The sequence below is a fragment of the Chlorocebus sabaeus genome, chromosome 11 (assembly GCF_047675955.1).
Source record: "Chlorocebus sabaeus isolate Y175 chromosome 11, mChlSab1.0.hap1, whole genome shotgun sequence".
Lineage (NCBI taxonomy): Eukaryota > Metazoa > Chordata > Mammalia > Primates > Cercopithecidae > Chlorocebus > Chlorocebus sabaeus.
This window is the reverse complement of record NC_132914.1, coordinates 9,954,395-10,076,290: the sequence shown is the minus strand read 5'-3', so window position 1 is coordinate 10,076,290 and position 121,896 is coordinate 9,954,395. Positions and strand designations below refer to the sequence as shown.

Here is a 121,896-nt window from a genome sequence, read left to right as displayed (position 1 = left end):
GCAGAGGAGCAGGAGATAAAATTCCACAGGAAGGCGGACTTCTCTAGCTGAACTTTGTAACAATTTGAACGGGGCAAGAAGCCTCCTGGCAAGAACTCAGGGAAGGGCGAGAATCCAGCTTGCAGACTTCACAGACGGGGGAATAACTAAAGTCCTTTTCTTTTGCAGCTGGGAGGTGGAAAGCCCCGGGCAAGTTTTCAAGCCTGACTTGCCCTCCACCTGGAAACAGACTCCAGGCTGTTGGTGGTGGGGGACATGGTAGGAGTGAGACCAACCCTTCCGTTTGCATGGGAGCTGGGTGAGGCCTGTGACTGCCAGCTTTCCCCCACTTCCCTGACAACCTGCATGACTCAGCAGAGGCAGCCTTAATCCTTCTAGGTACACAACTCCAGTGACCCGGGGATCTCACCCTCATCCCGCACAGCAGCCACAGCAAGACCCACCCATGGAGAGTCTGAGCTCAGACACACCTAGCCCTGCCCTCACCTGATGGTCCTTCCCTATCCACCCTGGTGGCGGAAGACAAAGGGCATATAATCTAGGGAGTTCTAGGGCCCCTGCCCACCACTGGTTCTTCTCCACACTACTACAGCTGATGCTTTTTGGAAAGTGCTACCTCTTGGCAGAAGGCCAACCATCACAAAAATAGAGTATTAAACCCCTAAAGCTAAGGTCCTTCACAGAGTCCACTGCACCCTCCACCACCTCCACTGGAACAGGTGCTGGTATCCATGGCTGAGAGACCCACACATGGTTCACATCACAGGACTCTGTGCAGACAACCCCCAGTACCAGCCCAGAGCTGGGTAGACTCACTGAGTGGCTAGATGCCGAAGAGAGGCAACAATCACTGCAATTCCGCTCACAGGAAGCCACATCCACAGGAAAAGAGGGAGAGTACTACATCAAGGGAACACCCTGTGGGACAAAAAAGTCTGAATAATAACTGTGAGCCCTAGACTTTCCCTCTGACAGAGCCTACCCAAATGAGAAGGAGCCAGAAAACCAACCCTGGTAATATGACAAAACAAGGCTCATCAACACCCCCTCCCAAAATCACACTAGTTCACCAGCAATGGATCCAAACCAAGAAGAAATCCCTGATTTACCTGAAAAAGAATTCAGGAAGTTAGTTATTAAGCTAATCAGGGAGAGACCAGAGAAAGGCGAAGGCCAATGCAAAGAAATCAAAAAAATGATACAAGAAGTGAAGGGAGAAATATTCAAGGAAATAGATAGCTTAAAGAAAATCAATAAAAAAAATTCAGGAAAACTTGGACACACTTTTAGAAATGCAAAATGCTCTGGAACATCTCAGCAATAGAATTGAACAAGTGGAAGGAAGGAATTTGGAGCTCGAAGACAAGGTATTTAAATTAACCCAATCCATCAAAGACAAAGAAAAAGAATAAGTAAATATGAACAAAACCTCCAAGATGTCTGGTATTATGTTAAATGACCAAACCTAAGAATAATCAATGTTCCTGACGAAGAAGACAATTTTAAATGCTTGGGAAACATATTTGAGGGAATAATTGAGGAAAACTTCCCTGGCCTTGCTAGAGACCCAGACACGCAAATATAAGAAGCACAAATTTTGGAAATTCATTGCAAAAAGATCTTCACCTAATCACATTGTCATCAGGTTATCCAAAGTTGAGATGAAGGGAAGAATCTTAAGAGCTATGAGACAGAAGCACCAGGTAACCTAACCTATAAAGGAAAGCCTATCACATTAACAGCAGATTTCTCAGTAGAAACCCTACAAGCTAAAAGGGATTGAGCCAAGAATTTTGTATCCAGCCGTCCTCAGTGAGACCTGTGGGCTGTTTAGGAAGATAAAGCTCTGTGAAGTAACTGCTCTACAAGCTAAGTTTGGCCTGTGTGGACCTGTGGAGCCAAAGAGGCGCGGTGCTGACCAGGAGAGGGGCCACTGGGAGCCCTGCTGACGACCTCTTGGCAGCCACGGCCTCTCCACTGTCCCCAGCAGCAGCAGTGCATCTTCAGGCAGCTCTGACTGCTGGACCCTGCAGACTCAGACCCCCGCCCCTCTGCAGCAGGAGGGAATCCACAGGATGTGAGAGAAAACAACTCCGTGGGGCTGAGCCTTGGGTTTGAATGTCGGACCTGGCGCCTACTGGCTTCACTTTCTTAAGTATAGAGTGGAAGGCAAACCCGCCCAACCTCCCACACACCATGACAAGCGCCTGTGGGTAATAAATGGAAAAGTGCTTTGTAAAGTGCTCCTCCTATGTGAGGGATTTATTATATTAGAATGACTCATGTGAGCTCTTAACCTACTTTCTTAGCCCTTAAATGTTTGCTTTTCAACAGGGATTCCTGAGCCCTGGCCTGTTCTTGTATTTTCAGGAGCCACAGACCCTTCACCCCATGTCTACTGACCAGAGGCCTGATGCTCCTGCCCACATCTCTCCCTGTCCCTCCAACCAGAGGGACTCTGTCCAGTCACCATCCAGTGATGTGGCATGACCTCCCTAGCCTTCGAGGCAGTGATCTGCATGCCCAGAGAGTCAAATGCAGAGAACAAGGGACTGGTACCTCAGCTGTGGGTTCTCAGGAGCGGGCTCACGTAAAGGAGTGAGAAACAAGGATCCCAGGAACCTGTCTCTGCCAGCCCACCCCTCTGTGCCCACGGAGCCTGCTGCTGAGGCCCCAGCATGGGGACTGTGCCCAGCCTCCCCTGAGACCCTCACTCACCAGGTACTTGCAGATTTCCTCCAGGACCTGCATGTGGTCGCTGAGTGTGGCATGCTGCAGTGACTGGATGAGTGAGGACCAGCCAATCACATCAGCTGACACTGCCAGGGCCTTTCCACAGGCCTATGGGATGGAGAGAAGGGAGGCCCCAAACCCACTCCTGTGACTCTCCAGCCAGGGGGCTGAGTGGAAGCCCTTCCGCCATAAAGAGAGGGCAGATGTGTTCAGAATCACCCAGAGGACAATGTCAAAGAGGTAAACGTAGAGCCTACAGGCAAGGCTGGGCTCACGGAAATGGCCACAGGGAAGGGGCCCTGCTCTCAAGGAAAGGTGACACATATCAGGCCTGGCAGTGGCCAGACAAGTGACAGCCAGAGTATCTGGAGCACTTCCATATTATTTTCCTGAATGTTGAGCACCAGTGGGATCAGAAGTGTGAAAAAACTTTGGGGGGTGATGCCTCCAGGCTTATATTTTTTTTAGTTGCTGCAGCATGTGGCCCACAGCAGAGGTGGCTGAGATCCTCACCTGCTCCCGCTCCTGCCAGGAAGCACAAAGCAAAGATGAGAGGCAGCGGCTTCCCTGGCCCCGCCTGACCTGGCTTTCCTCCTTCCACGTCTTGGTCTCCGTGTGCGAGGGGCCCCAGCTGTACTGTGCATGATGTGTGTATGTGAGGGGTTCTCTCTAAAGACCTGGAGCTAAGAAGCCTGTTGACGAAGGCACAGTGCTAGGAAATAAAGTCATCATTTCAGTTCTACCATGGACTATATCTACAGCTTGTGACATTGTTTCCAAAGTGTTCAGGCAATTCTCCTGGCTCAGCCTCCTGAGTAGCTGGGATTATAGGCACCTGCCACCACACCTGGCTAATTTTTGTATTTTCAGTGGAGACAGGGTTTCACCATGTTGGTTAGGCTGGTCTCGAACCCCTGACCTCAAGTGATCTCCCTCCCAAAGTGTTCGAATTACAGGTGTGAGCCACAGCGCCCAGTCCTGCACACCTTTAGACCAAGTATTCATGTCATCTACCTGCCTGTCCGTCCACACACGTGTGTACTTACCTTCCTGACACTGGCTTAATCTGCTGTTTTATTTTCTTGGCTACCTACCACCTATGAGTAGGTTTCCCTGCCTTCCCTTGGCACACATGTCTTCTGACCTAGACCTCTGAGGTCCCAGGGAATTTCCAAAGTTGCTTCCACAACTTCTTCCTGATGGTTTATTCACAGCTTCAGGAGAAGCTCTGTGCTCCAGAAACTCTGGTCCCCACCCTCACCCCGACACATAAGCCAGAGACTTCGCAGACTAAGAACAGGTCCCTTCCTCTTGTCCTCTTGTCCTCTTGCACCCTCTAGAGAGCTCTTTCCCTCCATCACTGGGAAGGTGTATGTTGGATGGGGTGGGAGGTTGAGGTAGGTGAGTCTCTGCCCTCCTGATAGGAGAGAATCACTTCATGACCGAAGCTGATTCTCAGAAGCCAGGGGACTTTTCTTGGATATGAGCCTCAGAACCTTGCCTTTCCAAAAGCCACAAGGAGAACTGGAGGAGATGTGTATTTTGGTCCTAATGATTGTGAGGTACAACAACCCAGAAAGGGTCATCAGGAAGCTGTGGGATAAATCACGTCTCCACAAACTGCCTCCAAGGAGCTTCCTGGTGGCAGGGGAGAAACACATCCCCTGCCAGGGTACAGATGCCTGAGACGGAAGCATTAGTTTGATTAGAGAACAGGGACAGCAGTGAGTGGGAGTGCTCTATGGATTCTTCATTCTCCTAATTCTTCTCACTGGACAGCACCACTTATGGGCCTGGTGTGGTGGCTCATGCCTGTAATCATAGCACTTTGGGAGGCTGAGGTGGGAGGATCACTTGAGCCGGGGAGGTGTATGCTGCAGTGAGCCATGATGGTGCCACTGCACTGCAGCCTGGGGGACAGAGTGAGACCCTGTCTCAAAAATAAAAAGGAGATTATGCAGAGAGTCCGAAACTAAAAAGTGTAGCTCTAGATGTAGATAATAGAGCATAGCAATTGGAAGACTGAATGTGCTGAGCCACGCTGTACACAAGTCCCTATAAAAATCAGAAGATGTCATGGCAGGTGTGCCCAAGGACGTGTAGTTTTCTCCTCACGAAAAGAACGTCTTAAGCAAGGCACTGTAAAGAGGTCAGTGCAAGGGTGAACACCACAATTTAAGCATTGACATATGTTGGGGTTTGTGATGGCTGCGAGAGATGCAACCACGACTGACATTCCTCACTGTTCCCAGAAAGCTACTGTCTAGAAGGAGAGATACAGCTGAGACTGACATGTGGTAGGGAGAAGGGGGATGTATGCACAGGTACAGGAGGTCAGTGGGGAGGGGCTTGGGTTAGAGATGAGGCAAGGGACAAGGGAGGCTTCTTGAGAAAGGGATATCTGTGCTGCATTTTGAAGAAAGAGGGGGAATTTGGAGACTGTGTGTGAGAGGCACCGCAGGCAGTGAAGAACCTGTGCAACATCCTCTGCCATATGCAGGGCAGGGACATCAAACTGCTCTTCTGCGACATTGCCAGGCAGCTGCGTCTGCTGATTAATGATGTATGTGCCCAGGTCCCTAGGATCAGTTGAACACAATATGGGCTGAGCTGAGGATACTGGGTTAGAGCAAGGCACTGTGGTGCAAGGCTTAGGTCACCAAGGGACAGAAGAAAGGAGACTTGGCTACTCGAAGCTGAGCACAGGACACGTCCCAAATGCATTTCTTACTCTACACAATGGAGCACACACTCGTCCACTGACTCACCAGAATTTTCTGGAGGAGCTACTGGTACCCAAATAAGAAGCCAACTGACTGATATGAAGAGGGTTCTGACTCGAAGGATCTTATTCTGCAGATGCCACTCATGGAGTGAAGTAGGGAGAGAACAAGTGGCTCTACCCACCTCCCAAACCACACAGAAGCCTCAGGATCCCAGGGTCCTCACAGCAAGAGAAACGTAAGACTCAGAAAGTTGAACTGACCAGACCTGTCCCACTCCTCCTCACATCTCATCTTCCTTGCAGGTGACACAAGTTTAGAGCTGGGAAGGACCTGACATCCCTGAGACACAGGTTTATGGGACTCCAGCTCTGGTGTCTATAACTGTCTCAACATGTGAGCCTTGGATTTCAGTTGTTTTTGTATTCGTCTCATGTCCTCCATGACTCTGGACACCGGCTGGTGGCAAGGCCAATGTCAGACTCACCTATCTTTCTGTTATGTTTAAAATTTACCATGTATACTGTACTTGACTTCACTAAGTCTGAAGATAATATCTTTTTCCTCCCTCCAAACGATATAATCCATGGATCTTAGAACGCTTGAATTCTGATCACAGCTTCCCACATTATATACTAATGTTGCCCAATATTTTAGCTCCACTTTTGTATTTAATCTGTAAATTTGCTCTTTATGTCATTGTCTTCATGATTGTCATGATTTTATACAGTTAATACTCCTGTAGATTTACCCACATGCTTACAAATTTCTTGGCTTATTTTTCTTTCTTCCAGTTCTTTCCTCCCTTTTAGATTTATTTTGTTTTTCCTTCCTTTGTGGTTCCTTCAGTGAGGGTCTCTTAGTAGTAAACATTTTTAGTTTTTGAAAGTATCTTTATTTGGCCTTGTATTTGTCTCTGTTTTCAGTAGTTTATGATGTTTCTAGGCATACATTTCCTTGGTTTTCGTCTGTTTGAGGTTCACTGAGCAACTTGAATCTCTAAATTGATAGCTTTCACCTTGGTATCAAACTTGGAAAGTTCTTACTATTATTTCTAGAATGGTTTTGTTCAGCCCCACCATGCTCTTTCTCTTCTTTTAGGACTCTGATGACACAAATGTTACACCTTTTGTTATGGTCTCAGGTCACAAGATACTTTTGGTTTCAAATCGTTTTTCTCTCTATTCAGACTGGATCATTTTTATTGATCTGTCTTCAAGTTCACTGATTCTTTCCTCTGCCATCTCCATTTTACTACGCAGTCTACCCAAGCTTATATTGTTCAGTTCTAAAGCTTTCCACTGTTTTTCTGTATGTCTTCTATTTCTTTGCTGAGACTATTTCTGTTATTTCAAGAGTGTTCACCATGACTTTTTGGAACACTTTGCACAGTAACCGCTTTAAAGTTTTTATTACATAATTCCAATCTCTTTTCCCTTGACTTCAGCATATTCATTGTCTTCCCATGTGAGTTGAAATGTTCCTGGTCCTTTGCATGCTGAGTGATTCTGGACTGAGTCATAGACATTATGAAGATGATATTATGTGACTCTGGGTCTTCCAAGAGTGTCCTGGTAATTTTAGCAGGCAATTGACCTATTTACCTTCAGGCTGCCAATCCGGTCAGCCGTCCGTGGGTTGTCAGTCCAATGCCAGTTCTTGGTTCGAAGCCTCTGCTATTGTGTATTTGGGCCACCAGTGGCCAATCTGGGACCTGGATGGTAGTTCATCCTGTAGTTCAGTTCTCATTGTCTATGGCATGCTGGTCAGGGTCAGACCTGGGTATGTAATGAGTTCGGGAGTTCATAAACATCTTTATTGGATCACTTTCCTCAGCTGCCTCCTCTCTGCAGCCTCCCTGGTACTTTACAGTTCCCTGGGGCTCCCCTTCTTCAGTGGCCAGAAAGCTGGGGCTTTTGTTACCCCACAATGCCAGGCACTTCTGTGACTGTCCCCACATCTGGTGCTAAGTGGCAGGTGGCAGAGAAGACATAAAGCAATGGGAGTTTTCCTCATCCTCTTGGGGCCACAGTGCCTGCAAATGGAGAGGAAGGCTTCCCTCCCTCAGAGTTTTGGCTTCTACAGGCTCCCATGGGGCCTGCCTGGGGGCTGAGGCTTGAGAGACTGAGAGAAAAGGAAATGAGGGATTTCTTCACTTCCTTCGAGCATTGTGAAGTGTTTCCTGGCTCCTTGGGTGTTACCTGGAGGGCTTCTCTCAGAGTTCTCTCTGTATCCTGGTGCATACACCTCAGTTTTTGGTTGTGTGGCTGCAGGCTGTGGATCCCAGGAGATATTACAACCCATGCCCCTAGGGGTTATTGGGACCAGTAATGTCCTCCAACCCCTAGGGCAGGTGGAGTGTCAGCAAACCTTTTGGTTTTGGTCTCTAGAGATTTCTGTTACCCTCCTGCAAGCTCAACTATGCATATATATAATATTCTATCTAGTACACGAAGGTGTTTAGAGTAGGAAGGTTGTTATCTCCCGTATTGCTGGATTTGGAAGTCAGGAGCTATAGTCCGAGTGAGAAGTACTAAGTGGCCATCACCTACACAGAGGCCACCTGGGGAAATGGAAAGAGCTGCCCCACAGGGGCCCTCAGATCCGGGTGCTGGTGCTGCTTTGCCATTCACCCAGTCATGTGGAGGGAGGCAGGACACCAGGCAAAGCTTACTGGTCTCATCATCTGTGAAACGTTCTTCTACTATTTTGGTTCACGTGTCCTCTTTTCTCTTCTGTCTGTTCCATTTTTGGAACTTGTTTGGATTTATTCTCTATGTTTCTTAATTTCTCTTTCATATTTCCCATTTCTTTGTCTACTTGGAAGAATTTCTGGGCTGATTCACTTTTAATGAATTTACCCTTTAGTTGTGGTTATTCTGCTGTTCAACCCACCTATTGAATTTTCATTTAACTTTTTGTTTTTCTAATGAAGAAGATACTCTATATTTTTCTCTTCTGGATGACATTGTGGTATCTTGATAGTTATTTCATTATTCTGTGGAGATATTTCCTGACCAGTGCCTGTATTGATTTACTTATTGATTTATATATAACTTCAAAATTTGAATTTCTAAACACTTTAGGAACTGAACTCAATATCTTTTAAAAAAAAGTTTCTGGGGATTCAATAATACTTTCTCTAAAGTTTTGTTCAGATTTTATTATTAACTCCATCCTTGGATGGTGGGTTTTCTTTTGGTTTTGCTTGTTTTGAAACAGGGTCTGGATATGTCACCCAGGCTGGACTGCAGTGGCAGGATCATGACTCATGGTGACCTTGACCTCCCAGGCTCGTGATCCTCCCACCTCAGCCTCCCAAGTTTCGGGTACTACAGGCACACATCGCCATGCCTGGCTAATTTTGCATATTTTTGTAGAGATAGGGACTCACCATGTTGCCCAGTCTGGTCTTGAACTCCTGGGCTCCAGCAATCCCGTGCCTCTGCCTCCAAAAGTGCTGGAATAATAGGCGTGAGCCACTGTGCCCGGCTGGATGCTGGGTGTTTTGTTTCTCGAATGTTTCCTTTCATCTGTAGTGCTGGTTTTCCTGAATGTATACTGATCCTTGGTAGTGATTTCTGGCATTTCTATGCTAGAGTTTCTTGGCTGGCCCTGTGTGAAAGCAACACCCATGACTGCAGCCTGTTTCAGTAAGGGTTGGGGAGCATCCAGAGATCTGTGGACAGCTGAATGTGATACTATCCAGTGTTCTCACCCTGGGGCTCCTGCCCCTCCAGGGTGCTGTCAGACACGCAGGGAACCACCCCGTGTCTTTGGTCTCGACGCCATGCTCCCTGCTTCACTGGGGTGCTACCTGCCCCTGCTGCTTGCCACTTGCTAAGGGGGATATTGGGAGGGCGGGATGGAGGCAAATGAAACTGAGTGGCTGAACTGCCACCCCGCACAACCATCCAGGGTTGCCCAGAGTCATCTTCTGCTGCCTGTGTTCACAATCCCTGAGCTTAGTGCATTCCAGAGCCCCTTCCACCTCCTGTAGCAGGTTCTTCCTGCCCTCACTGTGTGCTATGCTTTCTGCTTCAGTTCCAAATCTGCCTGCTGTTCGTCTTTCAGGGATACTCCAGTCCTCAGCGGGCGGGGCATGGGGGACAGTTAATCTTTCAGGTTCATTACAAATTTTAAAAATATCTGTCAGCCAGGCGCAGTGGCTCAGGCCTGTAATCCCAGCACTTTGGGAGGCTGAGGCGGGCGGATCACCTGAGATTGGGAGTTCCAGACCAGCCTGACCAACGTGGAGAAACCCCGTCTCTACTAAAAATACAAAATTAGCTGGGTGTGGTGGTGCGTGCCTGTAATTTCAACTACTCGGGAGGTTGAGGCTGGAGAATCGCTTGAACCCGGGAGGTAGAGGTTGTGATGAGCTAAGATCACGCCATTGCACCCTGACCTGGGCAACAGGAGTGAAACTCCGTCTCAAAAACAAAAAACAAAACAAAACAAAACTGTCATCTCTGTTTTCTAGGGGTGTGGGGCGGGGATGTGGAGCAGGAGGGGGTGACTGAATGAATGCTCACTCACCCGTCTTGAGACCCTATGCATGGGTTTTTGTTTTCTCCTGGTCTTTAAATTGAAGTGCTGACCCCGACTCGTCTCCCTGTTCAGCCATTGTGTGACAATGTGGGTCTCCCACTTCTGAAAGCATCTGCTCCTGTGTTCAGGGGCTCTGTCATTTCCCACCACGTCCCTGTTATTTGGACTGTGCCCGGCTCAATAAACTTTTGTTCAACAAAAGTGTACAAGGCTTAGCTGTTTATGGTCAGTATGAATTCACACAAGGTAATATAGATTTAACCCATTTTGTTCACAGTATAACAAGAATAACTACGTGTATTTTTTTTTTTTTAATCTCGCATTCTTGAGCTCATCCACAGTAGAGAACAAAGTCAAGAGCTGCAGATGTGGTCCATGGTGGAACTGAAATGATAACCTTCATCCCTAGCACTGTGCCTTCATCAACAGTCTTCTTAGTTCCAGGGCTCTAGAGGGAACCCCCCACATACACACATCGTGTCATCTACACATCAGCTAAGCACAGTGCAGCCGGCGCCCCTTGTACATAGAAACCAAGATGTGGAAGGAGGGAAGCCAGGTCAGGCGGGGCCAGGGAAGTCGCTGGCTCTCATCTCCACTTGTGCTTCCTGGCAGGAGCAGGAGCTGGTGAGGATCTCAGCCAACTCTACCCTGGGTCACATGCTACAGCAGCTCCAAAATTAAAAGCCTGGAGCCACTACCCAGAAACAAATTTTTACATTTCTGGTCCCAGTGCTTCTGAGCTTGCAGGACAACAACACCGAAGTGTTCCAGGTATGCTGGCTGTCTTTCTAGCCACCCCTAGGGCCGATTCATGTCCCTTGTTTGTGGTAGCAGAGCCCCTTCCCTGTGGCCCTCTTTCCATGAGCCCAGACTTGGCCGTATGCTCTGCGTCCACCTCTTTGGCATTGTCCTCGGGGTGTCCCTGAGCACATTTGCACTCTCTTCACGATGGAGGGGCTTCTACTCAGCCCCCTGGCTGGAGAGCCACAGGAGTGGGGTTGGGGCCTCCCTCTCTTCATCCCACAGGCCTGTGGAAGGGTCCTGGCAGCATGGGCTGATGTGATCCTCTGGTCCTCACTCATCCAGCCATTGCAGCATGCCACGCTCAGCAACCACATGCAGGTAGGTCCTGGAGGAAATCTGCCAGCACCTGGTGAGTGAGGGTCTCGGGGGAGGCTGGGCACAGTCCTCATGCTGGGCCCTCAGCAGCGGGCTCCGTGGACACAGAGGGGTGGGCTGGGATCATGCTGGGGCCTCAGCAGCGGGCTCCGTGGGCACAGAGGGGTGGGCTGGCAGAGACAGGTTCCTGGGCTCCTTGTTTCTCACTCCTTCATATGCGCCCACTCTGAGAACCTACAGCTGGGGTGCCAGTCCCTGGATCTCTGCATTTGACTCTCTGGGCATCCTGATCACTGCCTCAAAGGCTGGGGAGGTCATGCCAGGTCACTGGATGGCGACTGGCCAGAGGTCTTCTGGTTGGAGGGGCAGGGAGAGATGTGGGCAGGAGCATCAGGCCTCTGGTCAGTAGACACGGGGTGAAAGGTCTGTGGCTCCTGTGAATTTAAGAATGGGCCAAGGCTCAGGAATCCTGGTTGAAAAGCAAACATTTAAGGGCTTAGCAAGTAGCTTAAGAGCTCACCTGAGTCATTCTAATACCATGAATCCCTCACACAGATGGAGCACATTACAATGCAGTTTTCCATCCATTACCCATGGGTGTCATACCATCATATGTGGGAGGTCGGGCCGGTTTGCCTTCCACTCTACACACCAGAAAGTGAAGCCAGTGGGTGCCAGGTCCAACTTCCAAACCCAAGGCTGCCAGTCCCACGGAGTTGTTTTCTCTCACATCCTGTGGGTTCCCAGGAGCAATAAACTTCCTGCTGCAGAGGGGCGGGGGTATGAGTCTGCAGGGTCCAGCAGGCGGAGCTGCCTGAAGGTGCATTGCTGCTGCTGGTGACGGTGGAGAGGCTGCCAGGAGGTCTTCAGCAGGGCTCCCAGTGGCTCCTCTCCTGGTCAGCACCGCCCCTCTTTGGCTCCACAGGTCCACACAGACCAAACTTAGCTTGTGAGGCAGTTACTTCACAGAGCTTTGGCTTCCTAAACGGCCCACAAAACTTTGTCTTCCTAAAGAGACTGCAGATCTTCCTGAAGTGAATTTTGTAGTTAAGGCAGCTTTGCCTGGGGACTCCTCCCTCCCCTCTTCAGCAGGGAGCTCTTCTTAGCTTTGGCCTTCTGCTAAAGGGCCAAGCCTGACCATGGAGTGATGGAGCAGGGTCCCCTCCCATTCCAGGCTCGCCTTGATGGGAGCGGCTGACCTGTGAACAGGCCTCAAGTTCTGCTTTAAAAAGGCTCAGGGGAGGGAGAGCGAGCAATGCTCCTTTACCCCAGCTCTGTGGGGTCTCCTGATGCCGAGCCACATGAGGCTGGGCTCTGTGAGGATGAGAACAGTGCATATCTGAAATGGGAGAAATTATCGATCCACTGGGACTCAATACATTTTCCAAAATATTTTTGTTTTAAATTACAATAGCAGTGTGTTAATGTTAAGAAAACTAAAAAAATTCAGATTGGCAAAAGAAAATAAATAAAGCCTCAAATTCCACCATTTGGATGCAACCAGTTCAAACATTCTGGAGTCTTTTTCCTAAGAAAATAATACACATGTGCACACGTGCATAACCTTGCTGTATCACAAACACATACCATTGTATATTCTTCAACATGATTTTTAATGACTACAAAATATGGATTCTATTGTATGGATGGATTTATGAAACACTTTAATCAGACCATCATTTTGAATATTGAGACTGTGTCACTGTTTATTTCTGCAAGCAGGGATACAGTGGTTAAATCTCTGCACACCATCATGATTATTTCATTATGATGCATTTCAAGTCAAATTGTTATACCCAAAGGATGTGCACAGTTTTAAAGATTTTGATGCTTATTGCCAAACTGCTCTGTAAAAAGGTTGAATTATTTTCTACTCCCTCCAGTACTGTATGCGAGTATTGAGTTCTACAGACATTTGCCAACCCTGGGTAACATTGTTTAATCACTATCAGGTGTGGTGGCTCAATGCCTGTTTGAAGCCACATGTGACGGCTCATGCTGGTAATCCCAGCATTTTGGGAAGCTGAAGTTGTAGGGTCACTTGAAGTGAGGAGTTGAGACCAGCCTGGGCTACATAGTGAGACCTCATCGCTACAAAAAGTTAAAAATTGTAATAAATTAATAATTCGCTGGGCACCATGTCACGTGCTTGTAGTCCCAGTCACTCAAGAGACTGAGGCAGGAGGATTGCTTGACCAAGGAGTTTGAGGCTCTAGTGGGCCATAATCACGCCACTGCACTCATGCCTGTGCAACAGAGGGAGACCTTGTCTCAAAAAAAGAAAAAAAAAATCCTTACCAGTCTAATAGGTGAAACATAGTATCCTGTTGTTACTTTGATTCATATTGTTTTATCAGCAGCAGGGTTAAATAGTTCTTCTGCTTATTGGCAATGTGTATTTTATTTGTGCTAATTAACTGCCTAGTGCCCTTTGTCCATCTTTCTACTGGTATAGGAACCTATGCTGTTTACCATGCTGGGCTCATGCTCTGCTTGTCGCCTGCTGACAACAATTTTTGGGTCAGAGCCACGCGAGGATTGTTATTTTACTAAGACACTGACTTCTAGGCTGCAAAGCTTCTCTTGGATATACCCCTTGCTAGAAGGTGTTTACAAATTTCCTTGTTCACTACTGAGCCTGGGGAAATGGATGGCCTCAAAGTCCAAGAAGTCTGGAGGGACTTTCCATCGGTCCTGTCTTTAGGATTCACAGTCAAACAGCTGAACATCCACCAGACCCACGATGAGGATATGCAGCTGATATGGGATGGTGAGTCTGGGCCTTGCACCTGGGTTCTGGGTGACACTAGGGGGTGGGGCGACAGAGAACGGGGGATGAAGACATTTCTTAAGAACATGGTTCATCATTTTATTTTTACCATTATCAATGTCATATAGACAAGTAGAAAATGGAGAAACGTGGTTGGAACAAATAAATTAAACATTGTCCCACTAGTGAGATAAAAAGACTGCTAATATTTTGGGGATCTCGCCTTCCAGTCCATGGACATTTATAATGTGCTATAGGTGTTTACAGTGCAATGGCATTCAAGACAGACACACCCCTGCTCTTAATAAACTTGCAGTTTTTACTTTTTTATTGCATTGAACTCTTCTAACATCAGTTTACATTTACAGAAGAAAATACACAAATACAGTGTCTTTGCAAAAAGTAGAAATGTGATCAACAAGGGTAAAGTTGCACTTACCCCACTCCACCTCACTCCTCTGCCCTCCTCCCCTGCCTGTTTGCTGTAGAGTCCTGTGTTGTCTTTGTATATATTCTATAAATACACGTATACACAAACAATTTTTATTTATTAGTAGCATTTCAATAGTTTTGGGGGAACAGGCTGTGTTTGGTTAGATGGATATATTCTTTACTGGTGATTTCTGAGATTTTGGTGCACTCATCACCAAAGCAGTGTACACTGCATCAAAAGTATAGTCTTTTATCCCTCACCAGCCTCCTGCCCTTCCCCGCAAGTCTCCAGAGTTCAGTGTATCTTTCTTATGCCTTTGCATCCTCATAGCTTAGCTCCCACTTATAAGTGAGAACATATGATGTTTGGTTTTCCATTCCTGAGTTACTTCACTTAGAATAATGGTCTCCAACTGCATCCAGGTTGCTGCGAATGCCATTTTTTTTTTACATTTTTATGGCTGAGTAGTATTCTATATATATATATATGTATACACGCGCGCACACACACACACATATACACACACACACACCATAGAATGTATGTGTATACACGTGTATATATATACACACACATATATAATACACATATATACACATATGGTGTATATATACACACATATATACATATATATACATATATATACACACACACACACCACAATTCCTTTACTCATTCATTGGTTGATGGGCATTTAGGCTGGTTCCATATTTTTGCAACTGTAAATTATGCTGCTATAAACACATGTGTGCAAGGGTCTTTTTCATATAACGACTTCTTTTGAGGAGGGTAGATACCCAGTAGTGGGATTGCTGGGTCAAGTGGTAACTCTACTTTTAGTTCTTTAAGGAATCTCCATAAGGTTCTCCATCATGGTTGTACTAGTTTACATTTCCACCGGCAGTGTAAAAGTGTTTCCTTTTCACCACATCCACACCAACATCTATTGGTTTTTGATTTTTAAATTTTGGCCTTTCTTGCAGAAGTAAGGTGGTATCTGTGATTTTGATTTGCATTTCCCTGATAATTAGTGATATTGAGCATTTTCTCATATGTTTGATGGCCATTTGTATATCTTCTTTTCAGAATTGTCTATTCACGTCCTTAACTCCCTTTTTGATGGGATTGTTTCTTTCTTGCTGGTTTGAGTTCCTGGTAGATTCTAGATATTAGTCCTTTGTTGGATGTGTAGTTTGCAAATATTTTCTTCCACTCTGTGGGTTGTCTGTTTACTCTGCTGATTATTTCTTTTTCTGTGCAGAAGCTTTTTTAGTTCAATTAAGTCTCATCTATTTATCTTTGTTGTTGTTGTATTTGGATTTAGGTTCTTGGTCATGAACCCTTTGACGAGGTCAAAGTCTGGAAGAATTTTTCTGTTATCTTCCAGAATTTTTATGGTTTCAGGTCTTAGATATAAGTCTTTGATCCATCTTGAGTTGATTTTGTATAAGGTGAGAGATGACAATCCAGTTTCATTCTTCTACATGTGGCTTGCCAATTATCTCAGTATCATTTGTTGGTTAGGGTGTCCTTTCCCCACTTTATGTTGTTGTTTGCTATGTCGAAGATCAGTTAGCTGTATTTGGCTTTATTTCTGGGTTTTATTCTGTTCCATTGGTCTATGCACCTGTTTTTATACCAGTATCATGCTGTTTTGGTAACTATAGCCTTATAGTATAGTTTGATGTTGGGTAATGTGATATTTCCAGATTTGTTCTTTTTGTTTAGTCTTGCTTTGACTATGCAGGCTCTTTTTTTGTTCCATATAAACTTTAGGATTGTTTTTTTCTAGTTCTGTGAAGAATGATGCTGGTATTTGGATGGAGAAAATAATCTGGATGGAGCACTGAATTTATAGATGGCTTTTGGAAGTATGGTCATTTTCACAATATTTATTCTACCATGCATGAGCATGGGATGCATTTCCATTTGTTTGTGTCATCTACGATTTTTTTCAGGGGTGTTTTATAGTTTGCCTTGCAGAGATCTTTCACCACTTTGATTAGGTATATTCCTAAGTTTTTTTTTTTTTTTTAAGCTGTCGTAAAAGGGGAAGAGTTCTTGATTTGATTCTCAGCTTAGTCACTGTTGGTGTATAGCAGTGCTACTGATTTGTGTACATTGCTCTTGTACCCTGAAACTTTACTGAATTCATTTATCAGATATAGGAGCTTTTTGGATGAGTCTTTAGGGTTTTCTAGGTATACGATCATATCATCAACAAACAGCAACAGTTTGACTTCCTCTTTACCAATTGCGATCCCCTTTATTTCATTCTCTTGTCTAATTGTGCTAGCTAGGACTTCCAGTACTACGCTGAACAGAAATGGTGAAAGTGGGTATCCTTACGTTGCTCCAGTTCTCAAAGGAAATGCTTTCCACTTTTCCCTGTTTAGTATAATATTGGCTATGGGTCTGTCACGGATGGCTTCTATTACCTTAAGTTTGTCCCTTCCATGCTAATTTTGCTGAGGGTCTTAATAATAAAGAAATGTTGGATTTTTATCAAATGCTTTTTCTGTGTCTGTTGACATAGATTTTTGCTTTTACATCTGTTTATGTGGTGTATCACATTTATTAACTCATATATTTTTCGGGGGTGGGGGACAGATTCTTGCTCTGTCACCCAGTCTGGAGTACAAAGGTATGATCTTGGCTCATTGCAACCTCCACCTCCTGGGTTAAAAGGATATTCATACCTCAGACCCACAAGTAGCAGGGATTGCAGGTGTGTGCCACCATGCCCAACTAATTTATTTGTATTTTTAGTAGAGTCAGGGTTTTGCCATGTTGGCCAGGCTGGTCTCGAACTCCTGGCCTCAAGTGATCCACCCGCCCTGTCTTCCCAATGTGCTAGGATTACAAGCGTGAGCCACTGTGCCTGGCCTGACTTGTGTATGTTAAATCAACTCTGAATCCCTGGTATGGAGCCCACTTGATCATGGTGTATTATCTTTTTGATACGCTGTTGAATTTGGTTAGCTAGTATTTTGTTGAGGATTTTTGCACTGATGTTCATACGGGATATTTATAAATATGTGTATGAAAAGTTTCTGGAGCTTGTTTGTTTCCCACTGATATGCTGGTTCTGACGGATCTACTGCATTGCCAGTAGTGTTCCATGGTATTGATATTCTAGAGTTTATAAATCATTTCCCATGTAGATGAACACTGAAGTTGTTCAAAGTATGTTACCATTCAAGTAACACAGCATGAACTTTTTTTATTTTTATATTAAGTTCTGGGGTACATGTACAGGATGTGCAGGTTTGTTAAATAGGTAAATATGTGTCATGGTGGTTTGCTACACCTATCAACACGTCACCTAGGTATTAAGCCCAGCATGCATTAGTTATGTTTCCTGATGCTGTCCCTCCCCCTGTCCCCCAGAACATTTGAAATATGCCTCCTTTTACACAATTGTAGAGGTTTCTCTGGGCTAGGTACCAAAAAGTAGACTTTTATCAAGCATTCTAAACTTAACAGGGTGTGAAGTAAAATCACATTATAACCTTCTATCCTGTCTTGACATTCATTCCAATCACTGTCCTTCCCAATTACAGGCTTTTGATGGCCAATATTTTAGTTCTATCTAGCCCAGAAATTAGAGGCTGTATTAGTTCGTTCTCACACTGCTATGAAGAGACTGGGTAATTTATAAAGGAAAGAGGTCTAATTGACTCACAGTTCTGCATGGTTTCTGCATGACTGGGGAGGCAGGAAACTTACAATCATGATGGAAGGTGAAGAGGAAGCAAGGCACCTTCTTCGCAAGGCGGCAGGTGGAAGAATTGCTAGCAAGAGCAGGGAAATCTCCCTTATAAAACCATCAGACCTCGTGAGAACTCACTATCATGAGAACAGCATGGAGGAAACCGCCCCCATGATCCAATTACGTCCACCTGATCGCTCCCTTGACACCTGGGATTAGGGGGATTACAATCCAAGATGAGATTTAGGGTGGGGACACAGCCAAACCATTATCAGAGGTCATGACTGCTATCATTTCATACAAACTGTTTAGATTTACATACATTCTTACCTTTCTTGTTGCATGTCTGACCATCCCATGGGGCCCACTTCTCTTCATTGCAGAGTCATCTTTTAAAAGTTTCTTTAGTGCTCTTATCTTGATGGTGTGCTCCCTTAGTTTTTGTTTGAAATGTTATCTTATTGTCATTCTTCAAAGATCACTGTACTGGTGACTCAATTCTAGAGTGACAATTGTTTTCCCTTGGCACTTTGAAGATATCATACACTGTGGTTTTCTGGCTTTCTTTGTTGGTGTTAAGAAGCCTGGAGTCATTCTAATTTTTGTTCCTTTGTAGGTGATCTTTGTTCTCTAGGTGGTTTAAGATTTTTTTTTCTTTTAATTGATTTATTTTTATTTTAAGTTTATTGGTACATGTGCAAGCTTGTTATGTAGGGAAACACATGTCATGGGGGTTTGTTGTTCAGATTATTTCATCACCCAGGTCCTAAGCCTAGTACCCAACAGTTATTGTTCCTGGTCATCTTTCTCCTCCTCCCACCCTCCACCATTTGGTAGGCCCCAGTGTGTGTTGTTCCCCTCCATGTGTCCATTTGTTCTCATTTAGCTCCCACTTACAAGTGACATCAAGCAGTATTTGGTTTTCTGTTCCCGTGTTAGTTTGCTAAGTATAATCGACACTAGTTCCATCCATGTCCCTGAAAAATACACCATCTTGTTTTTTCTGATGGCTGCAAAGATTTTCAGTTGTGTTTTCAGTGCTCTATAGAAGTATAGAGAATGGTGTCACAAACTCCCATGTGCCCATTCCCCACCACAGCAACTCACACCACCCATGTTTTTCTGTCTCCTTACCTACATTGTCTCCCTGCCAGGATTATTGTGAATCAGATCCCAGACTTCTTATTGTTTCATCTATAAATAGTTTGGTGCATATTTCTAAAATTCTTTTAAAATTGGAACATTTTTAAAAATTGTAGTGGACAAATTATAGAGTAAAATGCAAACTAGGCACAAATTTCTAAGATAAAGGAGATTCCAAGATTGTATAGAATAGAAAGGGCCTGAGCAACTCATCCAGACACCAGAGATTGCCAGTTCACTCTCATTTACCCATCCTAACTTCCAGCCCTACCCGTTTCAGAGGCTGAGCCATTTGTCCGAGGTCACGTAGAGAATGACTGGGAAAGTAGGAGAATCTCCAATTCAGGGCTCTTCCCACAGCTCGTGTTCCCTACATTGTTCTTGAATGTTCCCAAAGTCCTGAGAAAGAAAAGAGGTAGGGAGTGGGCATTGTGGCTATGGAGAAAGAGGAGTCGGTATTTCCAACGTATATCAGAAGCAAAACTTGAACTCACCTTTCACAGCCTTCCTTAGCACCAATAGCCAAACACCAATACCTGTGTTTTATACAGAATGCACTTCTGCCGACTCCCACCCTTGCTGTTTACACACGTTTGTTTCTCAATTATCGAAAACCTCCTGTGTGCCAGATGATTCTCTAAGCCCTGGGGATGCTGCACTGAATTAAGCTGATGTCCCTAGCTTCGTGCAACTTACATTCTAACCAGGAGAGGGAGCAGGCCCTCAACAAGCGCATACATGTCAGGGAAGCACCATGGAGAAAATAAAGCAAGGGGAGGAGCTGAGCAGTGTATGAGGGTGAGTCGACAGAGATGTCCTCTCCAATAAGGAGGCGTGTCACCAGAGACCCATGTTAAAGTAAAGGATGCAAGAAGGTCAGAATTTACCTTAAACAGAGTTGATTTAAGCACAAACGTTGAGGACAGGCCTGTCTGGGAAGCCCAGATTCTACAGAATGGAAGTCTGTATTCCAAAGTGAAGTTTGGGATCCTTTATACAGAGGAAGCTTGGGAAAGCCTAGCAGAATTTCAGCATCTTTCTATGTAAGGTTTAATGCATCATTTAAATGATCTAATTAGTCCAGGTGGTCTTTTTCTTTGGGGAAAGGTAGATTTAACATTCCTCACTGAAGATTTAACAGGCTTGGCATCTCGGTGTCATCTCGTCTGAGTTAGGTACAGGACAATAAAGGAGTCAGTTAATCTGTAACAAAGATCTGGGTTTGGTAGTGGGGAAGGCCTGGTCTCTGGTCTCTCCTAGTCATTCACAGAAGAGGAACAATGGGGAAGAGAGTTCCTCTTTAATCTGAGAAGCAGAATTGGAAACAGGTGGTGTGACTCAGTCTTGGAGCTTAACATCCTTCTGGGTACAATAAACTTGGACGGTCCTGAAACAGTATTTTCTTTGACACCTTGAAGGAAGGGAGAAAGGGAACTCTATGGCTCTCTAAGGGAAGAGTCCTTGGCATGTTCAAGGATCAAGAAGCCAGTATGATGATCATGGAGGGAGTAGAAGGAAGAGCAGGAGATGAGATGAGAGAAGAGCAGTGAGGCCAGAATCCTCTTGGGTCTTCTAGGCACAGTCAAGATTGAAGGTTTTACTTTGAGCGGGATGGGAGCTCCCTGAAGCACAGTTTTTAACTCCTCTAAGCAGGAAGAGGGGGGTGAACAGTGCTTGTGATAGGGTGTGAGGACAGTCAGTTCATTCTAGGACCAAGCAGAAATGGGTTGTAAAGTATTTGTTCCTGTTTTCCATGTGACAATTTCCTTCCTTTGATGCGGAGACAAAACAGAAAGAAAGTTTGCTTTTGTATATCATCTTCAGAGTCCCTCTGCGCTTAAGGATGTGTATGCATGTTGGAATGTCCTGACATGAGTGTCCAGGGTGCTGTTGTTGCCTTTTTTGTTGCAAACAAACACTCGTCCTTGAGGTGTTTGCCTTCTGATTTGAACCTCATCAGGGTAATGAATACCGTGCCTGCTAAGAGATCATATTTTGCATAAGCTGCTTTTGAGAGAATGGTGAACGGTTGATTCCTCAGAGAAAATGCCTAGCAGACCTCTGCAGAGAAGTCCTGATTTCTTCTATGTGTCATTCCCAGTTCTTTGTCTAGAGAGTCAAGTATTGAACTAAACGACATTTCAGGGTCCTTTCTCTCCTCCAAGTCAGTGGTGAAATGGAAACTTAGGGGCTCCAGAACAGGTCAGATCAGTTTCCATACCAGCTCTATGAGTCAGGACCCTGCGGACTTGGGCACTTGACTTCATCTCTAGGCCTTTCTTCATCTGTGTCATGAGGGTAACAGCGCTGATCTTGAACACTGTTGTCATTATTGAATAAAGATGCATAATGTGCTGAGCTTGCCTTGATTCAGGTGTCTAGATGTGGGTGGGGGATGATATGGAGGGTGGCAGGTAGGGAGTGTCCTTATAGCTGTGGTCAGGGAAAACTGAAATAGTCAGTTGTTTCTCCAAGAGCAGCCATGCCACCTCTGAAGCACCAATAACTGGCAGGGCCATCTGTCCCCTTTGGGTTGCAACCTGGCTTCAATTCTGACCCTGACATTGAGTACTCCTGAAGCCTTCTCTCCTTGCTTTCACACCTGAAGTCTCCCCTGCATATCCCAGACTCCTCAGTCTACCAGAGCACTCACCTTGCTTTCTTCATCCCACCCTGCCTCTGATAATGATGCCTAAGTACTCTAGACAGGAGGAAGTCTTCCCCAGAAGGGTAATCTAGCAGCACTTATACTCATATTTAATGCCCCAGAAACCTTGTGTTCAAGAAATTCTTCCTCAAAGGTCTTATGTCTTTTCTGTTAGAGCTTCAGCCCCGTTCTTGTATTCTAGGTGAATGAAACGAACATGATGCTATAGACATTGATGGGTTTGAAGGCCTAAAACAAACAAGTTTTGTTAAGCCAAGATTCTTTCTCGTCTTTACCCTTTACATGCTAAGGAATTTCCTGTCTCCATTTTGTCTGTTCCCATCCTACTCTACACCCTCACCATTCCCTAAGGGGACCACTTTAACAGCCTCCCAACACCCTCTTCCTCTTCTCTACACAATTCTGCTCTGAGCAGCCAGATTCTTTTTAGAACATGCATACTGGACCACGCCACTCCTTGCTTTAAACCCCTCCGCAGCTCCCTACTGCTCTTAGGGTCTTAGTCTGCTCCCATATTCTCACTCACCAGACTCAGAATGTCCTGGCCTCTCAGGCCTCTCACCCTTAGCCTACACCATTTCCTGCCCCTCTGGGAACTGCAGTCACACTTGTACTTTCCATGACACAAAGAGACCCCCCCTACCACATGGAAGTCTCCTGCCCTTGCCCTGCGTGTTCGTAGGCTGGCTCTCAACTTCGGGTGCAAGCTGGAACGTCACCTTCTCAGAAACATATCCCCTGATGGGCCTGTCTAAGGGCTCCTCCCCATTCGGTCTCAGCACTCCCCTCAACTTCCTCCCTTTTACTTAATTGCATTTAACTGCTGATTTGTCTTTCCCCCACCAGAATGTTAACTTCTTGAGGGTGGGATCTTTCTTGTCCTCATGCCTGGTGATAGTAAGTCCTCAATACATAGTTGCTGAATGAATTTATTACTTTTTATAACAGTGAAAGATTACAAAGAATCTAACTATTCAGAAATAGGGGACTCACCAAAAAAATTATGATAGAATTAGTCAGATGTGGTGGCTCACACCTATAGTCCCAACGACTCAGGAGGCTGAGGTGGAAGGATCGCCTGAACCCAGAAGGTTGAGGCTGCAGTGAGATATGATCACGCCATTATACTTTAGCCTGGGTGACTGGTTGAGGCCCTGGTTTTTTTTAAAAAAGTTATGGTAGAATCATGCAATTGCCTGTTATGCTGTATAGAGGAATATATTTTGGAATGAAAACAATTGTTAGTCCCATTTTGTGAAAAAAAAAAATTATCAACATTAGGTTTGTGTTGTTGTTGTTTTTTGTTTTAAAAACAGACTGCAAGGACAGCTACCAAATATTAGCAGTGTTATCTCTGGGGTGAGTGATTTTTCTTCTTTTCTTTAAAAAAAAAAAATGTGTTTTAAACATTTCCTACAGTGAAACAAGTATTGCTTTTATAGTGGAAACACAATGCTAAGCAGAGCTGTGCAATGCTGACCTGGTGTGGGGTGGGAAAAAGGGGGTTGAAGAGGCGGTGCTTAGGGTCCAGAGTCTGAATTGGCCTCATTCTGGTTTCAGCTCTGGAAGGAGTGAAGAATGAGCCCCCAGAGCCCATCCAGTCCCTCACAGATGCCATACTGAGGGCTCAGGAAGATGCACCCTTGCAGCCTGTCCCAGCTTCCAGGCTGAGTCGCCTGAGCAGCTTCTTTCAGAAAGCCTCTTGTGCCACAGGCACACCCAGGAAGAAGTACATCTTCAATTGAACAAGAAATAACATGAATACAAAGTAAGTCAAATGTAAAGAACAAAAAATGCACTGTTGCACTGGTGGGGCAGGAGGGTGAAAATCGTGCCCCTCACAATAGGTAGTGTCTATAAAAGGACAACCAAGGCCAGCACCAAAGCTCACCTGCAGAAGGCGGGTCTGTCTCAACACCAGCTGCCAGTCACTATGAACCTTTAGAACTGGGGATGAAGTTTCTTCCGTTGTTTGCCCAGATGTCAGTGAGACCGCTCCACAGCAGATAAGGGGAGCTGTGTGTCAGGGAAGTCCCAGCCACTAGGACAAGCTGTACCCCAGGCAGATGTTTCTGTTCTTATGCAAAGAACGGTGCAATCCATTCAAGTTCACAGGGGCAGGTGGCACTTGAAAAGGCAGGGGTCAACTTGCAGGGCAGAAGTGAGCAAGGACGCCTTCCTGGGGCATTGGGAGAGCCCAGTAGAGTTTAGGAGGAGGGAGGGGCGATATCGGGGCAATCCTCTGAGGCCCTCTTTCCTCCTCAGGCAATGTTCAGGAAGACCCTGCAATCTCTCTGCAGGCTCATGGGAGCGCCCAGAACTGAGACAACGCACAGATCCAGGCCACTCTAAGCTCTGCCTCCATTTTCACAGGGCACATTCGTGTGTGTGTGTGTGGGTGGGGGTGTGTGTGGGTGTGTGTGTGCGTGTGTGTGTTCTCTTCTCAATAAAGCCAGCAATTGTTAGACTAGGTAGGCCCCACTCTAATCCACTGTGAGCTCCCCTTACCTTGGTAACATCTGCAAAGACCCTATTTTCAAACAAGGTCACTTTCCGGGTTCTGGGTGGGCATGAATTTTTTCAACCCAGTACATCTGGGAACAGAGCAGTCAAGGGCAGAAGACGTCAACCTGAGGATGAGGCTCGGAGGCAGAGTTTTGAAAGAAGGGTGATCAGAGGTAGGGTCTAAGCAACACTGGTCTGCTCCCTTGGAGAAGAATTTTCCCTTTTTCCTTCTGCCCTTCAGGCAGGGCTGTGGCCACCTCCTCTCTCATACCTGGCATTTAAAAGCCAAATGGATGCCACAATCTTCTAATGCATCCAGACGTGCAGCTAAAATATTCCAAAAATTCCAGCAAGGATAAAATAATCTCAGGTCTACATTTGCCACCAGTGCCCTCTTCTGGGCAGCTTTATTTTAAGCAGTGTCATGAAACACTTGTGTAATTGTCAATATATGTATTTGTGCACTCAGTGTCACCAGAAAATATATTTATGTCTGTTGGTTACAGCCTAAAAAGTTTAAGAAATCATGTTTAGATGTTTTCCTGGTCAGGAAAGTCCAAACTAAAAAGGGCTCTGTGTGTGTGTGTGTGTGTGTGTGTGTGGGTGGGTGGGTGTGGGTGTGAGAGAGAGAGAGAGAGAGAGAGAGAGAGAGAGAGAGAGAGAGAGAGAGAGAGAGAGATGGGGGCTCCCTCTCCACTCTAAGATGACACTAAGAAGATGACAGAGGCTGTGCAGGTGTTTTCCCTGTGATCTCCCCTCCTCCTACAAATCATGCCCAGAGGAGGGATCTTGAGGATCTGCTCCTGCTTCCCCAGACCCATCTCCACACCAAAGCCGGCCTGGGCAGAGGACAGCAGAGCTCATATCTCTGTGGAGAGCAGGCTGGGCTCACCGCAGGCCTCTGTGTCATTGTTCGTCTTCACTTCATAGGCCTCATTCTGAGACCTCTCCTGACACACCCTGGTTATCTGGCTGTCCTGGGAAAAGCACCTACAACATTCAAGATAGAGAAAATCATCAGGAACTGACAACCCTCCTCCCCTTCCCTCAGCAAGTAAGGCATCACACATGCACAAACACATGAACATGTGCACACACACACAGGCACACACACACACGAACATGCATGCAATTTCTGTGGCCTCATTTTCCTGTGATGGCTGATGAAGCCACGGCGCCATGGACGTGTTCAGATTAGGGAGAGGGTTCCGTGTGGGAGGATGTCTGGTGTGGATCCAAGGAGATCTGAATCCTGACTCCAAATCACTTACCCTCTGGCCCAAGTCACTTAGAGCACCCCATGCCTCAGTCTCTCTTTCTATGAAATAGGAGTGACATATGCCCTGCCCTACTCAGAGGCCTGTTGTGAGTTACAAATAAAGAAACAGATAAGATGGCGCTTTGAGACTGGGAAGAGCCAGCTTTGACCTAAGGGTCCTGGGCTGTGCCATAAAGGGCAGGGTGGGCCTGTAAGGAAGCCCACCTGTGAGGGCCTGCCCTCCCACCCCCAGCTGCAATAGCTGGGCCTTTGGGCATTAGTTTGGCACAGCTGAGATGTGTGCGGCATCCTATTTTGAGGGTGCCCTTGATTCTGACACCAGCTCCCTGGAGTAAAGGCACAGAGAGGAAACCTCACCTAGGAGGGTTTGCTCTCCCAAGCAGAGGGCAGTGAGCCAGAGTCCCTACTGAGCCTGAATCCCTCCTGAACTCCACACCTGCCTGTACTAGAACATGTTTTCTCTTATGGGGACAGGGTCCTCTGCTCACTGGGTCCTGATTCTTTAGTCCTGAGCCATGAGCTCTTCCTTTTCCAGTTTGTGCTCAGCTCAGTTCCTCCCTCCGTCTTTATCCTCAGACCCCAGAAGGCATGAAGGGAAGATCCCAGTCCATCCTCTCAGAGCTGAGTGCTGGATCAGCGCCCCTGGCTTTGAGGATCTCAGGCAGGGTACGGGCAGTTCTCTCTCGGGGAGGCCTGCAGATCGTCACCCGCCCCGCAATGGGAAGGAAAGATGAGAGGTGGAGCTCCAGGTGGATTGGGAGGAAAGGGAGATGGAGTGGGCTTTGGCAAGGTGTCGGGGGATAAGCTTGAGATGCAGAGTGGCAGCAAGCAGGCAACAGCATCTCTGGAGACCACTAGGCACAGGACATGCTGGCCTGTCCTCAGCACAAACAGTGCCAGGGCCTGAGCTGCCCTTAGCCTTGAGGACAAGGCCTGGGAACTGGAATGTGGGCTATGCTTTTCTTCACCAAACTGAAGCTTGGCACCCTGAGGGTTGTTTGTACCAACTGCAGTAGGCAGACCGGGAACCAACGCTTCATGAGCACTGACTGTGTGCTGTGCTGGGTGCTTTCTGTTTGCTTGTTTCATGGGGAGATGTATCTCTGGGGAGAGGGAAATCCCCTGAGAATGTCCCATCTCCTCTAAACCCCCCACCCCAGGTTCTCTAAAAATTCCTCTGCCCTTATGTCACAGAGAACAAAGCTTCACAGGAAAATGCCCTTAACAGGGGGGGATTTAATTCACCATGAGATGCTAAAGATGGTCATGGAGCCCTCCTTAAGCAGAGGCTTTCAGGAGACCAACAGGGAAGAAGGCAGTACAGGGACCCAGCATGTCTTCAACTTTGGTTAAATAAACCTGTAATCGACTGAGACATGTCGCAGTCACTTTTTGGTTAACAAGGTCAACCGAGGCCCAAGCACCAAAGTCCACCTGAAGAAGCTGGGTCTATCTACGAACCACTTGTGAGCCACTGTGAACATTTAGAACTGGGGGCTAAAGCTTATTCTACTTGTTTGTCTGGATGTCAGTGAGGCCACTCCATAGTAGACTCTCCCACCTTTGGTTCAATGGGACGGACAACTTTGGATTAGGACTAAGGAGAGAGATTTGATCTTGGAAGATACCTTAGGCTTCTCGTCTCTTATCTCCCTAGGAGACTGTTGGCTGTCAGTCTCTATACTAGGGGTAAGCCCAAGTGACAGGAACAGTTCTGGAAGCATCTCCTTGAGTTTTCAGGAAAGGTTTCACAGACACAAGAAGAGAACAGGGTGGCAGAGCAGCATCAGATTTGGTTTTCAGTTCGCTTTTCCATCTCCACACGTGTTGGCCGAAATTCACAGGGTCACCTCGCCCTACTCCCGTGGGTATATTTGGATTACGGATGAGAGCATAAGAAGGTGGGCTGTGGGTTACGTACGGCGGAGTGCTGCTGACTACAGTCCCCGTCACGTAAGAAAGCACATCAGATTGCCATAGAGCAAGTTATGTTATTGTTGGAATAACTGAAGTCCATTTTAATTTATTTTTAAAAATCATTCTGAAACTGTGTCCCCCCTACCACATAGTAGCTGAAGGGTACTCTGTTTTCCCTTTTTCTGTCCTAACCAAGAAACACAGCATGCCTCAACTGTTCTGTGACCCCAGCAGCTACACAATTTGCCCTGCAGGCTGGAACCCGAGGTTAGGCTTTGAACATTCCCAGACACCTACAAAGGTGTTTAGGTTGTTGCCCCAAACACTGAGAGGAACTGGCCAGGCCCGGAGCCAAATGCCTTAATCTCTCATCAGCTCCATTCCCTGATCCTCATGCTGCAGACCTCGCTAGGTAGCACCTCTTTCCCTAACTGCCTATCTGGAGGATATGGTGAAACCCAATTTCTACCTAAGTTCTCATAATAAATGCTTTGAACTGATCACCCTGGCGTCTAGTGCTTCTTTCTTTGGGATTCCAACGGGTCCCATCTTGGGATGGCTTGGGGTACTCCCTTGTGGGAACTCCCCTGATGCCAGATGCCACTGCTGGGTGACTCCAGCTGTGAATTCACCGGAAAAGAACACAGGAATTACTGACTAGTTCTTTATGCTCCTTCAAAGGTCAGAGCTCAATTTCCTTGCACCTGATTTCTCATCTACAAAATGGTATTTCTAACACCTCTGTGGAACTTTCCTCCAATATCCTTCTTCCCTTTTTTTTTTTTTTTTTAAAAAAACCATGCATTTGGCTGCCTGGAATGGAGAATATGTTTTCCACCCTCCCTTGCAGCTAGGTGTGGCCATGTACCTGAGTTCTGACCAAGCAGTGGAAGGCAGAGTCCCATATGGCACTTTCAAGAAGTATTCTTAAAGAACAAGGGCACATCCATTTCTGTCCTGCCTGACTTCTTCATGACTAGAATGAAACATGATGCCTGGGGCTAAGCAGTGATCTTAAACCATCAGGAGGAAGTGATATATTAAAAGGTGGAAGAGCCAAAAGATAGACAGAACCTAGATGACTTATGCTAGCAGAGCTATTCATCATTTTGCATAGTTTGCCTTCAGACTTTGTTCGTAAGGGGGCAAGGGAGTGTGAGTTTTCCATCACAGGCAAACCCAATCCTGATGGATTGACTTAGTCTATCAACATTGCTGTGAGGATTTAAGGAGACAATATAAAATCCTTAGCAGTTTTTCCGGCATGAAGTCAGAGGGCAACTTTTTTTTTCTCAAAAGTAATGAAATATTAAGGCTACTGAAACTTGGTTCTGAGAACACTGAAAGATATGGAAAGACCACAGAACCTGTTTCCACATTGGCCAGAATGGACTGACATTACATCTTTGAAGTTGGTCATAATCAGAATGTTTTTCACTGCTTCTAAATTGTATGCACTATTGGATAAAACTGGAACAGTACTGACTCCATGTTAGAGAAAAGCTTGCTTGCTTGAATATAGTTACTGCTTTTCTTGAGACTATAGATAATTCATTAAAGACAGCCTCAGAAATACAGGATCTTCAAAAGAGATAAAAGAAAATACACTGACAAACAACTCTGGGAATGGGCTGAGCGGCTTGATAAGAATAGCCTGATAGTACCTGCAGAAGGTCATGCAACATTGACCAAGAAAACAGCGATTGCCTGCCTGCTGGAGACTGCACATGTTTCACAAGAATGCTTTGATCAGCCAGGTACAGTGGTTCAGACTGGTATTCCCAAAACTTCAGGAGGCTGCGGTAGGAGGATTGCTTGAGACCAGGAGGATGAAACCAGCCTGTGCAAAAAAGCGAGACCCTGCCTCTACAAAAACTAAAATAATAATAACAATTAATAATAATAATAGCTAGGTACGGTGGTACATGCCTGTCATCTTATCTACTCAGGAGGATCACTTGAGTCCAGGAGGTCAAGGCTGCACTGAGCCAAGATAAAATCACTGCACTCCAGCCTGGGTGACAAAGTGAGACCCTGTGTCTAAAAACAGAGAGAGAAAAAAAAGCTAAGGCTATTTTCAGGTTAGGTCAGGCTTAGTAATAAAAACTTTTTGTGAAATGTTTCGATCATTGTTTGCACTGCTCCTAATTTCCCTTAAAACCTCCCGGATCAGAGAGGTGGTCTTTGAAGATGAGTTCACAGTCTCCCTCGAGTTTTTGGCTTCCTGAACATAGCTAACTTTCCCTTTCACCATTTGTCTCTAGACTTTTGGCTTTCAAGCAACAAGTGGCCTAGATCTGGGTTTGGTTAGAAAGTTGGGCAAGCCCAGCCAGAAGCCGTGTGCTCTGGGCCGTGTGCACCCTGTCAGCTCCCAACAGACAAAGCAATTGTCACAGCATCATACCAGAGCTAACTCATCCATGTTGTTGGGACGACTTCCTGGTTCCCAAGAGGTGGCGCAATTGATGGCGGCAGCAGGTCAGGGCTAACTCACTGACATTACCAGAGGTTAGCAGCAAATGCACTGGCTACTCCTGGCAGAAGGGAACTGCAGAGACCGCCCCAAAGTCTGCCAAAGAGAGGCTGCCAAAACTCTTCTGCTTCAGGGAAACTTCCTCCTTTCCCCCAATCAGTGCTGACTGCCTACTTTTGCTTTTAGTTGGTGAAAGGAAACTAGCTTTTTTTTTTTTTTGAGATGGAGTCTTGCTCTGTCGCCCAGACTGGAGTGCAGTGGTGTGCTCTCGGCTCACTGCAAGCTCCACCTCCTGGGATCACGCCATTCTTCTGCCTCAGCCTCCTGAGTAGCTGGGACTACAGGGGCCCGCCACCATGCCCAGTTAATTTTTTTTTGTATTTTTGGTAGAGACAGGGTTTCACCGTGTTAGCCAGGATGGTCTCCATCTCCTGACCTTGTGATCCGTCTGCCTCAGCCTCCCAAAGTGCTGGGAAACTAGCTTTTTGGATGAGCTGATGAGCTCTACAACCAGGTAAGTCTACTGGGGTGCAAAGTAGCAGTCCACTTTCTTTACCATTTGGGCCTGTGGACCATTTGTGGTACCACTGGTAGAAGAAATGACTCATAGTGACTCTACACCAGTCTCTTCCTTTATGAAAGCTTGGGTTTGAAAAGTGCTTCATTTGTTTTGGTTGTGTTTTGTTTGTGTCCACCATGGGAGGTTTTTTCATCAATGCCCTCTCAGAGCCCACTGTGGTTCACATTGGCTGGCTGGTCAGCCTACAATGATAACCCTATGACAAAAAAGATAATCTACTGCAACACAGTGTGGCCAATGGATGTGATACACGAGGAAGATAGGTGGCCATGACATGGTTCTTTGAATATAATGTTATACGGCTTGAACATGTCTATCAGAGATCAGGAAATTGGGACTGTATACCTTATATTCAAGCTTTTATGTTGGTACATAATAAGCATGCTTCCCAGAAAGGTTGCCAGCTGATGGTGCAAATAGGACCAAATCAGGTAAAATCTCCTCACTCTCCATCAACTGACGAGGAACAGAAGGAGATAGGATAATCTTGTCAACTATAAACCCTCCACAGGCAAATGATGCCGAGGCTTTGCAGGTGCCTGTCCCATTGCAGCCTGCTCTGGTGCCTGTGCAGGCTCCCACGGAGGCCCCAGCTGCAGCACCAGCACAGTATCCTGAGTTGCCCCACCTCTGCCCCCTCCACCAGAGGATTATCCAGACAATTCAGACGTACAGGGTGTGGTGGCCCCTCCTCATTTTAAAGGTAGCCAAGAAATAGGCTCCCCTTTTAAGACCTGACAGGGCAACTAAATTTGGCCAGAGCATACACCCTCATGGGGCAGAACAATTTCTGTTATGCCAGTTCCCTGCTGGAGGATTAAACGCACAGGGCCATGCTCCCGGACTATTTTGGTTGTTCACCATTTTCTATCTTTGACTAAATAAATTGAAAAAAATTCAAATCCATCCTATAAGGATGATCCATAGGAGATGACTGAAATATTCACCAGTACTTTTCTACTCATCATTCCACGATAGTAGGTGTACAAGCATTATTAAATTTTATGATGCAAGGGGGTTATTTTTAGACAAGGCTAATGATGGAGCCAGAAGGCTACACCAGGAAGACCCTGCTGGGTCCTCCAATACCCCAGAGGCAATTTCCTTAGTGAAACTCAAATGAAACCTTAATAATGAGGTTATATCTTGACTGCAGGATTACTCCTAAGAAAGGGAGTGCCTCAGCAGCAAAGCCTGAATAAAAAACATCCATGACCTCTGGTAGGAAGTCAGTGAAAACCCAGCTGCTTGGTTGGAACAAGTATATCTGGCTTACAGAAAATATTCAGATATTGACCCAGAGCCTCTGGAACATGTTTGGGTCATAAACATAACTTTCATCAGTCAAAGTGCTTCTGACATTAACAGAAAAGTAGAAAAGCAAGAAGGGACTATTGGAATGAACCCTTCCCAATTTATAGATACTGCTTACAAAGACTTCAATGCTAGAGAAACAAGAAAAGCTAGAAAGGCAACCGTTTTTTGTGGAGACTGTTCAAATAGGTAGAAGAATGAGGGGTGAAATAGAAAGGAACCCCTAGACAAGGACCAGTGGGCCTACAGTGGGGGAATCTGGACATGAGAACTGTGCCCCCCTAAGTTAAAAGATGGTAATAAAAAAGACAAGGGGGAGGAAAAGGGAAATACAAGCCAAAGAAGCAGATGGTGGAGCAGGATTGTGAGTCTGATGAAGACTGATGGGGCGCAGGGACTCTGCTTGGTTTAACAGAGCAATAATAACTTTCCTACAGAAGCCCTGGGTACCAGTGACAGTAGGGAACAAAATGACTGACTTACTGGTTGATACTGTAGCAATGTTTCCAGCCAAGGCTGGAGTCACTGGGAAGTTACAACAGAGACTCTTTCTTAAGCCCTAAGAATATAAATTGGGGGATACAAGATTGAGGTATAGCTTTCTGTATATGCCAGATTGCCCTATTCCATTGTCGAGCCAAGATTTGTTATGTAAATTAAATGCCCAAGTCACTTTTGCTCCTGAGAAACAACATGTAAGAATCCAGGTATCACCCAAACATGTCCTATGCCTGCAGGCACTGGTGATTCAGCCAGAGAAAAGAACTCAAGAACCATTTCTGCTGGAAGTCTACAACAGAGTGAGTAGCACTGTTTGGGAAGACAGGGAACCTGAACTAGCAGTCAAAGCTCAGCCTGTGCACACTGAATTTTAAAAAGCATTAATTCCACATAAAAACAACACCACTTAAAAGGTAAAGAATTACAAGTCAAACAGGGGGATTTACACAGGTATCTGAAGCAGACTTATTCAATCATGACAGTCTCAATACAATACCACTATCTTGCCAGTGAAGAAACCAAACTCCAATTAGTATCAATTTGTGCAAATTTGAGAGCTATTAATGATATTGTTCAAGATACCCACCCAATCGTGGCTAACCCATATACCCCACTTACAGCTATGCCCGGGGATTATGGCTGGTTCTCAGCATAGGAATTAAAGGATGCTTTGGTTCGGTGTCTACCAATTGAGAAGAATGCCCAGTTGTTTTTGCACTTGAATGGCAAGATCTGGAGACTAGGGCAAACTTCCAAAACTGCTAGACTGTACTGCCCCAAAGATTTAAATATTCCTCTACCATTTTTGAAAAAAATCTTACCAAAAGATTTGAGAAGCTTGCCATTAAACAGGGGAATATTATTACAATGCATGGTATTTACTCATTGCTAGTCCCACTTATGAAGATTGTTTATACCAATTTTCTGTTTGTTTTGAGACAAGGTTTCACTCTGCCACCCATGCTAGAGTACAGAGGTGTGATCATGGATCACTGCAGCCTAGCCCTCCTAGGCTCAAGCGAGCTTCCCAACTTAGCCCCCTACGTAGCTGGGACTGCATGTGTGTGCCACTGCACATGGCTAATATTTAAAATTTATTTGTCGTAGAGATGGAGTCTCACAATGTTGTCCAGGCTAGTCTTGAACTTTTGTGCTTATGCGATCCTTCAACTGTGGCCTTCCAAAGTGTCTGGATTACAGGCGTGAGCCACTGCACCTGGCCAATACTAGTTTTAAACAGCCTGGTGGAATTGGATCATAAAGTATCTCTTTGCAAATACGCAAAGAGCAGGTAGTCTATTCAGGGGTTTGCCTGCAATAGGGTAGACAGAGTCTGATGTCTGACAGGTAACAAGCAATAGCCACTATCAAGGCTCTCAAAAATCAGACAACTGAAAGGATTCTTAGGTATAGTTGGCTTTTGTCACCTTTGATCCCTAATTTTGGTCTCATAGTAAAGTGCTTATCTGAGGCGTTTAAAAAGTCAAGAGTCAGAGCCTTTATATTAGACAGTGGAATGCCAACAATCATTCAATAACATTAAAGAAAAACTAAGGAAATTCTTTACAGACCCCCAAGATGTTTACCCTAAGACAGTTATTACATTGAATTTCACCCTGACCATGTAAATTGATGGCTTATCTTCACAGGCATGGAACAAGAGACATAAGTCATCTCTCTTCTCACCTGAGACAAATGTGTATCTGATTGCTCTCCCTGCCTGCTTATCTTACGTAAAAATGCAGATTCATTGAGCTAGATGAACGTTTAAGTGACTGTTCCCCTACCCCCTCGTACATGTGAAGGCTAATCAAAGACTCAAAAGAATGCAACTGCTTGCCTCTTATCTACCCACACCCTTTTAAAAATGTATCTTCTTCTTTCCTCAATACCTGGCCTTTTCCCTTTAAATATTGGGATCCCAAGACCCTCTTTGGAAAAAGCACGAGACACAATATTTCCTGCGGATCTATGTTCTTTCCCGGGCACGTCCTCAACCTCGGCAAATAAACCTAAAATGATCAGGACTCACCGTGGTCGTTTTTCTTTAGTTTACATTTCCTAAGCTACAGACCTGTGTAACATGTTACTATACTGAATACCGTAAGCAACTTCAACATGATGGCATTTGTGTCTCTAAATGTCTCAACAAAAAAAAGATACAGTAAACATATGGTTTGAAAGATAAGAGTGGTATGCCTCTAAAGGGCACTATAGCATTATAGTATTTATATGTCTTTGTCCAGGGTTCCTGGCTCATAATTTCTATAACCCTCATTATAGTCTTGTTATAGTGCTGGGACACTTTAGGCTCAGAAAACACTCATTTCTCTCTCTCTCTCTCTGACTTTTTCCTGCCCTCCTTTCACCTGCCCAAGGCAAGACTCTGATTGCGCATCACAAGATCCTCATCCCAGAGAGGGTCCTGCCCCTTCCTTAGGAGGTGGGAATGCTGCACAGAGAGGCCAAGAAGAATCTGGATAAGCCTTGGTGGGTTTTCCCATCTCAGACAACTAGTGATAGATCATCCCTTCTGGTCCAATTGCATTTGTACATGGTTGTCAATCATGTCTACCCAATGAAGTCCCCATTGAAGGCTCAAGAGGACCGGGTTCAGGGAGCTTCTGGAAAGCTGAACATGTGGAGGCTGACAGAACTCATCCCCATGCCAGGAGGGTGGCACACCCCAACTCCACAAAAGTTCCTGGGCTAGGGACCCCTCCAGACTCACCCTATGTATTTCTTCATCTGGCTGTTTATTTCTATCATGTAAAATACCCTTTGTAATAAACCAGTAAACGTAAGTGTTTCCCTGAGTTGTGTGAGCACTCTAGCAAATTAATCAAACACAAAGAAGAGGTCATGGAAACTCCAACTTGAAGCTGGGGGGTCAGATATTCTGGAGGCCTGGACTTGCTATAGTGGGAAGAAGGGGATAGTCTTGGGAGACTGAGCCTACAACCTGTGGGATCTGACACTATCTCCAGGTAGGCAGTGTCAACATTGAACTGGAGGACACCTAGCTGGTGTCCCCTCCAGAACTGCTTGCTTGCTTGGTGTGTGGGGAGAAATTCCCCTATAAGTCGTCACAGAAGTCTTCCATGTTGATGGTTGTTGTGGTGTGTGAGCAGAGGAAAAACACACTGGAGTTGGTTTTTCGACACACAGGCACTTACCATGAATGGAGCTTGCAGGACTGGAAGTTGTTCTGGGTGAGTCAGGGAGTGAGTGTTGCCTGCACGTGAAAGCCTAGGACATTAATGCCCACTGCTGTGGACTATAAACAGTGGACACTTAGGCTATACTCAATTTGTTAAAATATTGTTCTTTCTTCAATAAATTAACCTTAGGTTTCTATATATTTTTCACCTTATAAACCTTTTAATTTTTTAAACTTTTTGACTCTTGTAATAACACTTAGTTTAAAACACAACTGTACAGCTTTTCTTTATTATATAAGCTTTTTTCTATTTAACATTTTTTTTTGTTTTTAAATTTTTCTGTTAAAAATTAAGACACAAACACACTCATTAGCGCAGGCCTACACAGAGTCAGGGTCATCAATGTCACTGTCTTCTATGTTGTCCCACTGGAAGGTCTGCAGGGGCAATGACACGCATGAAGCTGCCATGTCTTATGATAGCAATGCTTCCTTCTGGGATATTTCCTGAAGGATCTTGGCTGAATCTGCTTTTCAGTCAGCTTTGTTTTTAGAAAGCAGAGGCCAGGCATGGTGGCTCACACCTGTAATCCCCGCACTTTGGGAGGACAAGGCAGAAGGATCACATATAGCCAGGAGTTCAAGACCAGTTTAGACCACAGAGCAAGAACCTGTCTCTACAAAAAACAAAGATAAAAAAACATTAGTTGGGCGTGATGGTGTGCATCTGTTGTCCAGTTGCTTGGGAGGCTGAGGTGAGAGGATGGCGTGAGCCCATTCAACACTTGAGTGAGCTATGATTATGCCACTGAAGTCCAGCCTGGGCAAAAGAGTGAGACTCTGTCTCAAAACCAAAACAAAACTAGAAAGCGTACACTCTAAAATAACAATAAAGGTATTGTAAACACATAAACCAGTAATGGTCATTTATGATCATTATCAAGTATTGTGTACTGTATGTAACTGTCCAAGCTATACTCTTATACACTGGCAGCTCAGGTTTGTTTATACCAGGACTACCACAAACATGTGAGTCATGTGTCATGCTACCATGTTATGATAGTCACCATGCCACTAGGTCACAGAAATTGCTCAGCTCCATCATAAGCTATGGAACCGCCATCCTATATGCAGTCTGCTGTTGGCTGAAATGTTGTTATGCAGCCCGTGACTGTGCACTGGCATTTGTCCACTCGGTCTTCAGCCTAGCTTTGTACTTTGTCTTTGACTTTTCGGCTTCCACTGCAATTTATTTCAAGCTTGGACTCCTTGAGGATCTCTCCGACCCCACCATGGTCTCTGTTTCTTGCCACCAGTCCCTGGTTGCACATTCTTAGCAGCTGCCCCAGCTTAGTCTGATTTATGGGGCCCCTTATCTCATACCTTTTGGGATCTTGACCAAGTCAGGCTACACGGCAGGAGGAAATGTCAAAGGCAGAGGGAAAAGTGGCCCTCTCACTTAGTCTGTCTGTATCTCCAGGGTCTTCCTTTGCATGGTCTTCTTTCCTTCCACCCTCAAGTCCATTCCTCTCCTGTTTCTCTCTGTCCCTCCAGGGTTCCTACTCTAACTGCATTATCTAGAGTCATCTTGCAAAGCGGTTTTGTTGAACTATTGTATTAACACTAAATACAGCTGCCCTTGGAACGATCACACCCAGATTTTTTTCTAATTATTGTTCACCTTGAGTGTACTATATTTCAGTGCTGATCATTTTGTCCTTTGGCTCAGAGAGCTGTAAACTGCCTTTTACTTCACTGATTCATCATTCTCTCATCTTCCTTTCCCATCTTCCTCCAAATGTGGACCTTTTTTTTTGAGACGGAGTTTTGCTCTTGTCTCCCACGCTGGAGTGCAATGGTGCGATCTCAGCTCTCTGCAACCTCCACCTCCTGGGTTCAAGCAATTCTCCTGCCTCAGCCTCCCAAGTAGCTGGGACTACATGCATTCACCACCATGCCCAGCTAATTTTGTATTTTTAGTAGAGATGGGGTTTCTCCATGTTGGTCAGGCTGGTCTCGAACTCCTGACCTTAGGTGATCCACCCACCTCGGCCTCTCAAAATGCTGGGATTACAGGTGTGAGCCACTGTGCCTGGCCCAAATGTGGACATTTCTTAAAGGTAATTCTCTGTTCCTCATTTGTTTTTCAAAAAATTGTAATAAAATATACATAATAAAAATGTACCATCTTAACCCTGTTCAAAAGTACACTTCATTCATGTTAAGCACTTTCACATTGTTGTGCAACCAATCTCCAGAACTTTTCCTCTTACAAAACTGAAGTTCTTATACCCATAAAACAACTCCCTATTTGCCCCTCTTCCAGCTCCTGACAATCACTCTTCTACTTTCTGTCTCTATGAATTTGACTACTCTAGCAACCTCATGTAAGTGGAATCATACAGTATTTGTCTTTTGACTGGCTTTTTCATTGAGTATAATGTGACGGTTAATTTTACGTGTCAACTTGGCTGAACCATCATACCCATACATTTGACCAACATTATTCTGGGTGTTTCTGCGAAGGTGTTTTTTGGATGAGATTAACATTTAAATCAATGGACTCTAAGTAAACCAGATTACCCTCCATAATGTGGGTGGACCTCATCCAATTAGGTGAAGACCGTATTGGAGCAAAGGCCGACCTCCCCTGAACAAGGAATTGTGCCAACAGACTGCCTTTGGACTTGAACTGTAACTCTTCCCTAGGTCTCCAGCCTGCCAGCCAATACAATCAGATTTTTATTTACCAATCCTCCACAACTGCAAGAGCTAATTCCTTAAACTTCTTTTTATCTCTGGGTAGACACACACACACACACACACACACACACACACACACACCCTGCTGGTTCTGTTTCTCTGGAGAACCCTAATACAAATAATAGCCTCGGGGCTCATCCATGTGGTAGCCTGTGTCAGAACTTCCTTCCTAGACTTAGTTATACTCTGTTGTATGTATACACCACACTTTATCCATCCATCTGTCAGTAGACACTTGGGTTGCTTCCACCTTTTGGCCGTTACGAATAATGCTGTTATAAACACGGATGTACAACAGTCTCTTCAAGACACTGCTTTTACTTCTGTTAGTCATATACCCAGACGTGAAATTGCTGGATCATATGGTAATTCTATTTTTAATTTTTTTCCATCGTGACTATACCATTTTACATTCCCACCGGCCATGTATAAAAGTTCTAATTTCTCTGTATCCTTGCCATCATTTACTTTTTGTTTTGTTCCTTTTGGGTTTTTTGAAGTTCTTTCTTTCTTTCTTTTTTTGAGACAGGGTCTTGCTGTGTCACTCAGACTGTAGTGCAATGGTGCAGTTATGACTCACTACACCCTGGAACTCCTGGGCTCACACAATCCTTCTACCTCAGCCTCCTGGGTAGCTGGGACTACAAGTGTGTGTCACTATTCCCCCGTAATATTTTTTTAAATTTTTCGTAGAGGTCTGGTCTCACTATGTTACCCAGGATGGTCTTGAACACCTGCCCTCAAGTGATCCTCTCACTTCAGCTTCCCAAAGTGCTGGAATTGCAAGTATAAGCCACTGTGCCTGGCTCTGTGTGTCTGTGTGCGTGCGTGTGTGTGTATGTGTGTGTAATAGTGGCTATCCTAACGGGTTGCAATGGTACCTCACTGTGGCTTTGAGTTGCATTTTCCCAGTGACTGGGATGTCGAGCATGTTTTCATGTGCCTGTGGGCCATTTGCACATCTTTTTTGGAGAAATATCTATTTAAGTATTTTGCCCATTTTTTAATCAGATTGTTTTCATGTTGCTGAGATATAGAAGTCCTTCATAGATTCTGGTTATTAACCCCTTATCAGATAGATGATTTACAAATACTTGCTCCTATTCTGTAGGTTGCCTTTTCACTCTGTTGATCTTGTCCTTCAATGCACAGAAGTTCTAGCTTTTGTTGTTGTCCAGTTCATCTATTTGTATGTTATTTTACAAATCCCTCAACTCATCATCAATATTTTTATTTTTGCTGCCTGTGCTTTTGGTGTCATAGCCAAGGAATCATTGCCAAATGCAACGTCATAAAGATTTTCCCCTCTATTTTATTCCACCAGTTTTATAGTTTTACAGCTTGCTTTTAACTTTAATTTTAAACTTTAACTTCAACTTCAGAATATCCATTTTAAGTTAATTTGGATATATTGTATAAGACAAGGATCCTACTTCATTCTTTTGTAAGTGGATACCTCTTTCCTTTTGGAAACTTCCTTTCAACAATCTTACTACCTCCATAGCTTTAGTTTAGATGTTGTTTCCCAGGGGTGATCAAATTCATATATCCAGATTTTACCACCTTCCTGAGTTCTAGTCCCCATTTTCAAACACTACTGAAAATTTAGTTTGACTAAGTACATCAACCTATTATGTGAAGAAATAATATGTCCCACCCCACTATGGTGTGGCTTAATGAGCTAAAGTAATATATCAAGATAGACATAATAATCCAAGAAACTAGGGTTCAGAGAAGCAAATATTATTAGGGTACATCTTGCACTGTTCCAGAGTGAGGCATGTAGGGCCTTGGGGACAGAACAATCTTGTCTCTAATGATGTTTTCTCTTATAGCACAGGCACATTTCATGAGCCTTTCCCACTACCTAGGTGTTACAGTTTGGATATGGTTTGTTTGGCTCCACTAAGTCTCATGTTGAAATCTGATTTCCATTGTTGGAGGTGGCATACAGCGGGTGATGTCTGGACCATGGGGGTACATCCCTCATGAAAGGCTTGCTGCCATCATGGCAGGAGTGACTGAGTTCTCACACTCAGCTCCTGAGAGAATTGCTTGTTGAAAACAAACTTGTACGTTCTACACGCTCTCTTTCTAGAAGAGGATCTAAGGAAATTTATAATAAAAGCAGAGGAATGCTGAAACCAAACCCAATTCATATCGGTAATAGCTACCATTTGTTAAGCTTCCACAATGATATGTTAGATGTTAAGCCTTTTATGTTACCAGGACTATCTCATTTATCCCGTAAGAATTCTAGAACATAGGTTCTATTATTACCTTTATTTCATTCGTGAGAAAAGCAGAGACTCAGAAGGCTTAAGTCATACGCCAAGGTCATCCAGCTAGTTAAATGGTGGAGTGGGGAATCTGGATCCAGGCAGTCAGACTTTATTAGAACATGTACTTAAAATTAGCAAGAAGGAGTGAGAACAACAACAACAAAAAAATTTAAAAATGCTGGCCGAAGAAAACTAAAACAATGTACAATATTTAGCCGTGAGATCACTAGCAATGAAGGCAAAGAAGAATGCATAATGGGTTTCTATAGCTCTCACTGTCTGGTTATAGAAAATATTTCTACATTAGTACAAGAACTTTTCTTCCTAGCCCTGAGTTTTGAGAGGAGTTTATGAAGGTCTCTGAGTTCACTCCATCAATGGTATCATCTAAGGCTGTTTAATAATAAATGCCGAGGTAGTCCACATAAGGAACTTTTGCCTTTACCTTTGAGACAAAGCCCAGGGTCTCATGTTAGGAGCACAGCTCTCCAAACATAAGCTTCCAGGGCAGAGGTGAGGGGAGGATGGAGGGACACAATCCAGATTTACAGCCTGGTGGGAATGGTCTTTGTCCTCTCCGTGTCTATTGCCACTCTTGAGGTCCAAGCCCCTACTGCACTGTCTGGTTTTACTGCACAACCCAACTTGGCTGATTGCTTCTGGTCTCCCCACCAAACCATCCTTCACGCTGCTTCCAGCTTAGTATTTCCAAGACATTGCATTTGCAAATCCACTCCTCTGTTTAAAAATGTTTCAGTGACTTGCAACTTGTCTACAGTGTGAAGTCTAAATTTATTAGCTTGTTGCTTAAAGCCTTCTACAACCAGACCCCGAGCGACCTTCACGTCCAATCACTTTCTATTCCTCCAATGGCGCTTCTTAAACTGGACGATTCCTACCCTAGGAGTGCGGCTGTGTGGGATGGTGTTTGAAGCAATAGGGTAAAAAACCTAGTGTACCTTCTATTCTAGAGATGTCAATTTACCAGACAACAGTTATTTTAAAACTCTGTTTTTATGCAAAAACAAACACAGATGTTATAGGCTAGAATGCAACATTTTTATGGGCCTGTGAGCCACCTGTACATCTTCTTTGGAGAAAAGTGTATTTAAGTACTCTGCCCATGAATTCTAAACTTAAAACTAAGACTTCAAAGACCCTCTAAGGATTCTGCTGGCCACATCCCAAGACCCTGAAGGGTATTACTTCCTCGCCCTCTCCAAACTGCCCAATAAAGAAGCAGGTGACAAAAAAAACTGACCCTGGAATCACCTTTTGTAAACTCCCACCTCCAAGCTTTTCGACAGCTTGTTAATACTGGCTCCTCTCCCCGAAGCCTTTCCTTCAAGTCCCAGCAGCTCCCCCTGACCCTGCTGGGAAGGCGCACCAATTACCTGTCATTCCAGGAAAGCCCGTAGCATGAGATGCTCCCATTGATCATCTGCCAGAACCAGACTTTCTGAAAAGTTCTTAAGGACCAGCTAGTCCAATCCCTCACTGAATAAAGGAGAAGCAAAGTCCACGGAGGTGAGGCGATGCGTTGTCCTCCTAATTAGCAGGTAAGCTCTAGGCAGGGCTGGGTCTTCTGGGCTCTCTGCAAGGTCGTGCCCCGCACGGGGCAGAAACGATTTCATCAATTCGTCATCTAGACGGCCTTTCACTGACACTGTCTCTCCGCGTGGAAGAGCCGCTGGGATGCGCAGTGCAGGTGTCGTCCGTTTCAGAGGTAAAATAACCGAGCTACGGATCTCCAGAGGCCGACTAAAGCCGGGACCAGAAGACAGGTTTCCCGTTTCGGGGACAGCGCCCGTCCCTGGGCGTTGGAACATCGGCTGATGTTTCATTTGGTCAGGTAACCGTCCAGCGCTTCGTACACCTGGCGCTAATCGGCGGGGATTAATCACACACCCGGCAGCTGGCGGAAAGCAGCGGGAGGAGGCGCGGAGCCCCGAGGTGGAGATCCAAGTTCCCGAGCGCGCAAACCACGCCCCTCGGATTACGGCGGCTGCGCGTTCGCGCGCGTCCTGGAGTGCGCATGCGCAGCGGTGGGGGTTGTTCCGGCAGCCTTTCATTGAAGGGAGCCGCCAGTTTCAAATGCAGCGGCGTTTGCCCCGATTCCCTGGGCCTGGCTTTCAGCGTAGCAATTCTGCCGGCGAAGAAGGTGAGCGCAGTGCTGCGCGGCTGAGGACGAGGAGCAGCGGGACAAGGAAGGGCGACTCTGGTGAAATCGCAAACTAGACGTCTGTTCCGGCGCGGGACCCCTGTAGGCAAAGGTCGGTGGCCAGTTTGGAGCGGGAAATTATTCCGGAAGTGGAGGGCGGGGCCAGCGTGATTGACAGGCGGGAACCCTGTGCGGAGACTGGGCAGGCCTGCGAAGGTTGTGCCTGCGGTGAAACTGGGCGGTGCGCAGGAGTCAGTATTAACAGCAGCCACGCGTCTGGGTCTTACATTTGGCCCAGCTATGTTGAGCTTTTCATGGATTATCTTAGGTAGATAAGACACTACAGCAGTGAGTGAGCACTGTGACCCACCTGTCTCTTACAGATGCAGAAACTGAGTCCCAGAGATACTAACTTTAGCAAGGATACAGCTGGGATCCTAAACTTGGCAATCTGAGCCCAGAGCCAATAAAGTTAAGGGCTCCATGGCTCTAGCTTCCCTTAGGGCCGGAATCGAGGCGGAGCAGGGTACAGTACAGAGGCCAGGGATGAGTGCAGTTGACCAGATTGTTGACGGAAGTGTCATAAACGTGGACTTAAATGCTCATAAGCAGCTGGTTGGTTTCGCACGGGGTGCAAGCCCAGGATGCAGGTGGGAGGGGAGACAGGGCCAGAGCAAGGTGGGAATGTGGTGGGAATGGGCCAGGCCATCCTCCAGCTGGCGGAGCACCACAGCACTGCAGTGTGTGGCCCTGGCTTAACAGCAGTGCGGAAAAGCTTTCCTCTTGGGGCTGTGGTGCTTTCCAGGTGTGTGAAGTTAAAACATTTTAGGGCCATATGGTAGGTAGTACCTGCCACATAGTTGTCTTGGTCTGCCCCGGCTGCCATAACAAAAGACCATAAACTGGGTGGCTTAGACACAGAAATGTGTTTGCTCACAGTCCCAGAGGCTGGGACGTCCAAGATCAATGTGGGAAGGACACAACTGAGCCAACAGCAATAGTCTGTACTCAGTAATGAGTGATAATTGGGGACCGAAGAAAATGAACACTTTAAGAACTAATATGTGCCGGGCGCGGTGCCTCACGCCTGTAATCCCAGCACTTTGGGAGGCCGAGGCGGGCGGATCACGAGGTCAGGAGATCGAGACCATCCTGGCTAACCCGGTGAAACACCGTCCCTACTAAAAATACAAAAAAATTAGCCGGGCCTGGTAGCGGGTGCCTGTAGTCCCAGCTACTTGGGAGGCTGAGGCAGGAGAATGACGTGAACCCGGGAGGCGGAGCTTGCAGTGAGCCGAGGTCGCACCATTGCACTCCAGCCTGGGCCACAGAGCAAGACTCCGTCTCAAAAAAAAAAATAAAAGAAAGAAAAGAACCAATATGTTTCTGAAGTGCTTTCACAACTCTTACCTCGTTTATTGAGCATGAGATTTGCTGTCCTGCTGTGTGCCTTGGCACTGGGAGGTGATGGTTGTCCGCCGTCCACACAACCAACCTGAAGAGGGCTGAACAAGTCACTGCAAATGTTTTTCATCTGGCTTAGTGAATCCGTTTTACTCAGATTTATCTAAACCTCTATGATTTAGCCTGTGCTGCTTCTGGAATAATGAGATCTATAATTACCACTGACGGGGAAATGAAATAATACTTAATGTTTCTTCTGTATTGTTTAGTATTGTCATTCTAAGAGTTTGGTAACCAAGTCTGTCTTTTTTATCCCACTTACCCTGGTGGGAGGAAAAGTGAGGAGATACAAAGCTTCAGGTGCCGTGGCCATCTGGCAGATGTGGTTTAAATCCTGAGTTCAGGCACTTGCTGAGTGACCTTGGGCAAGTCACTTAAGTTTACTGCATCTCAGTTTCTTTCTTTATAAAATAGAGCTTATAAAAATACTGACCACATAGGGTTGTTGTGGGATTGTGTGAAAACGGTTCGAAACCATTAAAGAACTGGCCATTTAACTAGATAGGTATTGAAGTCATGGGACCTCCATTACCCAGCCTTGGAACAGAAACCTTTATTTATACAGCCCGCATGTCTGGCTGGCTACTCATTCGTTCATCACAGTTTTGTTGAATGCCTATGAGGTGTTGAAGCACCTCATTCTGAGTCCTGGAGCCAGAGAAGAACAAGACAGACCAGGTTCCTCTATGTATGGAACTTATATTCCAGTGAGGAAGAATAAATAGGTTCAGATGGTGCTAAGAGCTATAAATAAGTTAAATACAGAGTAATGTGATTTTTAAAAAGTGACTTAGAGCAAGCTAGGGGTTGAGGAGTGGGGGTGGTGTTTGACCCCTGTCCAGTGGCCAGACAGCCGGAGAGCCTTCTCTGAGGAGGTGAGCCTGAGCTGAGGCCTGGATATTGAGGACCCCTCCTTCTCCAGGCCAAGGGGAGCAGCAAGTGTAAGACCCGAGCTGAGTAGATGAGGCTGGGAGCCTGACCAGTATCAGGCTGACCAGTGTTCTGTCTGGAGAGGAGCTGCTGGTCAGCTTTTTTTCTTGGGATTCAGAACAGGGAGACACCGAGACTTTTTATTTGGCAGTGGGAGCCGAAGCTGAAAGGTCCAGAGGCTGACGAGGCCACGTGCAAGCTCAAGTGTGGGGTAAGCAGAAACCGAGGGCGCCGAGGGAGTGAGATTGTGGCGTGTCCGGCACCCGGCTGAGCAGGAGAGTGAACCCCGTGGGTGTGTATTGCTGGTGACGTTCCTGGAGCTGTCTTGAAGTCTGAGCTCCCTTGCCGCTTTAGTCTGCTTCTGTTTTTGGCTTTCCCAGATAGTTTCAGTTCTTACTCTCAGTTTGTGAACCTCCTTTCAGTGAGCCTCCCTTTACTTATGCTGGATATCTCTTGCAACCGGATGAGCTTCACTAAAGCACAGTCATTTGGACCTAAATTCGAATCCCTGGTTTTCCACTTTTTAGCTGTGACTTTGAGCAATTAATTTCTATAAGAATCAGTATCCGATAGCTGTATCCTTATAGTGTTGTACAGATTTTTTTTTTTTTTTTTTTTGAGATGGAGTCTCGCTCTGTCGCCCAGACTGGAGAGCAGTGGCCGGATCTCAGCTCACTGCAAGCTCCGCCTCCCGGGTTCACGCCATTCCCCTGCCTCAGCCTCCCGAGTAGCTGGGACTACAGGTGCCCGCCACCATGCCCGGCTAGTTTTTTGTATTTTTTAGTAAAGACGGGGTTTCACCGTGTTAGCCAGGATGGTCTTGATCTTCTGACCTTGTGATCAGCCCGTCTCGGCCTCCCAAAGAGCTGGGATTACAGGCTTCAGCCATTGCGCCCGGCCATATTAAATGAGATAAGAAAAGCAAAAGACCCTGTAGAGTGTTTAACACATAGCAGATCCTCAAAATTTGTTAGGTACCGTTCTTCCCCTTCCTTCATGTGTTAAAGCTTTTTTAGTCCATACCCCTCTCTCGGGATTGAATTGTCATAGTGTTTTTTAATTACCCTTCTTGTAATTATTCCTCTACCTCTGTAGTCATGTTTTTCTCTTTTCATTTTTTCTTGTCCCCAGAATGTCTGACAAAACAGCCAGATACACCTCCGTAAAGAAAGAGCATAAAATAGTGCTAGTTCTGTGAGTTCTCTCCTCTTGTGCAAATCCATAAACTGCCACCAATCTGTAGTGGTGTTAATTGCACCTAAACCGAAGAGCATCGTGGCAGCTACCTTTCCCCTCATAAATACAGTAACACTGTCACTACTCTTATTAAGGCCAAAGTTATAAAGATGGACTCTCGATCTATTAATATTAATAAAATAGGTTTGGGACTTCCTAACATTTGTACTTAGAAGAGACAGACCTGGCAAATAGCTTGGAGAAGCGAATTCTAAAGAGAGAGACGTGGGAACCAGGATGGAAGAGTCAGGCCTCCAGATGGTGATTCAAGGAAGAAAGGAGAGGTAAACACTATCTCAGAGATAGTTAGATTCAGAAGAGGAGAAAAAAAAGATGTTGTCAACGTGGAGCAGAGTTTTTCTTAGCCCTTAGCCTAACAAGGAAAGAGAAATGCCTGGTCTCAGTACTGGGAAGCTGTTCCAGCCAGAGCTCCGTGATGTGAAGAGAGCTCTCCTGTCTGGAGGCAAACAGAAAGTTCATACGTCTTGAGGCCAGAAAAATTAGTAGGAGGCGGCTCTGGCTGGTGCCGGAAATGGAGGCTAGGATGAACTAAGAAGCAAACTAAAGATACTTATAAGGATGTGTACGTTAACTTGCGCCATCCAAACAAACTGTGCTCGTGGTCCTCTGCCTGTGAGTCATGATTTTCCAGGACTTCACAACGGGATAAAGTGAAGTAACTTCGGCTTGTGAATGTGCATTGCAGAGAAGTGGGAGAAGAAAGTAATTATAAGCAACACCCTAGATCCTAGGGGTGCTCGTCTTTGAGAAGAGAGCTCTAAGCCTTTTGTAGAGGCATTAGAAAGGTGTGGGAGCCACGGTGAAATGGCAGGGGAGATTCTATTTAGGGGCTTTCCCAATCTGCATTCTGCTAGAGGCGTTCGTTACATGTCGCTAGGTGGATTGCGTGATTCTGGTATGGCCTCATGCGGACCTGCGAAGGATGGAAAGAACATGGTCTCTGCTTCCCAGAAAAATTTGGTAACAAGTGTGGAAACTGCTCTTAGATCCTGCTGCAGATTTCAAGCCACTTCTTCCTGGACCATGAGAGAGCTAACATGTTGTATTTATTTTTCGTAGGTCCATGGCTAATGAAACACAGAAAGTTGGTACCATCCATTTTCCTTTTCCCTTCACACCCTATTCCATCCAGGAAGACTTCATGGCAGAGCTTTACCGGGTTTTGGAGGCTGGCAAGATTGGGATATTTGAGAGTCCAACTGGCACTGTGAGTATGAATAGTGAGAGATACTGATAAAGACAACCTAACGGCAGCCGTGCCAGCTTTTCTTGTTTGCCTGTCTGGAGATTTTCATAGTTTGAAGTTGGGCAGAGTAGTCTCAGTTTATCTTTCTGGGTAATAGTCACTTCCTCTATTAAAGTCTTTTTTTTTTTTTTTTTTTGTGAGACGGAGTCTCACTCTGTGGCCCAGGCTGGAGAGCAGTGGCAGGATCTCTGCTCACTGAAAGCTCCGCCTTCCGGGTTCACACCATTCTCCTGCCTCAGCCCCCCGAGTAGCTGGGACTACAGGCGCCCGCCACCGCGCCCGGCTAATTTTTTTGTATTTTTAGTAGAGACGGGGTTTCACTGTGTTAGCCAGGATGATCTCTATCTCCTGACCTTGTGATCTGCCCGCCTCGGCCTCCCAAAATGCTGGGATTACAGGCGTGAGCCACTGTGCCCGGCCTAAAGTCTTAAACATAGCTCCATGGTCCGAGAAAAATTAGGCTGAAGTCATTGGTGCCTTCCTATTATGGTAGATGATACGGCTTTCTTACAAACTCTTTTCCCTCTCTTTCCCCATCCTTCAAATATAATTCTAAGTTTTAGTGTCTGCTGAGTGAACCAGTGTGTTATGATTACATTTTGAGCATAATTTTGTCTTGAACAATATGTCTTAATACTCTGTTTTTTCAGAGTTAATAAGTGCCTTTTTAAAGTTAGTTCAGTTTTTAATATACCTATGCCAGTTCCTCCCACATCATCCAGTGGCCTCTCAATACAATTTTCCATACAGAAAATTCCTGTCTTAGTCGGCCAGGACTGCCATAGTAAAATACCATAGACCGGGTGACTTAACAGGAATTTATTTCTCACCATTCTGGAGGCTGGAAAGTTGAAGATCAAGGTTCCGGCAGGGTTCTGGTTCTGGGGAGGGGGTCTCTTCCCGGCTTGCAGATGGCTGCCTTCTGGCTGTAGAGCAAGCAAAAAAGAGGAAGAGAAAAACAGATCTTTTGTGTCTTTCTTTTTTATAAGGACAAGGGCTGCTCCCTTACTGCTGCTCCCTTATGACCTCCTTTACCCTTAAAGGCTGGATCTGTAGCATAGTCCCGTGGCAGGGTTGGGATTTCAACATATGTTTGTTAAGATGGGGAGTCTCACTGTGTGGCCCAGGCTGGTCTCGAACTCAGGCGATCCTCGCCTCTCAGCCTCTAAAGTAGCTAGTGGCTGGTGCATACCACCATACACAGCTTCTTTTGTTTTTGTTCTTTGCAAACATTTTTTTAACATGCATTTTGGTGGGGATACAATTTAGTCCACAGCAGATGACCAATTCCATTTTTACCTTGGAGCCCTCCTCTATCCTTCATCCTCAATCCTTTCCCTGTCTTTTGAATTAGTTGCTCCTCAGACCGACTTGACAGATTTCAGTATGAGTTACAGCCGCACCCACACCACAGCAGGGTATATGTCCATTTGGAGGCTTTCCTCAAATGTCTGGCGATCCTGGACTGCCTGTGTATGCTGAAGAACAGGGTACAGAAAGACTGAGTCTGCAGGGCAGGCTGGCTGCGGCTGCCAGACTGGGCTCCTTTGTTGGGGGCCTCCAGTTGCCAGCACATCTGTGGGATTTTCCCTAGAGTCTTCGGTCTCTCCAGCGCAGGTGCCTCTAAGCTCTGGCCCAGCAAGTACAAGCGCTGAAATCTGGCAGCCAGTCTTCCTAGAGGTGGTCTGGGGAAGAGGCTCCAGGTGGAGAGTCCCCCTCAGTGCCTGCTTTCAGCCTGGCCCTCCTCCCCTTCCCCCTTGCCTCCTCACTCTGCCTGTTGCCTCCAGGGCTCTCCCAGCTCAGCTTCCACTGAAAGCCCACTTCCTGTCTTCTGCAAGGAGCAGGAGCAGGGATTGCAACCTGGGTATCTAACTGTTCTTGGAAAGAATTTCAATCTGTCCCTTTGTTTTCAGTGACCTGCCTTTCCTATCACTTCCTGAGTCTTTCTGAGAGTGAATAGGGGAGATCTCTGGGGACACTTGGGCCTGAGTGTCTCTGCCAAATCACTTCCACGTCTCTGTCTTCTTTCCCTCTCTCCTAAAACATATGACTCCTTCCACTTTCTTTATTTTTGTGGATGTAAGCCTCCATATTACTTTGGTTAATTTTAGTGTGCTTTGGAACACAGTTGAGTGCATGTTCATTCTGCCTTGTTTATTTTAATTTTAGAGGCAGGGTGTCGCTCTGCTGCCCAGGGCAGAGTGCCGTGTTAAGATCATGGTTCACTGCATGGATCATTCGACCTTCTGGTGTCAAGTGATCCTCCCACCTCAGCCTCCTGAGCAGCTGGGACTATAGGTGTGCACCATCACACCTGGCTGATTTTTTAATTTGTAGAAATGAGATCTCACTAGGCTGCTCAGGCCGGTGGTCTTAAACCCCTGGGCTCAAGCAATCCTCCTGCCTTGGCCTCCCATAGTGCTGGGATTACAGGCATGAGCCACTGCACCTGACCCCTTTCACCTTGTGTAGCCTGACAACCCATCTTCTCCCTCTCAGGTCTTTCCATCTCACTCTTCTGCGCTCCAGGCTTCCGCGTCGTCTTCTTCTGCTCAGTCTTTAATTGTCGATGTTTCTGGTTCTATAGCCTCATCTTGTGCGCACGCTCTGGGAACGTACCCTGTGGCTTTATTACCTTTGACATTCTTCTGTCTTCTAAATCATCTTCTGAATAGAGTGTTTTCTCCTGTCCCGGCTGTCCTGCGGCCCACAGGAGCAGCCATGCTGTGGGACACCCTGAGTGGGGTTTTTGTTACCGGTTGTACCTACCATGCCCTTCCCCGCCTTGGATGCACAGGTGCCCTGAGATACTTAGCTGCCTGAGATACTGTTTATCCTTGATAGTCACCTTTTAAGCTGTGTATCGGTCTATGAAGTGGAGTCACCATTACAGCTTGGTGTGTGCTGTGCCTTGTGTAACACTGCAGTTCTGGGAGTCCTTGAACCTGGAGTGCATGCTTTGCAGGGATCTGTGATGCCCTCGAATTGTATGTTACATGTGGGCCTGTGACCTCTTACTAGGGGCTCTGCACCTTTGTGTCCTCAGCTCTGAGCGCCATGCTTGCTACAACCAGCAGGTGTTCAGAGTGAATGAATTTGCTTATCTTGGCATAAATCATTTTACTGTGTTATCTGGGATGATACCCCAGGAAGGTGAGCCTTTGGTTATGCATCCTTTTAACATTTTCCAGTCTCAAAGTTTTGTGGTCTCGTTACTGGATGTAGAAAACCACGGGCCTCAGTTATTCTTTTGTTGTTGTGCCGGAGTGTACCCACGGTTGTTTTTGAAAGATAGCTTTGACCATGCCCTCAGGAACTTCCTCAGCTCACTTTCAGATGGAGGGCACTGGCTTTCTAACCATTGTGTCTCCCAGCCCAGTGAGAGCTGAAGCTGACTGCTTCCAATGTCACAGGCAGCACAGAAGAGCCGCCCTCCAGGTGCTGCTGGGAAGTGCTGCCTGGAACTCTCTGCCGTTTACTTTCTATCAAAAGCTGAGGGAAATGGTACATACGGGGCTTTTGTAAAAATATGAGATCCATCCATTTGTCAGCAGTGTCATTCTATCCTATCCCAGGGCCTTTCAACATTCTGATGAAAACTAATAGATCCCATATCCCAGAATAATGCTATTAATAATTGTATTATTATTACTTAACGATAGCAAAAAGTTAGCTGACTCAAACTGCACACTTGTTATTTGCCAGGTAATCCTCTAATCGAGAGGATTTGGCCTTTCATGTGTGTTAATGTCCTGCTTGCACCATTTCTATGAGGAGGGTGCTACTGTTGCCATTCCCATTTCTGCACTCGTGGAAACAAGCGTAGTGAGGCCAGCCTGAGCCACAGAGCTGCAGGTTGGGAAGGCAGCTGGAACCCTGGCGCCTGGCTGTGGAGTTTGAGACTCTGACTCCTGTGCTGCGCTGCTGACCCAACCCTGGTCAAACCAGGTATTTCACCCCGCCCCGGATACTCTGAGATCCCCTCTGGGTTCAGCAGGCTGGAAGAGCTGACTGCCTGAGCAGAAGGCATGGGCTCCTCCAGAGACTCCCCTGAGCTGAGTCCCCCTGTGGACACCAGGGCCACCTCTTTGTGGTGCTCCCTGAAGGGTCCTCTCTGGAAGAACTGTATTGGTTCCTTGGAGCTGCCAGAGGAAAGCTTCACACACTGGGGCTTAAACAACAGAAACTGACGTCCCGCAGCGCTGGAGGCTGGAGGCTGAGATCAAGGTGTCCGCATGCCTGGGCCCTTCTGAGGGAAAGATCTCTTCCGGCCCTTTCCTTGGCTTATGGGTGGCGTCTTCTTGGGTGTCGTCACATCGCCTGCCTTCTGCGCATGTCTGCATCCACGTGTCCCCTTTCTAATAAGGATGTTCGCCCTTCAGGCTGGGGCCCGTCCTAGTAGTCTCATCTTAACTGATTGCATTTGTGATGGTCCTATTTCCAGATAAGGCCACATTCTCAGACACTGGGGGTTAGGACTTCAACATAGGAATTTGGAGGAATACAATTCAATCAGGCTCATGGAAAATTCTGGGCTTAAGTCAAGAGTAGTGTTTTCCAGTCTGTGTGCGGAGGCGCACACCTATAGTCCCAGCCACTTGGGAGGCTGAGGCCAGAGAATTGTGTGAGCCCAGGAGTTCCATACCAGCCTGGGCAACATAGCAAGACCTCCTCTCAAAAACAGACAAAGAGAGTGGTGTTCTCTAGAGTGATTAGTTTGCTTTAAAAAATAAAAAAATTAAAAAACATGTAAACCCTGGCCCTCGTGACTCATCATCCTGCATCCGCACAGGAGCTGCATGAAGGCTGAGTGGCTGCTAGGCTCCGCGTTGGCAAGTGCATTGGATTTCTTGCTTAGCATTTGGGGGCCTTAGTTCTTTTGGGGGGCTTTTTGTCTAAATGTCTCACCTTCTAATTATGTGCAATATTTACATATAATCTGATAAACTGCTTTAAATTTGTTTTCAGAACAGTGAGCTAGATAATTAAAGAAGCTCTTTCCTGCTTCTTGGGCCCAATTTTCGTTTCTTCCTTCTTTTTTGTTTTTCCTGGCTATTCTAATGCTAATTTCCTTCCTTTCCTTTCCTTTCCTTTCCTAGGCCGGTCTTAGAGCATCCTCTCATATGTACAGCCAGACCTTCTTTCAGGCTTTTATTAAAATGGGGAAAGGTCATGTGGGAAGCTTTGTTGTTTTCCTGTTTCTGAAGATCATTTTTCTTTCTGCAGGGAAAGTCCTTAAGTCTTATTTGTGGAGCCCTCTCCTGGCTCCGTGACTTTGAACAGAAGAAGCGTGAGGAAGAGGCACGACTCCTTGAAACTGGAACCGGCCCCTTCCATGATGAGAAAGACAAATCTCTGTGTCTGTCGTCTTCCTGCGAAGGGGCCGCAGCCACCCCAAGGCCTGCTGGAGAGCCAGCCTGGGTGACTCAGTTTGTGCAGAAGAAAGAAGAGAGGGACCTGGTGGATCGACTAAAGGTGAGACCAGGGGTATCCCGAAGTGGGAGTGATGGAGGAAACATGGCTTCAGCGGTGGTTCTGGGGCGATTCCGAGACTCAGGTAGCGCGTGTTCCTCTGCCGTTGCCGTGCCTCTCAGCTCTTCATCAGCTCCTTGGGTCGACAGTGCTGCCCTGGTGCTATCTTTTTTGAGCTGGAGGTCAGCAGGCCTTCTCCACACAAGGAACTGTCGGTTCCCATTTATTACGCACCTGGGAAAGGACCTGTTCATTGCCATTGGCAACATGGTTCAGTGGCTGCAAATGGATCTGATGGAGAGCGTGTGGCTTTGGGAGGAGTGTGCAGCCTTGCGCAGTGAGCAGCGAGGCTGGGACCTGCGGGGTTGAGGTCCCGGGAGGGGATGCGGCAGCCCTTGAGTGCTGGCTGGGGAAGGAGAGCTGCCCCAGGTGAGGAGGCGCCGGGCTGAGCCGCCCAGACTCCTTAGGAGAGGCCTGGTTTGGGGCTTCCTGGTGATTTTGCTTCATGTCTGCCTCCTTTAGGCGGAGCAGGCCAGGAGGAAGCAGCGAGAAGAACGCCTGCAGCAGCTGCAGCACAGGGCGCAGTTCAAATATGCAGCCAAGCGCCTGGTGAGCCTCATTTCTTGGGGGGCAGGATTATGTCCAGGCAGGGTCGCTCTGCTTGGAGGCTCATGGATGCGTGGCCAGGGCCTCAGTCTCCCCTCCCTGATCCTCACTGGCTATGTGCTCCTGTACGGGAGCTGTGCTGTGAGTGGTTGAGGCATGGATCCTGGGAGTAGACCTCTCCAGCCAGGCAGCCAGACCCCTGTGAATGGGCGTGGTGTGCTTTGTCTCTGGCACGTGGGAGGTGGGTACTGGTGCTGAGACTTCTTCCTCCCTCCCCACCTCCACTCCTCCTGTCCAGAGACAGGAAGAAGAAGAAACGGAGAATCTCCTCCGCCTCAGCAGAGAGATGCTAGAGACAGGCCTGGGGGCTGAGCGGCCGGAGCAGCTGGAGTCTGGGGAGGAGGAGCTGGTCCTTGCCGAATACGAGAGCGATGAGGAGAAAAAGGCGGCGAGCGGGTGAGACAGAGGCGGCAGCGCTACCCTGCCCCAGGCCAGGGGACACCCTTGAAGACAGCTCTTTCCCTCATGCCACAGATGCCATGAAGCACCTGGTGAGAGGCATGGTGGCCTCTGCCCTCTGCTCTAAGCCGCATCCTTCCTAGGATCCATGAGTGCCAATGGCAGTGAGGACAGTCACTGGCCTGGCCTGTGTCCTCTCAGCTGTCCTCATGGCAGCTTAGGCAGGGCAGGAACATGTGGGTCTGTGCCTTATACACAAGGAGGCTGCGGCCCCACAAGGGGAGACACCTTGGCTGAGGCCACAAGCCTGGACAGTGGAGAGCTGGGCTGGAACTCGGCTGGCCTGGCTCTAGATCTCAGGCTGAGGCAGCTGACCACGCTGGGTAACCTGTGAGGTGTCAGCCGTCAAGGCGTCCTTAGCCTGAGCTTTCCTTCTCCCATAAGGCCTCTGTTGGTCCAGACTCGAGGTTTCCACTTGATGAGCCATGAGCTGCTGGGTGACTTAGCCTGAGCAGGCCACCCAGGCCATTTTGGGCCCACAGGATCCCTGGTGACAGCCCTGTTCCCATTCACACTGGAACCTCACCACCATCCCTGAGTGTCTGCTCTGGGTGTGGCACTGTCCAGATGCTGTGGACGTAGAAGGGAAGAAGACATGGAGAGGACAGTTAATAGACATGAAAACAAATAGCACCTATGTGAAATCAGCGTGTTTGCCTACAAGGAAAACCAAACAGTGATGTGGATGGGGTGGGGGGCTGCACCTGGAGATGGGTCCCGTGTGTCCCATGGCACCCTGGCCACCGCCTCTTGTCACAGGGTAACTGCAAGACCGGAGACCTTCCGTGGATGTGCCTGAAGGTTCATCCCCGGCCCTCACGGTCTGTCTGCAGGGCGCCTTCTGACGCCACCTCCAGCCTCCCTCCACCAGATGCCAGCTTCCCCGCTGCCCTGACCCTCCTCCAGCGTGCCAGGCCGTCCTCTGTCGTGTCCAAGGATTTGCTCATGCAACGTGCTGTGGCCAGACACCCTGCCCTCCTCCCTTGGCAGATGTCTTCCTCTCCTTTAAGGCCTGGCTCAGGTGTCATCTGGGTGGCCTTGGGTGTCAGCTGCTCTGTTTTGCTCACGCGCCCGCTTGTGCTTCTGTTGTTGCCTCCTCTCCCTGGCTGGGCTCGAGCTGCTTCAGGCAGGAACCACGTCTTTATAGTTTTGTGTTCCCAGAGCTGACGCAGCGTTCGGCGTAGGGGTGTGCTCAGTAAAGTCGAGTTGACATGATGAGCAGATGCTTCCTCGTTCCAGTCTAGTAGTGTGATTCCAGGCTGCCCATGCGGATCTCGACTTCTGCCCCTGCCCAGGGCAGAGACCACTGTGCTGCTTTATGCCTCACTGGAGAGAGGCTCATAAACAGCTTGTGCTCCATGAACCCTTCCTGCCCGCCTCCAAGATCGTGCTTCTGCTACCCCTCCTCTTCCTTAGAGCCCGTGAGGACAAGGCAGAGAACTTGAGTGGAGATGGAGGTGGCAAATATTAGAGGAACAAAGTGCTCCTTCAGGTCTGGGCAAGAGCCATGGATCCCGTAGGTCAGCTTCCAGGGCTTCCCATGCCCTCGCATTTCAGGAGATAACGTGAGCCTCAGAGGACCTGAGTTGTGAATAGAAAACTTTTGCTGTTCATTTCTTCACACACCCAGCCGCTCACTGAGCTCCTGCTGGCTTTGTCCAGCATGCGGCATAAGATTGATCCAAGCCTTTAAGATAGAGCTGCCTGCCCTTTAGTGACCAGGAAGCCAAGCCTGTAATCATTACTCTTCTGATAACCCAAGGCAATTGTGTTCTGTTTTGTTAGAAAGGAATTTCGAGGTGAACAAAAATGTTTTGTTTTTATGTGATGTTCCCATAGGTAGCGTGTGCCTGTCAGATGGTTTTGTGTTTCTGAGGAGCGTAGACTAGTAAAGCTGGCTCAGCTTCGGGCCATGGGATGCAGGGCTGGCCTCCCTGCCAACACCCAGTGCTGATCGGCTCTTCCTGCGTTGCTGGAAAGGGCAGACTGAGGCGCTGACAGAAGAAGAGGTGTAACTGGTCATAAGTGAGAGCGTCCTCTGTTCACTTGGTCAGTCAGTTGTGGCTTCATCCAGGAGATGGCCACGGGGTTCCTGCCGCATGCCAGGCTCTAGGTGAGGCCACAGGGACTCAGCAGAATCAAGGCTGACCTGGGTCCTCCCTTGTGGACATGACAGTCTGTAGGGAGATAGACTGAGAGAAAGCGATTTTGAATGAGATAGGTGTTAAGAGCAGGGGCCATGAATCTGTGTCAGAGCAGCCAGACCTACCGGGGAAGGTCAAAGGCGGCTTCCCGGAGGAGGTGACGTTGCTGCTGCTGTCTCAGAGTTGACTGGGAGCTGGTGAGGGGAGACAGCATTCCAGTCACAGAACATCCAAAGGCCTGAGGTGATGAAGAGCAAATATGCCCCCCGGGACCTCAGAGGGGTCCAGCTTGCTGGAGGGAGGGCAGAGAGGAGAGCAGCCTGCCATGACCCCCAAGGCTTCCAACGCAAGAGTTGGGTTGGGGGTGCTGAGCTCCTTTCTCCTTTTTACGTTTCCCCACCCACAGACCTAAGTGGCCATGGGAGGCTGGGGTTGGCATTTGCGTGGGGGAGTTTCTGAGCGGGCAGCGCCTGCTGCCTTGGTGGAACCCATTGCTGGGAATGGCCAGGGCTCATCACCAGCGCCCAGCACATGCTCAGTGCATTTTGCCGAGTTTGCTGAGAGAAGCCTGTTTTCTGTTCTCTCTCACACAGAGTGGATGAGGATGAGGATGACCTGGAGGAAGAACATGTAACTAAGGTAACACGAGTGTCCTCAGCTGGTGCTGTGTTGGGGCCTGTAGGCTGGGCCCTATACCCCCGGGGAGAAAGCTGGAGTCACTCGGCTGCTTCTCACCCTTCTTTCTACAAAAGAGGAGATTCCAGCACTTGGACTCTGTGGCTTCCCGGATGCAACCCTGGTCCCAAGTTGCTCCCTTGACCAGCTGCAGTGGACCCTGGAGACCTCTCCTGGGTTCGGGGCCTGGGGAGACCTCTCCTGGGGGCAGGGCCGTGCTTGCCACACCAGGGCATTGAGGAGTTCTGGGCTGAAGTCTGGGCGTTTTCTTTCCCCCTGGGTGGTGTGGGTAGGACAGACACGAATGTCCTACCCTTTGGGGTCTCTCATGGTGTGCTTCTCCCCTTGTCCGTGTTCCGATTTGCATGGAGAGCTGTGAGTTATGTGTGGTCTGACATTTCCCATTTGGTTTCATTGATTTATGACTTTTGTTTTCTGTCGGAAGTAGGTATTTTCTCTGTATTTTTCTTTTTTCCTCCCTTCACTGTTGCCTTAGAGGAGTAGGGAGAGGGTATTCTGGTCAGCCTTCCTTTTTCCCTTTGGGGGATGTGTGTGACACACTCCCCCACCCACCCCCACCGACAACCCACCCTCCCCAAGTGGGGACTGTTTGCAATGGGAGATGGTCACCCGTGTCCTAAGATTGGCCAGCCCTCCAAAGTGGTTGATGAGAGGCTGGATATGACTCGTGGAAGGAGCTGCCTTTAGGGCATTTCCTTGAACTTCTGGAGCTGTGGGTGACTTGGGAACCCCTGGGTCCCTCGATAGATGCCTGATGTGGGACATCACTGTCCTGCCTCAGTTTTGTGCATTTGGAGCCACTCCCTTTCCCTCAGCCTCTCAGGCCCTGGCGTATCTTGATGTTACAGAATGCAGTGGGATGTTTTGGTTCCCTCTTTGAAGCACCTTTGTTTCTCTCTGCTAGATTTATTACTGTAGTCGGACGCACTCCCAGCTGGCCCAGTTTGTACATGAGGTGAAGAAGAGCCCCTTTGGCAAGGATGTTCGGCTGGTCTCCCTTGGCTCCCGGCAGGTAAACAGTGGCCAGTGTTTCCACCAGCGGCCATCCTGCTCCTTTCCCCACAGCTTTGTCCTCCTCGTCCAGGCCTGGGAGACCAGTGCGAGGAGCAGCCCCCTCCCTGGCCTGGCCGGCCCATCACTGGAAGGCCAAGGAGAGGCGGGGCAGGTCCACCTGTGTTGGTTAGATGTCATTTAGCTGCCACCATCTCTTTGCTTCTTTGTTTCTCCTTTGTTGCAGAACCTTTGTGTCAATGAAGATGTGAAAAGCCTAGGTTCTGTGCAGCTTATCAACGATCGCTGTGTGGACATGCAGAGAAGCAGGCACGGTAGCCATCGGGACCATGGCGTAGCCGCAGGCGGTCTGGAGAGAGTGAGGCAGGGGTAGCAGTAACCAAAGACCATTAAGTATCTTTCATAGAAAGAATGGCAGAGGAGACCCCTGTTCCTTCCTGAGGCCCCTCTCCTTGGTTAAAAGTGTTCCTACTCTCTGGGTCAGTGTCGGGGAATCACTGGTTTGGAGATGATTTTATAGGCTCTTTCTGGAGAACAAAAGTAAAACCTTAATAGTGTTCCAGTGAGACCACTGTAGGCAGTGCTTGGGAGGGTCTTACAGACCCCACGCCATGGAAGTGGGTCTCAACATTACGGAACCCTCTGTTGGGCCCATGGACAGTTGCTGTCCTCTCTCTTTTCTCTCCTGGTGCCTGTGCCACCCTCAGAGAATAAGAAAGGAGCTGAGGAGGAGAAGCCAAAGAGAAGGAGGCAGGAGAAGCAGGCGGCCTGCCCCTTCTACAACCACGAGCAGATGGGCCTCCTCCGGGATGAGGCCCTGGCAGAGGTGAAGGACATTGAGCAGCTGCTGGCCCTTGGGAAGGAGGCCCGGGCCTGTCCCTATTATGGGAGCCGCCTTGCCATCCCTGCAGCCCAGGTGAGGGCCCTGCAGGGCCGGAAAGCCGCACTTGCTCTCACTGTGGTCTCACTGTGGTCTAGGACATGAGGGGAGTCTTCATCACACCTACCTTGTTCAGACTGACAGTACCTAACCCATTCTTTCCTGATGTGTGAGTTGGAGGTGGCGCGTGGGATCCCTTGGGGGCTCCAGGCAGCAGGGCCAATTGGCGTTACTGGGGATAGGATTTAGGAGCCAGGAAGCATGTGCATTCCTAGTGAAACCACAGGGAGAGGATGCCAGGAGCTGAGAAGAGTGTGGTACCTAAATCTGTTTACAGATGGCTTTCCAAGTGATGCTCCCAACTTCCATGCCTATCATGTCAGTGATGGAACCATTCAGTTTTCCTATTTTTCATTTTTGTAACTGGAAAGCTTTCCTAACATACACCTACCTGCAGCACGTGAGAATACTGTCTTCTCTGCCTCAACTTCTCTTGATTTTTAAACAGAAGGAAGAACTGCTAATGTAGCAGATCAAAAATAGTATCTCACGGTTATTTGGTGGGTGCAATTCCACTGTTTTCTTGCTACTTTAATTTGAGTGACTTTGGAAACAGGACATCACTTGTGGAAAATGCTGTATAATCCAGAAAAAATTTAAGATTTTAAAAGATTCGGGGAACTAAGTAACCATTTTGCACAGCAGCTGAGTGCTCACCAGCATACCTGCTGAGCTGTGTGGGCGCTGGCAGAGAAACGAGGGAAGTTACCAGGCCCCATGGTGTCCCAGGCCTGCCCTCCGGGCTGTTTGCCTTTAGAGCAAGATTAGTGCTGTAGGCATTTATACACAAATATCCTAATATGGCCCCAAAATCTTTACGATTTTTGAATTTTTAAAGCCCTTTGACCATATTTTGCTTTTATGTTAATAGTATTCCAGTGAAATTCTATGCATGGGGACACTGGAGCCCAGAAAAGTTAAGTGACTTATTTTCTCACCAACCATAAGTGATGGAGCCATTCCATTTTCCGGTGTTTCATTTTTTATATGAGTATTCCTTTAACTGGAAACTTTCCTAACAACAAACACCTAAAGATCTGCAGAGTTGCTTTTATTTTTGTTACCCCAGCTCCACTCAACCCTCACTTGAGATAGGATATATCAACCCTGTTTTGCAGATGAGGAAACCAATGGTCAGAGAGGTTAGACAGCTTTTCCAGAGTCACACAGCTGGGAAGTAGCAGCTCCAGGAGCAGAAGCTGGGGCCACTTCCTGGTGCACCAGTAGTTCTCAGGTGTTTTGCAGAAACTCGGGGGCTTCTGGGGTGACGTTGAGGACATGGACAAGGCTAAGCAGGGGTTCCCCTCACCCAGCCCTGCCCTTGGTTTACCCAGGAGTCAGACCAACCCGTTTCCTGTGTTTCATATGTTGGCATTTCATTTAAAGCTCAAGGAAAGCTTGTCCGTTGCTACACTCTGTTATTCAAATGTCGCTACATAGTCCAGGCAGGAAGTAGAAGCACTGACATCAGGAGCTCAGTGTCAGGCAGGCAAGGCTCCTGCAGGGGAGCCCTGCCCTGCTCAGGTGGCCTCATCTCCCCTCCCAGCTGGTGGTGCTGCCCTATCAGATGCTGCTGCATGCCGCCACTCGGCAGGCTGCAGGCATCCGGCTGCAGGAACAGGTGGTGATCATCGACGAAGCGCACAACCTGATAGACACCATCACGGGCATGCACAGCGTGGAGGTCAGCGGCTCCCAGGTGCGTGGGCCTCCCCTCCCCAGGCCAGGGCCGCTGTGAGGTAAAGGGACTTGCATGGTTCCTCCAGACACCTGGGCCAAGAATTCCTTTGGAGGTGGGGCTTGCTAGAGGGTGCATTAAGTCAAGGCAGTGACCTCATCGGAGGCTGACCATGGCTTTCCACTGCATCCTGGGGACCCCGCTACGGCAGAGTGGCTCATTTCCCTGCACCTTACCTGCCCTCATGCTCCTGAGTCGCTCCAGCCCTGGATACCAGCAGCCAGTTCTGTAAGCCAAGGAGATGGCACGAGTGAGGCAGAAGGCCCCTCAGGATTGGATGTTGTCGTTTTTTACTGCAGTTGATTGGAGGGAATTGAATTGAGGAATGCTCAAGATCAGTGCAGGCTCCTCCTGCCGACCTATCGTGGGCCGTGCATGGCACCAAGTGTCCCTGGTCTTCACGCTAACTCTGCCATGGGGGTGATGTTCCTGTTTTACATTGAGAACTTAGAGATTCAGACATGGTCAAGCTGTGTCCTGAGGTCATGCAGCTCATGAGTGTGGAGCTGGGGTGTGCCCACTGGTTTCTGACTGTGAAACCGCCCACGACATCCCACCAGCTCTGCTGACCCGTGCCTGGGTTGAATTGAGGCCGGGATGTGATGGTGACCTTGAACCATCTGTAGACTCCAGGTCTTTTCCCAACCCGGTGGAAACTAGCAGGGGATTCCGTACTTGAGGGATTCAGCCTCTTGCTTTTCTCTAACCCACAGTGGACGCTGGAGGAAAACTTCCCTTCCTTCCCCTCTCTCTCAGCTCCACCAGCCTGAGGGCTGTGGAAACCCATACCTTTTGTCTACACCCAGCCCCCTCTCCTCCCTTTGGTGGCTTCCTGTGTGTCCAGGGCCAGCATCTTCTAGGCGAATCTAAGATGTCAGCAGCTCAGCCCTCGGCCGCTTGCCCAGAGCCTGGTTTGTGTTCTTTCCCCAGCTCTGCCAGGCCCATTCCCAGCTGCTGCAGTACATGGAGCGATACGGGTGAGATGTGACCCTCTGAGGTAGTGGGACAGTCCCTTGGTGGCCCCCTGCATCGGCCTTGGAGAGGCAGCACTTTGGTTCCCACCTCTGGCCTGGGCTGTGGTGGGGTGGAACCGCATGCCATTCATGTCCAGGGCACATCATGGTGTGTGCTGCACACAGACCTGGAAGGCTGGGGACCGACCACTGGCTCTGAGGCCTGGCGCCATGGCCAGCCTGCTCTCTGGGAAAGGATTTGTAGCTTGTGACCCAATTTGAGAGGCACTGGGCACAAGGCTTCCACTGGGGCGGGCGGGGCGAGTCACTGTCAGGGCACCACTGCTTAATGTCCATTGGCTTCTTCTCAGGAAGCGTTTGAAGGCCAAGAACCTGATGTACCTGAAGCAGATCTTGTATTTGCTGGAGAAATTCGTGGCCGTGCTGGGGGGTGAGAGCCCCATCCCCCTGCTGACCCCCGGTCTGCACAAGCTGCCGGGCTGCTTTTTCCTTGGTTGCCCATCAGGACGCTTCAATTCTCTGTTTTTAAGAAGGGTCACCCAGGCGCGGTGGTTCACGCTTGTAATCCTAGCACTTGGGAGGCCGAGGCAGATGATTCACCTGAGTTTGAGACCAACCTGGCCAATGTGGTGAAACCCCATCTCTACTAAAAATACAAAAAAAACCTAGCTGGGAGTGTTGGTGTGGCCTGTAGTCCCAGCTGTTCCAGAGGCTGAGACAAGAGAATTGCTTGCTTAAACCCGGGAGGTGGAGGTTACAGTGAGCCGAGATCGTGTCACTGCACTCCAGTCTGGGCAACAGAGTGAGAATCCGTCTCAAAAAAAAAAAAAAAAAAAGAAGGGTCTTGGTTATTGATTGAGAAAATTCTTGTTCTTTGTAGCTTAGTTGAGTTGTCTGACTTGGGCTTTTTTTAGACCCTTGGGTTCTTTGCCCATGTTCTGAGGACTTTCTATTTCAGGCCCTGCTCTTGGGGAATAGTAAGGATACAGCATCATATGAACACACAGTGTTTCCGTGATGGGCATAGTGCTGTGGGGTGTTCGAAGCACTTGCATATGCGGTTTTGTGTGCCCTGTGAGAAAGCAGTGCTGGCATTTGAATCCTTGTTGATGACGCATAAATTAGACCTCAGAGCAAGGGCTGCTTACGGTTCCCAAGCCCAGCACGGGAGCCTGTGATCTTCTGACTCCGGCTCCCATGCCTCTTTGCATGACCCTGTCGTGTCCCCTTCTTTTATGATGGGGCACCCCCTTGGAAGGCGTCTGTGGAAGTGGAAGCTGCAGAAAGCCTGTGGGAGCTTCTAGCGGGAGCTGGTCTCGTGCTGCTGCTCTGAGCCGCCAGCTCTGCTTTGCCTCGGGCTCCCCACGTGGCCTGGGCAGCTCCTGTGTGGTCCCGTGCCCTGCATGCATTGGTCTGGCCACTGTGTCCTGGCCTCCTGGAGAAGGGGTGAAAAACATGAACTTACAGGGCTTTGGGTTCCATGTGGAAGCACGTGAGTCAGATGTGGGAGGCTCCTGGACCCACCTGCCCTCTTGGTGGGTCCTTTGCATGCTATAAATAGTGAAAAACAAAGCAAAGCCCTTCAAGTATGGATGCTCTTCTCACTTGACGTGCAGTGCCGAGGGAGAGAAGATAGGGAAAGGTTGAGGGGCCAGAGAACCACCATTGTGACCAATTTCCATTCTCTTTTTTAGGGAACATTAAGCAAAATCCCAATACACAGAGCCTCTCACAGACAGGTAAGAGAGTTGCCCTCAGAGGGCCCAGAGCTGATCTGAGCCACTTCCGAGCTTAACCCTGGGACTGAAACCCGAGGCTCACGGTGAAGCTCCCACGGCCCTTCGTGTGTTTGCTCTCAGGGACAGAGCTGAAGACCATCAACGATTTTCTCTTCCAGAGCCAGATTGACAACATCAACCTGTTCAAGGTAGAGGTTTCCACCTTTCCACATTCCACATCCAGTTTCCTTCCTATCACCACTGTGGGTAGAGTACTGTGTTAAGACTATAGAAGGAAGAAAAAGCAAAACATAAGCATGTAATAACCCTTAACCCACAGCATGCCTACGAGGCAAAAGTCATCTTCCTTTAGGGTGAGGGTGACAGGGATGGGTGAGAAAGAGACTTCTTGGTGCCTCATAGAACAGATAGAGACTCCAGGTCCTCGCCGCCTCGCTCCGTCTTCTGGCACAGTCTCTCAGGCTTATGGACAGGAGCAGGACGTTGATTTGTTCTGTGCAACTCATCACGTCTTCCCACTTGGGCCTTGGGTCTGGTTGCAGCCTCAGACCTCTGCTCACTCCAGGTCTGCATACCCAGCACTCCCCACATGGAACATGGCCACTGCCGCCTGAACCCCAACTTTGTAACTCAGATCAGCAACAGTGACTGTCCCCGGGTACAGGGTTCTGCCTGTGTTCTAGGCGGCATGCCATGTGCTGTGGCTCTGAGCTAGGATATCCTTTTGCCCCAGCAAGGAAAGCAAACAGGCCCAGGGAGGTGACTTCAAGAGGGTGGCGAGCACAGTCTTCCCCCAAGTGAGCCAATAGCGCATGGCAGAGACAGCGTCCAAACCTGGCTGCATTGAGTCGGGGCCCCGCATTCATCCCATCCTGCCTGCGTTTTTTTCCTTAAAACCAGCTTTCCCCTTGAATTACCCATTTGGGTCACTGTCACTGCCACATGCCTGTGATAGCCACCAGGCCGGACAGCCCTCAGACAGTCCTGCCATCCCTGCGCTTCTCCCACAGCTGGGACATCGATGCAGGCGCTCCTTCCTCGCCATCCCTCTGCCCCTCTTGCTTTCCTTCTCCCCTCTTCTTCCCATGGGTCTCATCACCCACCATCAAGGGAATCCTCATCGAAGGATGTCGCTCTTTTTAGAAACCAGTGTAAAGGCTCCAAACTCCCCATCTCTGCATCCCCAGCTGAGATCTGGCACCAAACTACACATACTGGATGCACCGACTTGGTGGCACTGCCCCAGCCCCTGAGCAGGCCCCAGCCATCACCTCCTCTGTGGAAGTTCCTTTTTTTAACTCTGTCACCTGGAAGGAAAGCCAAGGGGACCTACATTGTACTGAGCACTCTTAGACTTGAGAAACACTTTTGGAAAGAGGGTCTCCCCTTTCCGAAAGGAGGACACTGCACTGTGGGCAGGGGCAGTAGAGGAGGGGGTGGCCTCGGAGAGGGGATGACAGGGTTGCTGGCAGGGAGGCTCCAGGTGCCTCAGAAGGTAGCACTGCGTTGTGCTGCCTGGGTGGTAAAAGTGGTGTGTGTTTTTTGTTTTGTTTTGAAGATTACAGCTTGCTCAATTTGCACACATGCCTACAGCTGGGCTTGGTTTTTGCAGGTGCAGCGATACTGTGAGAAGAGCATGATCAGCAGAAAGGTAACTGCTCACATCTTATGGTCCTGAACATGACCCAACTGTGCCCCGACCCCTTGCCCTTGCCATGCTTTCCTCCCCTGCCCTCAGGGAACTCCGGAGTCCCCTTCGTCTCCACCCTCCTTGGTGCAGTGGGCCTTGCTGGGGTGGTGGGATGTGTGCTGCAGGCGTCTTGGGCCTGGCAGAGCCTCCGATCCGCCCAGCCTCTCTTTCACGGCTGTTCCTCGTTCCTCTCCGCTTCTCTCTCTCATTCCACCCAGCTCTTTGGATTCACAGAACGGTATGGAGCAGTGCTCTCATCCCGGGAGCAGCCCAAACTGGCTGGGTTTCAGCAATTCCTGCAGAGCCTGCAGCCCAGGACGACTGAAGGTAAGGCAGTGGGGTGGGCAAGCAGAGCCAGCTGCAAGCCTGGGCAAGGACGTCCGTTCCTTGCGTGTGGACCTGACCGCAAGGAGGCCTCCTCCCCGTTCTGCTCTGTGCAGCTCCTGCAGCCCCCGCAGACGAGAGTCAGGCTAGCGCCCCGCGACCAGCTTCCCCACTGATGCACATCGAAGGCTTCCTGGCAGCTCTCACTACAGCCAACCAGGACGGCAGGGTCATCCTGAGCCGCCAAGGTAATCAGGTGCTTCTTGGCCAGGTTCAGTTCCCAGGAAGGAGCCACGCTGAGCCAGGGAGCCGCAGTGTGAAAGGATTCTTTCCTTCCATCCTGGGAACTTCTGGGTTAGGAGGAAGCAGTGCAGTGGGCACTGGCCTGCTGTGACCTGGGCAAGCAGTGGAGGCGGACAGGAGGAGATCGAGGGGCCGGGCTGGGAGTCCTCTCGGGCAAGGGTCCTAGGGAAGCTTGCATTGTGGGGCAGATGGGCTTTGGTTTGGGTCATGGTTTTGTCATCTATGAGCTTTGTGATTTGGACTGTTTTCTTTCTCAACTTCAGTTTCCTTGTATGAAAATGGAGAGGATAGGCCGGGCGCGGTGGCTCACGCCTGTAATCCCAGCACTTTGGGAGGCTGAGGTGGGCGGATCACGAGGTCAGGAGATTGAGACCATCCTGGCTAACACAGCGAAACCCCATCTCTGCTAAAAATACACAAAATTAGCCGGACACCTGTAGTCCCAGCTACTTGGGAGGCAGAGGCAGGAAAATCATTTGAACCCAGGAGGCGGAGGTTGCAGGGAGCCAAGACTGCACCACTGCACTCCAGCCTGGACAACAGATTGAGACCCCATCTCAAAAAAAGAAAATGGAGAGGATACTATGGTCCGTCTCTGTGGGCTGGTTGTCCTAGAGATTAAATAGTGTTTAATTTAAAGAGAAAGCACTAGCACTTGTGCCTCAGACCTGGACTCACCTGGGGATCCCCTTTGCTGGGACAATAGAAGTGTCTGTTGGCTTGCACTCACCTCCCCACCGATCTGTTTTTCCAGGCAGCCTCAGTCAGAGCACCCTTAAGTTTTTGCTCCTGAATCCAGCTGTGCACTTTGCCCAAGTGGTGAAGGAGTGCCGGGCAGTGGTCATTGCAGGAGGGACCATGCAGCCGGTAAGGACACCTTTCCCAGCCCCTTGTGCCCCATGTGTTGGGATGAGATGGGGGCGTTGGAGAGATGCATTTTCAGTCCTGTTCTCTCCTGGGGCCCCAAGCCAGGAAGGGTCAGCTCGAGCAGGCCCAGTGGTGTCCACTGGGTGACACTGCTATTCTGTCTCACTGCTGTGCCTTTTAGGCTGGAGGGGCAGCGGGGACTCCTCTGCTGCTCCATTCTCTAGTGCCAGGATCACATGTCTCCCAGAGAAAGCTGTTCTGTGGTTGGAAACTCAAAGAAAAAAATTAGGATTCCACTTTTAAAAGGTTCATTTTGATGTATGTGAATATAAGAGTCTTTGTAGGCATAATTTTTACTTACGTGCATACCTATTTTAAAAACAAAAGTGCGGCTCCCTCCACGTGCTGTCACTGGAACTCGCTCTTTTCACTCAGCAGCAGAGGGTCATAAACCTGTCTCCTTGTCAGCAAGCATGTGCGTATTTCAGTATCGCAGCTGTGCTGGATTCCAGGTACACAGATACATAGCATTTCATGTAGCTGCTCCTGTTTCACTAGGTGTGCAGGTTATTTGCAGTTTTCTGTTTTGAGCATGACTGGGATGAACATAACGGCATCTCTGCACGGTGGCGACTCCTACCTAGGAAAGGGCCTCCTGGACGAAAAGCTGCTGGGAGTCCTGAAGCAGTGCTTCCCAGCCCCAGCTGCCTTAGCTTTTGATTTTTATATTTTTGTATGTATAGATTCATAGTTCTATTCATTCAGCATACTGAAGTTGTTTATAGTCATTATTGTTTCTGACATTCACGTTGTCTCATCTGGTGTGACAGCCCCTTCCTCCTAGCTCAGGTCCTCACCGTGGCCCGGTCAGTCTTGCCTCTAGCACAGCAGAATGTCCTGGGTTCACCATGGGTGTCCTTGCCCCCACACTGGATTCATTTCTCCAAGCCGCCCTGGTTTCTTGTAATGGGGAATGACGTTTGGAAATCAAGCTGTGGATGCTAGGGGTTTGTCATGCTCCTGGGGCATTTCAGTAGACAGATCTAGGAAATGTTTTCAGAATGAATCCATGCTGGTATTTCTTTTTTTTTTTCTTTCTTTCTTTTTTTTTTTTTTGAGACGGAGTCTTGCTCTGTCTCCCAGGCTGGAGTGCAGTGGCCGGATCACAGCTCTCTGCAACCTCTGCCTCCTGGGTTCAAGCGATTCTCGTGTCTCAACCTCCTGAGTAGCTGGGATTACAGGCATGTGCCACCACACCCAGCTAATTTTTGTATTTTAGTAGAGATGGGGTTTTACCACGTTGGCCAGGCTGGTCTCGAACTCAGGTGATCCGCCAAATCTGTAATCCCAAAGAGCTGGGATTACAGGCATGAGCCACCTCGCCTGGCCCATATTGGTATTTCTAAGTAAAAATCAAAGCATTTGTTTACTTGAGCTTATATTGTATCTCTTTTTCTCTTAAGCCTGAACGTTTGTGGTACATTAACATACTTATCTGCTCTATCCTATAATATACTTAAAAATTTTGAAATCATAATACCATTACTTCTAACAATAAATCTGATTGAAATTGCCTTTCCTCTTTGCCCTTAACAGTCTGACCCACTAAGGATGTCTGGTCACTAGGCTCTAAAGTCATGTGGAGCCAGGCTTCTCTCCGTGTGCTTCTATTGTCAGCTTCATAGAGAGCTAGGCTGTTTTTGTTTCATTTTCTTTTCAATTTTAGAATATGCTTTTTTCTTTTCTGACTTGTAGTTTTTAAATATGTAAATATTTGTATGGTTCAAAAGTCAAAGCTAATATAAAAAGATCTATTCAGGAAAGCCTCACTCTCCTCCTTCTCCAGCCCATTCCCCACCCCCATAGGGAGTCAGTTTTACTAGCCTGTCCTTGCGGTCTTTCTTTTTCCCCCAGATAAGCAAAAATGTGTCTTCATTTTTCCCTTTCCTGTTTTATTTACATAGAAGGCATCTCAGTCAGTTGTCCCGGCCATTGCTCCTCTAGTGGACTGCGTGGTTCTCCGTCCGGCAGATGTAGGGAGCTCATTCAACCAGTCCTCTCTGGAGAGGCAGGTGCACGTTTACAGGGAAAGGCCCAGGGCACATGCTGTTTGGTATTTATGGCTGTATATTTTCAGTCAACTCCTAAATATGAGATCCTGGGTTTAAAAGTATAAATACATTTAATTTGTTAACTACTGTGAAATTCCTCTTCATAAGAATTGGACATTCTGTATGCCACCAGTAACATCTAGGAATGCTTGTTTCTCTACAGAGTGGTTACTTTTGGATTTTGCCTATCTTAACAGGTGAAAGCCTGGAGATTCTTATTCAGTAGTTTGAGCTGGGACCTGGCCACGTGTATTTTTGAAAATTTTCACTGTAATTTTGCTGCATGGCCAGGGTTGAGAGTGACTGTGCCAGATTTGCTGGATTTCCTTTGCTGTTCCTGCACGTAGTTTAAACGAGGCTGTCAGCGCTGGGTATCAGTCACCATTTTTCTTTTTGTTAGTTTGCTGTCAGCCTTTTCTTTGACCTCTTCTTTCAGTGTGTGTGTACTTGCTGTCTCTTAGCCCAGACTTCTCGCTTCCTTTCTGCCGGGCCTCTGAGGGGCCACGGGGCCGTGACGCTGTGGCCTTGGTCTGCAGGTGTCTGACTTCCGGCAGCAGCTGCTGGCCTGTGCCGGGGTGGAAGCTGAACGCGTGGTGGAGTTTTCCTGTGGTGAGGAGCTGTGCCCAGGGTGGGGCAGGCTAGAGGTCAGGTTCTGGCCCCTGTTTTCTGCGTGTAACCTCTTACTGCAACAAGGCACAGGGGCGGAGGAGACCCCGGGATGGGAACCTTGCCCTTTGTGCGCTCGCCCAGGCTCTCCTGCTCTGCTCCCTGCTGCCTGCTGCCCAGTGTGTCTGGCGATGGTGGGTGGGTGAGCGCTGTCAGTCGCTGCTCCTGTGCTGGAAGATGGGGCGGGGAAATGCCCTTTCTGCACTGTGTCTCAGCACCCCTGCATCTCCAGTTTTCGGCCCCTCCCTGGCTCTTACCAGGTCACGTGATCCCTCCAGACAATATCCTGCCCCTTGTCATCTGCAGCGGGATCTCCAACCAGCCGCTGGAGTTCACGTTCCAGAAAAGAGAGCTGCCTCAGATGGTCAGTCCCAGCCGGCTCGCTGTGCCACAGCCTGGGCTCAGGCAGCAAAGGGTTTTCCGGGGCAGGGGCACTCTGGCCCACCCTGAGTGTTTTCAGGTGTTGGGGAAATTGCATGGGGCTGGGGGGAAAGGGGGCACCCACTATAGAGCCTCACAGAATGAGCGGCATCGATCTAGATGCTTATAGAGGAAGGTCTGAGCTTCCCCGCCCCTCACCCCTTAGGCTGCGAAGTACATATTCTTAAAACCTCCAGGCATCCCCTGAGGATGCCTCATGCAGAGGAAAGCTGCTGGTTCCCTTTGACTCTCTTGCCCTTTGGTTATATCTGCTCCTGCCGGTGGCAGGGATGCGGGGCTTGGGGGGCATCTCCTGGGGTGTGCCTGGGACGTGCAGCCCCTGATTGTCATTGCGGTGCCCATCAGGACCCTGGAGTGAAGACGGGAGGACTCAGTGCCAGGGCAGTAGGAAGGCCCCCAGGGACACTAGTGCTGTGACGTGTGTCAGAAAGGCACAGTGCGCAGCAGCGGCTGGGTGTGTTTGGTGGGAGGCGGCACCTACCACCCTGTGGTTCCCACCCAGGGGAGCCAAGTCCTCTTCCTTGGCTGTAGTCCTGCTGTGGGTCTCTCCTCAGTTTTAGGTCTCAGGTTAAGATGGTTTGTGGGTGACTGAGACGTGGCTCCATGGGGGCTTCCTCTCTTGCTTTGTTAGATGGACGAGGCGGGTCGCATCCTCTGTAACCTGTGCAGTGTGGTTCCTGGAGGGGTGGTCTGTTTCTTCCCCTCCTACGAGTACCTGCGCCAGGTCCATGCCCACTGGGAGAAGGGTGGCCTGCTGGGCCGCCTGGCTGCCAGGAAGAAGGTGAGTGGCCTGTCCGCCGGCCCTCCCACTCTTGAGGACAGTGCCACTGAGTCCTCCTGGGAGCCCTTGTGCCCATCGAGTCAGGACAGGCTTCTGGCTCCTCATCCCCGCTGCTCCCAGTCCCTGATTGCAGAGGATTTCCCCAAAGGCCCTGGCTGTGAGGTTCTCCGTCCCCTGGCCAGAAAACAAGGCCACCAACAGAACTGAGACCTGGCACCCTGAACCTGTCTCTGGGAGATGTCCTCTGTCTTTCTCAGATATTCCAGGAACCTAAGAGCGCGCACCAGGTGGAGCAGGTGCTGCTGGCGTATTCCAGGTGCATTCAGGTGCGGGCGTTAATGCTGAGCTTGGGTCTGGGACTGTGCGGGGGTGGCAGCTGGAAACGTGGGTGACATCCAGGCTTTGGCTCGGGAACTCAGCATCTGGGTGTCTCCCGCAGGCCTGTGGCCAGGAGAGAGGCGGGGTGACGGGGGCCCTTCTCCTCTCTGTTGTTGGAGGAAAGATGAGTGAAGGGATCAACTTCTCTGACAACCTAGGCCGGTGAGTAGTGGTTCTGCTCCTGTCCTGGGCTATGATACATGGCCGGCCCTCACTCCCAGCAGCTGGGCCCCTGCCTGTGTCTGCTGCCATTAGAGCCCACAGCTGGGCTGCGACTGCTCAGACCAGCCAGCTGGAGGCAGGGGCTCAGCATTTCTGGGTGTGGCCCTGGGAGAGCAGGTGGAAAATCAGGCTGGCCACTGCGGCATCAGTACCCGATCCATTGGCCTAGATGGGATCTCTCAGCTGAACCAGCTCTCTCCAGGTGGTGGGTACAGAGCAGGGAGGGTCAAAGCTTTGATCACAGTCGGAGAGGGCTGAGGAAGGGGTAGAACAGAGCAGCTGGTGAGATGTGGGTGATGACCCGGGAGGTCCTGACATCCACCCGCCCTGGGCTCCTGCCTCCCCCCAGGTGTGTGGTGATGGTGGGCATGCCCTTCCCCAACATCAGGTCTCCAGAGCTGCAGGAGAAGATGGCCTACTTGGATCAGACCCTCGTGAGTGACCCCAGTGTCGCAGAGCGGGAGAGGAGAGTGGGCAGTGGGTGGGAGTGGCGTTGTCCTTAGGGCTGATACAGCCGGGCCTTCCCCACTGTGCTGGCGTCTCCTGCCCCCTCCGGAGGCTTGGATGCCCCTCCACACCCTCTTGATCTTCTCTGTGATGTCACCTGGGCCCGTGTTGCTGGCGTTGGCCACAAAGCCTCCTGGTCTGGCTCCAAAGCCTGGCAGGGTCTTTTCCCAGGGAGAGCTGCAGGCAGGAAACAGTCCTGATGAGTCATCCCCTCCACCCCCAGCCCAGAGCCCCAGGCCAGGCGCCCCCAGGGAAGAATCTGGTGGAGAACCTATGCATGAAGGCCGTCAACCAGTCCATAGGTGAGCCCGGCTGCCTCCGGCTGGGTGGACAGATGGGAGCTAGAGAAGGGGAGAACAGGAAAGGAGGGTTGCCTGCTCTGTCTCCTAAATAAGTCTGAGGAAGGGGAGGGAGACACCATGGGAATGTGCTGTGGGGGAGGCAGGTGTTACTCAGAGCCCCAGCCTCTGTTCCTGTGCAGGCAGGGCCATCAGGCACCAGAAGGATTTTGCCAGCATAGTGCTCCTGGACCAGCGATACGCCCGGCCCCCTGTCCTGGCCAAGCTGCCGGCCTGGATCCGAGCCCGTGTGGAGGTTAAAGCTACCTTTGGCCCTGCCATTGCTGCTGTGCAGAAGGTCAGTCCCACCTTTTTCTTTCTGAGAGCCTCCCCACCCCGAGATCTCTTTTCTCACTGCCTTCTGTCTGCCCAGTTTCACCGGGAGAAGTCGGCCTCTTCCTGATGGGCGGCCGCACCACCGCCTGGCGCCGCGCCCTTCCTTTGCCCTGCCCGCTGAGGACAGTATTTGTCGTGGACCTGGTCTACAGGGATCCTGTTACAAGAGTGAAACCCAGGAGGAGAGTGTGGAGTCCAGAGTGCTGCCAGTGCCCAGGCACAGGCATTAGCTCCTATAGGAGAAAATGGGGGAATCCTGAAGAAACAGTGGGTCCTGGCTGGCCTTGGGGCATTCCAGGGCAGCTCCCCTCCTGGCACAGAATCTTCCTTTCCATCCTGCATGGCTGAGAGCAGGCTTCCTGCCTGGTCTCCACAGGAGGCTGTGGCAACTGTGGCATCCACTGTGGCAACTGTGGCATCCACTGTGGCATCCACTGTGGCATCTCCATCCTGCCCACCTTCTTAAGAGTTGAGATAGAGCAGGCCTGTTTGCCTCTGCCCTTTCTAGTCAAGGTTAACTGCCCTGGACTGCTCATCCTCTGGTCTCAATTTAAAATGATCCCATGGCCGCAGGGTTCCTGCCCAGGGCTTGTCACCTTCCCCTCCTTCTCTAGTCTCAATTTAAAATGATCCCATGGCCGCAGGGCTCCTTCCCAGGGGCTTGTCACCTGCCCCTCCTTCCTGAGTCACACCTGCAGCCCTGCTCTCTAACCCGTCCCACAGCCCTGCCTGGATTTGTGTCTCCCTGGCTTCGCACCATTTCCTCCACGTCTGTGGCACCTCCTTCCCTCTCAACCACTTAAACTCCAAGACACCTTCTACCCCACACCATCAATTATGCCAAGGGCCATTAGGCTGTCAACATGACTATAGAGACCCCGTGTCATCACGGAGACCTTTTTTCCTGTGGGAAAATATCCCTCCCACCTGCAACAGCTGCCACTGCTGACTGCGCCTGTCTTCTCCCTCTGACCCCAGAGAAAGGGGCCGTGGGCAGCTGGGATCTTCTGCCGCCATTAGGGACCAACAGGGGCCAGAGGAAAGTCACTGATGCCCAGATGTTTGCATCCTGCACAGCTACAGGTCCTTAATTAAAAGTGTACTGTTGGTTTCTGCTGAGTTTTGTATTGATTTGTGCTCCTTTTTCTCTGGAAGCCTCTTTAGGGAATTGAAGAGCGCACTGGTGCAGGGGCTGGGTGGAGCCATCCCCGGACGAAGCACAGACAGACAGAAGCCCCCGCCCCAGCCACGTGGCCTCAAGCCAGCCTCCCACTCCTTGAAGGTGGTCCCCACACAGACCTGGGCCAGCTCCATCCCCGCCCCTTCCAGGGCAGCAGGGCTGAGGAGCCCATTCTGGCTGTGTCCACGTCCAGGCCACGGCCAGAGTCTGGGTTTAGGGGAGGAAGGCATGGCACATCCCCCTCGGATTTCCAGTTGTCCTCTTCTTCCTCTGTCTGGCTGCTGGGGGTTGGCAGAGACGGTTTGTCGTCTGACATAGGGGCTCGCTCCTCCCAGCCCCTCACCAGCCCCAGAGGTGAAAAGGCTGGAGGGCAAAGGCTGAGTGAGGGAAGTCTGTGGGGAGTGCTGGTTCCCCCATGCCCCAGAGACTTAAACACAGGAGGAAAAAGGCAAGAGGGGATTAATGATGCCCCAGCCCACGGCAGACAGCAGCCCTGCCTCCCACCCTTGCATCTCAGAACCAGCTTGTTGAGATCCCACATCAGCTCCCTACTTTGGCTTATGGCTCTCACTGCAACAGGAAGGTCACAGAGGGGGGTGTGGGGTTCAGTCACATTCAACCCCCAGCTCCGTGTTCCTGCCCCTGTAGTGTTTTTGTTTATTAGACCCTCTTTTCTCTTTGGTTTAAGAATGAGGGCCCCGGGGCCAGACTTGTCCAGGCTCCCTCTCCCATAGAGGTGAGCATTCCAGGGCTCTACCGTTTGAAAACCACTATTTTATGAGCCAAGTAGAACACGAAATGAGAATTATTTTAAAAAAATAAGGGATTTTTGACAACAGCCCCACAGAAAATCCACCAGGGTCCAGAAATGAGACTGAGGTGGCCTCAGCTGCTCCCACCTGAAGGGGATGCTGCTGCTGTCATTTTGCCTGGCGCCTTGGACTGCAGTGGCCAGGGCCTGGGGCGGGGATGAGGGTGCGCTGACCAGCACCGCAGCAGCTTGGGGAGATTGGGGTGCTGTTAGCGTGCCATCTTACAGGTCAGAAATGGAAATGGGAGGAAGTGTGGGGTTCCTAGGGAAGGAGGTGACTGAGCAGGGAGCCTGGCTCCTGTCCTAGCACCCAGCTCACTTGGCTTGAGAGGGTTGAGCCTGTTGCCAGGGGCAGAGTGGGTGATGCTGGGGCCCAGGCTGGCACCATACATGACGTCCGCCAGGCAGGTCAAGTAGGTAGGATGGCACATTGACCTTGGGCACTTGGCCGAGGTCTGGCGTGTAGTAGTTCTCTGGGACGGGACCTGCAGGATTAGGTGGGGACATGTGAGAGATGACAGGGACCTACAGGAGCAGCTAGTGAGGCCTCAGGTGCACCCTGCACAGCTGTGGTGGCATAAGGGGTTCAATAGAGCCTCTCCTGGAGAACAGTCTGGCAGGCCCTCCAGCTCCTGCACCTGCCTCCATCCCTGCCCCCTCCCTCTCCACCTGCTGCTCCAGCTGCTCTCTTATTGATGGACAAGGGACACTGAACAGTTTCTCCTCCATCTCTGCCCCCAGCATCACACGGGTCTTTGTTACAGCACCAGCCAATTGGTCCAGGAAGACAGACTTCTTGTATCTCCAGGGCCGACGTGGAGGTCAGGCAAGCTGGCATCTGCTGTCCCGAGACCATGTTCCTGACCTACCTGTCCCACGTCATCAGGGACACTGTGCAGTGAGGGGTCCCAGGCCACCAAGCCAAGCCACCCGCTCACCTTCTGGCTCCCACCTCTGTACTGCACCTGAGTGTGATGCCCTGGGACTCCATTAAGTCAGGCTGGGTCTTGCACCCACACCCCGCGACTCCATTTTCTGCCATACAGGATCTCTGTGGTGTTGACGAGCAGCGTGGAGACCTGGGGAGACCCCTGAGCCCCTCCCTCCACGTCACCCTCAGGCTCCAGCTTGGTGCTCATACACAGGAAAGGACTTCAGCCTCTCCTGAGAGGGCCGGGTGGCTGAGGGATGGTGGATTTCGGAGTCAGACCAGCAGCTGGCCTACAAGCTACTGGGGAGGAGGGAGCAGGGAGCACCCACTCCTGACCCAGATTCACTGCTGCTTCCCTCGCCTCTGCCATAAACCCAAAGAAGCAGATCCTGAACCTGGGCTCTTGCCTTCACCTTTATTCTCTCCACTCTGGGGCAATTAAGAATGATTTGCTAATTACGCAGGCTGCTGATCCAGTACTGTGTAACCTTGGGGGCCACCAGATGCCAATCAGTAGAGAGGATGGGAGAGAAGGATGGAAGAAGTGAGGACAAGGGGCAAGGAGGAAGGTCTGTTCACCTGTCTCTTCGGTGCAGGAGATTTCCAAACAGGAGCACGTCTAAGCGGGGGAGGTTCTAAGTTGGTCACATCCCCACAGAAAAGGAAAAGCCCACATGCTTGTCCATTACTGCAGGATGGGGGCAAGTGGAGGGGGAGCGGTGTCAGTGCTCCCACCTTACTCCAGTCATCACTGACTCCTCCCTTTCCTTCGTTCTCGTTCCCAGTCTGTCACCATGTCCTGTCGTTTTGTCTCACCCAGCCCTCTCTGCCTGCAAGTCCTGACTGCAGCCTCATCCCTGTCACCTCCTGACGACAGTTGGTGACAGAAGAGGAGCCTGCACAGTGAAGCAGCAGCGACTCCAGGTCTTCCAACAATAAGGGATGGGGCTGGGTGGGGGTGACTTGGACTAGGAGAGGGACCTGAGTCAGGCAGTCATACTTCATGCTGGGGTACCCCACGTGAGGCACAGCCTGGGCTCCAGGGAAGGAGACCAAGCCTCACTTCAGGTTGCTTATGGCCAAACACGGGACCTGTGTACCCAACAACCCCTGGGACCTTTGCAGGAAACAGCAAACGCCGTTCACTCATTTGAGTTAGGTAAACACTGAAAAGTCGCTAGAGCCCAAGGACTGTGCGGGGTCAGTGCTGCCGATACAACAGGCCTCAGCCCTCCCGCTCCGCTCCCTCAACGGCCTCTCTGCGCTCCAGCGACACTGGCCTCCTTTCAGGTCCTCCACCTCAGGGCTGTAGCTCATGGGCTTCCTTCTTTCTGGAATGTTCTTCCTGACCTACCCAGATTTTACCACAAATGCTATTTCCTTACATCCGCCTTCCCTGATCCCTGAGACCAAGCCAGGCTCCCCATGACAAGCCTCGCTGCACCTCATCTCCCCTCCACAGAGGCGGTAATAACCCACAGAACCCAGGGCCAAGATCCCTGGCTTTGAACCCTGGCTCTGCCACTTGGCCAGATCTCTTTCTGTGCCTCAGTTTCCTCATCTATAAAATGGGTAACAGCAGTGCCTGCTCATAAAATGTGGCAAGGGTTAAATGAGTTAATGCAGTCAGATCAACGGTGGAGCACGCTCCATGATAAATGAAGATTAGTGATTGCAGAATACTATAAATAGGCCTTATCACAGCTGTAATTACATAACTGATCATTAATTGGTTATTTAGGTCTGTCTCTCCTGCTAGAGGGTATACACCAGTTGGACAGGGACGCTGCCTTGTTCATCACTGCATCTATAGTGACTGCACACTGCCTTGCACACAGGTACTGTTGGGTACGTATTTTCTGACTGCAGGAAAGAGTGAAGGACAAACCCCTCCCCCCCAGCACCCTCACACACCCCCACCCTCGTGGGAGGAGGAGCGTGATTGGGAGACCAGAACCACCACAGGAAATCCGGAGGCTAGGTGGGGCAGAAGGGAGTGAGCTCTCCGGCTGTCAGGAGCGAAAGCTTCCAAGCTGGGCTCTCCCCTTGTCCCTTTCCACCCAGGGAAGACGGCTGGGTCCTCCAGGAACAGGAATCCCCAAAGGGGCTGCTCCCAGAGGTTGCGTCGCAGGGACTGGAGGGAGGGCTGCCCAGTACAGGGGGTGGCCCTCTGATCAGGTGGGGGTGGGTGGCAGCAAAGCGTTTGACGGGAGGCCAGGAGCTCATAGGAGATGGGATTCCGCTGATGCCTGCTAAATGAATGAGGGAGGGAGATGGCAAGACCAAGGACTGGGGAATTGGTACTAAGGTGCTTGGTACCTGCCAGGCACCCTGTCCATACGTGATCTCAGTTCCGCTCTCCAACTTGGAAACACAAGAAAGGAGCCCTGGCTGCAGAGGAAAGCAGGCTGGAAACAGGGATACAGGGGCAGGGTGGTGCTGGTGAGAGAATTGCCCGAATCAACTGCCAAAAGGTGCCCAGGTTGGAAAAGCAAATGTGCACACATTTGTTCCTCCTACTTTAACCCTGAGGAAGTTGAGGCCTGTGTTCAAGACAGACTGGGCAGTGGCTAGTGACTCAAGCTACAGGAGCATCCAGGTGCTGCTCACCCAGGCTAGAGCTTAGGGAGCCAGAAGGAAGGAGGTGCATGTAGGGGTGCAGGACAGGAGGGACAAATCCTCGAATTGCAAGGTGAGGGCAGACTCTCTTTACATTGGGTTGAATTAAATTCCTCCCCCCGATGCCACTAAAGCAGGAATCACACTGCAGATGGTACTGATTTGACTGACAAGAGACATGCCCGGCAGAATATTAAGGGACCAGGCCCCATAATTAGGCCTAATCATAACCTGTTGCTTGAAAACGGTATGAAGGACATTCATCAGGCCTGGCACTGTGCCCTAGACCTGTTCTCCTGGGCACTATAGTGGGGCCCTCCATTGCAACAGAGGTGTGGGTGGGCCTGGGTGAGTGTGGCAGGAAATGCCTAGGAGGCTCTACTTGGCCTTCAAGGGCTGGGAGACCTTGGGTAAGTTGCCTTCTCTGAATTTCTGGTCTTTTCCATTTTCCGTTCTCCAGGCTGAGAACTGCACTCTGACACATGGTTATTCGCAATAAGAAAAATGTGTGTATCATGCATAAGACACTGCACCTCTTCACCACGCTGGCGCCTACTCCTCTGCTCCCCCTGCCGGCTTCCTCAGCCCCTTTTTCTACCCTGATGGTTCTCTCCTAGCCTCCTCAGGCCAGCACTCCCCATGATATGAGATGTCCGTCCTCCTTCCTCTTCAACTTTTTCTCCAGCAGTGAGTTCCTTCTCCTAACTCAGGCTTCCAGGAAGGATATCCTCTGCTTCTCAGACCTGAACCTGCCTCAAATACTCATGAGGGCCCAGGAGCTACTCCTCACCTCCCACTTCTCTTCCCTCCTGTCAGATAACCAAGGCGCGGCCAACTGATCCTTCACCATCCAAGGAACCCAACCGTGTGGGACCACCCACCCCTTTCAAGAATGTTCCTCCCCTCCCCTTCTTTGTATTTATACTGATGGTAATTTGCTGGCCATCTTAACTCAGTCCTGCACCCCAGCTCTCCCACCTGTAAGATCTCCTCCTGTAAGATGAGGAGGAGGATAAAGATGTAACATACTTTCTGTACACATTTTAAGATGAATTCCTTGTTAGTTACCACATCTGAGGGTATCTATGTGTGTTTACTGTACTACCCATGTGAAAAGACTGTACAGACACGAATCTAAGCAAGGAAGTAGCAAGTCCATTCAAGCACTAAGAGACTGATTGGTGGTTAATTCATTCTGTCTGCAAACATCTACTGATCATCTATTCAGTGCAGACCATGATCACAACAAAGATGAATAAGACACTATGCAACAGCCAGGGAAACAGCCTCAAAAACAGTTAAACTCGAATCCAGCCATGAGTACAATACTAAGGAGGGACAGATCCCTTCTGGGGTTAGGGAAGTCAGGAAAAGCCTCTTAGCAGAATGTGTGCCTCTCTACCAGGCCCAGGGAGAAGGTGCAGAGACAGCACTCCAGGTGGGGAGCAGTGGCTCACACCTATAATCCCAGAAGTTTGGGAGGACAAGATGGGAGAATCAAGACCAGCCTGGTCAACATAGACTCCAGTCGCTACCAAAAACAAACAAACAAACAAACAAAAAAATATATATATATTAAATTAGCTGGGCATGGTGGTGCAGGTCTGTAGTCCCAGCTACTAGGGAGAGCTGAAGGGGGAGGATCATCTGAGCCTCAGGAGGTTAATGGAGGCTGCAATGAGCCATGATCATGTCACTGTACACCAGCCTGGGCAACAGAGTGAGACCCTGTCTCAAAAAAACCAAACTGAGAGAGCATCCCAGGTAAAAGGAACAGCTCGAACAGAGGTATGTAGTGAAACGGCAAGTGGTTTTGAGTGGCGGGGACACAGTCATGCTTGAGGAAGTACCAGGAAAAACAATGATAAAGAGAGGCCAGTTTGTGAAAAACACCCAAAACGAAGGCTAGGAGTCTGGACTTGAGCCAGGAATGAAATCCTTAGACCTGTGCTGTCCAGTGTGGTAGCCACCAGGTACATGCAGCCACTCAGCACTGGAAATGTGGCTAGTCTAAATTGAGGTGTGCTATCAGTGTACATACACACTGAATTCCAAAGACTCAGTAGGAAAAAAGAACATAGACTATCTCATTAAAATCTATATTGATTCCATGCTAAAATGACCGTATTTTGGATACACTGGAGTAAATGAAATGTATCACTAATTTCTTCTGTTTCTTTTTTTTTTTTTTTTTTCCAACTGAGTCTTGCTCTGTCGCCCAGGCTGGAGTGCAGTGGCACGATCTTGGCTCACTGCAACCTCTGCCTCTGGGGTTCGAGTAATTCTCCTGCCTCAGCCTCCCATGTAGCTGAGATTACAGGCACCTGCCACCACTCCCAGCTAATTTTTGTATTTTTAGTAGAGACGGGGTTTCACCATGTTGGCCAGGCTGGTCTCAAACTCCTGACCTCAGATGATCTGCCTGCCTCTGCCTCCCAAAGTGCTGGGATTACAGCCATGAGACACCAGGCCCAGCCTCTCCTGTTTCTTTCTACTTTTAAAATCACATATGTGATTTCCATATTTTTCTTTTGTTTTCTTTTTGCCACACTCAGTGTCCTGTGATTCCAAAGAAATGAGTCCCAGTTCTTTTCAGGCAGGAGCTATCCTAGAATGGATTCTGGCCTAAGCATCAAAATCATTCATTACCTTATCATTTTGTGGCTCCTTCGTTCTGTATCTGGTAGCTCTTAATCTTTTATCATGAAGATAATCATTATTGTGTCTCTCTCAGCGGATGGTATTTCCTCATTCTACAATGGTACTACAGATATTAGCTCATAATACCCATGTATGTTAGAACCATTCTAACACCTTCTCAAGAACTATTCCATTTAACTCTTCATAATGGTGAATTTATTATCTCCAATGTTAGATAAGGATATGGTGTTGAAAAGACCACATGGCATTGTTTTCAACATTGAAACGCTGGTTGAGATCAAGGCCAGACTTGAACCTATGTTGTCGGACTATAGGGCTTTTGTTATTGATCAGTATGTTTTATTATTTTTATACATTAAAATTGAAGATCTTGGAATTTAAAAATTTTTTTAGTACTACCAGTTGCAAGACCTCTTTTCATACTTTGTCTTTATGTAAACCTAAACTACACTCTTAATATATATATGTTGACAGAAAAACAGGGAGTCTTACACTAACCACCCCCTCCTGTGTGGTCAACATTTCTGTTACTTTAGTATAAGTGACCCCAATTGACTTCACAACACACTTTGGAGTCATGTAGTACTATCTATTTTTAGGAATGAGAAAATCCAGGCACAAAGGTTAATTGGCAATTATCTTTTGCAAAGCCCGTGGTGCTCATCTGAAAAGATGACGATCACTTTTTATTTAGTGGAAAGACAATAAATAGTTGATAAATAATAGTCTTCCATCAGGGAGTTTTGTAATGAGAAACCCTAACTCCTCAGTTCCACAGTGGATGACTGCAGTTCACTCTAGGTCTTTGATATTTTATTACCTGCTTATCCATTCTGTTACCTTTTAATGCATTACATAAATGCATATTCTTTAATAATGGTGCTTTTCTCACATCTATGCCATCCATGTTCATCAAGCTCTTTTTCCAGTTTAAGTGACAACTAAAACTGTATTGTGTATGGCATAATATTTCTACTGCACAGCGTTGCTTTACAGAATGCAGTAAAAACAATGGACTCTCCCAGGAAAATGCATCTACACCGTGCCCCTGTCTCATAAGGCAGTTTATAATTTCAAGAGTGCATGGAGCCCGTCCTGCACACCGTTCTCCCACAGCTGGCTCCAGCGTCTCTCCCTGAGTTACAGACCTCGCTGTAGGACCCCGGGGAACCAGCGCAGAGGTTTAAGCGGTGTGGAGTCAGCTGCAAGGGTCAGGAGTTGGCAACTGGTTCGTTCCCTATACAATTGGTGACCCCTACATAGCATCTCCTCGAACGAATAAGAGAAGCTTCTGACTCCTTCGCCCATCCTTCTGACTTCTACTTGCTTCTCCCATAGAAGCAGGTGCGGGAACCGCTGAGCAGCACAGCCTCCCCCAGCAGGAAATCTGGGACACACAGGAGCCTCGGTGAATCTGACCATTGTCTCACCTCACCAGGCACGTGCCTCCTCCATCCTATGCTATGTGCTATCAACTTTATTACCACAATTATTAATATAAAGCCAGCGGCCATGTCCCAGTATCAATTCCCTTTAGTTTTTTGATGGGCATTCCTTACTCCAGGAGGGCGGCAGCTGCGCAAGAGATCGCGAGGCTTCCCAGAACCAGGACCCGGGCGGGAAAGCGCTGGAGGGCGGGGGCTTGGGTGGGAGGGAGGAGGCGGAGCCAGGACCCCACAGAGCCCCGGGTTTCCGCGAGGGCCAGGCGGGTCCGGTGCAGGGCGCGGTTCCAGGGAGGAAGCCAGGGGACGGGACGGAGATGCTTCTCGGGCGGCATGGGCCCAGTGGTGGCATCGGGAGTGGGGCAGGGCACGGGGCAGCGGCCGCGGGGCACAGGCTCCGCGTGGGTCCTCCGCCCAGACAGGGTCCCGGGCCTCCCGCGCGCCTTCCCCAGCCGCGCCCCCTAATCTGGGGGCGGAGTCATGAGTGGGCGCGGTTCCACGCGTAGTCCGAGCTCCAGGCGGGCACGCGGCTTCCGAGCCCCAGGCCGCCCCATCCACGCCCCCAGCTCTGCAGACCCTCTTCCCACGCCTCTATCTTCTCTCCCCTTGCTGCCTTCCCCTCAGGCTCGGGGCCAGGCCACAGCCAGCCTTGGCTCCTCTGGGCAGCGCTCGCCCTTGGCGTGCCCCAGGACAGGACCCCGGGGGCAGGACCCCCAGCCCAGGCCTGGAGGCTGCCCCTGCCCTCCAGTCCTACACCCTGTCCGTCCTCTGAGCCCAAGCTAAGCCATCATATCCCCTGTGACCTGCACATATACAGCCAGATGGCCTGAAGCAACTGAAGAACCACAAAAGAAGTGAAATAGCCAAGTTCCTGCCTTAACTGATGACATTTCACCATCGTGATTTGTTCCTGCCCCACCCTAACTGATCAATTGACCTTGCGACATTCCTTCTGCTGAACAATGAGTCTCAGGAGATCCCTCCCAAGCACCTTGTGATCCCCGTCTCTCCGGGAAGAAAAAACCCTCTTTAATTTTCCACTACCTACCCAAATCCTATAAATAGCATCTCCCTTTGCTGACTCCTTTTTCCTGACTCAGTCCCCCTGCACCCTGGTGATTAAAAAGCTTTATTGCTAAAGCCTGTCTGGTAGTCTCTTCACATGGACCCACCTGTGACCTGCTTTCCGGAGTCTCTTAGGACATCCGACATTGTCTTCACGTCTGCGGGCAGCTCCTCTGTGGCTGTGGCCCGCTTAGCTCCCTTTAGAAATTAAATAGAAAAACCAGGCGTGGGGAGTTGGGACATTGTCTTCACGTCTGCGGGCAGCTCCTCTGTGGCTGTGGCCCGCTTAGCTCTCTTTAGAAATTAAATAGAAAAACCAGGCGTGGGGAGTTGGGAGGATCACCAGAGACCAAGAGTTCATGACCAGCCTGGGCAACATGACAAGACTCCAGTCTCTAAAAAAGTTGTATTAAAAAAATTAGAGAAGCCAGACGCAAAAGGACAGATACTGTGTGAATCCGGCTATGTGAGGTGCCTAGAACAGTCCAATTCATAGCAGCAGCAGCAGTGGCCGCCAGGGATGGCGAAGCAAGGCGGGAGTCGGGCAGCTTGTGTTTCACGGGTGGAGTTTCAGGTGGGGATGATGGAAAGTTCTGGAAATGGCTGGTGGTGACGGCTGCACAGCAGTGTGGGTGCGCTAACGCCACTGAGTTGTATGCTTCAAAATGGTTTCCATGGTGAATTTTAGCTTAGGTTTATTTTACCACAATAAAAACTAGGAAAAGCTGGTAGAAGGAAAGAAAAGAAAGCAAGAGAAAGCAAGCAAACAAGCAAGCAAGGAAGGAAGAAAGAGAAAGAGGGAGGGAGGGAGGGAGACAGGGAGGGAGGGAAGGGGCTAAAAACAGTTAAGTATTATAAAGTGAGCATCAGTCCAGAAATCCAGCAATAGTCCCTCCTGGAATCCATTGGCTTGCCTCAAGAATTTTTAGTCCTTCTATTTTAGGGTTGCCAGATAAAATACAGGATGCAAAGTCAATGTGCATTGGTGAAAATAATAATTCATTATTAGAGAACACATAATTTCTTTAGCATAAATATGTCTTGTGCTATGCTTAGTTTGGGACATACGTATGCTAAAAAATTATTCTTTATCTGAAATTCAGAATGAACTAGGCATTTTATATTTTTATTTGCTAAATCTGGCTACCCTATTCTCTTCTTAATATTCTTCAATTCTCCCAGCTTTGCCCTCCTTCCCTGCCCCCTCTTCTAGGGGAGTTGGATTGAGTTCTAAGGAGAACATGCCCTCCCCTCCTGTCTCCTCCTTCCCCCTCTCCTTCCCTTCCCTTCCCTCCCCTTCCCTTCCCTTCCTTCCTTTTCCCAGTTTCTATATACTGTATGTCACTAATCTAAATGTTCTAGGTACAACAAACAAAACAACATCAAAATAATCCAGAGCTCCCTCCTGCTCTCAGAGGCCTACCTGCTGGTAGGAAAGATGGCAATTAAACAAGGTTAGAAAGTCGGGTAGAGAGTATTAGAGAGGAAGATGTTCTGAGAAGAAGAAATAAATTAGGAAGAGGATATGAAGTGCTGGGGAGTGTTGACATTTTAGATGTGGTGAGGCTTGACAAAGCCTCCCTGAGAAGGTGTCTTCTGAGGAAAGGCTTGCGGGAAGGGACGGAGTGAGCCACGTAGGTGTTTGGGGGAAGAGCATGTAGACAAAAGAAAGACAAGTACAGTGCAAGGTTCTGAAGGCAGGGGTGCACTCGGCTGCTGTGTTTGAAAATGAGGGCGATGTGGCTGCAGGGGAGGGGAGGAAGGGGATGGACAAGAACTATGGGGTGGCCAGGTCCTATGGGGCTGTGGGAAGGACCTTGAACTTTACTCTGAGGAGCATGGGAGCCATTGCAGAGTAGTGAGCAGAAGAGTGACATGACCTGGCTGGAGTCTTTCATAGAGTTCTTCTGGCTGTGATACTACTCTCTATTAGACAAGGAAGCTCCTCGAGGGCAGGCATTGTGTCTTACTGACCTTTATTCTCAGGACATAGCACATCTAGCTTGAAGAAGACTTCAATATGTTTTTACAGGTGAATGATGAATGAGTGAATGAATGCATGAATGAATGCTATCTCCTGACAGCCAGATCCTGGTTCCTAGGGACTCTGGGAGTCTTCTGTCAAAGGAAAACTCTGGTAGAAGATGCTGCCAGCAGCCAAGTCCCTGGGGCTCTTAGCTGCTGCTGTGGCAGCAACACGCATCCAAACCCGTTTTCCTTCTTGCCCCAGAGCAGGCTGCTTAATGGATCACTGTCACCTGGAGGGAGAATTTCAGGGGTGACCCTACCCTGGACTATCTTCTGCTTGATGATGTTATCTAGTGTTATTAACAAAATTGTAGACAAAGGTGGGAGGAATGGAGGATTTATTAATGGATGGCCTCAACATTTACACCTATAGATTGTATCTATAGGTTCAAGCCAAGAGTCCTTGTCAACATTTCTCCTTGAAAACATTTTTGGGTTGAACCTCATGCTTCTCCTTCCTTTACCACAGGTCATCAACTGTCTTCTCCATAGTTCATAGAACAAAAAACAACATGAAGTCCCACAAGAGCTAGCATTTCTTGTGAGGAATTAATCCTCTGAATAACTATGAAAAGGGAAGCATAATTAACTCCTTTTACAGATAATGAAACTGAAGCTTGGAGAGTTAGTACCATGGCCAAGATCTCTGAGATAGGAAGTGGTGATAGCCAGGACAGAAATCTAGATGCTGCAATGCCAGAGTCTTGAACCAACCCCTATGCCTGCTGGCCTTGGTATTAACCAGAAAAATAGAAGTCCAGATCCAATTGCTTGAATTTGTTTTTTTTTTAAACTATTATTTTAGGCTCAGGGGTGAATGTGCAGGTGTATTTTATAGGTAAACTCATGTCACAGGGATTTGATGTACAGACTGTTTCATTACCCAGGTACTAAGCCTAGGACCAAATAGTTACTCTTTTCTGCTCCTTTCCCTCCTCCCACCCTCCACCCTCTGCTAGGCCTCATTGTCTGTTGATCCCCTCTTCGTGTCCATGAGTTCTCATCATTTAGCTCCCACTTATGAGAACATGCAGGATTTGGTTTTCTGTTCCTGTCTTAGTTTGCTAAGAATAATGGCCTCCAACTGCATCCACGTTCCTGCAAAGGACATGATCTCATTCTTTTTCTATGGCCACATAGTATTTCATGGTGTGTTTGCACCGCATTTTTTTTATCCAGTCTTCCATTGATGGGCATCTAGGTTGATTCCATGAATTTGTATGTTGAAGCATAGCATAGCATTTCATATGTCTAAAAATATGGAACTAACAAGTGCGTAGCTCAATAAATTATCCAAAGCAAGTGCACCCAGAACCAGTACCCGTAAGAAACAGAGCATCACTAACCCTCTAGGAGTCCCCTCACGTTGTCATCCCAGGCCACTGCACTCTCTTCTCCAGTGGTAACGAATATTTTCACTTCTGAAGTGAGAATTTTAATATTTTAATTTTAATATTAGTTCAAAATTTTATGAAATGAAATTGTGCAGAATAAACTGTCAGGATAATTTATTATATTTGAGTCTCATGTGTATTTCTAAAGGCAGCTATAGCTCATTTTTAGTTCTGTATAGCTTTCATTATATGTATCTATATATGCAATATCATATTTTGTGACTTTTGTGTGTGTGTGTGTGTATATATATATATTTCTTTTATTATTTTTATTATTGATGTACATGCGAGTTGCTTCCAGTTTGGAAAAGTGCCAAATAATGATGTATTGTAGAAAAGAGAAAAATAGTCTAAGGAGAAACTAAATTAACCCACAGTTCCAATACTGAGAATTTACCTCCCTTAACTGTCATGGTTCTGGCCCTTTGCGGACGTTCTTTTGCGTGGTGAAGAGATGCAGGCATTTCTAACGGATCTACACCTGAGTCAAATTGTGGGGCCATAGAGTGTGTATGTCCGTCTTTAGAAGATATTATCAAAGGGCTTTTGAGGGTGTTTGTAGCAGTTTACACACACAGCGGCATGTGAGAGTCCCGGTCACTCAGCCCCCTCACCAACACTCGATGTCGCTTTTTAAATAAAACGTTATCCATTGCATAGCGGTACCACATTGTGGGTTTAATCTGCATCTCCCAGACGACCGAGAACGTGCAGCACCTTTCTCTACACCTGCTGGCCGTCTGGCCACTCTTGGGGAAATGTCCGGATTGTTTACCCATTCTCCCCAGCGTCTTTCTTCTTAACTGATGGAGTTAGTCCCGCCTCCTACATGCCAGGCTTTTGTCACACAAGTGGTAAATGTTTCTTCACACTCTGTTCTTGCCTTTTTATTTTCTTGAAGGCATCTTCTGATGAAGAGAAGTTCTTAATTTTCATCAAGTCCAAACGCAAGTGCCTGTTCTCTTCTGTGATGCGCCTGCCTGGGGCCGCAGTGCTAGTACTGGTCACCAGGGGGCAGTAGCCTCCCATGTCCCTGGTGCCCACTGAGCTTTGCTGGAGCAGCTGGAGCTCCGGGATAGTCTCCTGAGACAGGCACCTCCTGTTATTATCAGTGATTTCCACATTACGAGGACAGCAGAAGCAGGAAGGAGGTTTAATTACTCTCTCCCCGCGCCGACTTATTCACTCAGCGACTCTGCCCCAAGCACTCATCCTGTGCCAGGTGGCCTGGTGAACTCAGCATTGGTGCTGAAAATGACAAAGGAGCCGCTCTCCACCGTAGGAGCCCACAGCCTTAGGAGACCTGCACAAAATCACTAGAGCAAGTCCACATGAAAGAAAAGAGCAGGTTCTGTGATAAAAATACGGTAGGATGATGGGAGGGAGGGCCGGGGAGTCTGTGTGGAGAGAAATCAAATGCCTCAAGGAGGTGACATTCATGCCATGGCCAGAATGACAATAGGGGACCAACGCTGCCCAAGTCAGGGGGCAACAGTGTCAGAAAGAAGCCACCCCGGGGCAGAGCCTCACAGGTGTACCTGAGTTTGGCAGAGGAGGTTACAAAGCAGACAGTGAGGCTGCAGGGAGGCTGGCGGGAGAGGAGCAGAGGGACGGGGGAGTCTGGGGCCTGGGAAATGAGGGTAGAGATCTGCTTGTCTTTGACAACATTGTGCCTCCAAACTTAGCAACTTTAAACAACAAATACTTAATATCTGACAGTTTGTGTCCAGCAGAATCTGGGCACAGCTTAGCTGGATGCCTCTGCCTCAGCACCTCTCCTGAGGCTGGGACTGTGGTCTCAACTGAAACTGGACTGGGGAAGGATTAACTTCCAAGCTCACTCATGTGGGTATTGGCAGGACTCAGTGTGGACTGTGGGCCCAAATTCCTCCCCGTTTCTTGGCCTGGGCACTCCCTTGGCCTCTGCCATGTAAGCCTGTACATAGACCACCTCATAACAGCAGAACTCCCTTCCCCAGTTTAAGGAATGCAACAGAGACCCAGAGAGACAGAGAGAGAGAGAGACAGAGACTGGGAGACTGGGGGAGGAAAAACAGAAGAGAATGAACAACAGAAAAATGGCAGTTTTGGGGATAATAAAAGCATAAAGCATAACAGTTGCAATAGACTGAATATCTCCCTGCTCCAAAATTCATATGGCAAAATCCTAATCCCCAGTGTAATGGTATTAGGAGGTAATGAGGTTCTGAGGGTGGAATTCTCATGATTGGGATTACTAACTTTATAAAATAAACATCAAAGAGCCAGGCAGGCTACTGATGCCAGGCACTCTCTTTGCAGAGCTCCATGCAGGAGATGGGTTCAACAACACCATCTCCTTGAATGAAGAGCAGGTGTAACACGTCACCAACCAGGGCCAGCGCTGGGCTAGGGTGAGAGCAGGCACAGAGGGGTCTCCACAGACAGAGACTCAAGACGTCCAGAGTGGCCCATGACTCTGACCCACAAATGGGGACTCCCCGAGCCCTGTCCTCGGGCTTTCCCAGTTGAGTGACCCACTCAAAAGAATCTGGCCTCCATTAGTCCCCAGTGGCAACTTCTTTAGGTGGAAAGTCCCTGCTCATCTACTTTTAGGAAGATCAGAGGAAATGCCTTTGTGTCGTTTTCTCTTTACACAAGGCTAGGAATATCTTTGCATGTTGCTGCTGTGTTTATTGTTTTAACTACCTCCCCCAGGTGTCTCCTGTAGCAGACAGCTCCACTGTCCTGCCAGACCCTCTCCAAACATTACAAGCTGTCAGTCTTGCTGGGGAGGTTCTTTTTTACGAAGGGTGGGAGTGTCACACAAAAAGAGAGGTCCGCTGCCCTATGCATCTGTCTGCAATCTGTCATCTCAGAGAACTCACCCCCATAGCACCATCAGAGAGGAGCTGTGTCCTCACATGCCTTCATAACTTTCCAAAAGGGAGGCCTCTCAGTGCTGCCGGAGCCTCGCATGAGAAAATTCTCTTTCGACATCAGCTATCTCGTAGCGGTATCCGATGCTTTTCGGAATAGGCCGTGACAGTTTGTTAGCGCTTCCATCATACAGTGCCACAGACTGGAGGGCTTTAACAACAGAAATGTACTTTCTCACAATTCTGAAGGCTTGAAATTGGACATGGAGCTGTGGGCTGGGGTGGTTTCTCTGAGGCCTCTCTGCGTGGCTACTTGATGGCCTCCGGCTCTCTCTGGGTCACAGGGCCTTCCCTGATGCTTCACTGTGTCCTTACTGCGTCTCTTATAAGGACTTTAGTCATATTGCATTAGGGCCCACCCCAGTGAATGTAATCTGAATCACTTCTTTATGGACCACATGTCCAAATACAGTCCCTTTCTGAGGCACTGGTGTTAGACGTGAACATGAACTTTGAAGAGTAGACAAAATTCATCCCGTAACATATACTAATGCCCTGCAGAAGACGGACTCCCAGGAAAGGAGTTACTTGGTGAGGAATACGCATACATAAAAATTTCATGGCTTAGTCAGATGACTTTCCAAAAGGGCTGTGGTGGATACATTGCCACCAGCAGTCCCAAATGTAGCTGCTTCCCAGCATCTAGCTGCCCCTGGGTGTCAAGTCTTTTAATATTTTGTCAATCCGGAGTCTGTGTGACAAATAAAATTCCATTGATCCTTTCATTTCCAGCTTCCCAACTGATAATGTGTGTGTCACCTTTCAGCTGTGTGGTCCCCCCCTGGATTTTCTCCTCCCTGAGTCATCGCTCAGATCCATGGCACTGTGATGGGCTTTCTCCCACCCAATGAGTCTCCTGGCATTGGGCCCTTTGCCGGGTCTGCAATTGCAGTAGCTGTTTCTCAAGACTCCCTTTATGTTAAAGAAAGAAACGCAATTACTGGGTTTAAGTCCAAAGGGTTCTACTTTCTTGCTGTGTCACTGTCTCTAAAACAGAGGAGGAATTGAGGCCTCCCGAGGTCCTTTTCCTCCGTGTCAGCCACCACAGACTAAGCCTCGAGGAATTGAGAGGGAAAGTCACACAGCAGTTCCTGTGAACAGTTCTCAGTTCCGACCTGTGTGCTATAGAGCTGCCTTCTTACATCCAAAAGCCTGTGTTTGCTCATCTCTAAAATGGGGGTGTGGTTTTGAGGATTTGCTGGGATAATGCTCTTTATACAGGCTATGAATACAGGTCCCTGGGTGCTAGAAGAGAGGCCCCAGGCACACTCAGTTATCTGGGAAGGTTCTTGTTGGTGTTCATTCACTAAACACACATATATTAAGCATTTACTTTGTGCAGACACTTTTACAGATGACTGGCATATTTTAACAAACAAAACAGATGCCGACCCCCGGGCCTGAACTCCATTCTATCCAGGGAGTCAGATCCTCACTGGAGACATCGAAAGCAGGGCACGCCCACAGAGTGGGACATGCAATGCGCTCCTGGCCTCCTCTAGGTATAGACACTTCCTCCCAGATTCTGACCAGGATGACAGATCCCAGGACCAACTCTAAAGTGGGTGGACTCTGGGTCCAGAAAAAGGACTACCCCAAAAGGATGAGGGGTTTATACAGCTTGTGACTGGGGAGAGACTGAAAGAACTCTGGGTCTCATACACCTCGTAATTGCTGCAAAATGGCTGAGGTCTGGGGCTTCTGCAAGGGGAAAGAAGTCAAGGTGAGCTGAAGATGGGGCCTCAGGTCCTTGTCAAAGGAGAGGGGAGGTTGGGGTCAGAGCTGGCTCCCCAAAAGACCCATGCCCAGGACACTCGCTTCCCAGTTCTGCTTGTCCTGCTCCTTCCCACATCCACCTTTCCCAACCCCAGCACCAGGGGGCCCAGACCTGAAGCAGTGATGAGCCACCTGCTCAAACACCTGCCTGGAGCCGCAGTCCTGGTGCCCAGGTGCATGGAGCTGTGGCCCTGGGCCTACAGGAGGAGAATGTCAGTGGGTAGCTGAGGTCCACAATTGTCTGTAAAGTCCTGCACTATGACCAGGTCTGTCCCTGCCAGGACAGCGTAGAGGGCTTGGACCGGCTTGGGGCTGTCCTCTAGACAGGCAGCAGCACACGGGTGCTGTGGATGAGCCGTGCTGGAGGAAAGACCAGGCCTCTAACTCTGATGCCCACTTCCCGCCCCCAGCACCTTCTCTTTCATTTTGGCCACTCGGCCAGATCAATACTCTGTAGCTTTCTCTCAGCCCCCAAGTTTTCCATCATTCAAGCTTAAGGTGGCCTACGTGCAGGTCAAGTGTCCTGGATCAAAGCTGCCCCAGCATCTGCACATTTTTCTTGCCTGGATGAAGCCTCTGGAGCCCATTGAGGCAGAGGCAGATAGTGAGGTGGCTGCAGTCTGGAAGACTTTCTGAGGTGTGGGATTTTGGGGCTGGTATTGCCCTCAGTTCAGTGAGTTCACTTTGGTGTTTGGAAAGGCCAGTGCAAAGTGATCGACAATGTTAACCCTATCTTTTTTCCCAGCTCTGCTCAGTATCCAGAAATACAGGAATTTCCTGTGCTGTCTGTTGAGCTAGTGTCAGCACCATGGAAAGAGAACCTTCCAGTTACAGTGCTGCAGTTAGAGCTACCTCCAGAGCCTTCTTGCCTTTGTCCCAGGACTGTGAAGAATCAACCCAGCAGGGAGCTATCTGACATCACAGCATCTGCTGTATCCTTTCACCTCAGCCCTGCAGCAAGAGGCTGAAGAGAAGGAGTGGCCAGTGGGGCCCCTGTCCCCAAGCCCCATGCTCCTCCCGATCCTGAACATAGAGTTGCCACAGAGGTGGAGAGCAGGGCAGGCAACTCCAGCTCCTGGGCCTCTCTGAAAGGCTTTCCAGGGGACAGGCGTGGCCTCCATGTGGCTGGGAACTGCCCCTTTTTCTCATACTTGGTGCAGGCTTTGCCTTATTCGTGGTAGGTTTCCAGGCAGGCAGGGAAAGGAGTGTGCAGGGTGGGACTCCACCAGCTCCTCCTGCTCTCAGAGGCCGCCTCTTTCCCTCGGGACTGAGGTCTGATTTCAGCTGAGCATCTGGGCTAGGGTCCTCCAATATGCTGCCCAAAACAGGCTCTTTCTGGCTGCCAGGTGGGCAGAGGTGTGTGGAGGGGGTGCAGCCTCCACAGGGCACAGGTCCCAAAGCCTCCAAGACAAGCACCTGCGCCCTGGGGTCTCCATGCCTCCATCCTGCCCAAACTCATATTGATAAGATTTCAAATTTATCTAATAACTTTCAAATAAAGAATTGGACTTTTTAATGAAAATTTCCGCATCTTCTTTACCCCTCTGTATTGTCAGACAGCATTGCTGAGGCTATCCTGAAAACACCTCGGAGTTTCATCTTTTTGCTGTGGGTGGTTGTGCGATGAAATTACAATCATTATTGTAAATCTTTCAGGTATGGCTTTGAGAGGTCTTTGACCTATATTTGGCATTTTGTGACTCTTAGGTTCATTATGGAAGGAAGGATCATGTCGATTCATTTCTGAGTCAGATCTTACCACCTTTTGGCATCAAGAATTTAGCATCAGAGTTTCCAGAAATTACGTGTGCCACTTGATACGTCCGGTGTCTTAGCTAGTCTGGGCTGCTAAAGCAGCAGACCAAAGACTGGCTGGCTTATAGATAAGGGAAGTATATTTTTCACAGTTCTAGAGATAGTGAAGTTCAAGATCAAGTCTTCAGCAGATTAAGTGTCTGGTGAGAGCTGGCTTCCGGGTTCATAGACGGTCATCTTTTTACTGTGTTCTCACATAGCAGAAGCGATGAGGGAGCCCTCTGGGGATTTTCCTGTAGGGACACTAATCCCATTCATGAGGTCTCTGGTTTCACAATCTAGTCACCTCCTCCCAAGATCTCAACTCCAAACACCATCATATGCTGGACCATCATATAAGGGATTGGATTTCAACATATGAATTTGAGAGGTACAAAAGCATTTGGTCCATAGCATCAGGTAACTCTGAGTCACTTGCACTCAAAATAATTCTGTAATCTTCTGTGAATTTTCACTGGTCTCCTCTTAGTTAAAATTTTTTTAAATTGTAGGTCTTGATTCAGCTGGGTCCAAAGTTTAACTTCTATAGTTGCCTGCACAACTTGTCCACAGGACAAAAGGAAGGAACTTTAGAAGCAACTGGGCATTTGGAGTTTTAGGAAAGTTGTTGGGAGGGTTTGGGATCTGGACAAGGAGAAGTGGAGGGAGGGGAGGATAAAGGTGAAGCAGGAAAGAGATCAGAATGAAAAAGGGGAGGAAGGACCCCTGGATATAAGTGTCAGCTGGAGGACAAGGAAGGGGAGGGCTTCCTAAGATGATAAGTTTAGTTTGTTGTTGCTTAAGTTTGCTGAGTTGCCCCTTGTATTTGGTCAGATAAATATTTATTGGGACAATTTTTTAAAATATTTTAGAGACAGGGTCTCACTCTGTCATGCAGGCTAGAGTGCAGTGGCACCATCATAGCTCACTGCAGCCTCCAACTTCTGGGTTCAAATGATCCTCCCACCTCAGCCTCCCGATTAGCTAAGACTACAGACACATAAAACTATGCTTTGCTTATATATATATATATATATATATATATATATATATATTTTTTTTTTTTTTTTTTTTTTTTTTTTTTTTTTTTTGTAAGGACAAGATCTTCCTATGTTGTCCAGGCTGGACTAAAACTCCTGACCTGAAGCGATTTTTCTGCCTCAGCCTCCCAAAGTGCTGGCTGTCCAGGTATGAGCCACTGTGCCTGGCCTAATGAGAAAATTTTTGATTCCAAATGTCATTTGGAAGCCTCTGTGTACCAACCAAAAAATACCACTCACTAGGCCTGAGAAATCTTACTTCCTTTCTTGTTAAGGCATCTCTCAATTGAGCAATTTTGTTTCGATCAAATGTACCCCAGAGTGGCCACAGAAGGCCAAATCTTGATCAAATGATGCCATTTAGAAAGACGGTCACGGGAATGAGCATTGAGAGGAAAGGACACGCAAGAAGCAGGAGTTTCTCCTGGAAGTGCAGAGGACTTGGGCTTAGCCAGCCCCACGGGAGCTGGTGACAGGCAGCAGGGGCTGGATGCTCATGCACCTCGTGTCCTGAGCCCTCAGCCTGACAGCTGCTCACCTCTGAATGAAGACACAAACGTTTGTGCCTCTGGCAGGTAGAAAAAGCCACCACGCCCTCTCTGGATCCCAAGAATGCACAGAAGGAAGGAGGAAGGAGAAACGAATCCAGTTTTACTGATGACCCACAGCACAATGTGTCCAACAGATGCCTGACCAGTAAGAACCCAAAACTCACCAGCACATGACGCTGGCTCAGAAAACAGCCTTTTAAGGCCTGTGACTATGTTCTACCCTCTGATTCTCCTTGTTATGACAACAATCTTTAATGGCACAACACACAACAGTATCATAAAGTCTAGTGAAGACAGAGTAGAAGCCCTGTTTACAATGCATGGTACCATCAGGGAAGATAAATCACCTTTTAACCAGCACTTTTGTATTTTGGCTCCAAGCAGCCAAAGAGGAGAGGCAAGCGTCCATCACCTCATGCAAGCAACACCAAATGCCACAGCAACCAACCAATCAGGGAGGCACGGACCGACTGCAGCAGGGGAGCGTGGCAAGGAAAACCCAAGGATGTTGAGATGAATCTGGAGATAGCCACGTGGTGGTAGAGAGCAGTGCGAAGTGTTGCAAAAGTTATGGAATGATGGCTTTTGTAGTTAGCTGTGCATTCTCAATTATACGGAACTTGAAATCTTGCTTCCAACCATTCCCCCAACCTTTCTATTTAGAGATAAAAATCCTCAAAGACAGAAGCAATGTTTATTTCAGCTGCGTATTTTGGAAGTGGTTTGTGGAACCTAACACGTATTAAGTGATCACTAAGAGAATCAGAAAGCATTTATAAATTCCTATTTGCACATGGTTTATCGCAGTAGCTCTCACTCTTCAGCTCTGATTCCTTTCCTCAAAAGTTTGCAATACACCTGGAAAAGAATTGTTGGTAGTACCGACTGCCCTACTTTTAAATTCCCTTAAAAATGTATTAAAAGGTTGATTAGTCAGAATACGTAGGAATTGACCTATCCTGAGATCACGGCATTTCTGAAGCTAAGGTTCCTTAACTTCCAAAAAGCACCACAAAAGGATAAAAGAAGAAAAGACAACAATTTGACATAACATATATTTTCTTGTAATTGCAGTTTGATGTCTTGAACAGCTGTTGCCTGCCACAATGGACAAAGAACCAAGAGCAGCTGCAGGCCATGCACCACCACTGGGATTGTTGTGACCTTCCTGCCTTGCCCCTGGGTCTTAAATCACCAGACTGTGGCTCACACTGGGCTGACACTGCTGACCTTACAGCCTTGCAGATGACGTCATCACCATACATTCTTCACTCATTACATGGCATGGATTTGACCAAAGGCATGATCATGTTTAAAACAAAAACCCTTTTTGAGAGTTCCCTTGTGCAGTGCTTCCAGTGTTTAGGCACTACTGCATCAATTTTCTCATTATTCACATAACCTTGCATTTCTGCCTTAAGAACCAACCCATTGTTCAGGTCAGTTCTTACGGTGCTTATCACTTTTGATCTCGTGTTAGAGCAAACAGCACACTTCCATCCTCTCCACTGGTTTGTAAGCTCTTGAAGCAGGGCTGAGTCACACTCATCCATAGGTCCCCTGAAGTGCCTGGCACTCTCCAAGTGAACAGAGGCACTTAATAAACATCAGTAGAATCAGATTTAGTGTAATGGAAGTTTATTAACATTCACTTTCTCCTCCTCCTCCTTCACTGCACAGGAAATTCAAGCCAGCATGAGCTGAAGAGCGTCTTCAGCATCAAAACAGAAGAGGATTGTTTTTCAGCTTCGTGCTGTAGCTAGGTGACATGATGGCATTTAGTGTTCCAGGCCTGCATTTGAAACCTCGACATTGACCTTAACAAGGTAGGTGACCCTGAGCAAATGCTGTCGCATCAGTAAACCTCAGTTTCCCCATCTGTCAGCTTACAGTACAATGGTAAGGATTTTTAACAGGATAACATAGGTATTGTAAGCATCCAGCATAGTCCCTGGATTGCAATGAGCATATGGTCTATCAAAGTTACCAACCACATCCTGCGGCTAGAATTAAGCTCCACTGTAGTATTACTTGAACCTAGACTTCACACTATGAAATAGTACTGTTTAAAGATCACATATCTAAATTGGAAACTCAACGTTAAAGAAAAAAAGACTCTCACACTCCTTAATTGAGAGGAAGTTAAAGAATATTGACCATTATATTCAGTTGGTTATAAATTGGTAAAGATGTAGAGTGGTGTGTGTGTGTGTGTGTGTGTGTGTGTGTGTGTGTAATAGGTGTATAGGCAGAGTGCACTTTTTTTTTTTTTTTTTGAGACAGAGTCTTGCTCTGGCACCCAGGCTGGAGTGCAATGGCGTGATCTCGGCTCACTGCAACCTCCACCTCCCGGGTTCAAGTGATTCTCATGCCCCGGCCTCCTGAGTAGCTGGGATTACAAGTGTATGCCACCACGCCTGGGTAATTTTTGTTTTTTTTAGTAGAGATGGGGTTTCACCATATTGCCCAGGCTGGTCTGAAACTCCTGACCTCAATTGATCCACCTGCCTCGGCCTCCCAAAATGCTGGGATGACAGGTGTGAGCCACCACATCCGGCCAGGAGTGCATTTTTAAAACAGAGGTTGGTCCACTAATGTAAATGCAGAAAACCCTGTAATATAGACAGTGTGATTAGGGGTTGTTAGGTGTAGTAAATGGTTTACCTCACTCAAGATCTAAAAGAACAAACTTTGTTTTTTAAATGTTCCTTGATAGGTTTCGCTCTTATTCATTTTAACTCAAACCTCCACTCCTCTACTCAAGCTTACCACCCTGCACCCTCGGTCTCAGCTGACATCTCTGCCATACATGTCATTAGGAAGCTTGAAAGCATCCCTAGCCTTACCCATCCCCAGTCTTTCTCTTGCTGCCCTGCACGTGGTGTTCCTCCTCTTTTCAAGACAAAGCTGCTCACCTGACTTTCCCTTCATCAGCTCCTGCCACCTTCAAGACCACGCTCTGTCAGTTATCATCTCCCTCCTAAATTTTTAACTTCTCTCTTTTTCCTCTGCCAGATGCATAACCAAGTCTTTCAGATTAACCTATAAGCTCCTTTTCAACCTATTTCACCATCTGCTTATAGCCCAGTCTTGGCTTCCCCCATTGCTTTACTCAGGACATCCCCAAATCTGCTGCTCTCACCACTCCCCTGGCAAAAACTTTCATCTGAGATGAGTCTTTCTGTGTAGATGGCGCTATCGCGTATTTTGTTATAACCTGGCAGCATTGTGAACAGGGTCAGTTGCTTGGCAGGGCTAGGGAACGTTCTTGTAGAAAGGGGTAGATAGATGAGCACACACCTGCTGGCCCACAGGGTGATCTGCTCTGGAGAGGTGGTGGCCATCTGATGCACTCCATTTGTGGTTCAGCCCATGTGTGGCGTCATCTTCTCCTGCCTACATTCCCAAGAGGGCTCACCGCTAATCTTCAGAGTCAAGCAGTTGTGGATGGAAATTGACAGGAGTAAGCATTCCATTCATCACATCAATATTTGATGATCACTAGGCTAAGTGCCAGGTTTATAACAATGAATAGGACAGGTGGGATGTCTCCCGTGGAGTTAAGTGTTTGCCCACGAGGCTTTCCCCCATTTTCTACTTCCAGTAGCCTGGGTGCTCTGGGGCCTATTCTATGCCTCCACTGTCCCTGGTTCCATGCGTTTGCTCTCAGCAGCTAGCCTTCCTGCTGTTGACAGTGTCCTCCCTTGTCATCACAGTTTATTGACCCAGGAGCTCTGACTGGAGCAGGGAGGGCTTGGAGGTCAGAAATAATACTATTAATTATAGAGAGGTTACATTGTTTGCTCAGGGTCATCTGGTCAGATAGCAGCAAAGTCAAAAACTCCCCAAATCCCTTAGATTACGTCAAATCCTGCCAGAGGCACCTATAGTACCTTGCACCTCTTTTTTTGTAACAATCATCATTCTTGTGGCTATTCGTGTAGTGCCTGTGTTCACCAGAGTCCAGGCTCTACTAGAGCTGGTATCACGTCTATCCTTTTCACTGTGCATCTAGCACACTCTTGGTATAGACTGCTGGACAAAAAGATTTGATTTTAGGCACCTTGAAATTTTTAGTTAACTGTTTATTTTAAAGTGGTTTCCTAAATCTGCAACCATTTCCCTTGCATAAAATGGGTTTTTGAGTCTGGAGATCAGGCACTCACTACTGCAAAAAAGGGCCTAGGATCCAAGGCAGGTTTAGGGAGAAGGAAATGTTCTAAGCCAAAAGAAAAATCAATGGAGCCAGAGTTGTGGATAATGGTGTCCAGGTATATGATAACCCATGTGGACTCAGAGGTCCTGGGTGTGTAATAACACAAGATTTCTTTCCCACTGAGCAGAGCTGCTTGTGCTCAGGTCCCGCTGCTTGACAGAAAGCTCCTTTGTCTTGTGACTACTGCATTAGGCAGAAAGAGCAAAGAAAGGGCACATGGGGCCATGGGCAAGGTAAGGAGGGAAAGAGAGTTGCTTTGAAAAGTCACCAGCAGCCAGGGAGCACTGCCCTTTCAGCCCGGGCCCTACATGTTGGGGAGGTACTTGAGAGTGTCCTTTTAGAGGAGGCAGGAGGGGGCCAGTGAGATTTTGAGGACAGGGCAGCTGCTCACACTTGAGAGGCCAGAAATCCTGAGATTGGACAGAATTTGCATTCTGTCCAGAGACTCAGAAAGAGCCATAAGGACATGGCCTCTTGCTGTAGGGTGTCATGCGGTGGCGCTGGACCACTGTCCTTAAATGTGTCTCAGCAGCCCTCATATCCGTGTATGCACATTTGCTTTTCTCTGCAATCTCTCCAACATCAGTTTTTTTTTTCACTTTTTCATAGCCATTCTTACTGATGTGAGATGGTATCTCATTGTGGTTTTTGATTTGCATTTTTCTCTCTCTCTTTTTTTTTTTTTTTTTTTTTTAAGACAGAGTCTCACTCTGTTGCCCAGGCTGGAGTGCAGTGGCACAATGTCGGCTCTCTGCATCCTCCATCTCCCGGGTTCAAGTGATTCTCCTGCCTCAGCCTCCCAAGTAGCTAAGATTACAGGCACCCACCACCACGCCTGGCTACTTTTTGTACTTTTAGTAGAGGCAGCGTTTCACCATGTTGGTCAGGCTGTTCTTGAACCCCTGACCTCAAGTGATCTGCCCGCCTCAGCCTCCCAAAGTGCAGCGATTACAGGTGTGAGCCACTGCACCCAGCCCATGTTTCTTTAATTATCAGTGATGTTGAGCTTTTCGTTCATATGTTTGTTGGCCAGTTGTACACCTTCTTTTGAGAAGTGTCTGTTCATGTTCTTTGTCCACTTTTTAATGCGGTTGTTGTGTTTTATTTTCTTGTAAACTTGTTTAAGTTCCTTATAGACGTTGGATATTAGACCTTTGTGAGATGCATAGTTTGTGAAAATGTTCTCTCATTCTGTAGGTTGTCTGTTTACTCTCTTGATTTTTTTGTTTGCAGAAGCTGTTTAGTTTAGTTAGATCCCATTTGTCAAGTTTTGCTTTTGTTAAAATTGCTTTTGGTGTCTTCATCATGAAATCTTTGCCCGTTTCTATGTTCAGAATGTATTGCCTAGGTCGTCTTCCAGGGTTTTTATAGTTTGGGGTTTTATATTTAAGTCTTTAATCCATCGTGAGTTGGTTTTTGTAGAGGATGTAAGGAAGAGGTCTGGTTTCCATCTTCCGTGTATGGCTCACCAGTTTTCCCACCACCATTTATTGAATAGGGAATGCTTTCCCCATTGCATGTTTTTGTCAGCTTTGTTGAAGATCTGGTGGTTGTAGGGATGAGGCCTTATTAGGCTGTAGTCTAGTAGACAGCACTTAAGAGTAAGAACTGGTAGGTAGGGATGATGACAGAGGCAATGGAGGAGTGCATGTTTGGAATTTAAAGAACCTCAAGAAACTGTGATATTATGAAATATATATCTGGTCTTCATCTTGTTTCCTGGAATAAAACTCCTATGAGTTATAATTCTTGGAATCCAAAATTTTAAATCTAAATTGCGACTGTAAGAAAATGGATTTTTTTTTCCTAAAAATCATTCTAAATGGATTTCATTCTAAATGGATTTTGGGTGACAAGGTTTAACAGAGTAGAATCACAGGAATGATGTTCTAATTTCTCAAAGCGAGATAGTTTTTCTCTTGGACCCCCCTCCAAACACTGAAGAACCCTTTCTTACGTGGGTATCTCAACAGTTTACAGCACAGTAGTAGGGTTTATTTCCTAAATAGTAAAACAAAATCACAGAGAATCTGAGTAACCTTGGACTGTCCTGCTTCAGCCACTTGGCAGAGCCTAAGCTTTCTAAGAAAAGGAACCAGACAATCACAGCGTTACTGGGTAAACTGTAGCTGACCTTGTGTCAGCCTTCTCTGGGGTAGCATATGACCACGATTTATAAGTTTCTCCCACTATCACCAACACATATTTTTCTGCTTTTTTGATGTGTTTTCTGTTATCCTCTTTGCAAAAAAGTTAAAGGCTTTTCTTGAGAGACAGTAGCAGGGATTTAACCATCTCTATATATGAGACATCTCTTCAATACCAACAGGTGACAGAAAAGACAACCCAGTGCACTGTGATCAACAAGGAAGTGAGAAAATAATGGAGTGCCATAGTTTAATATGCACATCCTGAACAAAATTGTGAGAATATAGCACAGGCATATGTGTTACAGATGCCATGATAATTCTCACACCAAATTGTAAAAAAAAAAAAAAGCAAACCCTAAAATGTTTAATGTACCTCATATCATGCTACCTCAAATCTTGCTACCTCAAATTTTTGGATCACAATTCTACAAGATCTACTAGAAAAGTATCAAAAGATTCTTCTCTTGCCGTGCAGGTTATCTACATACTCTATGTCCAGAATGTGTCCTTTTAAAAATGAAAAAATTCACATATTTTAACCTGAGGCAGGAAATAACAACTGTGAAGCCTCAAGCATTTCAGTTTAGCGGTGGTGAGTCTGAGGAAGAATCAGAGCCCCTGGTGTTTCTTTCAGCTGGAAGTCTGAAACCTGGGCCCAGAAGCAGAACTCAGTTAATGGAATTTTGTCTACATCAGGGAAAAAAATGAATTTGGGATGAACTAGTTCTCAGCCACATACAACCAACAGTATTAAAATTATTATTCAATCAGAGAGACCATAACAGTTTATTCCTTTGGAAATCATACAATAAATATGACATCATTTAAAAAATTTGTTTTATTTTATTTTTGTTGAAATGCGGGTCTCACTATGTTGCCCAGGCTGGACTTAAACTCCTGGGCTCAAGGCTCAAGTGATCTCTCTGCCTCAGCCTCCCAAAGTGTTGGGATTAAAGGCATTAGCCACCATGCCCAACCTGACATCATATTTTCTAAACTAATATACAGCTAGAATATTACGCACTCTCTGAATAATAGAAAAAGATTTTAATATAAGTGGATTTTTAACTTTAAATACTATTGAAAACCAAAAAATTTAAGGCTTTAAAGGAATAATAATCAAACCTTATAAAGTTACAAACAAAGTACATTTCTTAAATGTCTACCGCTTCAATTCTTTGAATACTACAATTGGCTGCACACATTAAATTTGTGCAGTGATTAATGCTTTCCGTGTCTTTTCCATCTGCTTACAGTCATGCCACAGTTCTCTGGGCATAAGGACTAGCCAGGTCTGTCTAACACATACTTTGATGTGATTTAGCAAACTGGCTTCTACCACTCTCAGCCTGAAGTGACAGTGCTTTTTAATGTCGGTTGCAGGCAGGGGATTGTTGCCCCTCCCAAGCACTTCAGCTTCCTTGCACGGCCTCTCCTTGGCTTCTGTCTGTCCCTGCCAGCAGCTCTTCATGGGACCCATCCTAACACTCAGAGAAAGCAGAAAAGGGGGTTCCTGATGTAAAAAGTAAAGAACTATCATCTGAAAAAGGTGAATCCTTTTAAACTGTGAGGCCTGGAGGGCATTAAAATGAGAGCAATCACGCCTCACTCCCTGCTTTGAGCTATGTATTCATCTCTTAAAACTGCTTGCTATTGCCACAAGTAGCTATCAATTTTAATTTGGGATAATTAGCATAGTATCTTATCAGAACTATAGCCCATACACTATAGCTTAACAATGGACAGCCAATTGCTCATCAATTTTATTTCTGTAAACCAAAGCAAGTTCCTGATAAACAACTTTGTACCAGCCCACTCTCTCTGTCCCGCTTTTGTCTTTAAAAACTTGCTTGGAACAAAGGCTCTAGGAAGCTCACAGCCAAGGGTACTTGGGTCTGAGTCTCCCAAGCCAGCTGTCCTCACTTTGGCTCAAGTAAACTCTTTAGATTCTACTCTGTGTCTCAGCTTCTTCCTTTTAGGTCGATACTGAGGGGAGTAAATGAATGGCTCCTGTTCTTTCTCTGTCTGAAGCTTGGACTATTCATGAGAGGACTTCCTACTCCAAGATAATAAGGGAGGCTTGCTCAGAAGGAGGAGCTCCTGTCTGCTGAGGACACGGTTCCATCCCATGAGGTCGGCAGGGCTGTCAGCAGCTTCCGTTAATTCTGTTGGGGCAGGCACGTGGCAAGTGGCAGTTATTTGAGCTGAAGATGCTGGAATGCGGTTTTACATGAGCAGTTGGCCCTTGGATCATGAGACCAGCTTAAGTGCCCAAGGAAATGGAACAGCAGGGAGAGGGGGCATCACACACACCACCAAAACCTCTTGTTAGTCTCTGGCTTCCACATCCTTCCCCAAAACTTCAGCCCAACTCAGCCTCATTTTTCCGTCTGTTCTCCATTCCTCCAAGGCAGAGCTTCCCTGGTACAGGAACAGCTGCGAAGTGGGAAAGATCAAGGGTAGTAAGAGCTGCCCCAGATAATCTATAGAAAGCTTTGCTGGAATTGGGTTGTGCATCTCTGAACTTGAGCTAGATCTGTTGGGTAGGGACCATACTTAATGGGCTCAAGAATTGACACAGGAGGTGTCTGATAAATACTTGTTGGATGAATAAATAAACAGCTAAGTGAGTGCTTACAAAAGCAAAGCCCCAATACCCTCAGGCCATAGCTACTGGAAAAATATATGTCAGCCCCAGAAAATTGTGGGTAAGGTGAGGCAGGTACTGAGCAACACAGGCAACTGCCCACCTCCTTTTCTGGCCCCTCTTCCACTGTGATGCTAAAAATCCCATCAAGGTTGGTCATCCAATCAACAGGATGTAAGAGGGTCATTCTTCACTGTGGCCATTTAGAAGTTTCCTGGAAACCTGGCTTTCTCCTGACCATTGCCACATGAGCATGGCGGTGACAAGCTTGGGCTCTGAGATCAGACAGCCCCAAGTTTGAAACCTCAATATTCTTGCTAGCTATGAGACTTTGGGCAAATTAACCTCTCCTAATCTCAACTTCTCAATCTGTATAATGGGGATAATATTGGGTAATGCACTAAGCAGCACATCAGGAATGTAGTTAGTGTTCAATAAATGTTTCTCTTTATTACTGTGAAACCTCATTGTACCATTCCCTCTTTTGTCTTCCTCCCCCAAACCCCCAGCTTCATCATTGCCTATGAACAGCCAAAGGGTAAAATGATCAGGAAGCTGCACAGTTTTTGACAGTCTGTGAGTAACTACTGTGGCCTACCCAACTGCCTGGCCTTTTGAAAAGCACAGTTAGAAGCTGGTGATTTCCATGAGCCCACATAATTTCTGGGAAATGACAGAGATGTGTATTTACAAAGTAACTCTTGACCCAAAGTACCTCTTTAAAAGAAGACAAGCATGCTTTGCTCCCATGACATCTCACAGTGGCACCTAGATGGCTGAGGGCCTGTTGTCCAGTAAGTAATGTCCCCTAGAGGGGGTGTGTGACTGGTTTGGAGTCTGGGTCTGAGAACTGGGGTAAACCACTTCTTCCTGTCTTTTTCCCCTTATACACAAAACAGAGGGATTGGACCAGATGATCATTAAAGGTCCTTCCAATGTTAAGACTTAAAGGGTAAATGGCCCTTTGATAAAGAGAGATCATAGAAAAGTAAGATCCACACAGCTTAACCTCCCAGGGGGCAATTAAGATGCTTTCATGTGAAGTGAATGACGATGTGGTAGAGTTTGATGTGAATGTAACAGCACAGGAAGGCTGGAGGGCATGGGGGTCTCTCAACCTCATTCTCAGCACTAGACGCAGCATCTAGAGCATCAGAAGAGGGGCTAAGGGATTCCATCTTCAGTCCAGCTCTGAAGATGCCTCCACCATGAGAAAGAGACGGGGAACCCCTGACTCTCTCTGCTCCTTCACTGGTTACTCCCACGTTGGAAGGCAGGAGAGGACAAAGGCCCCAGCATCTTCCATCACTGTTGCAGACACCAACCATCCCACTCCTCTGCTTCAACTCTCACCTGGGTCCCCACTCCAAACAGCCCTCTGCTAGCCTTTAGGTGTTAGCTGCACTTCACTTGCAAAACGTTTTTCTTTGCAAATTTTTTTTTTTTTAATTTAAAAGTAAACTTTAATATCGAAGATGCAAACTTGGGGAGGGCAGATAGATCACACACAAGGCTGTCACTTCACACTTGGAGGGCTGCACAGCGGCTAGGCAAAGGCGCTCCTCACTTCCCAAACAGTGTGGCTGCCAGGGCGAGGCCTCCTCACTTCCCAGCCGGTGTGGCCGCCAGGGAGAGGCTTCTCACTTCCCAGCCGGTGGGGCCGCCAGGCAGAGGCTTCTCACTTCCCAGCCGGTGTGGCCGCCAGGGAGAGGCTTCTCACTTCCCAGCCGGTGTGGCCGCCAGGCAGAGGCTTCTCACTTCCCAGCCGGTGGGGCCGCCAGGGAGAGGCTTCTCACTTCCCAGCCGGTGGGGCCGCCAGGCAGAGGCTTCTCACTTCCCAAATGGTCGGGGGGCTGGGCAGAGGCGCATCTCACTTCCCAGACAGTGCGGCAGCTAGGAAGAGGAGCACCTCACCTCCCAGACGGTGGGGCGGCTGGGCCGAGACGCTCCTCACTTCCCAAATGGTGGGTGGGGGGCCAGGCAGAGGCACATCTCACTTCCCAGACAGTGCGGTGGCCAGGGAGAGGGGCACCTCACTTCCCAGACAGTGCGGTGGCCAGGGAGAGGGGCACCTCGCTTCCCAGACAGTTGGGATCCGGGCAAAAGTGCTCCTCACTTCCCAGACAGTGTGACTCCCGGGCAGAGGGTCACCTCACTTCCCACATGGGGCAGCGACCAGGCAGAAACGCTCCTCACTTCCCAGAGGGTGCAGGGGCTGGGCAGAAGTGCTCCTCACTTCCCAGACTGTGGGGCGGCCAGGCAGAGGGGCACCTCACTTCCCACATGGGGCAGCGACCAGGCAGAGGCGTTCCTCACTTCCCAGACGGGGCGGCAGCCGGGCAGAGGAACTCCCCACTTCCCAGATGGGGTGTCCTTTGCCAATTTTTATAAAAAAATTTGGCATAGTGCTTGCATAAATTTGCAGGTTGTATTCCAGATGCCTTGACTCCAATAATGTAAGAGAAAACACAACGCGTGCACCTGCAGTCAAAGGAGGCTTTCAGGAGGGTGCACACTTGGTTTGCTCCACAAGGCTGGGAGAGGCACTCAGTAGGTGAGGCTGGGATGCCCAGACAGGAGCTCCCCCAACGATCCAGGAATACAGAGCTTTTTCAATGTTGGCTTGAAGTCTTGGCTAATAGGCAGAAAAAGGCTCTTCTCACCATGAGGGAAGACTGGGGAGGTGTGGAGGGCAGTGGGGTCCATTTATTCCATCCAAGACGGGGCAAGGAAGGACAGGAGGAAGCCCAAGTGTGGAGCTGTTTCCTCCCAATACTGAATGTCTGGTAACTTTACCCAGGAGTTCTGATTTTTCTTGTTAGTCAGACTGGGTTCTGATTTCCAAGATTAGGCGAAATCCAGACCAGTTTTGGAAATGAAGGAATCTGGCTGAACAATAAGAGTCAGAACCACTGCCCTACCATAAGCAATACCTTAGCAGAAACAAATTCCTTTGTGCATTCATTCTACCCACAGACTATTTTCAGAGAAGAGAATGTCCCAGCTAGAAATCAAGTGGACGAGTGCCAACCCGATGAGGCCAATGATTTGCGAGTGGAGACCCTGAGCACTTGGTAAAGAAAGCAGGGCTTGGCCTTTGCCGGGGAGGCTTGCATCCCTGACCACCACCTACCCCACCACCATAAACAGACAGGAAGGAGGAGCTCAGGGACAGCCTTCGGAAGGGAGTGGCTCTCCACTGGCCGTAGCGATGACTAAAGAGAGGTTCATGCCACAGAAGAACACAAAGGGCACCAAAGCCGTCTAAAGCAGACACTGAGTTTATTTGTTGAAGAAGGGGAGAGACCCATTTCATTAAGAAAGGTCAGATCAGCTCTCCAAACTGAAGGTGAACAGGACAGATACACTGTGGAAAAGAGGACATTTTGTTCAAAGGTCTGATTGGCTCGAAAAGCCAATTGTAAACTCTCTTGAGGGAGTGGCTGCTGTTCTGTGTGTCACCGAGGCATGAGAACAGCTCGCGGGAGATCCTGGATGGATGTGACCTGTGGTGCATGGCCCTGGCAGCCTGGTGTCTGTGCCTCCTCTCGTCGAGATGAGATTTTTCTCTGGCACCCACTTGGGTTAAGAGTGAGGAGCCCTGGGGCCCGTGGGTCTGCTGTATGGCTCTGCACCCGTCACCCGGCTCTCTGATCCTCGCTGCCTAGGATGGAGAGAGATGCAGCCTTCCTGGTGGCAGGGACAAGGAAACCATGTGAAAGCAGTTGGAGAAATTTGTTACCATGTAGCCATCACATTTTCTAACCAGGAAAACTGAGTCGCAGAGAGCCAAGCCCCAGTAAGTTGGTGGATAGATGATTAAAATGCTGCTAAATAGGGGGAAAAAAGGCAAACTGGAAAGATCTAACCCCAAATTAGTCATGTCCAAATCCTGGTAGAAAGACTGAAAGAGATTTTTATCTTCTCTCCGGTATGGATTTTCTATATTATTCTTTTCTGTTGGTGTTCTGTATTCTCCAAATTTTTTTTTTTAACGTGTGGTTTTGAAACCGTATTTACAAAAATTTGAAGCATCAAAGATGAACTCAAGGTCAAGGTCGCTATTAAGTCAAAGGCATGCATAGATCAGGCACAGTGGCTCATATCTGTAATCTCAGCACTTTGGGAGGCTGAGGCAGGCAGATCACTGGAGGCCAGGAGTTTGAGGCCAGCCTGGGCAACATAGAGAGACCCCCATCTCTACTAAAATTTTAAAAAATTAGCTGGGCATGGTGGCATGCACCTGCAGTCTAGCTACTCAGGAGGCTGAGGCAGGAGGATTGCTTAAGCCCAGGAGTTTGAGGTTACAGTGAGTTATGATCCCTTATCTGTACTGCAGCCTGGGTGACAGAGAGAGACCTTGTCTCTATTTAAAACAAAAATCTGTGCTTAGCAAAGTCAGAATATTTTCCCAGAACAGGAGTTGACAATTCAGAGCTGGTGGCTAAGTCTGGCAGCCCTATGCTGGCTAGAGCCTAGGGCTCTATCTCCAGCATCCCGGTCTAATTACCCTCTTCCTCGTTAGCAATGAGCAATGCACTTCTTGAAGCTAGCATGCTGGTGTCTCCTCTATGCCAATTTCTTGTCCTTGCTGTTCATTGCCTTATTACCTGGTGGCCCTGTCCAATCTCAAGGACTTAGCCTTTCCATTTCCTCCCAGGACCCTCGCTGAATCCCCCCAGCCTCTTCACTTGCTTCTGCATGGCCCGTCCCGCCAGTTATTTCAGCAATCCCTCATCCCCTTGACCTCACCATCTGCCCCTGGGGACAATTCACAGGAGGACTCCCTTTGACTCAGTCCAGCTGCCACCTTCTCTGTTCTGCCTGGGGCAGCTGAGCGCTGCTGAGACCGCACGGCCTCATGGATCTAGGCGGGTACAAGCTCCCGGTCTCTGCTTCATCCTTGGTGCTGCCTGTAAGTCCTCTGGTCTCTGGCCAGGTTTACATCCTGCTCCCCCAGTGGCTATGACAGACCTTCGCCAGTCTCCTGAAGCTTTCTTTCCTACTGACTTGCCCCTCCCAGCCCTAGCTCACAACAAACTCACCCTCTGCTTCAAGGTAGAAGTAAATGTCCTTATGTGGGAGGAACTTTTGAAATTTCTAGCCTCCCTCTGCAGAGCCCGTCTCCCCGGCAGCCTCTCCTTCTATAGCCGTGGGAAAGGGCCTTGCTTTTGAGTAAAGCTAATGCTTCCTCACAGCAATGAGTCCCCTCTCGTCCCCGTTTCTCAGGAAGCTTATTCCATTTCTAGTCCTCTCATGTTTTAAATATGAAGCCAGAATACAGCCATGGAACTGCTTCTCCCTTAGAGCCTCCAGTAGAAACTCACCCCGCCAACACCTTGACTTTGCACTTCTAGCCTTCTCAACTGAGACAGAATACATTTCTGTTGGTTTAAGCCAGGGAGCCCTAGGAACCCAATACACTGACTTTCAAGGGCCTCATCACACTGACGTCCAAGCAGGCCTGGATCTACCTGTGTGTTGTCTCAGTTCTGAAAGCTCCCATGAGCCTGCAGAGAGACCGCAGGGTCTTCCTGAATCGTGCCTGAGTAGGAGAGGGAGACTCAGAGGATTGCCCAGATACTGTTCCACCCTTTTTCTAAACTGTGCTGGCCTCTCCCCCTCCCCCAGGAAGGCTTCCTGCTAAATTCTGCCCTGCAAGTTGGCCCTGTGGCATTTTCAAGTGCAAGTTAGCCCTGTGGCATTTTCAAGTGCTGCCTGCCCCTATGAACTTGAATGGATTGCTCTTGTTCTTTGCACAAGAGCAAAAACATCTGCCTGGGGTGCCGCTTGTCCTAGTGGCTGGGACTTCCCTGATACACAACTCACCCCCATCTGCTGTAGTCTCACTGACATCTGGGGAAGCAACTGGAAGAAGCTTCATCCCTGTTTCTAAAGGTTCACGGTGACTGGCAGCTGGTGTTGAGACAGACCCGTCTTCAGTAGGTGGACTTTGGTGCTGGCCTTGGTTGTCTTTTTATGGACATACTGTGAGGGGTGTGATTTTTCACCCTCCTGCCCCAGCAGTGTGGCAGTGCATTTTTTATTCTTTCAAGCAGGTTGTTTCGTGGTGTTTCTTGGCATAAAATGGGAACAGAATTAAAGATATGCCTCTTTTGGGGCATGGCTTTGGCACCAAAGGCTTTCCGGAAGGATCTGCTCAGACCAAGGAGGGCTCTCCGGCTGAAGAGGGGAGGGAGGCGTCACCAGGAGTGGCCACCTTACCTATGGAATTGATTGTAGCCATCCTAAGGAAGGTCTGTGGGCTCTGGAGGAAGGCAAAGGTCTTGTATAATAACTGACCCACCAGCTGTCTTTTGCTGACAGCAGTGCCAAGCGGTCTCTGGCTATGGGCCTGATGAGCACTATCATGAAAGAGTGGGGCCGAGATGTGCTGCAGGGAGTGTGGCGCTGAGGCAGGAGCTCTGCCTACAGCACAGGGGCCAGGCTGCCTCCTGGCTCTGTCACTCACCAGGTGCAGGGCCTTGGCCAGTCCCCTCTCCTCTGTTGGTCATGATTCACTCACCTATCAAAGGGAGGCTTGGACTCAGTTTTCTCTGCAGTCCCACTGAGCTCCAGCTTTTTAAATTCTCACCTCCCTACTGCCTCCTGTGCTGTGGGCCAGTTCCTCAGCTACAACATTCATGTTCAGGGGTGTAGGCAGTGGAAGGCCTCATAGGCAGGACACAGGGAAGCCTTGTGGGTTCATTCATGCTGCTTTCCTGGGGCAGCTGGGGGCTTAGACTGCGGCTGCAAACCAACAAGCTGATGGAGTGCCAGTGGCCTTGGAATGCTTTTCCTTTTTAAGTTGACATGTTAAAATGGGAAAAATTTGCTTACAAATCTACATTTCCCACTTCACTGAAAGAACTTCAAAATGGGGTCACTTAGGACAAACCAGACTCTCTCTCACCTTCTTCCTTCTCTTTCTGAGTCTCCTGACACCCCTGGCCTTCACTAATTTAGGTGACTTGCCTGGTGTAGCTACTAGAAGTGGAGGAACACCGTGAGGGCATCTGGGAGGTATTGCCCTGTAGTGGGCTTCCCCGAGGCCATGTGTGAGGGATATGAGGGCCAGGCCGGAGCCTTGCTGCCCCACCTGCAATGCCAGCTGTCCCTGCAGTTTTGTGGGTGGAAAGTTGATCCCAGCTGAGAGTGGCAACCTTGAAGTGTCTCCAGGAGGGTCTTGTACCTCTTGAGTGTTGGAAGTAAATGCTTGGTGCCGCCAAGTGAAAATAACACTCAGGCAAAAGTTTTCTCAGCAAAGCAATTTACTTCTATAGAAGGGCGCGTGTCATGGATGGAGCAATGGCAAGAGCATACTGGACAAGGGAGGAGAAGGGGTTCTTATTCCTAATGCAGCTAGTCCCTACTGCTGTGTCTTTCCCCTTTTGGCTGCGGTTGGACCGCACAGTCTAAGCTAGTTCCAATTGGCTATTTTAAAGAGAGCAGGGATACGAGCTGGAGAGGCAGGGTGAGTAGTTTTGGTGGGAAGGACGGTTACAGAACAGGTGACTAAGGATGACTAAAGACACAGCAGGCGACTAAGGATGACTAAGGACAGAGCAGGTGATAGAGGCTAGGAGGGGGTTGTTTACCGAAACTAGGGACAAAGAGACGTAAAGAACAAAGTTAAACTTTAAAATGGAGAACAAAGAACAGGGAAGCTGAACATACTGACATATTGGTTCTTTGAAGAGGAACTCAGAACTCATTGTACTTAACAATTTTCCCGCTCTTGAATTTTTTTCAAGTTTCTGATAACTTTATTTCTTTCTTTTCTTTTCTTTTTTTTAATTATACTTTAAGTTCTAGGGTACATGTGCACAACATGCAGTTTTGTTACATAGGTATACATGTGCCATGTTGGTGTGCTGCACCCATCAACTCGTCATTTACCTTAGGCATTTCTCCTAATGCTATCCCTCCCCCAGCCCCCCACCCCGACAGGTCCGGGTGTGTGATGTTCCCTGCCCTGTGTCCAAGTGGGCTCATTGTTCAATTCCCGTTTATAAGTGAGAACATGTGGTGTTTGGTTTTCTGTCCTTGTGATAGTTTGCTGTGGATGATGGTTTCCAGCTTCACCCATGTCCCTACAAAGGACATGAACTCATCCTTTTTTATGGCTGCATAGTATTCCATGGTGTATATGTGCCTCATTTTCTTAATCCAGCCTATTGTTGATGGACATTTGGGTTGGTTCCAAGTCTTTACTATTGTGAATAGAGCCGCAATAAACATACGTGTGCATGTGTCTTTTTTTTTTTTTTTTTTTTTTGAGACGAAGTCTCGCTCTGTCCCCCAAGCTGGAGTGCAGTGGCGCGATCTCGGCTCACTGCAAGCTCCGCCTCCCGGGTTCACGCCATTCTCCTGCCTCAGCCTCCCGAATAGCTGGGACTACAGGTGTCTGCCACCGCGCCCGGCTAATTTTTTCTATTTTTAGTAGAGACGGGGTTTCAACGTGGTCTTGATCTCCTGACCTTGTGATCCACCCGCCTCGGCCTCCCAAAGTGCTGGGATTACAGGCGTGAGCCACCGCGCCCGGCCTGCATGTGTCTTTATAGTAGCATGATTTATAATCCTCTGGGTATATACCCAGTAATGGGATGGCTGGGTCAAAAGGTATTTCTAGTTCTAGATCCTTGAGGAATTGCCACACTGTCTTCCACAATAGTTGAACTAATTTACACTCCCACCAGCAGAGTAAAGGCATTCCTGTTTCTCTACATTCTCTCCAGCATCTGTGGTTTCTGACTTTTTTCTTTCTTCTGAGACGGAGTCTCGCTCTGTCACCCAGGCTGGAGTGCAGTGGCGTGATCTTGGCTTACTGCAAGCTCTGCCTCCTGGGTTCACGTCATTCTCCTGCCTCAGCCTCCCAAGTATCTGGGACTACAGGGGTCCTCCACCATGCCTGGCTAATTTTTGTGTGTTTTTACTAGAGACGGGGTTTCACCGTGTTAGCCAGGATGGTCTCGATCTCCTGACCTCGTGATCCGCCCGCCTTGGCCTCCCAAAGTGCTGGGATTACAAGCGTGAGCTACCGCGCCTGCCATTTCCTGACTTTTTAATGATCAGCATTCTAACTGGCGTGACATAGTATCTCATTGTAGTTTTGATTTGCATTTCTCTGATGACCAGTGATCATGAGCATTTTTTTCATGCATCTGTTGGCTGCACAAATGTCTTCTTTTGAGAAGTGTCTGTTCAAATCCTTTGCCTACTTTTTGTTGAGGTTGTTTGCTTTATTCTTGTAAATTTGTTTAAGTTCTTTGTAGATTCTGGATATTAGCCCTTTGTCAGATGGGTAGATTGCAAAAATTTCTCCCATTCTGTAGGTTTCCTGTTCACTCTGATGGTAGTTTCTTTTGCTGTGCAGAAGCTCTTTGGTTTAATTAGATCCCATTTGTCTATTTTGGCCTTTGTTGCCACTGCTTTTGGTATTTTAGTCATGAAGTCCTTGCCCATGCCTACGTCCTGAATGGTATTGCCTAGCTATTCTTCTAGGGTTTTTATGGTTTTAGGTCTAACATTTAAGTCTTTAATTCATCTTGAATTAATTTTTGTATAAGGTGTAAGGAAGGGATCCAGTTTCAGCTTTCTACATATGGCTAGTCAGTTTTCTCAGCACCATTTATTTAATAGGGAATCCTTTCCCCATTTCTTGTTTTTGTCAGGTTTGTCCAAGATCAGATGGTTGTAGATGTGGGTGTTATTTCTGAGGCCTCCATTCTATTCCATTGGTCTATAAATCTGTTTTGGTACAAGTACTATGTTGTTTTGGTTACTGTAGCCTTGTAGTATAGTTTGACGTCAGGTAGCATGATGCCTCCAGCTTTGTTGTTTTTCCTTAGGATTGTCTTGGCAATGCGGGCTCTTTTTTGGTTCCGTATGAACTTTAAGGTAGTTGTTTCCAATTCTGTGAAGAAAGTCATTGGTAGCTTGATGGGGATGGCATTGAATCTACAAATTACCTTGGGCAGTATGGCCATTTTCACAAATATTGATTATTCCAATCCATGAGCATGGACTGTTCTTCCATTTGTCTGTGTCCTCTTTTAATTCATTGAGCAGTGGTTTGTAGTTCTCCTTGAAGAGGTCTTTCACATCCCTTGTAGGTCAGATTCCTAGGTGTTTTATTCTTTTAGTACCAATTGTGAATGGGAGTTCACTCCTGATTTGGCTGTTTGTCTGTTTTCGGTGTATAAGAATGCTTGTGATTTTTGCACATTGATTTTGTATCCTGAGACTTTGCTGATGTTTCTTATCAGCTTAAGGAGATTTGGGGCTGAGGCAATGAGGTTTTCTAAATATACAATCATGTCATCTGCAAACAGGGACCATTTACTTCCTCTTTTCCTAATTGAATACCCTTTATTTCTTTCTCTTGCCTGATTGCCGTGGCCAGAACTTCCAACACCATGTTAAATGGAGTGGTGAGAGAGGGTATCTGTGTCTTGTGCCGGTTTTCAAAGGGAATGCTTCCAGTTTTTGCCCATTCGGTATGGTATTAGCTGTGGGTTTGTCATAAATAGCTCTTATTATTTTGAGATATGTTCCGTCAATACCTAGTTTATTGAGAGTTTTTTTTTAGCATGAAGGGCTGTTGAATTTTGTCAAAGGCCTTTTCTGCATCTATGGAGATAATCGTGTGTTTTTTGTCATTGGTTCTGTTTATATGATGGATTATGTTTATTGTTTTGCATATGTTGAACCAGCCTTGCTTCCCAGGGATGAAGCCAACTTGATGTTGGTGAATAAGCTTTTTGCTGTGCTGCTGGATTCGGTTTGCCAGTATTTTATTGTGGATTTTTGCATCGATGTTCATCAGGGATACAGGTCTAAAATTCTCTTTTTTTGTTGTGTCTCTGCCAGGCTTTGGTATCAGGATGATGCTGGCCTCATAAAATGAGTTAGGGAGGATTCCTTCTTTTTCTATTGATTGGAATAATTTCAGTAGGAATGGTACCAGCTTCTATTTGGAACTCTGGTAGAATGTGGCTGTGAATCCGCCTGGTCCTGGACTTTTTTTGGTTGGTAGGCTATTAATTATTGCCTCAATTTCAGAGCCTTTTATTGGTCTATTCAAAGATTCAACTTCTTCCTGCTTTAGTCTTGGGAGGGTTTATGTGTCCAGGAATTTATCCATTTCTTCTAGATTTTCTAGTTTATTTGCATAGAGGTGCTTATAGTATTCTCTGATGGTAGTTTGTATTTCTGTGGGATTGGTGGTGATATCCTCTTTATCACATTATTGTGTCTATTTCATTCTTCTCTCTTATTAGTCTTGCTAGTGGTTGACTAATTTTGTTGATCTTTTCAAAAAACGAGCTCCTGGATTCATTGATTTTTTGAAAAGTTTTTTTGTCACTGATTTTTGAAGTGTCTCTATCTCCTTCAATTCTGCTCTGATCTTAGTTATTTCTTGCCTTCTGCTAGGTTTTGAATTTGTTTCCTCTTACTTCTCTAGTCCTTTAATTGTGATGTTAGGGTGTCAATTTTAGATCTTTCCTGCTTTCTCTTGTGAGCATTTAGTGCTATACATTTCCCTCTACAAACTGCTTTAAACGTGTCCCAGAGATTCTGGTACATTGTGTCTTTGTTCTCACTGGTTTCAAAGAACATCTTTATTTCTGCCTTCATTTCGTTAGTTACCCAGTAGTCATTCAGGAGCAGGCTGGTCAGTTTCCATGTAGTTGTGTGGTTTTGAGTGAGTTTCTTAATCCTGAGTTCTAATTTGATTGCACTGTGGTCTGAGAGACAGTTTGTTGTGATTTCTATTCTTTTACTTTTGCTGAGGAGTGCTTTACTTCCAATTATGTGGTCAATTTTATAATAAATATGATGCGGTACTGAGAAGAATGTATATTCATTGATTTGGGGTGGAGAGTTCTGTAGATGTCTATTAGATCCACTCGGTGCAGAGCTGAGTTCAAGTCCTGGATATCCTTGTTAACCTTCTGTCTCATTGATCTGTCTAATATTGACAGTGGGGTGTTGAAGTCTCCCATTATTATTGTGTGGGAGTCTAGGTCTCTTTGTAGGTCTGTAAGGACTTGCTTTATGAATCTGGGTGCTCCAGTATTGGGTGCATATATGTTTAGGACAATTATCTCGTCTTGTTGAATTGATCCCTTTACCATTATGTAATGACCTTCTTTGTCTCTTTTGATCTTTGTTGGTTTAAAGTCTGTTTTATCAGAGACTAGGATTGCAACCCCTGCTTTTTTTTTTTTTTTTTTTTTTTCGCTTTCCACTTGCTTGGTAGATCTTCCTCAATCCCTTTATTTTGAGCGTATGTGTCTCTGCACATGACATGAGTCTCCTGAATATAGCACACTGATGGGTCTTGACTCCTTAACCAATTAGCCAGTCTGTGTCTTTTAATTGGGGCATTTAGCCCATTTACATTTAACGTTAATATTATTATGTGTGAATTTGATCCCATCATTATGACGTTAGCTGGTTATTTTGCCCATTAATTGATGCTGTTTCTTCATAGCATTGATGGTCTTTACAATTTGGCATGTTTTTGAAGTGGCTGGTACCAGTTGTTCCTTTCCATGTTTAGTGCTTCCTTCAGGAGCTCTTGCAAGGCAGGCCTTGTGGTGACTAAATCTCTCAGCATTTGCTTGTCTGTAAAGGATTTTATTTCTCCTTCACTTATTAAGCTTAGTTTGGCTGGATATGAAATTCTGGGTTGACAATTCTTTTCTTTAAGAATGTTGAATATTGGTCCCCATTCTCTTCTGGCTCATAGAGTTTCTGCCAAGAGATCTGCTGTTAGTCTGACAGGCTTCCCTTTGTGGGTAACCTGACTTTTCTCTTTTGCTGCCCTTACCATTTTTTTCCTTCATTTCAACCTTAGTGAATCTGACAACTATGCGTCTTGGGGTTGCTCTTCTCCAGGAGTATCTTTGTGGCATTCTATTTCCTGAATTTGAATGTTGGCCTGCCTTGCTACGTTGGGGAAGTTCTCCTGGATAATATCCTGAAGAGTGTTTTCCAACTTGGTTCCATTCTCCCTGTCACTTTCAGGTACACCAATCAAATGTAGATTTGGTCTTTTCACATAGTCCCATATTTCTTGGAGACTTTGTTCATTTCTTTTTACTCTTTTTTCTCTAAACTTGTCTTCTCACTTTATTTCATTAATTTGACTTTCACTCACTGATACTCCTTTCTCCCACTAAATCAAATTGGCTATTGAAGCTTATGCATGTTCTCATGCCATGGTTTTCTGCTTCATCAGGTCATTTAAGCTCTTTCCACACTGTTCATTCTAGTTAGCCATTCCTCTAATCTTTTTTCAAGATTTTTAGCTTCCTTGCAATGGATTAGAACATCCTCCTTTAGCTCATAGAAGTTTGTTATTACCAACCTTCAGAAGCCTACTTCTGTCAACTTGTCAAAGTCATTCTCCATCCAGCTTTGCTTTGTTGCTGGCAAGGAGCTCTCATCCTTTGGAAGACAAGAGGCAGTCTGGTTTTTAGAATTTTTAGCTTTTCTGCTCTGGTTTGTCCCCATCTTTGTGGATTTATCTACCTTTGGTCTTTGATGTTGGTGACCTACAGATGGGGTTTTGGTGTGGCTTTCCTTTTTATTGATGTTGACGCTATTTCTTTCTGTTTGTTAGTTTTCCTTCTAAGAGTCAACTGCCTCAGCTGCAGGTCTGTTGGAGTTTGCTGGAGGTCCACTCCAGACCCCGTTTGCCTGGGTATCACCAGCAGAGGCTGCAGAACAGCAAATATTGCAGAACAGCAAATATTGCTGCCTGATCCTTCCTCTGGGAGCTTCGTCCCAGAGATGTACCCACCTCTGTGAGGTGCCTGTTGGTCCCTACTGGGAGGGGTCTCCCAGTTAGGCTACACTGGGGTCAGGGACCCAGTTGAGGAGGCAGGCTGTCCGTTCTCAGAGCTCAAATGCCATGCTGGGAGAACCACTGCTCTCTTCAGAGCTGTCAGACAGGGATGTTTACGTCTTCAGAAGTTTCTGCTGCCTTTTTTCATCTATGCCCTGCTCACAGAGGTGGAGTCTATAGAGGCAGTAGGCCTTGCTGAGCTGTGGTGGGCTCTGCCCAGTTCGAGCTTCCCAGCTGCTTTGTTTACCTACTCAAGCCTTACCAATGGCAGACGCCCCTCCTCTCACCAGGTTGCAGCCTGGCAGATCAATCTCAAACTGCTGAGCTAGCAGTGAGCAAGGTGACTTGGGCATGGGACCCACAGAACCTGGCATGGGAGAGAATCTCCTGGTCTTCCAGTTGTTAAGACCACAGAAAAAGCACAGTATTTGGGCGGAAGTGTCCTGTTTTTCCAGGTACAGTCTGTCACAACTTCCCTTGGCTAGGAAAGGGAAATACTTGACCCCATGCACTTCCCAGGTGAGACAATGCCCTGCCCTGCTTCAGCTCACCCTCTGTGGGCTGCACCCACTGTCCAACCAGTCCCAGTGAGGTGAACCAGGTACCTCAGTTGGAAATGCAGAAATCACCTGTCTTCTGTGTCGATCACGCTGGGAGCTGCAGACTGGAGCTGCTCCTATTCAGCCATCTTGGAACTGAATTCCCCCCTCTTAAATTTTAGTGGAAGTTAACAGGCTAAAACCTTTGAAGAGGAATTTGCTGCATCCTACATGAGTAACTCTATAACTTTGCCAGGGACTTTGGGGCTGTGGACAGGGTTTTGCTTGAGTGGGCCTTGGCACTGGCTTCTGGAGTTCCTCCTATGGCCCCTGCTGCTCTGGCCTCTACCACCCAGAACTGCCTTGAGAAGGGAGTCACAATCAGGACTTTAACAAGTCCCCTTGAGTTTGGGGAGCTGGTAGAGGAGGAAGTGGAGAAAGCCAGAGAGAAAAGAGGGAGATTCCTTGCGGCTCTGCCCTGCAAATTGAGGAAGTTGTGCGGGGCATCCTGGAGCGGCTCACCTGGAAGCTGGAGCCCAGCACAAAGGAGACCCTGCAGGCCATGTGCTCACTGGCAGGCTGCAACACCCAGACTGTCCTCCCCATGTTGTGTAGCAAACCACTGCCTTAGGACAGGTTCCTCTCCCCTGACCCAGGGCATATTCTGCAGCCCGAGAAACCCCCCGCTGCTATCTGGCTCCAAGCCCAAAAGTCACTATGCAAGGATGGTTTTTCTCTGTCCCTCCTTTTCTTGGATGCCCATCAAGCCTCAACGTTGTGTCCTATGTTCAATTCTTCTTTGGTCTCACTCCTTCTAGTCCCTGAAAACTGGCTCTTCATGGGCCTGAGACCAGACTAGCCCTAGGGGCCTCGTCAGCAAGGCCCATGACACAGCTGTCCCTGGGTCCCGCAGAACCACTCTGGGCCTGTGGAAGGCTTTTGGAACCCAGAAGGAGACCACCATTGGTGTCCTGCAGGGATCACGGAGCTTACAAGGTGGGACCATTTCCCCAGGACCCCTGGCACCACTCTGGCCCCTGATCCTAGTCTCCCAGGTCTCAGGCTTCAACCCTCCCTCCCCATCTCCCAGGCCTCTGGTGTCCTGATTCCTCAGCCCTCACAGTCTCCCCGTTCTCCACACACTGGTCCCTGGGCACTCATCACCCCCCTGCAACTCCTGGTTTCCTGTGACCCATCCCAGTGGCATGGTGCAGAACTGTGAGTTCATCCTTCTTCAACTCGTGAACCAGGTGCGGAGCCTGCTGTACAACTCAGATGAGCAGAGGAAGGTCTGGCCAGGGCCTTCTATGCACAGGAGAGAGCAGGGAGAGCTCAACAGCTCCAGCCATGCATTTTCTGTAGCTGCGCAACTAAGCTTTTCACAGGACCTTAACTAACTTGCTCCTGAAAGAAGAGAAGAAGAGAACCAAGCCATCTCAGATAGGGTTCCCTTCCCTGGCACTTCAGGGGCACAGATAAGGGAGGCCAGGAAGGCCTGGGGAGGGATTAGCAGCTCCAGTCCTCTCAGAACAAACCATGGGTCCCAGCATCTGGCTCAAATTCAAGCCTTATCAGCATCAGTCACCAACTCCTCCCACTTTGTCTCCATCCTATGTGAGCAGGTCTGCCCTGCTCTCAGCTGGACGCAGTCTTTACCTAACCATGAGGCCTGAGGGAGGACTGGGAGCCCTCTCCTCCAGGGGCCTGAACCCAGTAGGCCTTCTGTTTCCTCGCACACCGCAGTCCCGAGGTTGCCTACATCTGCTTCTTTTGGATTCTGTTTATTTTCTGAAAACCTGTCCCCAAGGGTTGCATGATCCCCAAGGTGGCAGTGACCTCTGCCTTCTTCCAAAGAAATGGAGGCCCTGAAAAGCCTGGTTCCATCTTTGGGAGGCTTCTTGCATAGTGAGGCATGGGTAACAGTACAGGTGGTGAAGAGCCTGCGCGACATCCTCTGCCACAGGCAGGGTGGGGACATCCCACTGCTCTGCAGCATTGCCAGGCAGCTGTGCCCACTAATTAACACAGATGCACAAATTTTCAAACTAATACTGCAAGCAAATTCAACAGCACATTAAAAAGATCATTCACCATGATCAAGTGGCAGTTACCTCAGGGATGCAAGGGTGGTTGAATGTATATAAATCTGTAAATAGGACACGCTACATTCACAGAATGGAGGATGAAATCCACAGGATCATCTCCGTGAATACAAAGAAATAAAAACTCAACAAATTCAGTACAGAAAGGATGTACCACAACACAATAAGGCCACATATGACAAGCCCAAAGCTAACATCATCCACAATGAGATAAAGTTGTAAAGTTGCAAAGTTAACATCATCCACAATGAGATAAAGTTGCATTGGGACTGCTGCAGCGGGGAGAGCTGGTTTTGAGTGTTAAATAGAGGACAATGCAACAGCCTGGAAAGAAAGAGCCCAAGTCCCCATGTAGTTTCATATTTCATATAAATATGAAATATCTATATTTTCATCCAAGATATCTGCACCCCCAGGTGCACTGCCGCACTATCATAATAGCTAAGAGATGGAATCAATCTAAGCATCCACCAGCAGATGAACGAATAAAGGAAATGGGGCATATGTATAACAATGGAATACAATTTAGCCTGTAAAATACAGGAAATCTCTTCATGACATGGATGAACCTGGAGGGCATCCATAACGTTAAAATAAGCCAGGCACAGAAAAGCAAAGCCACACAGTGTCACATGTGGAAGCTGAAAAAGCTGAACTCATGGAAACAGAGAGTAGATTGGTGGTTATCGGGGGCTGGGGGTGGTGGCTGGGGAGACGTTGGTCAGTTAGGCAGGAGGAAGAAGTTCCAGAGAATGACTATCTAACATGGTGACTAGTGTTAACAGCACCACGGTGTAGACAGGAAAATTGTGAAGACAATGTGCTTGAAGTGTTCTCACCACAAAAATTGGTAAGTGTGTGAGGCCATACACGGTACATAACTCAGTGTGGCTCTTGCACAGTATGTTTATAGTTGAAAAACACTACGTTGTGCACCATACATATATCCAGTTTTTATTTTTCAATTAAAAATACAAGGCAGATATTCTGCAGGTGGACTAAGTGGAGGAAACAATTCAAGGTAGAGGGAACAGGCCAGGCACGGTGCCCCACTGGTGCGGGGCAGGAAGGGCACCTGGCACCTGCTCAGCACATGGCAAATGCTGGGCAAACCGGGTTCTCTTTCTTTCTCCTTCCTCCAAGCCATGGTCAGTGGTTTGCTATGAGCATGATTTACGCCTGGGCATTACCTGCCGTTTAAACAAACCCCTGACTGCCCTGTATTCACACCCTTCTGATAGCCAAGCTATGTGGCAATCAGCTGGTGATTTTGCTGCAAAGCACCATCAACTCCGTGGAGCTTGCCAAGACAGTGGCAGCCCTACAAGTCTTCAGGGATGTGTCCTGCAGAGGTGAGTGGGAATGGGGCACAGTCTTGGAGTTCTAGGACTCGATCCTTCCTAGGATATCTCCTTTCTCTGGAGACAGTCCGGTATAGTAGTTAGAAGCACAGTTTTAAATGCAGAGTCATCTCAGTGAGTTCACATCTTGGCTGTGCTTCTCACTAGCTATGCGGCCTTGGACAAATGACTTCTGGTTTGTGCCTCTGTTTCCTCATTGGAAAAACAGAGGTAAAAATAATTGTTACCTTTAGGGATTTTTAGTGAGGGTGGTGTGAGGAAACCTATGTGAGGTGCTGAGAACAGGGCCTGCTCTGCAATGGTTTCACAGTGGTTTATCTGTG

General features: G+C 47.9%; 1 protein-coding gene and 1 long non-coding RNA gene across 7 annotated transcripts; one reads left to right on the top strand and one right to left on the bottom strand.

The window, feature by feature from the left end:
- Window positions 1-15,058: 15,058 nt before the first annotated feature.
- On the bottom strand, window positions 15,059-42,805 carry LOC140712734 (uncharacterized). Its single transcript, XR_012094449.1, has 2 exons — window positions 42,024-42,805; window positions 15,059-19,586 (listed from the first exon to the last, which is right to left on the bottom strand). It is a non-coding gene; the product is annotated as an uncharacterized lncRNA (long non-coding RNA).
- Window positions 42,796-73,609, top strand: DDX11 (DEAD/H-box helicase 11). Of its 6 annotated transcripts, none has more exons than XM_007967552.3 (27): window positions 42,796-42,902; window positions 47,501-47,648; window positions 52,914-53,162; window positions 53,682-53,768; window positions 54,064-54,221; window positions 57,022-57,067; window positions 58,029-58,136; window positions 58,362-58,449; window positions 58,843-59,051; window positions 60,622-60,774; window positions 61,744-61,790; window positions 62,138-62,217; window positions 63,482-63,526; window positions 63,647-63,714; window positions 65,139-65,177; window positions 65,435-65,543; window positions 65,657-65,788; window positions 66,598-66,710; window positions 69,358-69,430; window positions 69,748-69,851; window positions 70,560-70,709; window positions 70,967-71,035; window positions 71,149-71,249; window positions 71,698-71,743; window positions 72,040-72,118; window positions 72,298-72,452; window positions 72,528-73,609. In XM_007967552.3, the coding sequence occupies exons 2-27, from the start codon at window positions 47,505-47,507 to the stop codon at window positions 72,555-72,557; spliced, it is 2,682 nt and encodes an 893-aa protein (XP_007965743.3). In that variant the 5' UTR covers window positions 42,796-42,902; window positions 47,501-47,504; the 3' UTR covers window positions 72,558-73,609. The 6 variants fall into 6 exon arrangements, with proteins under 6 accessions (XP_007965743.3, XP_007965742.3, XP_007965740.3 ...); XM_007967551.3 differs by having other exon boundaries at window positions 71,659-71,743; XM_037995148.2 differs by adding an exon at window positions 45,336-45,395 and having other exon boundaries at window positions 42,816-42,902; window positions 47,574-47,648; window positions 71,659-71,743; window positions 72,298-73,609.
- Window positions 73,610-121,896: the final 48,287 nt, after the last annotated feature.

Excerpts from the sequence above, each read along its gene's own strand:
- DDX11 (XM_007967549.3), top strand. The coding sequence starts at position 47,505 with ATGGCTAATGAAACACAGAAAGTTGGTACCATCCATTTTCCTTTTCCC. Across the intron at positions 63,527-63,646 it reads ACAGAGCCTCTCACAGACAG|GGACAGAGCTGAAGACCATC; the intron begins GTAAGAGAGTTG and ends GTTTGCTCTCAG. Across the intron at positions 65,789-66,597 it reads GGTCATCCTGAGCCGCCAAG|GCAGCCTCAGTCAGAGCACC; the intron begins GTAATCAGGTGC and ends CTGTTTTTCCAG.